Genomic DNA, 108,777 nt, shown 5'->3' with positions numbered 1-108,777 from the left:
TTTAAAATGGAATTAGATTCAGATTATTTATTCAACATATTTTTGTTAAAAAAAAAATATTGAGGCTATTCTAAGGTTTTTTTAAAAAAATTTTAGAGAGTTGGTCAGTTGATTCTATGATGATAAATAGTTTATATATGCAAAAAGAAAAGAGAAGAGAAGAAAGTGAGAGAAAGACATTAACTCAAGAGTTGTTAGGCATATTTCCTCTATCTATCTCCTCTACCATATTTGTTTCTATGTGCTTTAAATGTGAGGCAAATGATGGGTACCAGCTCATACTTTAGATGAAACTTCATGAGTAGCTACCCTATCAAAATCCATGTGAAAGTGAATGCCTGTATTTATTTAGGTTTCATTCAACAAAATCACATGAAAGAAGAAGATGAAAGGTGATCAACAACTTCACATGAAGCTCATTCAACCCATTTAATTTTCTTTTCTATATATATTTTTTAAAATTTTGGCTTTTATACAAATGCAAAAAAAAAAAAAAAAAACTATTGGGCTTTTTGTAAAGTAATTGTTGATTATCTTTGATGCCCTCTTTGTGGGTTCTACTTACCAACTTTTCTTTGCATTATATACCTTTATGGTTACTTAGAAAATAAATAATGAACTGTGTATGATGAAAATAAAGTAGAAAAAAAAAAAACCTTTTGCACATAGAAACTCATCAACGTTGTAATTTTTTAAAGGTGAAATATACAATTTACTTAAAAATCGATATTAATATAATAAAATAATTTTTTTATTTTGTATGATTTATTTTATAAATAAGAATTTAAAGGCACTCACAAACTTATTCTGGTAATAAGTATGTCTGAGTAAATCGGAGAGATTTTAAATTCTAGTCTCCAATTTTTTATCTCTATTTACAAAAAAAAAATTTAAAGAGAATTATTTAAAAAATTATTTTTATATTTTTTATTGTATAATTTAAAATTGTTGGTTAATGCACGTACTACTTTATATTATTCTCCATTAATTAAACGTGGAAAGATTAAAGTTAGACCTTGAAAATTCAAAAGACGGTAGCAATGCTAATTGGAAGAAAATTTGAAAAAAGGAATATTAATACAAAGAGGTTTGGGGCATAAAATCATGAAGTAGAAAATTCATATTTTCATAGCTGACAAAAGAGATGGGGAAATTTTGAATTTATCTCACAAACCCAGCACAAGAGTTCACCTATTTGCATCAAATCTATATTTCAAATCAATTTCAATCATTAAGAAATTATTGTTATGATTCATTTTTTTTAAATTAAAAAAAAATATTTAATTTCAAACAAGAGAATTATAAAAAAAAATTAATTAACTTAAATTTTTATAAATTTTTTTTTATTTTAAACCGATATTAATGTACTTAATATATGTTTTCTTTTATTTATAAAAAATATTGAATTATAAAAAAATATATGTAAAACGGAAATTAGATTTTTCTTAAAAAATAAAAGTAAAAAGTAAAATAAAAAAATGTTTTCTATAATAAACCACCATAAAAATTTTTAAAATTGAAAATCACAATTTCCTTGAAAAACTTTCCATCCAAATAATGTTTTTACCTTCAGTAATTCCTTCAAAACATAATCACAATAAAATAATGTAAATAAATTCTAGAAGATATATATAATTTATTTTTTTGAATAAAAAATTTATAAATTAAAAAAAATTATTTAATTTCAAAAAATAATAAATTAAATTAAATTTTTATAAAATTTTTCAAAAAATACAAACGGTTGAATAAAAAAAAGTATCTCAAGTACTTCACAAGAGTCAACTTAAGGAATAAAGTATTTATTATCTGAATTTATTATATAAATAATTAATTATATATATTTTGAATATTTTTATAATAATGTCCATAGTTTTTTTACATATATTATATATAAATTAAAATAAATAAAATTTAAATATTTTATTAATTTTTAAATTTTATTTTATAGAAATTTTGAATTAAATGAAGCAAGTATTTTTTGGATAGTAATTAAACTTGAAAGAATATTTTAAATTAAATTTTAATTGTTTCTCTAAGAAAGTTTAATATTTTTTTTCTTAGAAATAAATATAAATATACATGATTTAAAGACAAAACTGGATCCTTGTTAACAGACGGTACAAGATTGCACAGTTGTCAAAGAAAGTTACAAATTGAGCCACATACTTGTTTGAATATAAATATTGCTTTCGTGCATTTCTTACACGCTACCATTCCTATTACGATAATGATATGTCGGCGGGCGGTCAAATTTCAAAAGTTAAGGAGGTGTGTTTTAATAGGTCAAATTGGGCAATGGCTGTTTTAGTCAGCATTTGGGTCTAAAGTCAAAATTTCAAAAGAATAAAATATATATATAAGCAATGAAATATCTGTTGATAATAGAAAATTCTTCCTTACTAAATTTAATTAAAATTTTAAAAAATTATATTTTATAAAGACTCCTATTACATTATTTAAAAATTATTATTTAAATAATGTATCATATATTAATTGTACGAACGCATATAATTTCTGTCTACCACAGTTTGATTGATAAATAATATTGAATTTGTTCTGTATTACCAAGATTTAACAGCTTCCTTACTAATAAATATATTTAAAAGTGAGCAATCGGTCTTTTAATTTAAAATCGAATTAAATTAAATAAATTAAAAATTAAAATTTTGGTGTTTATAAAAGTTAAATTGATTTTGATTAGAAATCAAATCAAACTAAATCGATCTAATTCAGTTCGATTTGATCAATTTAAATTTTTAATAAATTTTTTATATTTTACATTTCATTTTTAATATTTTAAAATTTAATTAGAATATTTTAACCTTAATATAATCTAATCTCTATATTATTAAAAATAATATAATATTATCAACTAATCAGTTAGATTCGATTTTTTATATTTTTTTTTCATTAAAATTGAACTGAATTAAAATAATCAAAACTTTTAAAATTAAAAATTAAAATCAACCGAAATGAATAAAAATTTAACTGAATTTTAAAATTAATTCAGTTTAATCAATTTTTTCAGATAAAATTAAATACTGCTCATTTCTAAATATATTATATTATAAGTTGCAACGGTATAATGTAAGTTATCATAAAAAAAATATATATAAAATTTATTATAGATAAAAATCATTCAAATGTTAATACTTTATTTAGATTTTGATTTTAAATTACCTTTAGAACATCATTATTTTAGATTTAGTACAAATAATTTGAAAATTATATATTAATTTAATTTAAAAATTAGTTTTTAAAAGTTTTTAGTTAATATATATAAGGTTATATATATTTAGCAATAACTTAAATAACAATACAAAACTGACAACGGATAACTTTTTTTTTATAAAAAAATATAATTATTATAAACTCAATTTTATAATATAATGAATTTAGACATTCTTATATGTATTATTTATTCTGATATTTACATATTTTTGTTTAATTTTATAAAGAATTTTGATTTTAAAATTATTAAATTTATTTTATATAAAATTAACTTAAATTTGATAAACCAAAAACAAATACTTATAGATTATCAAATAAAGAAGGGTTATTTTTAAAAAATAGAATAAAATAAAATAAAATAGACAAAATCAAGTACTGAAATGCCCTTTTGCTTTTCAGACTTTTCTCCAGGTTTTTATTGAAATAAACCTGACAAGTACATACATGGTACATTTTTCATTTTTCATAACCTTTTTCTGTACTTAGCTCTATTTATTTCTTCACTCTTCCCCTATTCTCATCTTACTCCTACCTATTCTCATCTCGCGGCAGGAGCAAAAGTATTCGATTTAAATTAAAAAAATTTATTCATTCATTTAAATTTAAAAATTTAATTTAATTTTACTTTTTAATCAATTCAATTTAGCTAAATTTTATGTTTTAAAAATTTTAATTTGATCAATTCAATTGAATTTTAATAAAAATAATCGATTAAAATCGAATCGATCAAACTTAAATTTAAAATGGTGTCATCTTACTCTTATCCCTTTCTATTATACTTGGGTAGCTAGCCTTAGTCTCTCTCACACATTTACTCACGTATGCTCACGCTCAATCACTCACCTCCTATAATAGGACCAGGCGACCGAAAATTGATGATCTCCAGATTTGATTCCACCACTTACCTTCTTCTCCTCGATCTCTCTCTCCCTCTCTTCTTGATCTCTTAGACTCTCAAAACCACTCCACCGGCCAACCCTCCCTCCTTTTGCCTCGTATCTCTCTCTCCCTTCTCAATCTCTTAGACTCTCGTTGACCCATGCCAAGACTCTCCCTTTTTCAGTCTTGCCGTTAGTTGCTGAAACCCTAACTTATAAGAAATGTATCACTCCCACATAATGTATCGATTTCTTCAAACTCTATGAAAGAAAATCGATCAAAGGTAATCAACGGTTTATTTAAATTAATCTTTTTGATAAATGCATTACGCATACAAAATGAATTTTGACTTTATTTATAATTTCTTTGATAGAGCAACATAGTAAATCCAGATATATGATAAATTTCTCTTTTAGAAAGTAATGGTTTAAGTAGATCAATATCTTACTTATTTACAAATCCTTGCTTGGTATCTCATTTTTTATCAATCATAACAAAGTCAAAACTAAACAACTCGGCTGTATTGTAGGGGGTTAAAGAAGTCCCAAATCCTTGTAATTCTGATTCTGACATTCTTGTTGTTTTCACTAATATCTAATAATAGTGTATACGATATAATTCTACAAATAAAAGAATATGATATCAACTAATATAATATTTGAATATATACATAGAAACATAGATTACCCATGGGTAAAAACAGTGAAATATTTCATTAAAAATTTCATGGTATACAATATTTTTTGTATACATTACTTTTTTAGATTCAATTATTTTCAAGTTAGAAGGGAGGGCAATTTTTATTCCTTTTATGGAAATTATTCTAGATAAGGAAATGTATAGTTAAGCATGATAAAAAAAAAGTTCATTCAAAAAATTTCAATATAGTTTAGAGTTTGCCCCTGATTTTTATCAATAGTCATACAATAACATATTTTAACAGAAAATTATTTTTTTTTAATATGAATTACCATTTTTTATTGGTCATTAACAAAATAAACCTATGAGTATAAACTGTATTTCCTACAAAAAAATCTATAATTATTATGGCTGTAAGCACAAGCTCACTTAAATTTTTTACTATCAATCTAGTTTTATTATAAAAATCTAAGGTAGGATTTAAATTTCTAAGTAACATTATAGTAGCGTTTACTTTTAAATTTAATTTATATTGAGGAAAACAATTAAATTCTAAAGTATTTAAAACCACACCCTTATGCACCTTGAGCTACTGCCTGCCCTTCCTCGCGGGTAACAAATCTCCTCCCTCGTTCCTTGACTCGCGCCCACCGCTTCTCTTTCCTCCATCTCACATGCTCTCCTGGAGGGAAAATGCACTCCAAGTCCTTCATATGCTAATAAAGTGGACAAGGACATAACTCTCATGACAAACGACACAGGTGTCGTGCCTCATAACAGGCCAACACCACGATGGGTCAAAAGTGAAGGGGCTGCTCCATTGACGGCCACAGACCCACCAGAGTAAAACAACTTAGCTCGAAAATTGAAAGATAAGTGCCTAATCTTCGGTGTCTTAATTTTCACTTGTTCTGATCTTGAATATCGAAATATAAGCGTCTAATCTACAACCTGTTAATCATTACTTGTTTCGATCTTGAATATTTACAGTACCACAATATTGCATGATATGTTCAAAATAATTCTCACAAAAAATACTCATGCAAACCGCATTTACAGTGAAATTAAAATTTCTTTTTAAATGACCCATGAAGTTTGTGATTGTTATGGAGAAGAAGAAGGCAAAACAATGCACCAAAATGCCAACGGGCTAAGGAAGATTTCAAAAATAAGTAAAAATTGTATTAAATGCAATTTTTTTTATCTTCCTTTTTACTTGATTATTCAATTAAAATAATGCGTTGTTAATTGAAAAATACAAAAAACAAACAATTTCAAAGCTAAGTAAAACTTGCATGGCATGCAAATTATTTTTTTTAACCCTCCCTTCTACTTGATTATTTCTATTTTATATCTCATCCAGTGCAAATTAGACTCTGTGTTTAGTTGCTAATATAGCTTGCCTGATTTGCCTGTTTATCTTGTTACACATATGTCAAATGTTCAAAGCGCAAAAAAAAGAAGAAGAAGAAACAAACAATTAAATAGTTACAGCCTGAGCCTAACATATCCAAGAACTCAAAAGAAGGCAGAAATTGCCTCCTACACGCTATCATCAACCATATTAATAATAATTTTTTTTACCATCTTCAGGATTTTAGCCAATTTGTGAACTCTTTTTTAAACACTTTTAAACTTAGACACTAATGAAGAATAGAAATCTTGTAAAGCCTAAAATTGTTCCCGCATCTCATGGTACTTAGCATGTAGTTCAATAAAAGGTTGTACATAACTATCCTTAATAACTGTTAAGTCCCTATAATTGTAATCCTGAACTTTAAATTCATATATGGCCTTCAAAGAATCTAGAGAAGTCACAATTGCAACATATCTAGCATCTTCCATACTAATATTACTAATTCCAGTTTGATAAGAAATTGCCCTACTTCTGTTACTATCATGATGCAAATAGACAACCTTAACATAAAAGGTTCCCTTATCAGTGGTCTCAGCTTGGTAGCATGAAGGAGGCAAACCAAGCTCATTAAGAACTTCGACTAAAATATTCTCTACTGTAATCCTAAGTAACATTGTCTATGAAAAGGAAAAAAAAAAGTGTAAACACAATGAGAGTAGAAAAAAAATACAATTTTTTTTTGAAAAAAAGAACTAATCAACATGTGACAAAAATTACATTTTCCTAATTTTACAATTTTTTTTAAAAAAGAACTAATCAACATGTTGCAAAAATTACATTTTCCAAATTTTGTTGTATCAAAAGACCCGATGATTGGTAAAAAAAACTGAATTTTTCAAGTATGTTCAACCAACACTATAATGTTTTTCAAAGGCATTAGCTTTTATTTTGAAAAACTTAGCATGAACATTTTCACGAGCCGTAAAAAAAGTATTCATTCTTAGTAGCATCATCTCTTTTTAAACCCTTAAAAGCTCTCAAACAAACATTTTTCATGATCCACCATCATCTTTCTTTAAAAAAAATTTTGAGAACCGTCTATCTTTTATTAATAATCTCGCATTTTTTTATATGTATATATATTTTTTTAACTTGCACAATTGAATATTAACATTTCAAAGACTTTTTCAACTACATTATTTTTTGTAAAACTGACAGAACCTTTACTGTAACAACCCGAAAATCGGACCGCTACCGGCGCTAGGATCTAGGTCGACTTAAGGTCGCCGGGACTCGTAGCAAGCCTCCTATACTCTCTGTGTACCTGTAAAATCCCATACATGATCATACATTTTCTGTAAAAACATAAAACTTTTCTCTGTACTAAGACTCAACATGTGCATGCACTATCTCTGTACTAAAGAACTCCTTACTAGAACTTGCTCTAGACAGGTTAAACTCATACAATGTTAAGCCTGTTGATCATATTCATAAAACATTTCAAAAACATATACCAACCATGTATATAAAAAGGGATTTACAATACAACTAGGTCAAGCACAATACTAAACTTTATACAAAACTAATACATCTCTTTACAATAGTACATGTCCACACTATACTATTACAACTGTTCACTCTTCCTGAACCCTGCTGAACTTCCCCTGACCACTAATCCTGCAAGACTGGGGTTAAAGGAGAGGGATGAGCTACTATAGCCCAGTGAGTAGAACAAATCAAACATGTCAATAAAACATGCTCACATGGAATGCATCACATCACAATTAAATCACCCATCTCAGACGGACTGATTCAAAAATCCCTCAACTGTGCTCGGCCCGCGAAGGAGCTCCTCAAGACTTTATTACGCACCCTAGGGTGCCCTGTGCCCGGCCCTCTCAGGGCTCCTCAGGACTTTACTACGAGGGCTAATGAATCCACTATGTCCGATCCGTACAAACACTGAATAATGCAATGCGTCATATTCGTGTATTCTAATGCACTCAACCTCTTATATATATCATGATGCATGGAACATGCTAAAAGCATTTAATTTCTCAATTTAAAATATGAAGTTTAGTTCCACTCACCTTTGGCTGACTCCGAACTGCCTCTGAATACTCTGAAGCAGTGCTCACTGCTGCTCTCTTCTGTTCCTCTGGTTCATTCCTACACAGGTGGACTCAAATGAGGGACCAAACTAACTCAAAGACATCTATACTAAACTCCCCAAAATCCCCCTAACACATCCTAAAACAATCACATAAAACATGCAAAAGAAGGCTGGACAGGGCACTTTCGGCGGCAGGTTCGGCGGCCGAAAGTCCCTTCTAGAGACGAAACTCAAGCAAATTCGGCGGCACTTCGGCTGCCGAAAGTCCTCTCCAGAGACGAAAGTCCCTAACCTTCGACGGCACCTTCGGCGGCCGAAACCACCTCCTTAGCATGTTCGGCGGCCAAACCTTCCTTCGGCGGCCGAAACTGGGTTTGCCAGTAAGGCAGAACCCTGCTCTGCTTCATGCAAAACTCACCCAACTTCACTCAAACATGCAAACCACAATTCCACAACCTGCATATACTCAAGTATAGGCACAAAGGGATCCAAAACTAACTTAAAACCCCAACAAACATCACAACTCAACACATAAGCATGCTTTGACCACAAATCAACCAAAACCTCAACTTACCCTAAACATGCATCTCTACCCATAAACGCCATAAAACCTTCATAAAACATGAAAAGACGTTCAGGATCTACACTTACCTCTTACAAACAAGAAGATAAACGATCCCAACGTGGAGATATGGAGCAACTCACTCTCCAAACTTCAAAACTTTGATTTTTAGCTCAAAAGTTTCAAAACAACATAAAACCCATCAAAACTTTAAAAGTTTTGAAGAAAACATGAAGATCACCCAAGGAAGAGCATGGTCTCACCTCTATCTGTGTGAAAATGGAAGAAATCTTATCCATTCACCGACCTAGGGCCTTTTATAGGTGGCTGGCCAGGCCACCTTCGGCGGCCTAACGTGAATCCAAACTCATGCATGTTCGGCGGCCGAACTTCACCTTCGACGGCCGAACTTGGCATTTCTTCCTTGGTGCTTTTCTAAAAAAAACGCATTTTCTTTCCACTTAACACATTAAAACATACTAAAACTCTTTAGAAAAACATATCTAGTACCCTCTAGAGAGTTCCGACATCCGAGATTCCACTGGACTGTAGAATTCTGATGTCGGACTCTAGCCGGATATTACATTTACGACTATTTTTTCTACTTATTTGGCAAGCCAAAACAATTTAAAACACTCTCGTTATAATCAACAAAAAAAGAACATGTATTGGATCTTCAAATGATATATATCCCAATCTACATGCAAAGAAGAAATCTTAAAAATCAAAGGATAAGACAAAATGAAGATAGTAGATCAATAGAATAAATAAAACACCTCATAACAAAAAAGATATCTTAAAAAGTAGGAGGCCAGCAAATAAACTTTTGCAAAGAGGATAAAGAGAAGATATTCAATGTTAATAATAACGCCATGAAAGAAAAAACTGAAGGTAGTAAAAAAAGATAATAAATGGCATACCAGTCAAGGCAAATAAGATGAGTATCTCTAGCAAAGCAGCAGGAAAAGCTAAACAAATAAAAAGCACAAACCATTAAGACATGCTAAATAAATGAAGACTTAAAGAGGGAAAAAAACATTAGTTGATAAGTAGTAAAACCTGATAAATAAAAATAAAGGCACATAAAAAGAAAGAGAAAACCTACTCCTCTATAAATAAGAGGAACCCAACTCAAAAGGCGTGCTCACAAAAAGGTCTTGAATCACTGTCGAAGCCGAAGAGGTAAAATTTATAAATTTTTTATATCATAAAGATTGCATTTTGGTTGGATGTTCATGCATGAAAAAGGCAAAATATGAAAGGGTTAAAAAGTTATTAAACCTTTAAAAAGTGAGACAAGAGAAATCATTACACTGCAGAAATAATTATAGAAAAGATATCTTGAAAAGAGTCTGCAAAACCCCTCCCCCACGCCACAAACAACCACTGTTCATATTTCACTTCTTCACTCATTGATTGAAAACATTTTTGCTATGGAGAAACAATTACACATGTTAAAGCTCATAATTTTGCTCTTCACTATACTTTGAATCTTTTAAAATGACCTTCCTCACTTATAATATGTATTACTCTGTTGAAGTCACATAATATGTCATTCAATTATTTTTAACTATATTCAAATAGTTGTGAAATCTTTCACTGGCTTGAAAGAATGCAAACAAATTGATTCCAGTGGTCATCTCATTTCTTTTTCATCCTCCTGTGCATCTTTCACTTTTCTGATTTTCAAACACTGTCATATTAAAGTCATATTAAAGTCCATATCATCATCTCTTTTTTGTCAATGTGTAAAATACATTGGTGAAATGTTTGGTTATTATCACATACCTGTGAAATCCTTGATTGACTTGAAAAGGTTAATTGATCTTAGTGCCTATCTCGTTTCTTTCTCATTTTTCTGTGCATCTTATACTGTTTTTTATTTACAAATGTTGTCACATTAGTCCACATTATCATCTCTTCTCAGTAAATGTGTAAAAGGTATCACTGAAATGTTTAGTCATCATCAAAGCAGTATAACCATATTTTAGTAGCTTAAAATATAAAACAGAGTTTTTAGACTCTTTCTTCAAATACAATAGAGCTCCAACAACTAAAAAATTTCCCTTCAGTACATTCTTGAATCCTGTAAATTCTATGTTAGGTTTTCATATTTTCACATGGGTTTCATTTTGTTTTTTTTTTTAGCTAAGATAAGGGGAAAAAGGGTGAATGCAGAGGAGTAAAGAGAAAGGGGAGAAGAGCAAAGTAGATAAATAAAAAGGGGAAAAAGAACACCATAATAAAACAACGGAATGGAAGGTTGAAGAAAGTAAGATGCTGGGACTAAAAAGACGAAGAGGCCAAGCAACGACACCTTTTTTTATTTTTATTGACAATCAAGGGCTAGAGTAGGGTATAAATTAGAATATGAAGAAAAAATAAAAAGCCTGAAAAGCTCTACTAAAAAGACGTGGAGGGCAAAAAGAAGAATAAATCAGTAAATTACTTTCACAAAATCAATTACACGGTTAACTGTCTTTTATTCTATAGAATAGTAATTATTATAAAATTATATTGGAAAGGAAAATTAATTGAGAGAGGTGCAGGAGGGAACAGAAAATCGCAAATTGTAGCCCAGGGAAGAAGGGGGAAAAAAGCAGATGGCCAGCCTGGGTCCAATAACACTGCAAATTTTGGTGGGAAGGGGATCCACTTCATCTCATACAACAAAACACTATACAAACTGACTCTACCTTTTTCTTTCTTTCTTTCTTTCTGTCCGTCCATAATCAGAAAATCCAAGTGGGGTTTTTAGAATTAGATTGGGAAAGAAAGTCTTCTCTTCTGACAACAAAAGAACACACCCTCGCCTCTGCATCTCAACCTCTCTTTATTTCTTTCTGTACTTCACTCCTAAAATTTACCTCTCTCTCTCTAGGGAATCTCTTCTCCCTTTTGATTTTAATGGAGCTTATTATCCCAATACATTCTTTTTTGTCTTCAAATTACTTCTTTTCTTTTTTTTTTCAATAGGTATTAAAAAAAATCGAATCTTGTTATTAAATATTCGCAAATAGTCTTACCAATCCATCTAAATGGTTGTGCCTTTTCTATTTACTTCTCTCTGTTAAATGGGTATGGACAGTTTAATAGGTCCTCCCAACCCCACTTCTCTTATTTTCATACTTCTCACTTTTTTATTTTTTAGAAAAATATTCTCTTTATTGGGTACTGGGTAAGGTAATTTAAATACGTTTTCAAGCATTAAAAAATCATGTTTAAGTTCTATTAAAAAATATAAACTCATTTAATGAATTTCATTATTAAATATTTAAGAGGTATAAATTACCTCTTTTTTTACCAACAATGGAAAAGAATATAAATTCACTTTTATTTTTATTTTTTATTTTGAAGCATCAACTGCATTTTATCATCACGTGAAAAGGAAAGCCATAATTACCATGAGCTTAAGAAGAAGAAAGCTAAAAGGCTGGATATCTTAGCCCTCCATCAATCTTGCTTAATTTTATTTTCTTTTTCAATAATTCAATTAAACATACCAATTACAAGGAAATATTTTTACATTCTTCGTCTGTACCGGGGATTCTGGGCTGCAAATCAGATGAAATATCGTCTCATCGTACATCCAACTACCAGAGTTTTTCAAAAAAAAAAAAAAAACTACCAGAACAAACAACATATAAAAGAAGTGAATGGTCCACAAAGAGAAGAAAAAGCAGGTTTGCTTCAGACAAAAACTCACCTAAAATATAATATTCCCAACATCAGGTCAAATACACGAGTAAAAAAATAAACAATAAATTCATGACAGTTTATCCCAACCATCATTTCCATTTTCTTCTTTTTCATTTGAAAGCTTAATCATCACAGCAACTGCCTCTCATATCTCACATATTCCAGAGAACTTTGCTGGAAACCGGTCTCCTTTGAAGTCGGAAATTTAAATAGAAAACAAAACGAAAGAGAATCCTGGGTTCCTACTATACATGGCCCAAAAAAAAAAATCATAATTGAAAAATAATTTAGTCAGTACGAGTCTCATCAGATTCGGTGAGGGTCATGTGCGTTTCAAATTTCGTCTGAAGGCTATTACGTTTGCACCAGCATAGATACTGTGGTATTGGTCCATCTTCTCCAATAACCCAACTATGAATTGCTACAGAATCTAATGTCATCCTTTGCTTTGGGTCTGCAAAATAGATAATTGCCAATTCAGAAACAGAGAACGAAACGGAATGGCTGCAAATGAAGCAATAAGGAAATCCAGAAAATCTAGCGGCTCCAGCTTGGAATGTAAATTCGACTCTGGATAAAATATCACCCACCTTTGCAAAGAAGTCCTTCAAGTAAGTCCTTCAACTGTGGGTTCATTTCATTCGGGATCACTAAAGGGTTGTTAACAATCTGGAGAAATTAGAAATAGAGGGAGGGGGGGGGAAACGGAACTCGTCAAACAATTTGTTATAGCACAGATGAAAAGACCTAGCTTCTGCAAAGGAATAAGAACGTTTTGCTTGCCTTATCATATGTATCCTGCAGTGTTTCACCAAGAAATGGGTATTGTCCAAGAATCATACAGTATAAAGTCACCCCCACTGCCCATGTGTCAGCAGCTTTGCCATGGTAGGTCAGCCCTGTTGTTCAGAAGAGAAATCCAGGAATTGTGAGAAGATCACTCCAATGAGTTTAAGCATCGCCAAAAACATTTATCAACTCAGAAACCGAACCTAGACAGCACTCCGGTGCTGTGAAAACAGGGGTCCCAGGAGATCGCCGAAGCTCATCATTATCATCCTGCAGAGCCACATGATGTAAAAATGAGGAGAAAAAGAAATCTACTTGTATATTAATTGTGATAATATCCAATTATTCATTTCTCACTTCACAGGGAACGAGCATTAATCACTATTCCTATGAACTTGGACCAGGAAACATTGTTGTCAGCTAATAATATACACGCATCCATGATAAGCTTAAACACTCATATGAGATTATGCTGACAATGACCGGATACTCATAAGCTCCAGTTTAAGCCGGGCTAGAAATTGCAGCTCTGCACAAGGACTGAGCTCAGGCAATCTGCAGCCTAAAACATGAGTTCAAAGCAACCCACACTTGGTTCAAGGAATTTAATTTTAATTAGATTGCATATAATACGATGCTTAATTGTTTAATCATTAATATTTTGGTATGCAGTAGCAAGAAACAGGTCTTTAATTAGAGTACAATACATGTACATAACATGCAACATCAATCAAAAGAACCTAAAACACATATGCTAATAGTTGCAAGACAGGTCATCCTATTCACGTCCTAGTATCAAACTTTCATGTCCTGGTGGCATGTGGGCTCATGAAAAATGATAATGGTCTTGGATTCATGGCCATTGTTGCTAATTTTAAAAATTCCTTTTCATATGAAGATCAAAGACTCTAACCCACCATACTGGTTGGACATAACCAAGCAGACACATCTGTGTTTAGCTGGTTCATATGGACAAACACCTGGTTTGACCATTTTATGGGTTTGCACCAACACCAGAACAGTTCTTAATTTAACCCGCTTAACTGGCCAGTCTGGTTTTGGGTTTCTAACCTAGAACAACCAGAAGAATATTTTGTCGAAAAATAATGAGAGAAGCAGTTCGATTACCTCAAATACTTGGCTAACGCTAAAATCTCCAATCTTCACCGTACCCGATTGAGTGACCAACAGATTATCAGGTTTAATATCACCATGCACTATATTCTGATAATTGACAAGGACAAGATACATGTATCAACTTCTCTATCCATCACAGTTGAGAAGAAACTATATAAAAAGAAAAAGAAATACAAACACATATTTTGCTGAACATCTTGAGTAAAACACAGAAACAAGTAACAATGCTAGATCACATACATAATGTCTGTATATCTCTAACGGGGTTCATTAATCATAAAGATGCACAAAAGAAATTTTTACTTGTATTCTTCTCTCCAACCTTGCATAATTTTACTAGGATCAATTATTTAATCAAGTCAATGTTCTGAATGAGCCAATAACTCCTCATTGATCAGGCCCAAATCAGGTCACCAAGCCAATGCCATAGGTGCAACTTAGAAGATAAGGAATATATTGAAATTAGCAAAACCATAAGAACGCCCTTCAAATTTATATATGCATGCAGATTTGGATAGCTCAAATAGACATGTTAATACTAAAAGGAAGCTGTCCCCACCCCAATCTCCGCTTCAATTATACCGAACTTCAAATTTATATATACATATATTAACATTTTGAGTAATGAAGAATGGCGACTCAGTGCATGAAACATTCCATACTTGTGGGCTTTGGGAGGTGAGATATAAATATAGAACTAATAAAAGTTATATAAATATGAAAACTATTATTTTGCTTTCAAATCATCATTGTTCTTAGTCTTACGATTTGAATCAATTTCCCACCATATCTATTCAAATCTATGGGGTGAAATTGTAAATGCAACTGAAGCTTATGATTCTTGATTTCTATGTTACAATTCTATATCCAAATTATATGATTCTTAATTCGAACCCTTACGATTCTCAACATCTACATTCTACCAATTTGAATCTATGGGGTTAAATCACAAATGTGTCTGAATTACAACCAAGTCAAAAGAATTGCTAGTGAATTAGGTAAATCAATATCGTTCGACCAAGTCTTCTCCCGATTCAATTGATTATTTTCTCAAGGGTTGTCATATCTTATACTTCCAAAATTTAAGATCTTATTCATTTTTGCTATGAGAAGTACAAAAAAACTTTACCTTAGCTATGCTCCCTCTTCTTTCTTTTTGTTTTCTTTTTTTAGTTAATTTACTTCTCTAATTATAATTATCTTTATAGCATTTTATATTAATATACTTTAACCTTTTAATGTAATATGCTATTTTCTTATTATTTAATTATTTGATTAATTTTAAATGAGAGTTTCAGCACATACATAATGGCAATCATTGTCTACAATTCAGTAGTTCATAATTTATAGCATAAACCATATAATATAATATAACGAGAATATATGGTTCTATTATAAAGCATATTTTCAATAAGATATTTGATATATTATGTTTATCAAAATATGTCATTTATGATATTTTTATACTCATCTTTAGAACATATATTATTTTTAATTAATTTTTTAGATTTTTTTATCAAATCTTACAATTTAATTCGATGCTCGGCTTCTGATTCACAAAATGAAGATTTTGATTCTTGATCTAGATCTCGATTTAGCAACCATGCACATCATATTTTACTCAAAGTTATTAGTTTTTCTCACACACCAGCTAATAGTATTTAAAATTTACTATAAAATGTTTTTATTATTTTATGAAAATATAAAAAAAAAATTTATTATTTTTATAATAACTTCATAAATTTAAAATGGGGATCCTCGTATCTATCCACCTAGTTGCCATTCTAACCTAAACAAAGGTATTAAAATCAAAGTTGGAGCAGCTTTTCACTTGAACAATTAGGAGTTTTGACCTCATGTTCCAACTTTATAACTAATTATGACAAAAAAAGGGAAATTTGGATGGAGATGGCTTACAAAAAAATGTCAATAGTTGGGGCATCATTAAAGAAGTTATTGACAAAAGCTACCCCTATCTGAAAGAATACATGCTCCTCCTTTTTGAGGTGCAATCAATATTCAAGATGCACTAACAATATTTAGGACGAGTATAAAGTTCAAATAAGCTAATTTTCACATAATGATCAAGACTTCACATTTAATTTCTTTTCTTTTAGTGATAAGAAACCTTATCGCTCATTCAATTTCAGAGAATTGAAGAGCAGATGACCTTCACATCCTAGAGACATAAATCCATGTCAACAACTCACATGGGCTTCTAAAAACGTTCCCTATCCTTTCAAGACTCTCATGCCAACATCATTCTTATGATTACTGCATGATAAACAATCAAACATACGACTTGCATGCAAATTCACAACTATGTTGCTTCTGGAAAGTAAGTACGCAGACAAGTAAATATTCAGTCAAACAAAATATTGCAGTGTATCAAGATCATACATGGGCATGGAGATACATTAACCCAGATACAATATCCCGCAAGTACTTTCTAGCAGTATTTTCTCCAATCCCACCAGGAGGACCAGAACCTTCCCAGACCCATTTTCCATCTACATACTCGAGAACTGGAAAAAGAATACGCATTTGCAGTAAATCACAAGATCAATAAGATAGTTCTTCATAATAAAAATAAATGAAAAAAATGCACTGTCAAAAATTGAGCACCAAATGACGAGCATCCTCAAATAAAGACGTAAGGAAAAAGAATGTAGTCTTAAATACCCATGTAGAAGTGATCTGCATCTGGGTCATCAATCACCTCAATGAGATTGACAATATTAGGGTGGTCCAACATTTTCATGATTAAAACCTGCAACAACAGAGGGCAAAAGAACACTTTAATTTATAACTTTATCTAACAATAGTTAAACTGTATATGATCAAATCTATCATGAACAAGGAAGAAACAACTTTAGAAGGGGGAGGTACTAAACTCTTAATAATGGAATGTCAAAATATGAGGCAGTAGAATATATCTACACTGTTGTAATTATTTTCATTGCAAACCTTATGCACTAGCCACTAAATGATTGAGAAAACGTGCATAAACAGGAAAAAAAAAGAGTACATTTATAATGGGTAAATTAAAAATAAGGATGCATTGTGGGAGGAGAGCGAGAGAGACATCAAGGGGGCATCTTTTCTCAACATTTACATCAATGAACTAGTGTTGCATCTATCAGAGCAAAGAAAAAAGAGTATTGCTAAAACATAACATTCACAATGCAACTTACCACTGCATTGATATCAGACAACAAGACAGTAAGCAGATACCTCACGGAGAACATCACTCATGGCAGTCTCTGACGGTGCAACTCGCAGTTTCAATAAATGAGACTTATGAAAAGCCTGCAATTAAAAATTTAGAATTACATGGTAATCAAGTAAAACATCTTAGTAACGTAAAAGGTGAAACATGATTCCAAAAATCAAGCTAACACTGACTCTATCTCAGCAATTCAATACTTCTACTTGTTCATTCTCCATATCATTCAATTAGACCATTAATTTTTTGCTCTTTTTTTCCAGTTTCCTTTGTTTCTTTCCTTTTGTTCACTTACTCATTTTTCCTTATTCCCTTACTTTTTTCCAACTGAATTTTGAGAAATGTATAATTTCGTTGCCCCTCACTCATAAGGAGACTGACACCAATTTTTGTTTCCTAAATATTCATTCTGATATTCCTGGATATAGAGAATGGATTCTATGTCGTTAGCCTTATGCCTGGATATAGAAATATGAATCCTAGTAATTCTAGCATTAATTATTTTATTCCATAAGAGATAGTAAATAAAATACATGCTTACTAAATCCAAAAGGAAGTTTTGGTCACCTTATATATGTACAATGTTAATTTTGAAGTTCATTATTTTTGTGACTACCTCCCAAAGTGTTGTGCTTCACGCCTTAAAAACTATACATGGTTCAGATGTGTACTGTCAAATGCTTAAAATTGACCCAATCCCAGATAACCTCACATACATGGTGGAGAAGTGAGACTAGCCAAACTTAATCCCTTTCCCTATACTTTAGGTTCAAAAGTTGGGGCAGGGTGACATAGAATTCACTATAAATCTAAGAAATTTCAAAGAATTACTATGGCTCTAAACAATTTCTGCTCTAAGCAATTCCTGCATTGAGGCAAAAACGCTACCTTGATTGCATAATTCTTTCCATCTACAGTGCTCCGATACAAAACCTGTGGAAAATAACAGGTTAATTTCTTCAACCAATTCATGCAATGAAGTGTCTTCCAGTGCTCCACTTACCACTTTTCCATAGCTACCTGCACCAATCTTACACACCCGAACATATTCATTGACCATCTTATTACCATCCTCATCCTGCAAAAGCACTCACATAAAGAATTTTTCATTGTTATGATGAATAAATAGCCAATGAAACAACAAGCATACTAGTAAGTCAATAGTGCATGACCCCACGCATGCAGATGCAACAAACATTAATAAGCCTCACACACAATGATCACAAACAAATAGACATGAATATAACCTTGAGATGTTAAACATGATATTATTTTACTAGATAAAAATTACATAATGGTTGGATGTCAGGACCAGTCCATGGCAATGAAAGGAGATGTGAGAATGTCTTAAACTCAAATAAACAAGGAAGAATTCATGCCACAGCTCAAGCCAGGACATACAGTACATGACACAGCAGTGAGATAAGCAAAGAAGCTGCTTAAAAGAGAGATGAATAGCACTTACTGTCTTACAGAATTATTCATTAAATCATATGCAAATATCTTAATTATATGTTACTGGGTATTAGATAAAAATACAAAATATATGTATCTGGGGAGTGGCCTAGCACTATTTTTGAAAAACTGACCGAATCTCTTAATGAATTGGACCATCAAGCCAATTCAGTAAAGTGAAGAGTAGAAGCAATTTTGTAGAAAAAATAGATAACATGATCCTATTACCTCTGAACGAACAAGTTTCTGGGTTTCCTTCACTGGAAATTGCCTGCAAACCATTCCATTCTGTTCTCTAAATCTTAAAATCTCTTCCGAATGTTTGACAGGGGTTGGCAACTCACCATCCTCACCGTAAGCAGTGTCAGTGATGTCACCATTATATGAGCCATCATAATCATCATCAATTTCTTCATCCAGCAAAAACTCCTGGGAGAGATTATGATTCCTCACAGAAATGGGTGTTGTTTTCTGTCTGGGCTTCCAAGTGAACCCAAAACAGCTACAACAGCCCATTACTCTAGCAAGTGAATAGTTCTTATGATACATCAAAAGCTCAAACTTCAAAGCAGTTACAGATTTCTCAGCCTCCGAAAAAATCAACTCCTAATTCTGCAAAGAACACATTCCCCTTAAGTTAGCAGAAACAAATTGCATAAAGCACATCTAAAAGCTATCAAAAACAAGGGGAAAAATCCTGAAGACAAATCTTACAAAATTTTCAATACACGATCAGTGACATACCTTGCAAGTTACACGGGAAAAACACATCAAATACTGTATTGTAAAGATTTATTGCATGTAAAACATTTTGCTTTGCATTATCTTTCTCATTAAGGTACAGAAATTGAACGGATATAAAGGTTATTGTTTACAACTGAACTTTATCGACTTAAAATAATAATAATAATAATAATAATAATAATAATGATAATAATAATAATAATAAACAAAAGGGGGGAAAAACCAAACCTGAAATACAAGAGTGGGATACAGAGGGCTCAAGCCCAATGCAGCTTCGCTATTCCAGAGGATGCCATTCAGCTAAATGGAAGAAACAGCTTATGATAGTGGCTCTGCTAATGTTGGAGCCAAACATGCTGATAACTCCAGTTCTATATCAAAGTGACAGGCTATACCTGCAACATCAAGAATTCGTTGACCTTTCTACATCAATATATTATATAAAAATCCCAGAAAAATAAGATATTTCATAATCGCTTATAATACAACAAGTATTAGGTTAATTAAGGAAACAAAAAGACAAACACACATAGATTTCTAAGACGCTATCAAGCACGAGCGAGAGCTGCAATAAATTTTAAAACAAAATAAAATAAAACGAAGCCAAGAAAAATTTTAAAAAGAAAAAGAAGGAAGATCATACCTTCAAATGAGAAAAATCGATGAATCACTCAACAATCAGGCATTGAAAACCCTAAAATAATGAATTGGGATCCAAATGAAAGAGAATGGAAACTAAAGCCCTAGTCTGAAGGAAGAAAAAGGAGGAGTTGAAGATTAACAAAAAAAAAAAAACCCTAACAGAGAATTGAAGAGAAAAATGTCAGCTTTTAGAAGGGGGATTATGGAATTTGAAAGAAGTACGGGTGGGCGTAATAGGTAAACATTTGGGGGTGGGCCTTTAAATATAATATTAGCTCAGGCAAATTTAGAAATTTCTCTTTCAAGCATTAAAACGTTTTTTTTTTTTTTTTTTTTTGTTCTTTGCTGCTTTTTGAGAAAATAAAATTGTTTTATACAAAATTTTTATTTTTTCGTTTTATGGTGCTTAATAATTATAAATATTTTTCAGTTAGTTTTTTTCTTATTAAAATTATTTTTTATATAAATTTTAGAGGGATCATCCATGTAACTATATTTTAATTAATAAAAAATTTTATTTTTATTAATTTATATATTTTCAGACATAGTAAAAAATTACAAAGAAAATCAGTAATTCCTCTAAACGCCGGAATTTATTTTAATTTTTTACTGTTGTTTCAGAACTATTATAAAAAGTTTATGATTGATTTGTTTGAATCGATTTTTTTTTTTAAATTAGAGATTATAAATTAAAAAGTAAAATTTGAGATCTTTTAAATTGTGAAAATTAATTAAAATTAATGATTTTTTTTATTAAAACAGTGATTTCAATATATTAATTTTGAATTGAGGAGATAGAGCAGAAGTTATATAAGAAAAAAATGAATAAATAAAAATTATTAATTTAACGATATTAATTATATTTTTTAAAATTATGTAATAGTAAAAATAATTTTATATTTAAAAATAGATTAAATATTTTAAAAATATAATTAATGAATTAATTTACATTAAATTAAATTGAAATTCAAATTTGGGTCCATTCAATTTAACCCCTTGAATTAGTTAATCCCATCACAGCCAATATTGCATTTGAATTGAAAATTTAATTAATAAATAAATTATGTAAATTAGAAAAAGAAAAAAGAAAATTGATGTATCATTCTCATTGCTGTATTTGGATGGATTAATGTCGGAAAGTACACTCAACATATTTTATTATGGTGAGCCCCAGCTTCAATCAAATCTCTTTTATTCCCTCTTTAATATTTTTAAAAAGTCACTATCACATCCTATATTTTTAAAAAATTAATTATTTTTTATTTTAAAATTATTTATAACGTTGTTAATTTTTATTAAAAAACTATTAATTAATTTATTTTAATTTTAATAAAAAATAAATAATAAAAGTATTTAAAATTATAATAATTGAATGATATTTATAGATACAATTATAATAATTAAAGAAAAATAAATATTTAATAAGTATTAATGTTATCAAAAATAAAACTATTGTGCGATTGATTAAATGTATCATGACGAATATGATAAAAATAGAATTTGAGAATAATTATGTAAGAGAATTTTATATTTTTATTTTTATGATAATCTCTTTTATATTATGTAGAGATAAAAATAAATATAATATTTTTTTTAATAATACGGATAGCCAATTAGCTGATAAGAAATTCCGTCGAGTTAGCTGGTTAGAAATTTTATGATTACAGATATAACTGATTAGATTATACATGTTAATGATAACTTTACATTAATATTAGATTTATGTAGAGTAGAGCGAGTCTTGATAATAAAATAGAGATTGAAGTATAAATATTTTTTTTAAGTAAAATTGTATTATAAAATTTTAGTCCATAACTCTATTTTGTAACGATAGTTTATAATTTATTTTGAATAGTGATCGAGTAACATCACATATAAATTAATAATTTTTTAAAAAATTTTGATACTTAACATGTAATTCTCTTTTAATATTTTAATATATATATATATATGCATATTTTTAATTAATTAATTTCTCGATATATAATTTGTATCAAAATAATTTTAAAAGTCATTATAGGAAATAATTGATTTTATATATTTTGCAGTAATATTAAAAATAAAAGGGTATAATAATTTTTTTTTTTTGCTTTAGACAACAAATTTTTTTTTTGACACAAAGATTCTAAATCTAGTTTCAATTTTAGTTAAATAAAGTTTTATTCTAATTAGCATAAATTGGTTTTTATATATATATCTTTATTAATTTATTTTTTAGTGAAATTGAAAAAGTCTTTATTTGTACTTTTAAAATTACTTACAAATATTGACTACAAAATTAAAGATAAAAAATAAAAGTTTGATTTTTATACTATTTTAAATTATTGAATAAATTTAATTGAGTATTTAAATATTAAATATTTATATAAAAGTTAAATCGTGAATTTTGTTAAAATTCATGCATTATATTATAAATTATCTTAAAATATATAATAGTAAGAATAAAAAAGGCAAATATAATTTATTTTTAAAGAATATTAAGAATAAATTGAGAGTATCAATCAATGAATATGCAAAATTTTCTATACTCCACCACCTCAAAAGTAGCTTAGAATCTTATCCATAAAATAAAATATCAAGGGATGGATACATATTAATCAGACAAAACGAATCTAATGGGTCCTTTATAATTTATTTTGGAAAACAAAATTTTTTTGTTTGAAATGGGGTGAGAGATTGAACCTGACATCTCTCAAATTTACTCGAATACATTTACCACTACGCTAAGTTTGTGAGTGTAGACAATTAAATTTTATAATGAGTCTAATTTTAAATTAAGAAAACTCTTCAAATATTTGCATTTTATATATATTATCATACTTGATCATGAAAACTGTTTGTGATTAAATTAATTGATTTTGTATTATTAAGTTTAATTTCACTATTTATAAAATAATAAATATTTTTTCTGAAAAGAAAAATTGTAAAAGTTTGCATTTTTTATTTTATTTTAAAAAATAAAAGTAAACAATTAAACCATTTGAATTTATTACAAGAAAAACATTTATGCTATAATTCATAGAAAATGCAGATGGAGTTTAATGATGGTGTATTAGCATATCAACGTGAAAGGAGATTTTGAATTATTTTTTTAAGAAAATAATATAAAAAAATAATTTATAATTTTACATATTTTCACTTTATTAAAATAATATTAATATAATCGAGCAGTTAATAAATAATAATAATTTTTTATATAATAAAAAATATTAACATAATAAATAAAATATAATTATTAATTATAAAAAACATAAAAAAATATCAATGATTCACTTATTTTTTTTTTCAGAATCTATAATTTAATTTACGTAAAATTCATATCACGTAAAATTCATATCTCGTCATATAAATTTTATATCAACAGTTTTAAGACATCAAAAAATTATAACTATTTATTAATGATACAATAATTTATATATATATATTATTTTAAAACAAATTAAATCATAAATTCTAAAATAAAAAATTGATAAAACTATATAATTTTTTTATAACTCCTAAAAATATTTAAAATATATTTATAGAAAGATTTATAATTTAATCATCGAATATTATTAATATTTATAAATCAATTCTTATATTTTAAAAAATATATTAAAATATTCTTAATTTTTATTTTCATCGACAAACAAGTCTTTTAATTTAATTTTACCATTAAAAAACTAAGAAAAATTCAAATTATTCTTTGTCATATATTTCTCTTACAGAATTAAATTCCTTATAATTTTCAACAAATAAATCATTATAATCAACAATAATCAAATTCTTCTCAATTTTCAACCAATCATGCCAAACAATAAAAAAAAAAAACCCAAATTAATCAGATTTCAGTCTCCCAAATCTAAAAAAATTACAAATCTTAACTTTTTCTAAATCTAACAAAAACCAAAAATAGATCCTCATTTAATCTCTATAACACAAAAATATCAAAATTAAGAATTTAATTAATCATAATCTTCAACTTACCATAAAACTATGAGATTAACCAAAATAAATTTGTATTTGAATAATCATATTTCATAAATCTGCATTAACCAACTAATTACATTTCACAATTCAATAAAAAAAAAATTTATAAATATGCACGTATATAGTTTAAATTTTATATTTACATGTATAAATTTTTTAAATTGAAAATTAGAAAATAAGTTTTCCGATTTTTAACATTTAACTAATTAAAATTTAAAAAAACGGTTTTAAAATATTTTATACTATTTTTCTTAACAATAAAAATTATCTTTTCTAACTGAAAATTAATAATGGAAAAATATATTATAATATTTTTACAATTAAAATTAAATAAATTATTATAAAATAAATTAATAATACATGATAAAAATAACTAAAAATAATTAAGTTTCAAACAAGTCCTCCAATAGTTTATTTTTAATTATGAAAGTTTAAGTATCTTTTTATTATTTTAAATTTTCAAATAATTATATTGTTAGAGGTAGCCGAATGGAGCTCCGCCATTCTCTCCCTCCCAAAGCCTATGGTGAAAGATCCATGGACCACAGTTCCAGTGGTTCGGCTGGTTCCATGACTGGGTTGGGTTTCTTGATTTATGGGTCGTTTCTTAAATTCCTTTACAGCCTTGGGCCGTGTAGTTTTCTGATCATCAATGAACTTCAGTTTCTGATTAAAAAAATGCCAATTTCGATTTACAACTCAGATGACAGATGCACATTCATGGATCCAACCCACCTGTATATTTATTATGTTCAAAGGAAGAAAGCTATTCCACTCATAGAACTATGAGGTTCAATTTATAAATGTTGCCGCATGCATTTCTATATTATATTATTGGTCTGTTGAGTAATAATTTTAAAAATGTTAAAAGTACTAATATTTGGAGTGATGCATAGCAATTAATTTTAAATTTTATAAAATATTTAGACTATACTTAATTTTTATTGTCAACGTTCGTTGGAAGTTTACAATAAATTTTTGAAAAAGAAATTTCGAAACGGACGACTTTAAAAAAATATGATAAGACTCAAAGACCTATCATAAAATTCGAAATTCAAATTCTATCATTTAGGAAACTAATTTTACGTTTTAATTATTTTTAAATTTTTTTATAAATTTTTTGCTTTAAAATTTTTGTTATTATAAATAAATTTTTTTACTATGTGAGACACTTTTCAATTTTTAATATTTTATTTTCTAAACTTTATTTTAATCAAACGTTCTTAATTAAAACTGTTAGCGGTGTCTAAATAGTTTTATTTCATGGAGAACGAAAAAGTGTATTATGAAAAGTTTCTTTTTTATAATATTTAATTAACTACTATTAATATAGATAACTAGAAGTGAGTAATTGATGGGCGTCAAAACTATCAAAAATAAATTTCTGCTTTAAAAATAAAATTTGCGATAATGGTAATTAGGGTCGATCCTACAGAGACTGATAAATAAATTAATTCTATTGAATGAGGTAAAGTAGAATAAACAAAATAAAATAAAATGGGGTTCAAAGAGGAATAAATAAAATCAATTTAAAATAAGAACCAATTTAAATTTAAAAGAGAATCAACATGAGATACATCCAGTTAAAGAAATAATTTTAGTTCCATTTTTTATGGGTTGATCACATATACAAAATAATCTCAATTTAATTAATAAACCAGTTATAGATATCGAAAACGCTTCAGCTATCCAATCCTTTCTTAATTTTAAACTAGTTAAGAGACGCTCGTTAATTAGCTCTAACTCTCGGACAACCGTAGGAGACGCTCCTATAATTTAATCCAATTATTGTATTAAAATTTAAAAGGACATGATTCTAACTAACAAACGCGAGACGCTCGGTTCATTTAAGTTAGATTATACTATTTCTTAAAAAGGCCTTACGCAACCTAATTCACTACCTATTTCAGTTTAGTTAAACAATTACGGATTTAACTAACCTGAATAGCAGTCTACAATTCTATCAATTGAGCAATGACACCTTAATGCAACAACCCACAAAATGATATTAAGTAATAAACACAGGAATAATATAAATATCAATAATTGAAAAAACTATAAAATTACATCAATTTCACAACTCGTTTAACTGGAACTTTAATTATTCTGTAACTGAAAAGAAGGTTTTAGCCACACATGTTCATGGCTAAAAATAGGAGATAAAAGATAAGATAAGATATCAGATACATCACAATGCATCTTTATAGTGCTAAGAGTCCTAACCCAAATACAAGTATCTAAAATCAAAATTGAGTACAGTTTGGCAGATAAGAGTTATCTGTTTGGTTCTCGGATTTGAGGCTGGCTTTATCAAGTATGTTTGTACCTATAACGCAGTCCATAACCCAGTTCGTCTAGAATATCCTTTTATGAATTTGATTGTGACCACCTTTTATCTCAGAATGTAGATTCCAAATTAGATTTTTCTTGTTATTCTTCAATCCTACCAAAATAATGAAATTTAAACAAATCAATCTGTTTTAAATGAAATCAAACTCAATATCTAGATATTTTGTAATATTAAAGTTGCATAATTATGTATATTATCAGTAATATTTAGTTCAAATTAAAATAATGGATCGAATCAAATTAATTTGAAAATTTTATTATTTTATATTATTTTCGGTTCATTTCATTTTAATTTTTTAAAAATTCAATTATTTTATTTTGATTATAGTTTTGATGATAAAAATTGGATAAAATCGAACTGAATCGATTAGTTACCAACACTATATAATTTTGATAATATAAAAATATTAGACTCTAATTAAAATTAAAATATTCTTATTGAATTTTAAAAACTTAACCGATCAAACCAAATAAAAAAGAATCGAGTCAGATTGGTACTCTCTACTAATCCGATTCGATTTAATTTTTATAATTTCAATTTTCAATTTATTTAATTCAATTTTAAAATCATATTATACTCACTATTAAAATAGCTAATATTACTGAATTGTCCTATAATTCAAGAACAACTCATGTTATGATGAGCGAGGAATCTGGCCGGCTTTGATGGACATAGCTTTAAGCATCTCTCAGTATAAATTCATATATTATTGTATTGTTGTATTCTACTTTTTCTTTTCCAAGAAGTTCTCCATCACATGGATCACAGAGTCAAAATTGCCTCAAGGTTAGGGCCTAGGGTGGTGGAGTTAACATTTTATAATAAGACCTGCCCCAGTTATGTGGACAACAAGCCATTTTTATATAAATTTCTTGGTTTGCAAACCCTATAATTACTAATTAATTAGTTAATAAGTTAATCACAATTTAAATTTTTTATAAAGAAATTCATATTTCTATTATATATAATAACAAAATTTCATAACTTTCTATTTAATAATATTATAAATTAACAATAATTTTTATATGTTTACAAAAATACATGTAATAATTTTTAAATTATTGTTATAGTTAAACATATACAATAATAATTTGCACCCATTTTATTTCTAATTTTCAGAATAAGAAGTTTATTTTTTAATTTTTTTTTAGATTAAGAAAAAATGTGTGATTTATAAGAATTGGATTCATTTCTTTCGTATACATTATTTATTCCAAATGCCTTGCATACCAATCTTGTCTAGGAATCTCTGATTTCTTTATTGAGAAATTTAGAGCAACAGAGGCAGATTTACTGGAAGATCCTTTGAAGTTTCCAAGTTATTTTTCATTTTTTTTTTATCAGAAACACATATTTGTACATTTATATTTTTATATTTTTCTTATTAAATACCTCATAATTTTTATTTAAACTTTTAAAAAAAATATTTTAAATACTTATGTTTTTTAAAAAATTACTTTTAAAATACAATTTTAAAATTATGAATTTGAAAAATTGAGAAGTTTGATAGATAAAAATGCTAATATGCCTTTAACTTTTTTTTTTTGTTTTTTCTAATTTCTTTGTATGCATGCATGCAGAGCGGACTGGTGCATGCATGCATGTATGGTTTCCACAGAAAATTCTTATTCAGGTAGATGATAGTTGAGTTTTTAGAAAGTTAGATGGTTGAAAAGCAAAGCCTTTATATTTTTGTTTCACATTTTTACTCGTACAAGTTTTAAGCATCTTTATGATGAATTGAAGCAAACAGAACTTAATGATATCTGAAGATTGATCATGAAGAAATGAAACCCTACTTTCCAACGTAAGCTATTTAACAGGAGGAAGCAAAAGATTCTCTTATGAATTGAGCCAAACTATAAATATGCTTTGGTTGTAGGGCAAAGAGCTCAACTAGTATCTTCATCTTCATCTTCTTCTCTGTGGCTGAAACACAAAACAAATAATAGTAAGGCCAAAATGGTTCAACTAAGATCATACATTTTAGTGGCTCTCTTTATCGTGCTGATTGCAGCTGAAGCCACGATCGTTAAAGGTGATGCAAATGGAAATGGGAATGGCAACAAAGGCAATAACAATGGCAATGGCAACGAAGGTGATGACAATGGAAATAGAAACAAAGGCAATAACAATGGAAATGACAACAAAGGAAATGGCAATGGCAATGATAATGAAGGTAACAATAATGGGAACGATAACAAAGGCAACAACAATGGCAACGACAATAAGGGTGATGGCAATGGAAATAAAAATGGTGGCAAAGAAAAAAATGATGATTTTGATGAAATGGAACCTCTGCCATCTGGACAAGAAAGAGCTTCTTGCAAGGCAAAGGGAGGTTGTAACATGAAGACACTTGTGTGTCCAGCTCAGTGCCCTGAGAAGAAACCGAAGAATAACAAGAGGAAGAAGGGATGCCATGTTGACTGCAGCAGCAAGTGTGAGGTCACTTGCAAATGTAAGTTCACTTTCTTTCTTAATTTCTTTGCTACCATCATTTAAATTAGGGCAAAATTGATTGAAATATCTTGTGTTGCGGATGGGTTTCATACAAGGATGACTCTATATACACTACTATAAAATAAGATAGGGTTTATTTACTTTTTGGTAATAAATAAAAAAACGCAATTAAAACTATAATTTTATTAAAAATAAAATATATTTTTATTAAAGTATATTATTATTCATTGCCTTATTTTTAATAGATTATGGATATGTATCGGTATAAATATTTAATTTAATGGAAAAATATAGTTTTCTTTCTGCTCAATTTAACGATACTAATACAAAAGTATAACAAGAAACTTGAATTTTTAATGTCCACTGGCAGGGAGAAAACCTAACTGCAATGGATATGGCTCTCTCTGCTATGATCCTCGATTCGTCGGTGGTGATGGAGTGATGTTCTACTTCCATGGAGCAAAGGGAGGAAACTTTGCAATAGTCTCAGACGACAACCTTCAAATCAATGCTCATTTCATTGGAACTAGACCTCAAGGAAGGACTAGAGACTTCACTTGGGTGCAGGCACTCTCTGTCATGTTTGATACCCACAATCTCGTAATTGCTGCAAAGAAAGTTTCACAATGGAACACTAATATTGATGCCCTGATTGTGAAGTGGGATGGCGAAGCAATCAACATCCCTAACGATGGAGAAGCTGAGTGGAGAACCAACGAAGAAGAAAGAGAGGTTATAGTGGAAAGAACTGATAGTTTCAACAGTTTAAGAGTAAGAGTTGCTGGTCTTGTAGAAATGGACATCAAAGTCAGGCCAATTGGGAAGAAAGAAAATCAAGTTCACAAATATCAGCTGCCTGATGATGATGCCTTTGCTCATTTGGAGACACAGTTCAAGTTCAAGAAATTATCAGATCTTGTTGAAGGAGTTCTGGGTAAGACTTACAGGCCAGATTATGTGAGTCAAGTGAAGATTGGGGTGCCAATGCCAATGATGGGGGGTGAAGACAAGTATGAAACTCCATCTCTCTCGTCACCTATTTGCACGGCTTGCAGGTTTAAGGGTCAATCAGCTTCAGGGATTGCCACAATCTAATTAATAATGAATTTTTAACTAATATATTTCCATGCTTGAACTTAAAATCAAGAAAAATAAATAATTAAATAAAACAATATCATATCATTCTTTGTATTTTAAAAACCAATCAAGCATGTAAATTATGCTTGTATGGAAATATACTTTGTTCTCTTTTTTTTTTTTTTGTTGCTCAGATATAATAATAAAAAAAAAGATAATTGAAGTGACATCCAGTATATATATTTCGGACGAGATTAAAAAAATACTCATTAATATGAGTATTAATACTTTACTTATTACTAATTATGCATGGAAATAGATTTATTTCACCATCATAGTCAATAGTTAAAAGGTTAATATTTATATAATTATGTGTTTTCATTAGCTTTCTCTAAAGTTTTTTTTTATATATATTATCAGATATTTGAAATTTATTAATTTGATTAATTTAAATATGCGCTAGTTAAATCTATTATTTTAAATTTTAAAAACACATCACTCAAACTTAAAATGTCTAATTAAAAGAGAAATGACTTGCATTATCTTTGAAATTTCATTGGAGATAGATCATTGGAATTGTTGATCTTCAACGAGGAATTCCTAGTAAGTGCCTCTCTCCACCTCTACCTCTCTTGATTCGACATCAGAAAAAATTCTGGCATAGTAGACTCAATGGGCCTATTCTGAGCTCGTTCCGGGCCTATCGGTAACAATTCAAAGAAATAATTCGCGCTTAGTTGAATTTTTTTACTTTGACATTCATAGCACTAGATAGAAATCATATTGCGTGAGCATGTGCAAGAATCATCGCAATGTTTCATTTTAATTAAATAGTCGGATTTTTCTAGTTTATACTAGTTCTGAGTCGACTGTTCGACCTACACTACTAAAAATACAAATTAAGTCCAGTTGCATTGCACAATCCACCTGTGTTTAGAGTGCTGTATCCATACCTTGAATCGATTTTCATTTGACACCTCTAGATAAAGCCTTCAACTCCAATAGTTTCAACGTGTTACTTGACCTAAACGCCTCAAAAGTCTTGAAAAGTGGGATAACCGCTAATAAATTATCATCATTAATGAAGTTATTAATGTTGCTGTCTAGTCATCAATAGTTAATATATATTTCGTATCATGAAGAATGCTGATAATAATAATAATAGTTATCATTCCTAGATTTGATGGACAAAATGGAATGTGATTGATCTAAACTTTGATCTTGGGTCTACGTGATCAGTCTCATTGAATTCAAACTTAATTTCTCAAGTCTCAAGAAGATTCATGTAGCGCCATTACACATGATATTAATTACCTGATAAGTACAAAAATAAAAGAAGTATTAGTAATTTAAAATACCAACAGAGTTCAGATCTTCATAGCCTATGCATGCATCATTGTGAGATCCTATGCATTATGGGTTGTCCTTCATCACATGAACATGGCGTAGTTACAACGTTAATGGGTAGAGGAGTTCATCCATTGTTATGCCTTTGGAGGTTCATCTGATCTTCCACAGCCTTTGAATTGCAGAGATGGCTGTTTTTTTTAAGAAAAGAAACATGCATAACCGTGTTAAGGAATGCCACGTGTAATAATGAACCAAACCCTCTAGATTTCCGGGAATGCCACATGCATAATTGTCTTAACTTAACTGTCGTCTCCTACTTGGCATTCAGAAGTCAATGTACTATATATGCCCTCGTCGTTTTGAATAAATTAGTTAATGCAATTATTGTATATATAATAATTAAATTTTGATGGCTAATTATAATGAGATTTATATAAATTTATTATAATTATCATAATTAATGAGATTTACATAATTTGAAATGAAAAAAAATGATTTTTTTAACTTGTAAAATTTTTATTTTTTAAAAAATTAATTTGTTCAAAAATTAGGATTCATTTGAGTTTTTATAAAATCTTTTTTAATAATTAATTTCTATAAAAATTCAACTCCATACCTTATGGTTTTAGAAAAGACTTTATAATACTGAATTAAGTTATTGATACTATCAATTTTTAATTAAATTAAAATCAATTATATTAAAAATATTAATTTTAAGAGATCAATATAAGGGAGTGAATCTTTAATTTCACTCAGAGAAAACTTAATTTTTACGCATGTAATTATTGACTCTAAAATATCCTTAGTCATAAAAAAAATAAAAAAGAAAAGTTATTTTAAAAAAAAGTTCTGTTAATGAAAACCCTAAAGCATTTTTTAAAAATTAACTCATATAAAAAATATATATTTTTGTTGTTATTACATTTTTTAAAGAATACATTGTTATTAAAATTTGTTAATTTTTAAATTACCGATATAATTGAAAGTAAAATTTTATAAAAAAAAATTAAATTAAAAATATATAATGATGTAGTTGAAAATAGAGTTAAATGGCAATTGATCAATCTGTAAAAAAAATATATAAGGTGGTTGGCACTTGACAATCATTTCAATGTTCATTTCAGTAAACTAATAGAAAGGTGTGAATATAATGAAATGCTTAAAGTTTAGAATTAGTGTATAAAAAGTGTACATTTATTTCTGTGATCATTAACTTTTATACTATAAAATTCCTTATCACATCTACTGAAAATCTTATTGATATTAATTAGTGAATAGAGAATTACACAATTATAGTTGTAACGTGAATTTACTGAATTATATCCATTAATGTTAATTTTCTATAAAAACTTGATGAGTTTAGAAAAGAGCGAGTATTGTGATATATCAAATGTCACAATATTATGATCTTCTTTTATGTGGACGAGATTTCTACGATCGTGTGTTAATTTATCAAACTTTTATTATGTTAAGGTGACAACTTATAACTTATTTTGAAACATCGTTATGTAGCATCAATGTATAATTAAAAAATGTAAAGTGTTAAAAAAATATTTTGAAAGTATATGTATTTTGATTTGATTTGTAAAAAAGAAAATTACATGACCTAAACATCCAAAAATTTTATTAATTTTCTTTATTATCATCGCAGTTATGAGTTTAAATTAAAATAAAAATTAATTTTTTATGAGAAAAAGAAAAAGAAAAAGTGTAAATAAAGTCCCTGCCTTGTATTGTAGTTAAAAAAAAGGTGGTGTATTTGATTCATGAAAAGGCAATGCCAAGTGGGATGTAGTTTAATTTGTTAAAAAAATTAAACTTCAATTTGGTGATTTTTATAGCCGTCCTTTGCTTTTTATTTTTTTAATTATTAATATTATTATCAAGGCAATTCAAGTATTCAACTACACAGAGGATGGAAATCGATGGGTTTCTCACCATTTTTGCCCATGAATGCAGCCGTAAGGAACAACTTTTTTATTTTTATCTTTTTCTTGGATTTCTCTTAAGATGAGGAAAAAAAAAAACATTATAAAAAAATGTATAATAATGAAGAATTTCTATTATTATTATTATTATTATTATTATTATTATAAATTACCCTTTTAATAATTATATCTAATTAGCATATTCAAGTAAACTCTGAGCTCAATTAGAATAACAATTTAAAACAAAGTCAGCTCTCAGTTGGTCAAAGAATTCTCAGCAGAAGAGCTGTTTCTCAACTGTTGGCTAAGATAAATTATAATTACTTGTTAGCTAATGGGTAATGGGAACAGAAGCCAAATTCACCATTATTAAGCCTTAATCCAAGGCCTAGTTGGCCAGCTGAAGCTTAAATCTCCCTATATAAATCCACCACCACACCTTAACCTCTCCATCTCTTCTCCATTCTTCCATTGCTATAGCTAGCAAACAGCAACAGATACTCAGCTCAGCCATGGAGAAAACAAAATCATGTGTTCTTCTGGCTTTCTTTCTCGTATTCGTCTCCTGGGAAGCCTCCATTGTTGAAGGTGCAAATGGCAAGAAGGACCCTCTTGATCCTGCTATAACTCATTATGTGATGAGGCCTCCATTATCTTCAGGCCATGAACAAGCTTTGTGCCAGGCCAGAGGGAAATGCTTTAACAAGATCTTGGTGTGTCCAGATCAATGCAAAGTAAGGAAGCCTGTGAAAAACAAGAAGCAGAAGGGATGCTTCATGGACTGCAGCAGCAGATGTGAAGCCACCTGCAAATGTAAGGCTCCTTAATTTACTTCTGGTATTAAGTGAATTCTTTTAAGTTTTAAGTCCTGAAACTTGTGTTCTTTGGCAGGGAGAAGGCCTAGATGTAATGGGTATGGCTCTCTGTGTTATGATCCTCGGTTCGTCGGTGGTGATGGTGTGATGTTCTACTTCCATGGAGAAAAGGGAGGAAACTTTGCCATTGTCTCTGATGAAAGCCTACAAATCAATGCACACTTCATTGGAACTCGGCCGCAAGGGAGGACTCGAGACTTCACATGGGTGCAAGCCCTCTCTATCATGTTTGATACTCACACACTAGTCATTGCAGCAAAGAGAGTCTCACTCTGGGATGACAATGTTGATGCTCTTCTGGTAAAATGGGATGGTAACACAGTTGATATCCCGGCCGATGGGGACTCGGAATGGAGGACTAATGGAGAAGAAAGAGAGGTTTTAGTTGAAAGAACTGATGATATTAACACTATAAGAGTTGCAGTCTCAGATTTGGTAGAGCTGAATATAAAGGTGAGACCAATCGGGAAAGAAGAGAACAGGATTCACAATTACCAGTTGCCAGCAGAGGATGCATTTGCTCACCTGGAGACACAGTTCAAGTTTTTCAACCTGACAGATGTTGTTGAAGGAATCTTGGGGAAGACATACAGGCCAGATTATGTTAGTCCTGTTAAGGTTGGAGTTGCTATGCCAATGATGGGTGGAGAGGACAAGTACAAAACTCCATCACTGTTTTCAAATCTTTGCAGCGTTTGCAGATTTCAAAGGGAGTATAGCTCTGAAACAACTCAGGGGATTTCTGAATACTGATAACAGATAATAGAAGTAAAGATTAGCAAATACGATATTAATGTGTATGTGGTTTTGTGTCGCTGTAATCTTTGTATTTGGATTGAAATTATAAATAAAGAAAGTTTGAATATTTGTTTATTCCTCCTCTGAACAGCTCCTGATAGCAGACTCCTAATCTAAAAGGCTTCTAAAAGCAGAAAGAAGCTTAGAAATTATGATGCAGGTAAAGTCATTATGCAGTTAAAGTCTACATCTGATCAAAAGCCGAGTCAATCTAGACTTTTTGTCCCATCCTAGCTCATTATGATGGAATATCCATATTTTGTTAATTGATACTAAGCCTAAGATAAATATAAAGAAAAATTACTATTTAATCCTTATATTATAAAAAAATTCATTAGTTAAATTAGTTACTCACTTTGTGAATTCAGATTAGTTAAATTAGAAGACTCCTGCTTAATACCGTTTTTGACCAAAAAAAAAAAGTTACCTTTCCATAAGCAACATCAAGCAAGTCTCAAGTACTGCAGATATTTATAGAGATTCAAAAGAGCCTTATCACAATTTAGAATAATGATACATTTGCTATTACTGTAAGTAATTTAGATAGATTCACAACCCTCTATTGGAAGTAGCCAATTCAAGTTGCTTGAATAAAGTCAGGGAAAACTCTTAAATCTTGTTTCCTTCCAGTATTTCCTTTACAGAAAAGAGAAGGTAAACAAAAAAATTTCTCCCAAAACAGAATAACTGCTGTTGAAAAATTTATTAGAGCACTTTTAAAGGTGAAACCTCATTCTTCTTTCCTTTCATATTTAACTTTGATAATCAGAAAGTATGCTTATTTAATATGATAAACACTTGGGAACAAGGCTTTGGTTGTGTCCCAAGAAAAGTGAATGCTTTGAGCAGAATCTCATGTACAGGAAACTTCTACTGCTAAACTCTTTTTAACTCCCATGCAAGGATCCCCAAACGTGTTGACTGATACACCAAGGCTGCAACTCTTTGATCCAACACAAGCCTGTAAAACAATTAGACTCTGTTGGTTTAAACTGGTTCAAGTTCTAAACAGATACATGAAACTTTATTGAAAGAGTGAGGGATCATCATACCTTCTGCACAATGGAAAGAGCACTGCTGCTGCTGCATTGGCCATGGCTGAAGCTCCCACAAGTTCCATGTGGGGTTCCAAAGCTTGCAAACTTGATTGAAGAAATGACCTGATTAGGATGTGGGCATTCCAGGGACAGTACAGGTCCAGATTTTTTTCTTGCTTCTGAATCTGTGTTCCACATGTCTACAGGTAATGGGTGGGACTCCGATATGTGAGAGCACAAACTTTCAACCTGTTTTGTAGCAAAACCTATCTGTGTTGGATCCCCACCTACTTCCTCAAACAATACAAGGGTGTTGCCGGTTGATTTCACCCACGAACGGGGTACATGGTACCTGCAAAATTTGTTGATATGAGAACCAATATTTCTGAGAAAGTTTCTCAAGCCTTTCTTCATTAAACTCTTCAGAACTTACAAAGTCTGAGAAGGCTTTGCACAGTTTTTCAAGCATTTGTTCGCATTGTAGGCTCCTCTGTAATTGCAAGAGTCGGTGCAACCGCTATTTGGAGACGCAATGATCGGCCAATAACGTCCAATGCTTTGTCCATTCACCCATGCCTCACCCTTCCCCATTCCCGTGAAATCAATTGCAATGGGATCATTGCCAGCAGGGGCATTGAAACTGGTCTGGATCACAAGTACAATGACTTGTTAGTTTCTAAAAAATTGATACCCTATCAATTAAAACAAGAATACCCCCATGAAATATAGAAAAAAAATTCAAGCTCCTATAACATAGAAAGATGTGGGGTGAAAGAACCTGAAGAATAAAGTTTCAATTACAAAAAGACATTGGAAAGCATTTTTTAGTTCAAAAATCTCGTAGGAATTCACTCACATTCTGTTGTATAAAATAAAACAAATTCTGAAAAATTTTATGGTTTAGTTTTACAAATGAAATTCTCAAGCTGTTTTATGATTATCTCAAGTATATGGGATATATTGGTCCTTTCTTCCTACACAAAATTCAGAATTTTTTATAGAAATATCTATATCAGACAGTTTATGCCAATGACTGTTTCACAATGATATTAATAGGTAGCACAAAACCACACAACATTTTGTCTTGGTTAAGTTGACTTAGTGGTATCATTGAAAAGGAACAGAACATTAATGTTCACTTTTTTTCTAATACCATTCTAGGCTGCATTGCTGACCTAGAATAATCTTGCAAATGGCTCCTCTAGAACTCCAAAGAAAAGTGTAGTTAAATGTTGAGTCTGATATCAAAACCTTTGATCTTTTTTAAAATCTCATTTTGCAATGCAATTATCAGAAATTTGACCAAAATGTCAATAGCATTGAACAAATGAATTTTGAATAAGTGCTGCTTTTTTAAAATTGAATTTGTATAAATGCTAAAGATTTAAATGTTACCTTGTACCATATCAAGGGCTGTTTAGTAGGCAAGTTAGGCCGTGAAATCCATTGTGAAGAACTTCCGGTGGAAAGACCTAATTCTTCACCTTTAAGCCCGATCTGCGTTTGCAATATACCTCATATTTAACATTTCATCTAAATAAAGAAAGAAAAGGTTGCTGCATTTCACCCTTTTGAGGGTGGTGTTCTCCACTTATTTAAATTGGAAGTTTCTTCCCTTCAACCGGTCATATATTTGGGATTGCAAAGATTGCAGTAGTTACCATTTTCTTGTACTAGGTCTGGTGTACAAAGAAAACATGGGAAAAAAAGACTTACCTGATATGTCCATTGCTGTGAAGAGAGATCAACAGTAGTGCCATTTTTCCCTTTCAGCTGTACTGGACCAGTTATTCCAGCACCCACTAGATCAAAAAAAGCTCCATAATTCTGATACAAAAATGTTAAAATTTCCATCAAATAATGTCCATACCTAATGATGTTGTAATATTGGAATTTTGTTCATCCAACAGATATCTTTCAGTCAAAAGGAAGCTACTGCAGCAGATAGAAAAGCGCAGAATAACTATCTTTCTCTTAAATTGCTTACATAAAGTCCAACAGTCAAACTTAGGAGATCAATAGAGTTCTTCCCAGGTACAACTGTAATGGGAATATCAACTGCAACCTTAGGACTGCCGCTACTCTTGCCTGTTCCACTCCCTGTACATGTCCCAACTTTTTAGTATGTGAAGTTCAGTATCATTTCAACTCCTCAAACCTAAATTATAATTAGATTTCAGGAACTCCTAGCAAATTTGAAATGTACAGATGATAAAATTGGATAGAACTTTCCTTTGGGTCAGAACTAATTCTTTGTGTTCCTGATAATTCGTTTAGGTATGTAAACTGTAAATAACTAAAGACTGTGCTGAAAGCCTAGAGCTACTACATTGAGTTAACACCATGCACCTAGTGCTGCAGCTTTTGAGAGCTTCTGATGCAATTTATCTCACAAACATGATTAACCTTGATTAGTCTATTAGAATTGATGAGATTAAATGCTACAATTAAGGGGGAGTGTTATTCCTATTTGGTATAGGACTTGTATTTGATGTGGCAATATAATGCACAATTATTCATACATTTTTTGGAACTAAATCCGTTTATTTTCATTGATTTTCCTTAGTTTTATTAGGTTTTTATGTTTAATTTTAGAATTCTTAATTTTATTCTATTATTTAATGTTTTTACTTAAATTTTATTGTTTTTAGAGGCTAAAATAAATGAAAGAGGCACACTAAAAAGAACCTGGAAAAGTTTGGAGCAATTCTAATAGAATCAAATAAAAATACAGACTAAAACGTGCGTAAGATAACATAACATGAAATAGCTTATGAAAACATGATCCTTTAATTCATAGTTTTATACCATATATGTTTTGGATTCTCTACTATAAGTAGGAAAGCTTTTGTATTATGAGGATATAATCCATCTTAATAAAGATGCAACCCCTTTGAGGTTTTGTATTTGTGGATGTATGCTCTTGTAGTCGAACCACTTAAATCTCCTTATGTTATTTTTTTTCTCTTTTATTATTCTAAATTTAACAGTATCAAAACTTTTAATTTTTTTAGGGTTTGTGTTTAGGTACTGCTCATCGGTATCGTTCACGCACACTGTACATGGACACTATTCATTGGTACTGTTTATGGGCATTGTTCACGGCTACATATGTGTTCAACTGGTGTGGTTTGTTCAATCCTAAGAATTATTTTGTATTGATGTTTCCTTGGCAATATTGCTGATATTGCCTTTGGAGTGGAACTTTATGTTGATGTTTTCTTACTAGTATTGCCTTTGGAGAGAAGTGCAATTTTAAGGATTGTTTTATATTTTGGTACTTTATGTGAGTGTCTTTGTGCGAGTATTTTTGAAAATGCTCATGAGTTGCTGGCTGTAAGCTTAAGGGAGAGTGTTATGGAAAGTTATTCCAATTTAGTATAGGATTTGTATTCCCAAAAGATTTATATTTCTAAATAGATAAAATAATATATATTCTTAAAATATAAATTATTTGATATATTCCTATTATAATTGGAGAATCCCTTATTTATAGTATCATATCGTATATGTCTTGGATCCTCCATTATAAATAGGAAAGCTTTTATATTACGAGGATACAATCCAATTCAATAAAGATGCAGCCCCTTCGAGGTTTTGTGTCCGTGGACGTAGAATTTTGTAATTTGTTAGAATGTGAACATAATATGTATATAATTAAAGGAGATTACATAATCATAGGCTAATTGATACTAATTGATTGATAGAGAATTCTTAGGAGTTGCCTTAACAATACTTTATAATCTGTATATAAACACACTTACCTCAATAGAGAAAATACAAATAATTGCTCAATTATTCCTTATTTTGTTACATGGTATCAAAGCCTTTGAACTAATCTTGGATGTCTATTCTTTGGGTTTCTCAGGTTGAGAAATTGGTTATTGAGTCACCAAGTTTGAGTGTCCATTTGGTCTCACTGCCGGTGCCAGCACAGGGAGAGGCACAACATCGTTTCCGGTTGTTCCTTAGAAAACGGTGACCGGAGCTGCCGTGAGTGGTGCTCACATGCCGATCCAAATTTCGGCCTTAGTTTCAGGCAACAGCACATGGGAGCGCGTGTAGCATCCGTTTATCCTCCGGTTTCTTCCACGACGATCGCCCGACCATTTCTGGCACATCTCCGGTGGAACTCCAGCAATCCGACATTAATTGAGAAGTATTCTTCAGTGGCAGCCTACTGTTCACTAGGTTAGATTCTATTGTCTTTCTTTAATTTGTTTGAAGATATAGAAGTATAGAGTTTTGGTTGAAATGGCTTCTGAGTAAGACCCATGTTACTGAAATTTTTTCAACGCCTATTAAAATTACAAAACATAGATTGAAAACTTGTCTTATTCCGTCTTCGTATAAATGGGTCATTGATTCTGGTGCTATGGATCACATGATAGGTAATCCCCATATTTTTGCTAGCTTTCGATCTCATAAAGCACCTTCTCCTGTTACAATAGCTAATGGGTCAACCTATAATATTTGAGGGTTTTGGGACTGTCAAACCTACTTCTTCTATTCCCCTATCATCTGTGCTAAGTTTACCTAATCTCGCCTTTAATTTAACCTCTGTGCGTAAACTTACCAAAAACCTAAATTATTGTGTTTCTTTTTTCCCTGATCATTGTCTCATTCAGGATCTTATGACGAAGCAGATTATTAGTAAAAGACATGTATCTGGGGTCTACATTTTGAATGTATGGGTGCCTCGGTCTGTTGCCTGCTCGAGTATCGTGTCTCCGTTCGAAGCACATTGCCAGTTGGAACATCCTTCTTTACTTGTTTTGAAAAAGCTATGCCTTCAATTTCATGATGTATCTTCACTAGAATGTGAGTTATATCATTTTGTAAAACATCATTGAAGCTCTTTAAGTCCTAGAGTCAATAAACGAGCTGATTCTACTTTTGAATTAGTTCATTCACATGTTTGGAGACCATGTCCGGTTGGATCTAAGACTGGATTCATATATTTTATCACTTTTGTGGATGATTCCTCTAAAATGACTTGGATTTATTTTATGAAGTATCATTCGAAAGTGTTTTCTCATTTCCGTACCTTTTGTGCTGAAATCAAGACTCAATTTAATATTTCTGTGTAAATTTTGCAAAGTGATAATACTAAACAATATAAGTCAGAATCTTCCAGGCTTATATGACTCAACATGATATTCTTCACCAATCGTCATGTGTTGATACACCCGCTCAAAATGGAATAACTAAAAGGAAGAATCATCTCCTTGAGACTACTCGAGCTCTGTTGTTTTAAATACAAGTTCTTTAAGCAATTTTAAACCGATGCTGTCTCTACTACATGCTTCCTCATTAATCGCATGCCCTCCATAGTACTAAACAGTAATAATCCCTATGATGTCCTCTTTCCTAAAAAGCTATTATTTCCTTTGAAACCACAAAATTTTGACGGTATTTTCTATGCTGGGAATGTCAGATCTCATGTGACTAAACTTGATCCTAAAGTTTTGAAGTGTGTTTTTTTTGGGATATTCTCGCCTTTAGAAAGGGTATCGATGTTGCTATTCAGACCTCAACAAATATCTGATCTCAACAGATGTAGCATTTTCCAAGCAAATTTCTTTTTATCCTATCGCACAAACCTCTACTGGTCAGGAGGAGGACGATGAGAGGCTCATCTATAGAATCATATCCGACAGTGGGAACTCCTCGAGTGTGCCTTCTGTTGCATAATTTAATGGTAACATTCCTCCTAATACTCAACCTCCTGTTAAACCGCCAGTTGTTCAAGTTTACTCTCGAAGACCAGTACCTGATGATACATGTCCTACACCAAAATTTTCTTCGCCACGAATCCATCATCAAGTGACCTTGACCTCCCCATTAGTCTTTGTAAAGGCAAACGACAGTGTAAGTCTACCTATTCTGTTACTAACTTTCTTTCTTATGATAACTTCACTCCTTTTTCTACCTCCTTAATTGTCTTTTTAGATTTCATTTCTTTATCTAAGACAGTTAAAGAGGCCCTGGCCTATTCTGGATGGCATGATGCAATGTTTGAGGAGATCAAGGCTCTACATGAAAATCATACTTGGAAACTAGTTGATTTACTCTCTGGCAAGAAAGTTGTGGGCTGTAAATGAGTTTTTGCCATCTAAATCAATCCAGATGGTTCCAAAATGAGGCTTAAGGTCCATTTTGTTCATCTCCCTAACTGCTTCTCAGCATTGACCTTTACGCCGGTTAGATATTAAGAATGCATTTTTACATTGTGACCTCCAAGAAGAGGTTTATATGGAGCAACCACTAGTATTTGTTGCTCAAGAGGAGTATAGGAAAATCTGCCGTTTGAAGAAATTTTTGTATAGTTTGAAATAGAGTCCCCGTGCATGGTTTGGCAAGTTCAGTGAAATTGTTCAAGAATTTGGGCTAAAAAAAAATTAAGTGTGACCACTCAGTCTTTTATAGAAATTCAGATACTGGTATTATTCTCCTTGTTGTGTATGTTAATGACATTGCCATTACAAAAAATGATAATGCATGGATCTTTTCTCTCAAAAACTACTTGTATGCGAGTTTTCATACTAAAGACTTGAATCGACTTAAATATTTCTTCGGAATCGAAGACTTGAGGAGTAAAAAGAGAATTTTCCTATCTCAAATAAAGTATATCTTGCCTTACTAGTAGAAACTGCGAAGATGAGAGCTAAACTCTGTAGCAAACCAATGATTCCTAATACATGTCTCACAAAGAATGAGAGAGACCCTTATGATGATCCAGAGAGATACAGGAGGTTGGTTGAAAAGCTGAACCACCTTACAGTGATGACTCGGCAAGAGATTGCTTTTGCAGTAAGTGTTGTAAGCCAATTCATATCTGCACCTACGGTGAAACATTGGGCTGCTCTAGAACAAATTCCATGTTATCTAAAAGGAACTCCTGGACTCGATATACTCTACAATGATCATGGACATACTTATACTCTACGGTGATCATGGGCATACTGCACTTGAGTGTTTTTCTGATACTAATTAAGCAGGATCCAAAAGTAATAGAAGGTCGACTACAGACTACTGTGTGTTTGTTAGAGAAAACCCGGAGCCTTGGAAAAGTAAGAAGCAAAATGTGGTGTCTAGATCCAGTGTCGAGTCAAAATACAAGGCCATAGCAAGTGGATTTTGTGGATAAATCATCTATTAAAAAAAGTCGGTATGGATGTTGCGTCACCCGCAAAACTTAGTGTGATAATCAGGCTGCTATTAACTTTGCTTACAATCCAGTATACCACAAACGGACTAAGCATATTGAAGTTGATTGCTATTCCATCCGAGAGAAAATTCAAGAAAATTTAATTTCCACCAATTATATGAAGACAGGAAAGCAACTGAGTGATCTATAGGCCTCAAATAGAATATCTTTCTAACAAGTTGGATATGATAAGCATCTATGCTCCAATTTAAGGGAGAGTGTTAGAGTGTGAACATAACCTGTACATAATTAAAGGACATTACATGATTATGGACTAATTGATTGATAGAAGATTCTTAGGAGTTGTCTTAACAAGGCCTTTTAATCTATATATAAACAAACTTACTTTAATAGAGAAAATACACATAAATTGTTCAATTATTTTTTGTCTTGTTACATAGTCGAACCACGTACAAATCTTCTAGTGTTATTTTCTTCTCTTTTATAATTCTAAATTTAACAGTCTGATAATAGAATATCACAAAGGATAAAAAACAATTTAGGAATACAGTAGTAAGTATAGGAGATGTCCTTCGTGTCTTTTTCATCAGCCAGATCGATTCTAGGAACGTGAGGAAGCGCGAGGCGTTTATTCCAAGGAAGAAATTAGGGAAGAAATACGGTAAGACCAAGTCTTTAGTTTGGGATTAAGGCTTAGTTGTTATTGTTTTTCTATGACCAGGTCTAGCAAACGATAAAAAGTATGGCTAAACAGGAGAAAAAGTTTTATAATTGAAGCACCCAAAGAAGCGTAAGCATCATTTTTCTGCTGAAGTCCTAGGTGTACTTAATGTGTTTTCTGAGTTTGCTTACCTAAAATAGCCATGTAAAGGGAAAATCTACGAAACTTATCATTAGTCACTCTCACACACACATGGAAAAAAAAAAAGGTATGTGCATGTATAGCCAGGAACACATAATTACGACATTCATACACTGTCAGCTTGCTTATCTATGAGTAATTAGATAAATCAAAACAGGGAAAAAAGAATTCATTTGTTTGACCTGCGAGTTTCCCATTAATAAAAACATGAAGGGCATGGCCAAGAGACTCCACATGAAGAACAGTCTGAGATCCATCTTCAAGGAAGGGTTCATTGCCTTTTATGTTAATGCTGCCACAAATAAATAGAAGGATAGATGTTGAAATCATCTGGAGCTCATCAATACAATTACAGAAGCAAAACATGGTCAAGGAAAGAGCATTAAAACAATAGACTTGCACACCTTAATGAGTACCATAAGTAGTCACTTTTATCAGCTGTAGTGTTTATCTGCTCCAATAGTCCAGATTTCACAAATGCATCTTTCGTTGAGATACCCACTGGTTCATTTATCCAACTCCAGACAGAGTTGAGTGCGTTGGACGAAGCAACATCACTCGCCTGAAATTGATGGGTGAAGCTTGGAATAATAGTCATAGAGTTAACCTGTCATATGAAAGTTAACGACCACTAATTATGCTCCTAGTATATGAACTAAAGAGTCTATCCTGTGAATAAATAAAAATTCAGGGCATAACTTTTCTCTTTGAATATAATATCGCACTATAAGGATTTTCCTGATATCTAAAATAACAAAAGAATTATCTTAAATTATGCTCATTAACATTCGTTTGAAACACAGAAAAATGTACACAATTAACCTATAATGGTGAAATATTTTCTGAAAGAGAACTAGCGTTGAGATATAGGACACATGGTTTAGCTACCGATGTGAATCTAAGGAATGGAAATCGTGGACCCACTCTTTAGACTAAAATATTCAACAGTATATCCATGTGCACATACACCTCAAGGACTAGCACATGCAAGCAAAGCATATTTGGCACAAGCTAATGAGATAAACCTTTGCAGTATTGAGAACCACATTCTTGCAGTCTGGTAAGATGCTCACGGACCAGCCAGGCAAATTATATGAGTTTCCATTGAAAGTTACTGTTTTGTCGGTCATAGCAACATTGGCAAGAAAAGCAGCACAGGATCCTGATCCTGTTTTATAGACAGTTGCCTGGAAAGAGAATTATAAATTAGCAATTCTGATCATTTAATGAGTTCTCAACAATCTCATTTGTTCCCTTTTCCTTCTATATACCTTCTTAAAAGCTTTCTAATAAGTGTCCCGTATAAACAAGAACACATAATTACTATATTCACAAGGTAGTAAATAAAAGTTGAGCTCTGTCCAATCATTAGCATGATCTTGAAAAGAAAGGGCCTAACGTTCCAGGGATGAAAAAGTACATTGTGTCCTGAGTTAAATTTCAGAGCGAGAAAAACAAGAACATGGTTTCTTCTTCAACAATCATTTAAGGTGTTTCAATGGCTTTCTTTTTGAATATGATTGCAAATCCTTCTTCAACACTTATACAAGGCTGGAATAACTACCATGAGACTCCCCAAACATGGGGCAATTTACAGAATAAAAACTAAGTATTCTTTTTTAATGTCATTGCAAAATTTTGAGGCTGTGAGAATTTTGTTAAAGAGCCTATTTGTCCACACAAAAAGTGATGTTCTCAACAAGAAGTGAAGTGAACAATACTTCAAAAAATGGGGAGTACCTCCAAGTTTGAACCTAGGGAAGTAGTTGTTGGTTCAGTGGCTATCAAAGCTTCTTCACAAAGTTTTATGGCCTTGTGCACCTCCTTCAGGTGGCCCCACTTAGGTTGTCTAATGAGTCCTGCAATACATGTGAAATGAGTCCAGTCTTCTGAAAGGTGGAACTTGTAATACAAGCTTAAATTGTAAAACTAAGCAAGTACAGGTTAGAATATCACTTTCACAATTTTTTTTCCATAACAAAGTAAAAGCATCCATATCTAGGCCATTAGAACTATCAAATTGGCTGCAAATATTAATTTGGTTGCATAGAGCAATTGAAAAGACATACCATATTCATCAAGAGGAGCATCATAATCGTAACTTGTAGAAATAAGGGGCCCACTAGTCCTGTCAAAGTTAGTCCCACCATGGTACTGCACACCAGCAACCAAATTTAAATTAATATGTTGGTTCAAATTCTTCAGATTTAGGACAAGAATCTACATACCATATAATAGTTTTGGAAAGTTCCACCTAGCTGGAAAAAGCGTGCCACAGCAAATGCAAGGTCTTCAACAGGTCTGTAGGGAACAGCACCACCAAAGGATAGAAACCTAGCATTTGCAATTATAGGAAGAACATGAGTGAAAAGACATTCATATAACAGTGGAGGAATGTAACAAGAATCAACAAATGTGAGTGCCATCTTATACAATACGAATTATCAAGATTGTTACGTCTTTTAAGGTTGAGTACTGACCACCCACTCCAATTCTCAGTCCACATTTTGGGTTTGTTCTTAGAATTCGGGGTAAACTGGTCACAGTAGAATCCATTGCAGGTGTTTATCTGCAAATTTTATCCAAGAAATCAAACAGAAAAATATCATATTAAGTGGGGGCAGGGGGATGCAATAATTAGTATGAAGTAGATGGAATTCTGAGTTGATTGTGTAATAAAGATTTGCTAGGGAAAAAAGGTATTAAAAGTAACTCACAACAGGATCAGGAGCATCTGCTTGTTGGCACATGACCCAGGGCACACCAGTATCAAGAGATACAGCCATGTTTGCTGCCCATTTGATGTAAGTCTTAGCAGCAGGACCATATGCTGAATCAATGTTACCATACTCGTTTTCAATCTGAAATTTCAAGGATTAAAATAACAAAGCAATGAAAAAAAAAGAGTAGATAAAAAAAGAGAAACAAAAAAAAGCTTTTGCTTCTAGCACACATAACAACTCCACAATGACCAAAAAGCCAAAACAATGATCATTAAGTATTGATTGTCTAATGATGAAAGAGAACCCACAAATGGAATATGAATAATTTAGATACTATCAGAACACTACAACTCATGAAATACTTGTAAAAAATCAACCTGTGATAAAATGATGGGTCCTCCCTGAGATGCATAAAGCTTCTCCTGCTTCATCATATCCACAATCTTGGCCGTGAATCGCTGCATTTCAGCCTGAAAGAGAGTGACACCCCATATAATAAGTAAACAATTAATACTGTGAAACAATTATAAAAATCAATCAAATAACAGTAATAACCTTGAATGGCTCGTTATCTGTTCGAAACTTGATTCCAGGTATAAAATGGAGCCAAAGAGGAAAGCCGCTGTTTAACCCCAAAGGAAAAACAAATCAATGATATCAAATTTATGAATCAATTTCAATAAGTTATCAAGATTGAAAAGAGAAGCAAGTGATGATTTTTCAGTTAATTATTCGAGTAAATAGCATAAAAATTTGTACCCATAATTCCATTCTGCACAAACATATGGACCAATTCGAAGATGAACATATAGCCCAGCTTCAGCGACTAACTTCACAAATTTCACCAGGTCGAATCTTCCTCCAAAATTAAACTGCAAATATTATTATCACCAGAAAAAAAAAAGAAAAAAAAGTTTAAGAATTGATTAATTAATTACAAAACTAATCAATTACAGAGGTTCCTCTGTTTCGTTGCCAGGGAAAGGGTTGCTTCCTGGTTTTTCCATTTTATTTTTAATTAACTGCTGAAAAATTAAAAAGAGTAAAAAATCTAACTCAACCCAACTGAACCAAGAAGTTGAGCTGATCAAAACTATTTGCATTACATGCAACAATCAAAACCCAGAAAGTAATAACTTTCTCATGCTTTCTCTGGAACCAAACATGGCATTTTAAAATTAACGGAGGGCAAAGAAAAAACAGCACTAGAGCACCTGGTTTCGAACTGGTTCGTGTTCATTCCAGAATACGTAAGTCTCTATAACATCCAGACCTCCATCTTTGGATTTTTGTATAAGGTCTGGCCACATCTACACCAACAGACACGTATGTAAGCAAAAAAAAAAGAAAAAAAAAAACTTCAGTGAGAGGGAGAGAAAAAAAAATGAATTACCTCAGGGGTGCTGCGAGGATAATGAATGGAGCCGGAGATCAAAACACGTCGTTTGCCATTAATCAGCAAGGCCCTGTGATCATACGTGACATTGCTAGAAAACGATGTCGTTGCAAAAACACCAAAGAACAATACTAACACTGCAAGGATCTCTCTCCTTCTCATGATTTCTTGCATTCTTCTACTATTCCTTATTCTCTCCTTCCTCAAAACTGTATTGGGTATTCGTTTTTAATCTTTTTCCTTTCTTAATTTTCTTGAAACTATGGATTAATTCCTTTAAGAAAAGTTTTTGTTTGCTTCCTCAAAACAAGTTTCTTTTCTTATTTTCCCTTTTGCTTTGCTTTGTTAGATGCTTCTGTAAAACTGTAAAGGGAATCGAAGAGGAGAAGTGCAACGCTAATGCGCCATTAAAGCTCTGGTTCTGCTTCTTCCTTTTCAGGACTTGTTTTCAGTACACTTCTTCACTTCAATGGCTGATGGTCACGCTTTATAGTAAATCACAGTAATGAAGTGTAGGTGTGTGGAGATAATGAAGCCGAGACAAGGAAAAGAACCGGTGCAGCTGGAGACACGATGATGTTGGTGCTCCTACAAATTATTTTATGCCACGTCTAAGGATCAAGACAAAAATTATTAAATGGCGATTGTGATTATTAAATTATTAATTTTTAAAACTAATTAAAATTGAAATATTCAGTAAATCACATGTCTTCACCTTCGAAAAAATAATATGGTAGGTAACCTGATGCCAAAAAGTTTTATATTAATAAAATATATATTCTTTTAATTTAAATTTAAATTAAAAATAAATTTATTTTATATTTATTATATATAAATTTTTATTAATTAAAATATTATATATAAATATTATATATTAAAATATTTTACTGAATATATATTTTTTTAATTAAGAGACTAGAGATCGAGAAGGTAGAATCTGAGATCTCTTAAATATATTTAAATGTGCTTCATTACTGGACTAAATCTGTGATTATATTTTACTGAATATTTATATATAACATTATAAATTATATCTATATTTTTTATATATAAAAAATTGTAATTTATATTAATAATATTAAATAAAATAAAATATTATATATTTTAGCATATAATTTTTTTATTTTAAATTTTTATTAATATAAAAATAAAAAAGTGTTTAAATAAAAATATTTATTTTAAAAATTTATTTTATTAATTAAATAAAATTTTAAAGACTATTAAAATTTATTATTAATATTTTTAAATTTAATTTATAACTAAAATTATTAATATTTTTAATTTTAATTTAATTATTTTAATTATAATTATAATAAATTTAAATTTAAATTTATTATGCATAATTTAAAATTTTAAATATAAATATAAATTGCACTCACAAAATTTAACTTAGTGGCAAGTGCACCAAAATAAACATGAAAGTCTCACATTTTACTCTCTCAATTTTTAAATCTCTATTTTAAAAAAAATATAAATATGAATTAATATGAATATTTAATTTTTTTTACCTAATAAATTTTTTAAGAAATAATCTATTGGTATATAAATTAAAATTTTTTTATCAAAATTAATTTAAACTAATAATTAAAATAGAGGAAAATATTAAAAATTTGATTTTATTGTTCACTATTTTAAATTTAAAATATAAATATAAAATTTGTTAATTTAACAATACGAATAATATTTTCTTAATATATGTAAAAATAATTATGGCCTTATCTTTTTTAAATGGATGGAATATGTCTTTATTTTTCTTTCTTATTTATTAAAAATTATAAGCTATTTTCTCTTATATTTTATTTACTACGTTTTAAATATATATCCATTTAATATAATTTATGAACTTCAAAATAAATTATTAATATGAGTTATTTAATTTTATTTTAATATAACAATGTGAATAAGAAAATGTTAAGAAAAATATTAAATAAAATTTATTGTTTAATTATATCAATTAATTAATTATATTTTAGATTATGTAAAAATAAAAATTATTTTTTTATGAGAAGTCAAGGATACTCATTTGAATTATTATTATTTTTAAAAAAAAGTGTAAATAATATTATTTAACAATTCGCTCATATTTTTTATATTTAAAATGCTCAAAAATTTTAGTTAATGAAGATATTTTTTAATTAAAAGAAATTTTAATTTATTTTTAGTGAAAATAAAATTAATTTTCTTTTAAAAAATTATTTTCTGAGAATTTTATTAATGATTTTATATATAAATTTATTAATATATTTTATTTAAAATTAAATAATAAAAAATAAATTATTTTTATTAATAAATAATTTCATGAAATTTTTTTTTACATAAAATATTTTACATGCTAAAGTTTAACTTATAAGGATGTGGTGTTTAAACTTAATATCTGAATATAAATAATTTTAAAATTTAAGTAAAAATATTTTATTTTTTAAATTTCAATGTAAATTTAAATGAATTAATAGTAAAAAAATCTGTATTTTTAATTTTATTAATTACATTTTATATTTTTTATTAATTAAAATCTAATTTTTTAATTTATTTTAATTATATTTACCGTTACTTATATTATTAAAAAAATAACAGAATTACCATATTAACACTATGATAGAATTAATTGATAAAAAATTATATACTTTATTTTTATTACACTTCTACTCTATATTTTTACTTTTTTATTAATTAAACTCTATTTTTTTAATATTTAACTAAATGCATTCTACCTTTAAAAACTTACAAAATTATCAAGTTACTCCTTTTCACTATTAAATATATTTAAAAATTACTATTATTATTATTTATTTTTTAAAATTTTTATCAATAATTTTATAATAATAATAATTTATCTTGATTTTATTTTAATTAAAATTATTATGAATCGATTTTTTTAAAATTTATTTTTTATTTAATATTACTTTTAATATTATCATTAAAAAATAATATTATTATATACATTAATTATTAAAAATAATTTTAAAATAATAATTAATATGATTCAATTTGTAAATATTAAAAATAATAAAATAATTTTTTAAAATACTTTTTAAAAATTATTCTTTTAACCTTAAAATATAATACTAATACTTCAATTTTTTTAAAAATTATATTAATATTTAAAATAAATTTTAAAAAATTAATAAAATAAATAATTATCAAAGAATTCAATATTTTTAATTTTATTGTAATTTTATCCTAAATTTTTTTTATTATTAATTTTATTTTAAAATTTATTGATATAATATTAATGAGTGATATGATAATTTTATTAATTTTTAATAACATAAATAACAATGGATATAATTGAAATAATTTTAAAATTTAATTAAAAAAATAATTATAAAATTAAAGTACAAGCGTTTTTTTATTATTAACTCAATTTAAATTAATAAATTAATAAATTTTGGATATCGAGTGCTTTAAATAAATAATAATTAAAAAAATAAAATAATTTATATAGTAATACTATATTAAAGTTTTGGAAAATCCAAATAATCTAAAATTCGTATTTGGTTAATTATAATCTAATATAAATTGGGATAAAAAAGCATGGTGTCGGTGGAAATATAAAAAAGGGTTGCAATTGATAATAGGTGGTAGTGGATGTGGAGGATAATTCCACCTTCACCCACTCGGCTGTCTTGTGCAGGAGAAGAGGATGATGATTGCGATAGCCCTCGCAAATTATTAGTCATTAGTCATCAACACACGCGCCTCCAAACCCTTGCCCGTTGCCACATGCAAAACACAGCCGTCTAAGCATTATCACAATTCTTATTTTTATTAATTTATTTATGAAAATTACATGTATTCTTTTTTCCTCGAAATGATACTAAAACTATATATTTCAAAATAAAATTGATTTGATAGGTTAAAAATTATTATTTTTATATAAAAAAGAAATTGAAGAACTTAACTTAAAATTAAGTAATTGAGTTTTTCATTTTTTTATTTAAATTAATAAATCTTAACATTTTTAAATTTTTGAATTACATTATTTTTAAATTAAAATTAAACGTTTAATATCGTGTCTGTCACTTTAAAAAAAATATCGTGTCTGCCATTAATTAAGACTTCGATTGATTGAAAATAATTTAAGAAAGAAAATTTAACTTTTTGAAAAGTATAAAATATCAAGCGTACTTAAATCATTGTACATAATTAAATACCGACCTTTTGCATCTTCCCAATAATACATATGGAAGTAAAAACAGAAGCTTCTTTTTTAACTTTTCGAACATACTTTTTATGAAAATTAAACAAGTAATTAACAAAATTGGGAAGAAGATAGATGTTATTCACGGGCGATTAGAGGATGAATTCGGAGACAAAACGTCACAGTAGAGAAGTCGTAGAGGAATGGATATGGAAATGCAGGCAGTGGAGGTGTCCTATTCACTTGTTTTACTAAAAAAATGTGGAGATTCCATTCCCATAATTCCAGCTGCTGCCTCATGAAAATGGCATGTTTACATCGTCCTTTAACCATGAAAATGGACGTTTTGGCTCTCTGCTTAGTAGATTCATCATCCAATTCAACCTTCCTATACCCGGACCAAAATTATTAATAAAATTTCTCAGTAATATATAAATTAATATATATATAAATTTTACTTAATTATTTTTTTTCTGATAATATTCTCAAATATTTGATGACTCCAAATAAAAGGACTCCAAACAAAAATATGAGTATATACTTTTCTTAATTTCATTTGAAAAAAATATCTTGCTTTGTCTTTTGCTCTCTCAATTGAAACCCAAATTTCAAGGGCCTGCTAGGTTTCTCACCCAATTGAGCAATTGCTTAATTAAGTATAGTGAAGTAATGATGGTGAATGAAGAGTCAAAAGAGGTTCTTTTCTTGGAGTCTCTATGCCATATGAGGTGAAATGGTCCCTTTAGACGAGAATGGAAGAAACAAACCACACTAATGGAGTTGGGTTAGGTAAGAAATCATAGTAAATGTGGATCCTGCACTAGCAATTTTGGTATATAATGAGGTGGCAGAGGTGGGGTTGCCCTCTTTGTTACTCTTAGTGGGAGCATGGCAATAAGGGATAGACTTTCGACAGTCCATATGTGAACAGTGTGAAAGAATGAAGCCCAGCTTTGCTAGAAATTCCTCAAAGAAAAGCGAAAGCCCACGCTATCTTTCTCTCCCTTTAAAATTAAAACCGATTCCAATTATCAGAATTTATTATTATTTACTAGTGTTATACGTCGCTTATTTTAAAAATAATTTATATTTTTATTAATTTTATTCATAGTTTTCTTAATAGTATAATTCATACGTTTGTTCGAATCGGTCATAATATTGCGGAAGTGGTTAAAATTTTTTTCTCACCGTCTGGTTATATTTTTAAATTAATTATTTTTAAATTTTAATAAAATTTATGATTTTATTCAAAAAAAATAAAGATAAAAATTCTATTTTTCATTATCTATAAATTTAATAAAAATATATAATAAGACAAAATTATATAGTGAAATCAAATTTAGATATTAGTTAATGTATTGTAATAATTAAAATAAATTAATTTTAAAAATTAAATAAATTAATTTATTTAAAAATTAAATGATTGTATTAAAATGTAAATTGATTTTTTTTTTTTGTTAATTAGCCTATATAATAAAATATGAGGATTTATTAATTTTATTGTAATATGGAAATTTATTAATAATAATAATAAATTTTGTTATTATTATTATAGTAATTATTATTGTTAGCGCGGCCTTGGAAGCAACTGTCTGAATAATGTCTACCAGTTCGCCGATAAATCTAAAATGGAAGAAGAGGAGGAGAAAAACAAAGAAACAACATCAACCGCCGAATCTCCCGTCGAGAAAACACCTCCAAAATCTCCGAAGGAAGATGAAGAGAAACAGGAGAAGAATAACAAGCCCAGCAGGGTTGTTCATGTCACAATAAGCGAACCGCCCGAGGTTTTTATCATCCCATCCCCATGCTACGAGTCGCAAGAACCCCAATGTGAATCTGGGGAAGAACATGGAAAGAAGAAGGAACCTAATAATAAGCGTAGCAAATGGATTAAACCCATAAAAATCAAGAAGAGAAAAGAAAAACGTGAAATTGATAATGAGGATGGAGAAGAGGGGGCGTTTTGTAGGTTCTCATTGATCAGGATAAAGAGGGTAATTAGACGATGGTTTTCAACCCACTCAGGATGTTGTGTTTCTTGTCAATAAAGCCACGGTACATTTCCATTTTGCTTTTCAATTTCCTCTGTTTTTGGGTTCCTGATATGTTTCAGAGTGATTTAGGGCCAATCTTTGTGGATGGTTAAGGAATTTGTTTAGAATTGAAATTAGTTGTTTTCTTGAATTATGGTATGCATATGATGATTTCTTTAAATGGTTCTGTAAAAAAAGATTTGTCTTTGTAAAGTTGTTGGTTGGTTGCAGTAGAAGTTTATTGCGAGAAAGCATATAGAATGTGCATGGGAATTCTTATCTACTTTGTTAAGCTCCTCTGCGTAGCTGAAAACTAAAATTTAGGAAGGTAACCTCTCTGTGGTCTGAATGTTTCTGATCTTTGCATTTGTTCTTGCCACTCAACTCTGTTAGACACCAAATGTGCATTAATGGGAGAACCATTATGCAGCTTGAAAAGTCATAGATTTTTTTGCTTGTCATGTAACGGGGAGAACTACTCGAACTTACAAATCAATCAAATTTTTGGTTTACTAATATGCAACTGTGTGCCACTTCCATGGCTTACGCAATACGTGGTTAAACTCAAAGACCATAGAATGATTAAACTACACTTTGCAAGATAAGAGTTTTTATATTAATTGAGATGGCATTGATATGCCCCCTTATTGTTTTTCTTTTGGTTTCTGGTTTCAGCATTAGTTGTTAGTAAGCAGAGGAGATTTGATTTTCTTTCAGTTACTTTTACAAATCTTCATCTTACAAATCTTCATCTTTGTTTGATAAGAATCAATATAATCTTAATAAGGTTCCTCTTTTGAATGAAATTCAATGGAATCAAGATATACCGTGTTTTCATCCATAGGATCACAAGCGCCTAGGTTAACTATGCTTTGTTGTGTCTTGTTTGCTGAAGGTTGTCCCTGTTCTTCACTCACTCCCCTCCCCTTCCAAGCATGCGCACAAGTCTTGTGACAAAGGGTTGGTTCTGAATCTTCTGCGCAGACACTACTGAAAGATCCCCAGCAGTGGAGCTCAAGCTATGGTTTATCCTAGTACAATTAATAGCTGCTCTGTGGGAATTTCATTCTTGTCCATTGGCTGGAATTTAATATAAGGGCTCCGTGCGAAGTACAATAGTGCATGCCCGTTCACAGTTTGTGCTGTTTTTGTTGTTAAGGAATTAAACAAGTGGTTAGCTGCCTGCCAAGTAAGACATACGGTTGTGTTCCTTTTTGAAATGGAATGTATAAGCATCAAAGCTATTGACATGAAGTTGTAATTCTTGGAATATTGTTTGAGTCTAATTTTTCCATCTTAGGATTTATTTGAGTTGTTGAGTCATTGCCTTCACTCTGACATTCTTTTTCTCTTCCCCTAATGCTTTTTAACCATCCCTGTAACTGGCCAACTAATAGTTGGGTCCATGGTCTGTATGCTGACAAGCCATTTCAGCATTAGATGAAGTTGGCTGATCACCTCTGCAGGGTCAATTTGGTGGGTAAGTTTTTCCTGGTCTCTTCAGAATTTTACCCTTTTTTTTTCATATATTGACAAAATAAGCTTTATCAAGAATTATAAAAACCAGAAAGAGAACATGATAAAAGAGAAGAAAGAAGACCAAACTGCAAAAACTACCAAAAGGACAAACAAGAACACTGATAGGACCGACAAGAGGAAGCATAGAAATCAATGAGGGAAGAGATCCTCAATTCAGAAAATACACTGCAGAATTTTACTTGCAATTACCCCTAATACGCAAACCAAAGCCTCTGATTCTCTTTTATGATCATTGTTATTATTAATTTACTCATGGGGAATTAAGATTCTTTCTTTCAACACATCAAATTCCGAAAAACAATAAATCGGAAAAAAATTGCTATAATTCAATCCACTATGGTGCAGAAACAGAGCCCACAAGAGCAATGAGACGAAACATGGGTCCGAGGATAAACTGACAAGCCACCAATTTGGGTCTTCATCATGATCACCAAAACATTAAAAAATTGCAAAAACCCATGAAAGCTTATTTCGTAAGATCATGGCAAGCCATGTCAGATTTTTACCCAAAACACATCAGCAAAGTAAAAGCAAAGCAATCATGCAAAGTCTTTATTTGCCACTCGTATCTTCCCTGTTTTTTCTGCCTTTCCAAGCAAACTGGTAGCTCCAACAGTGTCTCTCTCTCTCTCCACTGATTTTCCACCACCTCTCCAAGAAACCTAAGTCTACTTACAGCTAAGTTTTTCTAACTAAAAATGGTACATTACACCTAACTCATTTCTCTCCTTCCATAATAAAAAGCCTTTCTTCTCCTTTCTTCACATATCAAACACTTGTTGGAAGCTAGGCCAGTAATATTATAGAGCACTATGGTGGCAAAACTTCTCCTATTCTTTGTCCTCCATTGCACTGTAACACTTGCTCAGGGTCCAGCAGCAGCTCCAGCACCACCTGGCCCTACCAATGTTACGAAAATCCTCGAAAAGGCCGGCCAGTTCACCGTTTTTATTCGGCTTCTGAAAGCCACCCAAGAGGATGTCACATTAAATGGTCAGCTCAATAACACTAACAATGGCATTACCATGTTTGCACCAAGTGATAGTGCCTTTCAGAGCCTCAAATCAGGCACCCTCAACTCCATAAACGATCAAGAGAAAGCTGAGCTTGTTCAGTTTCATATCATCCCAACTTATCTATCGAGTTCTCAGTTTCAGACCGTGAGCAATCCGGTGACCACACAGGCAGGATCAGGCGACAGATTTCAGCTTAACGTGACGACTACAGGGAATGCTGTGAATATCTCTACAGGACTTACAAATACAAGTGTATCTGGTACTGTGTACACTGATGGGCAACTCGCCATTTATCAAGTTGACAAGGTGCTACTTCCTATAGATGTTTTTACTCCTAAACCACCAACTCCGGCACCGGCGCCGGAGACACCGAAGAAGAAGAAGGCGAAGAGTGCAGAGAGCCCAGATGCTCCTAAGGACATTTCTGGAGCAGTAAGCTTTATAATGAGTAACAATATGGTGTTCTTTGGAGTTGGTATATTTAGTGCATTACTTTCTTTGTGACACAAGAGATTTCTGATGACGAATGTTGGGGTAAGGTCAGTTTCACAGTTGTGTATGATTTTGCTGAGTTGGATTGAATCTGATGATGATCAAGTTATGGATTTTGAATAATTGTTGTTTTTGCTTGGTCCCAATTGTAGCATTAAGTTTGTGATTAAAATTGATCTTTCATGTTTTCTTTCTCTGCTTTTCTTGGGATTTTATTTGTTCCCGATTTCTTTTTCAGATTTGTTGTATTTTGAGGATTTTGTATTTGGAAAAGAAAATGCTTCAAATGTTTTTTTTTTTTTCATAATTTGGAGAATTGTGTGAAAACTAAGTCATACATATTATTTCTCTTTGAGTAATCCATCAATTATAATAGGTCATTATATATTCTTTGTCTATTTATTTTTGAAATGGAGTCAAATTTATTTAGATACACTTATTGCCAGACTAAATGAGTGCATATATTTTTTCTATATATATATAAATTAAAGAAAAATATTTAGACCATTTTCAATGTTACGCTAAATTTTATTTTAGTGTTTGAGATGGCCTTCAACGCAGCACCAAAATCTAATGAGATTTTGGTACTGTGCTACATTATCACGTTATATTTAGTGTGACATTGTAGCCGCGCTATTTATTTTATTTTTTATTAATTTACAATATAGTCCAAACTTTTATAATTCTTTCCATAAAAGTTCTTCCTTACTATTTACGTATTTACAAAGGTTCAATTAGATTCTTAATTTTTTTACTTTCATAATGTATTATATTTTAAATTTATTTTATATTTTTATAATTATAAAAATTTAATTTAAATTAATATATTCTCAATTATAAATAGTATTTATAATAAATTTATTTATTTATAATATATTATATATAATAAGCGGGGTGAAACATATAATTATTTGGGTGGATATATAAAATTATGTGAAATTTTTGAGTAAAATAAATAAATAAAGTTAAAATAAAATAAATAATATAATATTAAGGAGAGAAAAGAATACAAACAAAATATTCTTCTTAGTGTTTTTTAACATAATAAGTTTGAAATGATATTCGCCATTTTGATGTTTTACATTAAAATAATGTAAAAAATGATGCGTAACATAAAGATGGTCTTACCTAAACAAAATTCACATGAATTCATAATATAAATATATATTAATTTATATTAACTAAAAACAAATGAAATTTCCTTTGTCTATTTGAAGAAGCATAAAAATAATTACCATATATTATTTTTCCCAGACACATGAATTTGCATCCTACTTTTTGTTAGTTAAAAAAGTCTAATAAGCTATAATTAGCTTATTATCTATTGGATATGTTGGCAAGACATTTGAAAATTTTGAGTGAGTATTTGATTCTCCTCTCTTTCCATGGATATGTACCGACAAAGAAAGAAAATTATGATGAATCAAAAGTAAAAGAACATGCATGAAGCTGGCTCCAATGAGAAACAGTGACAAAGCTTTGATATTGATTTCCTATCTTATAAACAGAAACAAAACTTACCTGGCCTGAACCCATAAGAGGAAATCATTGAGCATCTCTTTATTGCTAGTATTCTGAAGTTGTTTCACCTCAGAGACCAAACAGCAAACTACCCATATAAGCCAATAGGGAATATTTATTGATAAGTCGATCAATCTCTTATCTTGTCTTCGTTGCAGGTTTAGAAACTTAGTGCATTTTTTCCAACCCAAATCCTCTGCTGCAAGACTTTTGCCAATGTTTTGAGTTTGTGCTTTAGTATTGTTAATTACTTGTGTTTTTTACTCATCACAAATATGAGAGATTGGATTGAGGCTTGATGAAGTGAAGTGAATCGTGCACTTTCTTTAGCTGAAACGTCAATGAGGAGTCACTCTCAGTGATAAAGGTATCCTTCCTGCTTGAAACATGACAAGCCCCGTATCATCTAGCAATCATGCACAATCTTCATTTGCCAATATACCCACTTGAAAATCTCCTCTCTCTCTCTCTCTCTTTTTCCCTGAATTACCAAGCAAACCAGTTGCTGCAACAGTAGCATATCTCTGTCTCTCCAGGGATACTTTTCACCTTTTGAAGTTGAGATGATGTAAATCTCAACTAATCATTAGTGTCTTAACTAAAATTGCACAATACACTGAATCTGATTCCATCTCCACCACAATATATAAACCCCTCGCTCTCCTCTCTTTACTCATCAAGCACTTGCACTTGCACAAACACTAAGTAGCTTGAGTTGGTTTAATTCCTTGTATATTTTTGCATTTGTTTACAGCTCCACTGCAAAGATGAAACAACAATCTTGCGTCTTATTTTCACTTCTTATTGTCTTCGTTTATTGCACTATAACTTTAGCTCAGTCTCCGGCTGCTGCACCTGCACAAGGACCGGTGGCTGCATCCCCTCCTTCTCCAGTCATATCACAGACACCAGCTGCATCCCCAGCACAGGCAGCTTCAGCACCTGCTCCCACCAACGTCACTAAAATTCTCGAAAAATCTGGCCATTTCACAGTCTTCATCCGCCTTTTAAAATCCACCCAAGAAGAAAACCACTTACTCACTGTCCTCAACAACTCAAACAATGGTCTGACCATCTTTGCACCAACCGACGGTGCTTTTTCGACACTTAAATCAGGCACTCTCAACTCACTAACGGATGAACAGAAGTCTGAGTTGGTGAAGTTTCATGTGATTCCTACATTTCTATCAACTTCCCAGTTCCAGACCGTGACTAATCCAGTAGGAACAGAGGCTGGAAGTGGTGGCCGTGTAGCTCTCAACTTTACAACTTATCCCAATTCAGTGAACATCACTACAGGACTTACCAATACAAGCATTTCTGGCACCGTGTACGCAGACAACCAGCTAGCCCTTTACAGGGTCGACAAGGTGCTGCTTCCTATGGACATTTTCACTTCTAAGCCTCCATCTCCTGCACCAGGACCAGCACCGGAGAAATTAAAGCCCAAGAAGGAGGCTCCTGTGGCTGAGACTCCTGTTGTTTCTGCTACTGTGACTACGTCTGGAGCTGTAAGCTCTGTGCATTATCATGCGATGCTTCTCGGAATTTGTGTCGTTGCTGCAATGTTGTCTTTATAAGATGGCCATGCAAAAATAGGGTTTTGTTTTTCTTTTTTTTTTTTTTTAATTTTTTTTTTCTGATTTGGATTGAATGATGGTGATCTGCGTTGTGAGTTCTGTTGAATAATTACCAATTTTTCTAAAGAGTCCTGTATGTATTGTTCAAGTCTGATTATTTAGTTAAGATACCTGTAATAAATATTTGAGTTATATGTATTCACGTGATTATTCTTTTTAATTACAGAAAAGTCATTGATTTATCATAAGTTAAAAAAAATATCAATCAAATACATATAATTTTCATACTTATGAAAATTTTAAATTTTCTAATTAAATTACTCCAATCAAATAAAATTTAAAAGAAATCGCATATTAAAATTAAAAATTACAACATCATTTAAAAAAAAAACACACATTTTTAGTATATAGAAATATAAAAAAACACTTACAGGTTTAATATGGTGGTAAGTGCATTTGAATAAATTGGTATAAGATTCTACTCTATCAATCTCGATCTCCATTTCAAAAAGAAAAACATAAAAAGTTATATTTTATATTTTTTTAAAACTTTTATCTCTAATTTTAACCTCAATAAATGAAATATATAAGGGTTTTATTTGAATGGTATACGTACAAGCTTATATATAGGAAAACTGTTAACCGAAAATAACTTGCATATTTTCCGTAAGAAAATAATTTACTTCAATATCTTATTGTAATTTGGGAAACATATTAATAAATTTATATACAATAATATTAACAAGATTTTTCAAATTCTGAAAATGATTTTCTTTAAAAAAATATTTTTTTAAAAAAAATAATTTAATTTTTTATTAATTAATATTTTAGGAGTTTCAAAAATAAAAAATATAAAAATATTTTCTAATAAAAAATATTTTATGTAAAATAAAAGAGTCTTATAACCAGTAATTACTTAAATATAACTTAGTAAAATTGAATTGACTAATAACCAAATATATATTAACTTGCATATTTGATAGGCAACAACTAATTTTAAAATTTACGATAAATTTAAATCAGATTTAATTTTTATTGTTAAATATTTGATGGAAATTCACGATAATTTTTTTTTAAAAACAAATTGAGATACCAGAGTTTAAAAAATGTGACAGAGAGCCGCAGATCTATTATAAAATTTAATATGAAATCGTTTAAGAATCAATTTTATATTTTAATTATTTTTTTAAATATTTTCATAATTTTATATATTAGATTATAAATAATCTCATTATTAGAAACACGTTTTTTTTAATATTTAAAAATTTTTCATAAGACGTTTGTTTTTTAGTTTATATTTTTTTAAAATATTAATTAAATCTATTGACAGAATTTAATTAATTTTTATCAAATGAGATTTAACCGAAACGATTCACATATTCCTTTTTTCCTTTTTTTTTTTCTAGCTAAAACGTCACGAAGCTTCTTTCAGCCGTACAAACTTTAAATCCTTCTCTTTGATGCAGACAAAATCAATTAATTCATGCATAGATTAATACTTGGAAACCTCTTGTTAAGCTTAACTATAGCTTCATTTGCTTGCTGCAAGTACTACATCTCTCTCCATTGATACCCTTTACCTAAGAAACTATGAAACTAAATCAATCTCTTAACTAAAACTCACATTTCACATCCAAATTTCATGCCCCTCCATACTATAAAATCTCCTCTTCTTTGTCCATCTTCACTCATCAAACACTTGCATACAAGCTTTACTCCACCATTTCCATACACTACAAATCAATCAAGATGAAGCTTCAACAATCTGCCCTCTCATTCTCCCTTCTCGTCCTCTTCCTATGCTGCACCAAGACCTTTTCCCTGTCCCCAGCGGCAGCTCCAGTACAAGCACCAACTGTGGCGCCAGTGCAGCCACCCCCTCCACCAGCAGTACAGGTACCAGTTCTGCCTGGCCCCATCAACGTGGTTAATATCTTGGAAAGGGCAGGCCACTACTCACTCTTTGTCCGACTACTGAAAGCCACCCAGTCGGACACAGAGTTGACGGTGGAGCTTAACCACACCCATAATGGCATAACCATCTTTGCACCTACTGACGGTGCATTTTCAGGGCTCAAAGTAGGTACTCTCAACTCGTTAAGCGATGGAGATAAAGTCAAGTTGGTGAAGTTTCATATATCTCCTATATACATATCACCTTCACAGTTCCAGACGGTGAGTAATCCTTTAAAGACTCAGGCAGGAAAGGGCGGCCGGATGTCGCTAAATGTGACCACCACCGGTAGTATTGTGAATATAACTACTGGGGTTATCAATACAACCATTTCAAGCACTGTATACAACGACAACCAGCTTGCTATTTATCAGATTGATCAGGTGTTGCTTCCTATGGAGGTTTTCTCTCCTAACTTACCTCCTCCTGCTCCCGCTCCAGCTCCATTGTTGGCGGTGGCACCGCCGCCGGAGAAGCCTAAGAAGGCTCCGATTGTAGAGAGTCCTGCAGTTCCTATTGATGATGTTTCTGGGGTAGTGAGTTGTGATGTGCACAAAATTGAGGTGATCCTTGCTATGGGGATAGCTGCTGCAATGCTTTGCTTATAAGATGGGTTAATTAATTTATGTGGGTTGGGGTCCCTTTATGATTTTTCTTGAGATATTTTATTCTATGTGTTGATGAGTGCTCATGATGAATAATAGAACTGCCATTTTTCGCAATATACAGTCTAATTCCTCTAGCTAGCATTTCCTGATTGGTCATGAAAATAAATTATTCTCTTGATTTTTTTTTTAATTTATAGAAATTATTTAATATATTGTTGATTTGGTTTTTTCATCTTAAAATAAAAACAAAAATATAAAAAATTATGGCTAAACAATCTTTCTTTTCATTTTCACTTCTCCTTCTCTTCATGCACTGCACCAAAACCTTCGCCCAGTGCTCCACTACAAGCACCGCCAGTAGCCCCTGCACAGTCACCATCCGGTGTACAAGTAGCTCCTTCACCTGGCCCCCTAGATCTTGTTAAGATCCTTGGAAAGGCTAGCCACTTCACGGTGTTCGTCCGCCTACTGAAAGCAACCCAAGTGGACACAGAGCTATTCTTGCAGCTCAACAACACCAACAATGGAGCAACCATCTTCGCACCAAGTTACGGTGCATTTTCAGGCCTCAAAGTAGGTACTCTCAATTCCTGAGCGATGGAGACAAGATAGAGTTGGTGAAGTTTCATATAGTGCCGACATTTATTACGACTTCCCAGTTCCAAACTGTGAGTAACCCAGTAAGGACTCTCGCCGGAGCCGGCAACCGGTTTGCGCTTAACGTGACCACCGAAGGGAATTTCGTGAATATAACTACAGGATTAACCAACACAACCATTTCTGGCACTGTGTACACTGATTCCCGGCTTGCAATTTATCAGGTTGACAAGGTGCTACTTCCTCTGGACATGTTCACTCCTAAACCTCCTGCTCCAGCTCCGTCGCCGGCACTGGCTCCAGAAAAACCTAAGAAGGCTCCCATTGTAGAGAGTCCTACTACTGTTCCTAAAGACTTTTCTGGAGCAGTGAATTCATTTGTGCAGAATAATTTGGCGGTTCTTGCGGTCCTATTACCTGAAGTCAGTCTTCTATGAGTATAAAAACTCACATTCATGCCAAAAGTTAATTAAAAAAAGCAAACATTTAATTTTCATACCATAAAGTTTTTTCATTCAAAATGCTCTAAAAACCTCATTCTAACTGCTGATATAAATTTTGAGTTCATTAAAGTATGTAAAGTGTTATTCCATTTTTTAAATATTATTTTAAAAGTAAGATTAAACCTGCAATAGAAAGCATAGAGAGAGTATAATATAGAAATTAAGAGTGATTCACGAAGGGTATGCTACATGCTTGCAGCTTGAACTGGCTATATGACTTCACAAAATACTAAATTCACAAATTAACTACACAATCTCGGTGAATCTGGCGATGGATTTAGGTAGAAGAATGATAAGTTTCATTCGCCAAACACAATATTTCAGGGTAGGCCAGCTGAGAGAGCTTCATGTCAAATAATAGTTTGCAAAAGCAATCAATTGGTTCATATTTAGTTGAGAATTGACAAGCAGCACAGCCGTAATTTCCAGCTTCGATATCTCATTTGCCCACATCTGCTTAACTGTCACCCAGACCTCTATCACTGATGGAGACATCTTTCCAATTTGATACATACAAATCCCTTTTATTTTTAATTTTATTTTTCCCCTTCATTTGGTTCTATCCAAATCTGGGACATCACAATTCTCGTTTACAAATTTATTTGATTTTTTTTTTAATAATTTTGTTGGATTATTCATTTAAAACCCACCTTAAAACTTGCTCTGTTTTGCCCTGTTTTTGAAGCTAATAATTAGGCAGTAAGTATTATCGATACCCTCTACCTTCCTATGGAAGATTAAGGCAACAGACAGTAATTAAGCTTGTCTCTTCATCACTATAAATAAAACATTCTTAAACCCTTTTTTGCTATCAAACACATCATCAAGCATTATTACTCCTGCATTTACCTAGCAAAAACCACTAAGAAAATGAAGCAACAATCTCTCTTCTCATTTTCTATTCTCCTTCTCTTCCTCCACTCCACTAAAACATTTGCCCAGTCACCGGCTGCTGCTCCTGTACAAGCACCGCCTGTAGCCCCAGTTCAGCCACCGCCTGCACCTCCTGCACAGTCACCATCCGGTGTACAAGTAGCTCCTTCACCTGGCCCCCTTGACGTTGTTAAGATCCTTGGAAAGGCTAGCCACTTCACGGTGTTCGTGCGCCTATTGAAAGCTACCCAAGTGGATACAGAGCTATTCTTGCAGCTCAACAACACTAACAATGGAGCAACCATCTTCGCACCAAGCGATGGTGCATTTTCAGGGCTCAAAGTAGGTACTCTTAATTCCTTGAGCGACGGAGACAAGATAGAGTTGGTGAAGTTTCATATAATGCCTACGTTTATTTCGACTTCCCAGTTCCAAACTGTGAGTAACCCAGTAAGGACGCTCGCCGGAGCCGGCAACCGGTTTGCGCTTAATGTGACCACCGCCGGGAATCTGGTGAATATAACTACAGGATTAACCAACACAACCATTTCTGGCACTGTGTACACAGATTCCAGGCTTGCAATTTATCAAGTTGACAAGGTGTTACTTCCTTTAGACATGTTCACTCCTAAGTCTCCTCCTCCAGCTCCATCACCGGCACCGGCTCCAGAAAACCCTAAGAAGGCCCCCATAATAGAGAGTCCTGTTGCTCCTAAGGATATTTCTGGTGCAGTAAGTTTGATAGTGCAGAATCATTTAGTGTTGGGATTCGTTGCAGTTGGTGTGATTAGTGCAATGCTTTCGTTCTGATCGACGGCGGAAGGCGCATGGATTCCGTTTGTTATGTGTTCTATGAATATGAGTTCAAATTTTCACTAATGTATCACAAAAAAAAAAAGAAAATCTATTTTCTTATTTTTATTTGCATGATTAATTTATTTCATTTTATATGAAATTTTTTTTCCCTCTAGCCAATCATTCTCTGTCATAGTATTTTTGAAAGATTATCTTAATAGATCAATAACATTCTAAATTTAATAGAAGGTTATAAAATCTCGAATTCCACCACTAGTTGATACTAATTTTATAAAAGAAATAAAATTTTAGGCACTTATCTAAAATCAATTTAAAAATAATGCTGTACAAAATTAAAATGGATTTAATTAAAAAAAATTTCTAAATTTTGATATATTTTATCTTATTTAAAGGCTCTGTTGAAATTTGAATTAAAGTGATTCATAATAGAATTTGATATTAAATAATTTTGTATTAGTTATTTTAAACGCGTGAAAAGTAAATTTAAAAATTATTTAAATCAGTTTGGATCGAAGTGAAATTAGCCGAAATACTAGCGACTCATAATATCTAAAGTAACTAAGTAATTATATTCGATTCAATTACGACGAGAATATCACAAATTTAGCAGAAAAGAGCGAGAGATTTAGCTACTTTCCGTCTCACTCCATCCGTTAATCTCGAATTGTATATAATAGTTAGCACGAAACTATAAAATAATTTGTATTAATATTTTGAAACATGTAAAAAATAAATTCAAAAATTATTTACAATACTTTATTGTTAAAACCATATTTTACTTTAGGATTAATTTTTATAGTAATAATAATCCAAATATTATTATATTTTAGTATATCTAAATAATTAAGCAAATAAAAGTTATTTATCATCCATCCACCTATTTATATATCTATCACGAAATATATCTTTACACACTCTATCATTTTAAATAAGTCTATTAAAATTATGATTTATAAAAAATATAAAAGATAATTTAAATTATTGCTAATTATATTCAAAATTTTATTAATTAAATTTTAAATCTTCATAAAATGATAAAATGTTTATATTCTAACCGGCGCAATTAGCAAATTTTATAATGTAGTCAGCAATATATGTAATCAAGTTTTATAATTTTTCAATAAATTATAAGAACATGATTAATTTATATAATTTTTATAAATTTATATATTAATTAGCTTATAATTTTAATTTAAATATTCGATAAGCAGTAATAATAATAATAAAAAAAAAACCTAGTTGCTTTAGATTCTTACTTGTCCCACTAATCCTATGAATCCAATCATTAGTAAATGATTAATGTATTAATAAGCAGTCGACATTGAAGTGAATCTTCCACTTTCTTTAGTTAAGCCATCACAGATTAAACCTAAATGATTGACAAACCCCATCTCCACAATCTTTCACATCTTCAATTTCCCTGCATTCGCCCACGCCCACTTCAGAAATCTCTCCAGCCTACTAATATTTCCTGCATTTTCAAGCAAACAAGCTCCTGCATCAGCTTTATGTATCTCTCCCTCCATCGATGCCCCACCTTACTAACTTCATCTGTTTTTCATACCATTATAAAACCCTCCTCAATCTTCATTCTCCACATCGACCACAGCAATTGCATTTTCAGCAAGCTAGCAATTCACTGCCCAATAAAAAATGAAGCTACAATCTCTCTTATCATTTTCACTGATGCTTCTGTTCCTCCACTGCTCCAGGATTCTAGCCCAATCACCTGCTGCAGCTCCAGCTCATGCAAGATCAAAAGCACCAGCTCCTGCTCCTCCTCCACCGCCACCACCTGCAGCTGCTGCACCAGCACCTGCTCTAGTCCCTGTGATTCCTTCAAAAGGCCCTCTCAACGTTGTCAAAGTTCTCCAGAAGGCAGGCCACTTCACATTCTTCGTCCGTCTCATAAAAACCACCCAGGAAGATATCCAGTTGTTTTACCAGCTCAATGTTTCCACCGATGGGGTCAGCATCTTCGCCCCAACTGATGGAGCATTTTCAAGTATCATCAGATCAGGCACTCTGAATGCTCTGTCTGATCAACAAAAGATTGAGTTGGTTCAGTTTCATATAATTCCGAGATTCCTCTCGACTTCCCAGTTCCAGACTGTGAGCAACCCTTTAAAAACGCTAGCAGGAGCTGGCCAACGATTCTCACTCAATGTGACAACAACTGAGAATTTAGTGAATGTAACTACAGGACTCACTAATACAAGTGTATCAGCAATTGTCTACACAGATGGGAAAGTTGCCATTTATCAGGTTGACAAGGTGCTGCTTCCTCTAGACCTTTTCGCCCCCAAGCCTCCTGCTCCGGCGCCAGCGCCACCAAAGGCTCAGAAGGATGAAGGTGCAGAAGCTCCTGTAGCTCCGAAGGATATTTCTGGCTGTATTATGCATGATAATTTGGCGATCTTAGGAGTGATTGGCGTGGTTGGTGCAATATTTTCTTTGTAACAGAAAAGCTTTGAGTTCTTCAATGGTGGAAGATTTTGGTGGCTGGGATAAAGAGGAAGGTCGTTGTGCTTTGCATAATTGCCATTTACTATTTTGTCTCAATCACTTTTCTATGCTTCTAAGTTTGTGAATAATTTTGAGGGGTTTTCCTTCTTTTATTTTTGTTTTTGTTTTTATTTTCTTTTCAATTTTAATTTCCTCTTCTTGTTTCTTCAGCTTTTTGTGAATTTTGTAATACAGATTGAAAAATGGGCATGTGTTATTATATTTTTACATTTTCTTTACTAGAAGATGATCAAGTTTCATTAATAATAAGCATAAGCCTAGAAACAATAAAGATTCAATAATACAGTTTAAAGACAAGAAAAATAGCCTAAGCCCCTAAAACATAAAACCCAAGAGAAAAGCCCACTAGAAAACTCTACCAGATCCCACAATCCAAGTAATTAAACTTATAAAAAGGTAAAACAATGGCAAGATAACGATCATGAAGGAATCAGAGAAGAACTACCAACTGAGTAGTCACTTCCAATAAACCAACTCAGACAATAAAAAACATTATGATGTCTTGCAAAGAAAAGAGAGACTTGAACAACAAATCCCATATAACAAAGCTTCATCACCACATTGTAACACTGGATGCATGTATTGCCATGGTTATACAAGATGGAGGGGAGATAGAGCTCTGGCTATCTTACTCTCTTGTATGCGTTAACGTATTAAAAATTTTAGATCTTTTCAGTGAACTTCTGCAAGATACCCTTTTACCTCCAAAGTTTCAACATAATCGAGAAGAACTTCCAAGAGAGGGAAGCCATTCCTGCATGTAAACTCCAAATCCATGTATAAATTAGCCAAATAAAAAGATTTCAAAGTTTAAATTTCAACCCAGAATTTAAAATCTATTTTAAAATCCAAATCCATATATCCAAATACAATCGTATTTATAAGAAATTGATTGGTATTATTTTAGGGTTTAATTTTTTATTAAATATTTAATAATATATTTAATAATATTTCCTCGGGACAACTTCCAATTTTATTCACACAGCCTTAATTCAATAATCAAGCACATATTTGCTCATCACAAACTTCAAATATTAATCCCTTATTTTCCCTTCTTTTTGAAGCAAACAAGTTGCTGCAATAGTATCATATCCCTCTCTACATGAACACCCTCCACCTTCTGAAAGAAATATAAGGTACTAAGTTTCTGTAACTAGCCTGCATATTACACCTAACTTAATTCTCTCACCACAATGAAAATAAAGCCTCCTCCTTTCCCCTCTTTACACATCAAGCTAGCAATAAAAAACCATCAAAGATGATGAAGCAATTTCTCTTTTCATTCTCTCTTTTTCTCTTCTTTCTTCATTTGACCAAAACTCTAGCTTTGTCACCAGCAGCACCTCCTTCACCTATTGGCCCTGCCAACATCATGAAAATCCTTGAAAAGGCAGGCGATTTCACCACTTTTATCCGCCTTATAAAAGCTACCCATGTTGATATTCAGTTATCCTCTCAACTTAAAAGCTCAAGTGATGGCATAACCATCCTTGTTCCGAGTGATACCGCGTTTTCGAGCCTTAAAGCTGACAGTTTAAACTCTCTAGCAGATAAAGAGAAGGTGGAGCTGGTTCAGTTTCATGTTCTTACACAGTTTCTGCTATTTTCCCAGTTTGATACTGTGAGTAATCCTGTAATGACACTGGCTGGATCAGGTGGAAAGTTACTACTTAACATAACAGTCACAGGGAATGTGGTGAATATAACTACAGGAATTGATTATGCAACCATTTCTGATACTATTTATTCAGACAACCAGGTTGCCATTTATCAGATCGACAAGGTGCTGCTTCCTTTCGACCTTTTTGCTCCGGGGCCGGCATCAGCAAAGCCGGCAGAGAGTCCTGATAATGATGTTCCTAAGGATGTTTCTAAATCATCAAGTTTAGTTTTGCATTATAGTATTGTCCTCTTTGAAGTTGGCATAGTTGCTGTAATAGTCTCCTTGTGACACTGAAGCTGAATTGAGTTTCTGAGTTTTATCAAAGGTGATGATCATCAACAGTTTCTTGAATAACTTCTAAGTTTTATTAGTTCTTTTGTGACTAATAAAGAATGCTGAACTTGTTGGAATATCGAATCTTGATGTAATTATAGACTAATCATCATGATAAATAAAGGTTTATCTAGACAATAATTCAAACCAAAATGTGTTTCGTACGCAACCAGCAACTGAACTACCACTTGAGTTGTAATAATTGCAATATAATTAGATTGGTAATTGAAAGAGAGCAATTATGTCCAAACAAAGATAAGAAACATCACTTATCCAATCATTATCTGTACCACAAAACCAACCAAAAGCTGATAGTAAAAGGCAGCATCACTTAGTGTTGGATGGCAATGGAGAGGGTGAACAGTAACTGTGAAAGGTCTATCAAGTATCTTTTGGCTAATACATATACACCATACATGAAAATTACACTACAACAAATATGGTTTTTTGGGATGATTAAAATGTCACAAAGTATATATAAAAAAAAATAGAATACGAAGAATGTCGCTATTTTGATGTTGCAAATAATTTTTTTGTGAGGTATTTTAGGTATCTGCCTGCCGACTTCCTTTTATTTTGTGTGTCTTTGAACCCCTGAAGTTCATGGAGGGGAGGAAAAAGTTTCTGCTCATATTTTAAACAACACTTAGCTCTGGGATTTGATTATTCATCTGCCACTGCCTACTTCCTTTCAGTTTCTCTCCTTCTTGTCTCTTGATCTATGTTAGCCTTCCTTTTTCTTTTTCTTTGGCTAATTTGAGTTTCTTTGCATGTTTGTGGATTAATTTCAGTTTGGTTTGATCTTGTTTCTATTGGAGGCTGCTTAGTGTCTCTACTCCCTGGAACCAAACATTGCTATTGCTGATTAGAAGAAAGCATGCAAAACTAATACTTTGATCAAATGATTTCAGAGATTGGATTGGATTATGGCAGCTGAAACAAAGAAAACTTGTGCATTTTTTCAGCTGAAAGGTCACAGAAGGCTCTGAAACACTCCTGAGTGATAGAGCAACACTTATAATTTGATATAGACAAACCCCATTTCAACAATCACTCCCATCTTTATTATTTTGCCTCCACAACCACTTGAAAGTTGAAATCCTTTCATCTTTTTACTGCTTTTCCAAGCAAACTAGTTGCTGCAACAGCATTATATCTCTCACCATTTATATCCTCCACCTTTTGAAGTAGGACAAGGTACTAGCATTTATATTTTCATTTTTCCTTTACCTTTAAAAATTGCAAAATAACACCTAATTTCTCTTTCCACCATCATAAAAAGCCTCCTTAACCCCTCTTTACACATCAAACACTTGCGCAAGCACCATTCTTGCTCCAAATTTTCACACTTTCTCCAAGCAATTTCGGCCGCCGATCGAAGATGCAACATTATCTTTTCTCATTTTCTCTTCTCCTTCTCTTCCTGCATTGCACCAACACACTTTCCCAATCACCAGCTTCTGCACCAGTAGCTGCTCCAGCACAGGCACCAAGACACCAACCATCTCGCCGCCCTCACAGCTCCCCGCCACCACCTGGGCCAGTAGACGTGATTCAAATCCTCCTAAAGGCTGGCCACTTCACAGCCTTCGTCCGCCTTATTAAGGCCACCCATGTGGATACTCAGTTAACTTCCCAACTCAATAGCTCAACCGATGGTATAACCATCTTTGCCCCAACTGATACTGCATTTTCAAACCTTAGAGCAGGCGCTGTTGGGTCTCTAAACGACAGAGAAAAGGTGGCATTTGTGCAGTTTCATATATTACCAAGATTTCTATCAACTTCCGACTTCCAGACACTGAGTAATCCAGTAATGACACTGGCAGGAGCCGATAGTCGATACCCGATGACCATATCCACCACTGACAGTTCAGTGAATATAAGTACAGGACTCACAAAAACAAGTCTAGCTAACACTGTATACACTGATAAACAAGTTGCTATTTATGAGATTGACAAGGTTCTTCTTCCTAAATATCTCTTTCCTCCAGCAGCTGCACCGGCGCCGGCGAACCCAGCAGAGAGTCCTGAAATTCCTAAAGATGTTTCTGGGGCAATCAGCTCTGTTTTGCATTATAAAGGAGTGGTGATAATTGGAGTTGGCTTTGTTGCTGCAACAATATTATCTTTGTGAGAGAGTACGTGCTTTTTCAATCATTTCTGTGTATAAATATTTCCAGTTTCTGATTAAGATTGAACTGGAAATTGGAAGTTTTCATCAAATATTAGAGAGGGATTGAATAAATATTAATTTTTCATGTTATTTAATTTTTACTAACAAAATTTATATATACCAATGAAAACAATTTCTATTTTGATTTTAGATTGATTTTGATTATGATTTGAAGGAAAAATTAGTAAAATACTGTGAAATAAAACCAGTTAAATTGTTAAAAATAAATTCCATTCAGTTTTGATCTGATTTAAGAGAGTGTTGGTCAAATTTAATTCTGATTCAGTTTTGCTTTTATCTCATCTGCTTCTCATCCATACTTGATATTAGGCATACGGGCTTAGAAGATGCATGAAAGGCCCAGTATGTTTCGCTTGACGGCTTTGCAAATTCTGTTAAGATGAGCCGTGAAAGGGCCAGTGGGCTGGGATTGTGTTTCAGGCTTTCAGCAGGGACACATTGGTAAATGTTATGGTGATATGATGGAAAATACTATTAAATACCTGAATTTTTATATAATTAATTAGTTTATTTCTATTTTAAAATTATTAAATTAAAAATATTTATATTTTATAAAATTCAATTTTTTAATATTTCTGTTAAATAAGCGTCGGTGGCTTTGAATTATTTATATATTTTAATTTTTATAAATTTTTTAAAAATTTAAAGACCTTTAATCTATATATAGTTTTGGTTGAGATGTGTTTTGATTTGTGTTGTTTGAGGTATGTGATGATAATAATATTAATTATTGTCATAATAATCAGATGTAAAGTTTGGATAATATTCAGATGTTCCATCTATCAATTTTTCTAATTTTTAAAAATAATTCTCTATTGCACCACATCTCAACAACTAGTTGCTTTTCAAATTTTGAAGTGGGAAACAAAATAAGACGTGCATTGTCCTAAAAAAACTGAGCTAATTAGTTGTCAACATATTCAATATTTATTTTTATTTTAATACTGACAAAAATGCATATAAATATTTAACTAATAATAAATTATTAATATATTTTTTTATAAAATATAATTTATTATAATTTTAATTAGGATCACTAATATTCAATTTAAATTAAAAAAATTGATTGAATTAAATTAGTTTAAAATTTCAATTTAATTTTTTATTATTTTAATTTAGTTTTTAATTTTAAAAAATTCAATTATTTTGATTTAATTTTAATAAAAAAAATAAATCAATGAGTAATAATAGTATATAAAAAAATCAGATCATAATTAAAATTAAAATATTTCAATTAAATTATAAAATATGAAAAATAAATTGTAAAATAAACTTATTAAAAATTTACATTGATTAAATTAAATTAAACCTGTTGGATTCAGTTTAATTTCTATCTAAAATTAATTTTGTTTTTATAAATACTAAAATTTTAATTTTTAATTTATTTAATTTGATTTAATTTTGAATCGAATCGATTGAATGCAAAATTAACCCAATTGGATGTTGACCCTTAATTTAATATACATGACATATTTTGATGAATTTAGTGTATGCACCCGTTTATAGATTAGAATTTTCCTTAAATAAAGGTGATCATACCAAACCAACTACTCATGTGGGAGTTTGCCTTTAGAACTAAGCTTTGCTACACAATCTGTTGCCTCATTAGCAGCTCTTCTAATACAAGAGAAAGCAACTGAAATTCCTTTACTAGACAAAAGCTTAATAGTCTGAATTGGAGTTTTGATACCCTAAAGGCAATCCAACACAGAGATAGGAGTATAAACGAATCGAGTCGAGCCGAGTTTTGAAAAGCTCAAACTTGATTTGTTAAAATTTTTTCGAGCTCGAATCAAATTCGAGCTTTACTCGTTTCAAACTTGAGCTGAGTATTAAAAAGTTCAAGTTTAGTTCGTTTAGCAAACGAGTTTAGATGAGTCGAGTTTTTATCGAGTTTAGTCTCGAATAGTTCACGAATAATTCAATTTATTTACATGTATAATGAATTTTAATTTAAAATTAAAATAATTTTAATTAAATAAGTATATTTATAAATTAGTTTGTAAACTTATAAAGATAACCTTTTAAATCTTAATGATCTAAATATATGCAAGTTTAAGAGTGTAACTAAATTATATAAAACTAAATTTTAGAAAATTTAGATTTGGATCATGAAAGTATATGTATGGTTTGAATTTATTTCTCTTATGATAATAATCTCAGTTTACTTAACAAGACTGTTCACGATCCTATTCGTGAGCCTACTCATCAACTCAGAAATGAGCCGAGCTCACGAGACTTAACGAGTCGAATACTATGAAACTCAAAATTGGCTCGTTTATCAAATAAGACTAAAAATTAAGTTCGAACTTGACTCGTTTAAAAATCGAGTCGAGTTCGATCGAATTTTTATCGAACCAAATCTCGAGTAACTCATGAACGATTTGATTTATTTACACCCATATACAGAGCCTTTGAGACGAGATAATAAAACTTTTGAATCTGCTTCCATGATAACTGAAGAGAAAAAAACCTCCATCTAATGGCTAGTTATTTTTGACAACTTCATTGCTAGACTCTCACCAGCAAATGGGGATGTGCAATAAAAATTGACAATCTAACTATTAAATCACTACTATATAGTAAGGTTTATGCAGCAGTAACGTAGCCGCAATTATAAAATTATCATTTCAATAGTATAAAATAACAATTTATAACAATCTCTAAAATTATTATAAATTTAATAAATAATTTATTTTATATTTAATAAAATAAAAAATTTATTGTCTTATATTATAAAAATAAAAATAAATACAATATTTTTATGGTTACAATTTAAATATATAAAAGTTAATATTTTATACCCATTTTTAAATTGAAAACAAAAATACAATATTATAAGAATGGAATTACTCCTCGCATCCTCGGTAACAGAAGATTGTACCATCACGTGTGAGTAACAGTAGATTGTGCAGCATCACGTGTGAATTAAATGATTGAAATATTTTAAATGATACTAAAAAAAATGAATTTTTATTATATACACAATAAAAATGGATTAATAATTGTATTATTGGTCGAGAGTGACATGAAAATGAAAGAGAGCAAAAACAGTTAAAAAGAAAAAGTCTTCTCTGTCCCAATATTAATAATTTTAATTTAATTCAATAATTAAAAATACATCTCTCTCATTTGATAAACATATATTCAAATTTCTATACTTTAATATCTTATTAAAAATAAAAAAAATATTTAATTTATATATATATGTGGTATTAAATTTAATTAAATATTTTTTATGGGTCCACTTTATCTGTACTTATGGGATCAATTTAAATTTTAAAAAGTGAAATAAATGTATGTTTGGAAATTAAATTAAAGGTTGGTCGGTTACTTTAGGAAAAATATGTAAGAGGAGCTGATTTATGAAGAAAGTAGGAAGTTGCTTTCATATGGTACCATGTAATTTCATTCAAATTCATGAATGGACATTTTAATTTTAAACTAAGTAATAATTAAAATTTGAGTGATAATTAATTAAAACATTAATTACTTTTACAATTTTTTAATTTTTATAATAATAATAATAAATTGTTGAATCAGTATAGCGATTCCTCCAACTGCTAAATGGTTATGTCTGAAAGGAGGTCTCCAACCGTCACAAATAAATTTATCTATAATTTTTTTAATTTTATTATATTCTAATAGAGTATTACCATAATATAAAAATTAATTTTAAAAAAATTTTTTTTTTTAAATGGAGAATGGCAAATTCGAATATGAGATCTCTCAGATTTACTCAGATACCCCATTTTCTAACCCATAATAACCGATTTGAATTTTGTTTCATCGATTTGAATTTTGTTTCATCACATATGTATGTACTCTTCTAATCTTCTTTTCTTCCATTCCTTTAAAACATTTATTTAAAACGTTTTGAATAAATTGAAATTCTCTCATAACTGAGTTACAACTAGGGATGACAACCAATAAAATATTTTTATTTTATGTATTTTATTCAATCAAATTCTATTGAAATAAATTTAAATAATATATAATTAAATTTGAAATGAATATAATATAAATTTAGAAAATTAAAATTTGTATTAATTTTAGATGAATCAAACAATCATTATTCATATTTATATAAATAATTTACTAATATAAAATATAATTAAAATATACACATATATTATATTTTAAATAAATGGGTTGCTTTCTATTTTAATAAGATCATAATTTTTCCAATAATTTTTATTTTTGGCAAAAATAATAATCAAATATACAGAATCATAATTTACGATCTTAAAAGAAAAAAATTAAATCAGTCCAGCTCCCGAAAGGACGTCATGCAAGAGGCAAGCTGCTTCTTTATATATCTTCATGTAATTTCTATAATCAATCAAAAAAAAAAAAAAAAAATTTCATTGTTGCATGGCAATCGCCATAAGATTATACTAATATTTCAAAAGCTTAGCATTCTATTTTTGGTGGTATTCTTTCATCAGAATAATTGATTGATTGATGCACTTATTTATTATAGTTATAATTATAATCATAATTATAATTATAATAATAATTGTTCAGACACAATCATTCATTTTGAATTATTGACAACATTGGTATGCATGTAGTACAAGATAACGGCAATAATCATGCAACAAACTAAACATAAATCATTGTTAGCTAACGTGAAAATCCTGAAATGCAATGTATATATATATACATGCACGAAATTTTAAAATTATCACAGCCATCACAGTAGAGGAGGGTGGCTGTGAATCCCGTGATAATTGATCAACTAATTAACTTGCATTAAGGTTGTTTTTTATTCCAAGATTTTAAAAAAAAAAGAGAGAGAGAGAGAGAGAGGAAGAAGAGAAGGGAGAGAAACTACAAACTACATGCAGGGAGGGTCCCAAACCTCCTCTGATTGATTTCCATGTCTGTCTGTTTCTGTTAAGTCTCTTCCAATGAAGTGGTCCCCACGTCCCTGACCAATTACAAGTCTCTCACTCTTGACTCGTGCGAGTTCACTCACTTTCTTCCTCTAAGTGCAACTCGGTACTCAGGCTTTCTTCTTCAGTTTTGTCTGTTTTCATCTAATATTCTACTTTCTCAATGTACTGTGTAAAAAGAAAGAAACTATATAGTACAACAATCTTACCTTCTTGAGTTGGATTAACTCAGCGATGCCCAGAATTATATTGGCTCAAATCCATTCCTGAACTAATGGATGCAAACTTCGCTAGCTCTTGTTGCAGGAATGGTCTCCGTGTTTCACCTCCTACACCAAGAAAATCTCTGGTTAAACTTGCTTCTACTTCGCTGGAGCTTCCATGGTGTTGCTTCCTATTTGCTTGCATCATGAAATGATTCAAGTCCTTGCTGGTGGTACTCAAAATTGTGTTCGAGTTCGATTCACCCAACAACGTGGCTGGAGTTGAAGGAGAAAGCGAGTTAGCTAGTTCGTTGAAGTTCTCCGCAGCTTGATTTGGTTGCCTGCTCAGAAACTTGAGTGTTTCTTTACTTTTGCTTTGGTCATAAGAGTTGAAGCTTGTCACATTTGAGAGAGATGGTGAGCTCATCAATGGAATTCCATTGCTGGTACTGAATGCTGGGTTGCTCCTCGTAGATCCCATTTGGGCTGCTTTTTGCAAAAGTGCAGTAGCTGACATGCGAGCCGAGTTTCTTTGCTGCTGATGCTGATTACTTGAATACAAAGAAGTAATAGATTCAGATAGATCTCCTGTGTTCCCTTCTTCCTCTTTTAGTCCTCGTGGCAATGCAGATACGGAGAGATTGCTGCCGCCGGCAAATGATTCTACTTGGTACTTATTGAGCCACTGAGCTTGCGATGATGCTGAACCAAACATGTTCACCTGTGGTGCGTGAACAAATTCGGGCAAGAAAGTAGAATTGTTTGCAACACCAATTGCGCTCATTTGAGTGTTGGCATGGTCTAGCCACATCGGAAGCCTTGGCTTTTGCCCATCAACCATGCTAAGATCACCTACCAGCTCGGATCCTGTGGCAAACTCTGGTCTAAGAACAGATGAAAATTGGGATATCCCAGTGGATTGATGCGGATTACTGTTGGGAGCTCCATTGATCAAATCATTTCTAAAGTTCGCATTAATGGTTGCTGAAACAGAAGTGAATCGTGCACTTTCTTCTGCTAAAGCATCACAGAAGGCTCTGTGGGTGATAAAGCTATCCTTCCTGTTTGATAAGCAAAAAATTAACCTCGTTTCAACCAATAAAAAGCCCCCTTTTGGGGTCTGACCTCATTAAATTCAAATGTATCATAAATATAATAAAATCCCATTAAAGTCTGCTCGTGAGCATTGATTTCTTCAACAAACCAATCATATAAAGCGGAGAATATTTAACCCACCAAACACAGAATCGAGATAGATAGAGAGGGAGAGAGAGAGAGAGAGAAAGGGAGAGATTTGAAGTCTATGATCGATCTATATATGCATATACCTGGAGAAGAGGGTGCCACAGTCACATCTGTACTCTCTGGTGCCACAGATCTTGCTATGAGCTTTCCAATCTGATTGAACTGCGTATTTCTTTGAACATTTCTCGCACTTCCACTTCTTTTCTCCATGTTTTCTGCTATAGTGCTTCTTTATCCCTGTGAGATCGCCTAGGGCTCTCGATGGATCGTGATGTACACAGCTATTTTCAGGGCAGATATATACCTTCTTTCGAACCTCTCTGGTTGATCTTTGCTTCAGCTTCCATGGAAGATTGTGACCTCTTCTATGAAGTTGAAGGTTTTGGTCTCTCTGGAAACCCTTATTGCAGATTTCACAAATGAATCGGTTTGTTGCCATGAGAGATTTTGGTGATAAAGCAATAACTTCTGCATCTGGATCTGCTTGAAACAAAAAGAAAAAAGAACCCCAGAAAGAAAATAACTTGAAACAGTCATGCAGGAAAAAAACAAGAGAAAAAAAATGGTACATATGAGTTATAAAGAAGCTTGCCTGGTGTTCCTGGTAAATTTCTCTTCTTCTTCACTGGATTTGTTGTAGGGTTAGGGTTAGGGTTTAGGTTTGGTTCTTGATGAACAAAGCCTCTGAAGGTAGAGGGAGCAGAAAATCCATCTTCAGACATCATTATACTGAAGCTAAGAAGAAGTGGGTTGTGTCCTACAACAAGCTTAAAGAGAAAGAGGTAAGAGAAGTAGCTACCAAATTAAACCAAGAAAAACAAAAACAAAAGCTTCACTGCTCAACATAATCCCAACAAATCTCTCAAGAATTCTTCCCCTTTAAAAGAAAGAATTCTAATTTAGACTTGTCTCCAATTTCATAAATTGCACCCTTACCTTAATTCAAAACTCATGTTTTGCATCTATCAGCTTTGCTTGAAGCCAAGACAAAATACACCTAACAAAAAGACAGTGTTAACTATAGATAGAATATTTCCCTCTCTCTCCTTATCCTGCACGGCTCCTCTCTAAGTCCAAGTCTAGTGATTTTAGAGTACAATCGTTATAAAAAAAAATAAAATAAAAATTAACTTATTTTATTTTTTTATCTTTTTCACTATCATATATATATATATATATAACGCACGGATTATAAATATTGAAATAGAGATTTAAATTCTCATTATTAATTTATTGAAATTGTGAAAGTTATTCCAAAGTTGACAGCATATATATTGATTTTAAAAGATATTAATAATTATAAATGAGGTGAAGCATGAATTAAATATGTTGAAGAAAAGGCGAAAAGAACAAATATTTTTTATGTGAAAAAAGAAAAGATCAAACAAAAGTATCAAAGAGGATTTGAAAAAGGAGCATATCATGTGTAGGATATAGAGAAAAAAGTGAGTTGCCTTTACAGCCAGCAAGAGATCAATGAGGTTAAAATCATTATGCTATAATTGGTTTTCAGACCAAGGAGATGAAAGGGAGCTACACAGAAGAACAAGAAAAAAAAAATTATATTAACTATTTATTTATTATATTTAATCACTTTATTTTCAAAAATATACTATTAAATAGTAATTTTTTAATTTAAAAATATAATTTTCTTGTAATATAAAAAAATAACTATTTAATTTATATAATTAATAAAAATAAATTAAAATAGTTGAATAATTTGAAAAGATATGTACTATTTAATGTGTTTTTTAAAATATAAGGATTAAATAGTTAGTTTATTAAAATATAGGGATTAAATAGTAATTTTACCTTATAAAGACAAAAAAGGAAAGGGAGTGCCGTCCGTGAGAGGTGAGTGGCTGGGAGAGTGGACCCACAAAAGACTGGCAGAGAAAGAGAGATGATAATAGAAAGACAAGAGAAGACTGGTACCGCTTGATTTGTCGAGGACGAAAGCCCCACCACACACTCACATTTCACATTTCACTAGAAATTCGTTCCTCTCAGCCACCTCCCTCCCCCTGCACAGACAGACATGGCTGCTTCATTACAGAATCTCTTTTCTCTCCTTTCTTTTTCATCTTTTCTTTTTTCTTTTCACATACATGAAAATTTAAAAAAAGAAGGAGAATTCTATGAGTTGACTCGGTCTTAGTTTGATCTTTCATGAAAAATTAAAAAAATATGCTCAAGTCTTTAATTAATTAAAAAAATATATAATTAGCTCTAATATATAAAAATAAATTCATTAACTCACTAATTATAATTATAAATTTTTTTATATAACTATAGATATTTTTAAATTTATTAAATTAAAAATAAATTCTGTTGATACCAAATCAACTTATTAAAAATAAAATAATCTCAATGAATATTTATTCGGTTTATAAGAATTGAATAATTATGAAATTTTGATATATAATGTTTATAAACAGAAATATATGAATTTTGGTTTAAAATTTTAAGAGATGGTAACTAAACACAATCAATCCTAGACAAGTAGCTTTCAGAAGTTCAAATTAAAGTTCATTTGGTTTTTCTTTTCTTTTTTTTTTTTTAAAAAAATTATTATTTATTCAAAATAAATTATTATATGCACTGCACCCACCAACCTATATATGCTTTTTTTTTTCTTGGTATCACGTGTGAAAAAGAAAATTTCATATTTGTCAAACTAAACGTTTTTTTCCTAAGACAAAGTACTTAAATATAATATTGATTTTGATTCTAATTCAATTAAGCTGCAATTTCAACAAATAATTATGAAAGTAGTATGTAAATTATTGTGTGAATTTTTATTTTCAATTAAAAAAATAAACTAAATCTATGTGATGTTCTAAAATTCAAAAAGATAATAGGGTTTCTGTATATATGAAAAATTTAGTCTAGAGAGATTACGTTCTCCTCTTTTATTTATTTTTTTTCTTATTTTCGAGTAACACATAACTGTTATTCGTGTTTTTTTCCTTATTCTCTAGTGACGCATAATTGCCACCTTATTACAGTGCCACCTGTTTCTGTCACACAGAACCATACGTACATGTGTATACTTGTATGTCCATCCTCGTCAGATAATCATTTAATTCCCCTTCAATGCTCGTGTTGATAGGGTCGCGGTGTAGCTAGACCTACTCTTCTATTCCCATCACATCAAATGAGCTAGACTCCTCTCTGTCAGGTCCGGAGCCTCGATCAGCCCTGTCTGGAATGATGGGTTGGCCTGCTTAATGGACTCTAATGGATTTTGAATCTGTTTTTTTTCTTCAGCACTCGATCTCAGTCCGGATGCTAGAGACTCAATGATAATTAATATGATTTCATCACTCATCTTTTAAGTAAAATAGTGATTGTTGTAATTAATTTTTTCCTTATTAATATGCAACATCTAATTAAATTCATTAAAGTATAACTTTTAATCTCTAAACTTTTTTTTGAAATGGAATCTCTAAACTTTATAAATAATATGTATTAAAATTTTAATTTATTTTCAAATAAAAATTAAATGGGTAAATTTTAAAGAAAAATTTTTATTCGCACTAAAGGATATAAACAGTCCACCAACAATAAATAACTATCGTTATAAGTGTGATTTAATATACATTTAATGTTTTAATTTATTAAACATATATACCCATATGTAGATATAATTTCCCGAACATTAATTAGCTTTCAAAAATGGCAATGCTTACCTGGAACACGGGCACTCGAAATGTAGTTGAGTTCTTATATGAGAATCAGATTCAAAACATATTAGAGTCTACTGTACAAGTTGGTCCATTAATGCACAACCTCATTTACGATAGATAGACCAAACTGACCGGAATCCAGACTCATCAAAGAGGGACTCAGCTTATTTGACATGACGAGGAGTAGAGGAACAAGCCCAGCTATATACCGATTCTATTAGTACGAGTGCCGGTGGGAAATTAAATAGCCTTCTGACGATGGTGAAAAGACAAGTATGTCCGTACCTAGAGTCGATAGCGACAGAATTACTATAATAGAGTGACGGTTATACGTTAATAGAGAATAATAAAAAAAGAAGGGAAAATTACTTTGTAGTCCCTGAGGTTTAACGTAATTAACACTTCTGTCCCTCTATTTTGGCGACCCAACACTTAAGTCCCTCACTTTCTTTTCTGTCCAACTTCGTAGTCCTTCCGTCCAAAATAGCCGTTTGGGACACGTGAATTGACAAAATTAACCTTCTTCTTCTTCTTCTTCCTCCTTTTTCTGCAACTTCTTCTTCTTCTTCTTTCTTCTACCTTCTTCTTCTTCTTCTTTCTTCTTCCTTCTTCTTCTTCTTCTTTCTTCTTCTTCTTCTTCTTCTTCTTCTTCCTACTCTTTCTACAGCTTCTTCTTCTTCTTCTTCTTCTTCTTCCTACTCTTTCTGCAGCAGCTTCTTCTTCTTCTTCTTCTTCTTCTTCTTCTTCTTCCTACTCTTTCTGCAGCAGCTTCTTCTTCTTCTTCTTCTTCTTCTTCTTCTTCTTCTTCTTCTTCTTCTTCTTCTGGAGAGATAAAGCATGAAAGAGAAAAAAAAAAAAGGAATTTCACATTAAGAGAAGGGTATTTCTGGAAAAAATTATCACCTCTCACTTTTGACTCTTTGACCAAACGATTTAAATGGACGGAAGGACTACGAATTTGGACGGAAGAGAAAGTGAGGGACTTAAGTGTTGGGTCGCCAAAATAGAGGGATAGAAGTGTTAATTACGTTAAACCTCAGGGACTAAAAAGTAAATTTTCCAAAAAAGAAATAAAAAAGAAATGTGTGAACCATTCAATCTAAATTTATTTACTCATATCAAAATTCTATTTTTTTTTAGGTCTCATAATATCAATCGATATTCCTAACTAATTATACAAAGGGTAAGTATATATAAAATATTGTAGAAAAATTTTATAAAATTACGTGAAGGAATAGGTTTTTTTATCTATATGATTACAACCAAAATCTCACTATACTCTATGAAAAAATCTCATCCATATCAACAAAAAATTAAACCCATTAAATAAATTAAAAAGATGGTGATGAACTTTGTACAATCCATAAAAGTTAACCCGTTGAGTTTTTTTTTGTTTGAAGAGAGAGATTTTCTCAATTGAGGGTTTTACGGGTCGTGTCTCATTTCCTAAATTTCATTATACCCATTTGGTATCTGACCGCAGGTGAGTTGCCTCCTCATGGCCAAGTGGAGGTGTACATGGAGACTTTTCATTGTCTGTCAATACTTTTTTCTTCTTATATTGGGTGTTTATATTTTTTTTTAAAATATTTTATCTTTAAACTCCAAAGTTCTTTTTGGAAAAGGAGAATGGCTCATGGTGACAATTCCAGTGGACGACACGGTCGCTATGTTGTATTTTGCCTCTAACAAGTCTCTCTTCACTCGCCGATTTAGTTTCATTGTAAAAGTTTTCTCTTTCTCCTTCTACGTCTAAATCCACTACCGGTGGCCTATTTTGGCTATGCATTTGCGTTAGTGGTGCTCTTCCTTTGCTTTTATGGGTTTTAGAGTTTTTAGTTTGCCGTAATGGAGCGGCGATTCAAGAAGGTTCCGTCGGGTCTACATTTGGGTTCGGGTCTAGGGTTTACTGATGGGTTCCAATTTATTTGTTTATATTTTCTGTCAATGGGCCTTAGTTGCTGGTTTTGAATTTATTGTATGGGTTCTTCTTTATTCAGGCCTTGGGCCTTTTATTTCAATACATATTATCTTTTATAAAAAAATTTAAAAATAAAATTATGATTGTTATTTAAAAAAGTTATTATCATGTAATAAATCTTTTATAATTAAATTTAATATAATTAAGTATACACTTTGATATTATAAATGTAAATATTATATTAATAAATAATTTAATTCCCAGCTAGACAAACCACATAGGATTCACCCCTTATCGATTCAAACAAGGTTAATTTTCTAATATTATTGGGTGTTAGCTGTTTTACAGCAAATAATAATGTACAAAATTAAGTAAAATAGATCCAAATAAAAAATTGCATGCAATTAAACAGCAAAAGTTAATTAGAAGATGAAGACCAAGAAAACCCTAATTTATATTATAAGAAAAAATAAATAAATAAATAAGAAGACGGCTGATTTTTGCATGAATTATAATTAATAATGACTGGTGTAGGGTATCATCATGCATCTCCATAGAGTTTGGACGTCGGATAAACCTAAACCATGCATTGAAATAATGCCAACAGTAGGAATATTTTTACGTGCTCTTCCTTACGTCCAATCTTCCACCAAATTTCTTTATTATGGGACTACTTCACATTATTATTATTATTATTAATCTTCCTTGTCATTATCAATTTAAATCAAGTCTCTTAGACAAATAAATAATAAAATTTTAATTTATTTATTATTATTTTTTAAACTAAAAATAAATATTATTCTTATAAATAACAATATTTTTGTTACGTTCATAATTTTACATAATTTTTTACTATTAAAATAATATAATAAAAATTTAATATTAATTATAAATATATTAAATATTAATTGTTACTATCAAATTAAAATAATTTTTGTAAAAAGTAATTATTAATTAAAAATAAGAAATAAATTTAAAATTAAAACAAATAAAAAACAAAGGATGAAAGAAAAAAAATAAAAAAAATTTTAAAAGTTAATTAAATAATTTTAATTTAAATAATCTTAATTAAAATCATTTTTTATAAATTTTTAATAATTTTAGTATGATTTACTTCTAATTTAAAATTAATTTCCACAAAAATTCAAGAAAATTAAATTTTTTTATAATTGGTTTTGCAAAACACAAAATTTTAAGAAAAAAAAAGTTTTTTTTTTTTTTTAAATTTAGCATTGTGAACCGCTGTACAATTATTTCTAGTTATGCAAATAAATGATAATATTTTGAAACTCTCATCATAATAAAAATATAAGAATTTAGTGAAATGTAATAAATAAGAAAATAAAATCTTACACGGCCTTTTTGTCAAAACTTATTTTTCCAGGGCTTTAAGTAAATATGTAAATATTTTTTTAATATAAATATAGAATTAGTAACAATGAAATTATTTATTTAACTATTTGTTTGCTCTATAAAATTTTTCATTTTTTTTAATAGGAATTATAATAAATAAGAAACTAATTTAATTTTTCCTTTCATTAATAAAATATTGTTCATGAATTAATTTTCCTGAGCATTTTAAATATAAAAAAGGATTAGTTGAAAATGATTCAATATTTGCATTTAATACAATTTTAATTAATTTTCAAAATAAAAAATTTAAAATAAATAATTGGGTTGTTAAATATGCGGTCCAATCTTCAATGGTGGGAGGGAGGATAGTTAAATTGCCAAAACCCCCCTTATGACTTAGAATAATTATAATAAAAAGGTAAATTTTAATTGGTTAAAATCAATCTACTTTAAATTTTATATTAAAATTATAAGTGTAAACATATTTTAACTGAACTTAGAATAAAAGTTTTTATTATAACTAATATTTTATAAATTAAGTAATATATTATATAAATTTTAATTAATAGATGTTTTAAGCGATGAAAATCTAATAAAACTTTAGAATTCATGATAATGAAAGACTATGTAAAGATTATATCTGTTATTTTTTTTTATATAATAACAATATAAATATTATATATAAGAATTTAAATAACGAGTACAGATACATTAGATAAAAATTAATTAATCTAAAATAACAGTATATATAAACTAAATAAAAATAATATATATTATAAAACATTCATAATTATTACTATAAAATAAATATAAACGGTATATATTATTTTTAAAATTAATATATTGCTTAATTAAAATCAAATATAAATTAATGTTATTTTTATATGTGGGATTAATTTATATTTAAAATGTTAATAAAATATTATATGTTACAAACCACTTTAACTTTTTTTAGTAAATTAGCTTTTAGGAAAATGTAAAAAAATACTTTCTAAAAAATATCAGGAAAAAATCTAGAAAAGTAATTTGTTTAGGGTATGTATCCCATCCCCATTTCAAAAGCATTCATATATCATATTTGTGTGATCGGTAACAAAATACAAAATTTTTTTTTCTCCAAGAAGAAGTAATCTCCAGGGATTGGGGCCTCGAATGGGTCCTGGTTCCCACTAGTCTTATTGCAACAAGAATGCTATTAACCATCTTTATATCAGCTGGGCAGCTCGCGAAGACAGCATACAGGCCAAAACCCGTTGCTTTCTAGTCAGTTTCTTTAAACATATACGTAAATTTGGTTGTCACTTTCGTTCTATTATCTTAAATGCTGTCCATATATGCATGAAATGCCGCATAAAATCCCTGGACACTTCACTGAGAGAGTTTACAGCTGCATTTTCGATTGATAGTATCGCAATTTGTTGATTCCTCGGTCTCCTAATCATCGCCTGAAGAAGAGAGACAGAGAACTATCAATGGAAAGTGAAGCCTGTCAAAATTTCAATCTTCCTCCAGGATTCAGGTTTCATCCATCCGATGAAGAGCTCATCGTACATTACTTGAAAAACAAAGTAGCTTCACGTCCACTGCCTGCATCCATTATTGCAGAAATCAATCTGTATCAACACAATCCATGGGAGCTACCAAGTCTGCCTTCTGTGTCTTCTTAATTCCTTTTTCTTTTTTTCCATTGATTATATCCTGACTGCAGTTTATGTATAATCCTTTTTTTGGTTGAATTGCAGAGAAGGCCCTGTTTGGAGAAGACGAATGGTATTTCTTCAGTCCAAGAGACAGAAAGTATCCTAAGGGAGCAAGGCCAAACAGGGCTGCTGGGTCAGGTTACTGGAAGGCCACTGGTACTGATAGACCGATTCTCAATTCTTCTGGATCAAAGAACATTGGAGTGAAGAAAGCTCTAGTTTTTTACTTGGGTCGTCCTCCTAAAGGAACCAAGACAGACTGGATCATGAATGAGTATAGACTGCTAGATGCCATGGTTAAACCCTGCAGGTCAAAAGGGTCAATGAGGGTAAGCGAAACAACAATAATTTTGGATAAAATCTAACTAATGATTTCTATACAAACAGGAATTTAAGGTTTTACGGTGATAAACAACTTGATTTAGAATTTCAAAAATACTAAAATCACTAGACTAAAAGCATGTTTGTATCTTGACACTAAGTTTTCCAAGGTAAAGTAAGTATTTGTAAAGTAATGTATTTGTTTGGAGAGAATAGGTTTTTTCTAAGCAGTGTAAGGTTTTTGGAGTTTTGAAACGTCCAAAAACTACACTTTTTCAATCTACCAATGGAAAGGTATTAATGTTTTTCCTTCCATTACCTTATCTTATTTTCTTCATTTCTTCCTAATACACTGTAAGAGGGAAAGAAATCCAGCAGGAACATGATGATAGGACAATAAAATGAAGAAAGCATATCCTGCTAATATGACATGATATAATATGATATCCACAGCAGAAATCCCTTCAAGCAAACAACTTTCTGCTTAAAGGGTGACCTAAGTGCATAAAACATCCCGTACTTGTGGGCTTTGGGGATGGTTGGTGTACACAAACCTAGTAGAGAGTTTGTTTCCATCATTCGGATCCATGACTTCCAGCTTGGTTTGGTTAAATCACTGAGATACTAACAATCCAACAGTCGGAGAAATAACTATGTCAAGTTGGCATGATAAATCCGCAGTTCAATTTGATGGAATAAGAACGAGAATAGATTCCTTACTCTTCTCTTTTCTCAATCCTGCATCTCTGTTTTCTATCTCTTCAATATTACTTGCATCCATTTCATTTTCACTGAAATATCTCGTTAAATCAAATAAAAAAAGGTCTTGTTTTTACAGTTAGATGACTGGGTATTATGTCGAGTTCGACAAAAAGGCAATGTATCAAAGAACATAAATGAAGTTCAAGATGACCAGAACAAAGATGACATTTGGTACTTACCAAAGATGGAGGAAGCACGTGGTACATACACCAACTATAGCAATGAACTGATCACTGATTGTTTTAACAAAGATCGTAGATTCTTAGCTTCAATCCTTGCTGGGCAAACTTTACCTCCAATTGACACCATTTCATGTCTTAGCAACCAACGAAGTGATAAGGACAACAGTGTGGTTTATGAAGATGGTAGCGATATGTTGAATTCTCCAATAACAGTTTCTTCTTTTGACAATTATAGCTCACTGAAGATGAAACCTAATGAGGAAGCTAGGTGTGAAAATCTCCATCCATCCAACAATAAGCTAAACAATGGCAATAGAGATGAGGATCTTCTACCTAGATACATGGTACCCAGGAGTGATTTGAGCTACTACCACCAAAACCAGTCACAAGAAAGGGTCTATGCTCCTAACACATATGATCCAATCAATGGCTTTCTTGAGCTTGATGAATTGGCCTTCTATTGTAAATATTTACAGTAATGAACACTTTACAGAAGGCTATTAGCACAAGTCCGACTGTACAGCAAAGAATGTATATAAGGCAGCCAAGATGAACAGATTTCGATGAAGATGGGCAATCGATCAACCAAGGCAGCATTCTGTTTATCAAGAATAATCTGTTGCTAATTCTGTTACAACACAAGCATGGACTCATAGTTTAGTATTGATAAATGCGAGTTTCCTAACTTGCAACCATGATAATGCCTACAATAAACTTGGATGCAGAAACATAAAAAGCCCCCAGATTAAGATGCTCCTTAGATGTAAAATAGTCTTTGTATGATATGCAATAATATGCTAGAAGTCATTGACAGGCAAAAGAGCATAACATATCACAGTATGATAAAATTTTATGTTTTACCATATGTTTAAAGCTCCAATAACTATTATCAAGGGGTTGATACAAAAATCCAAAAGTGAAAAAATTCTTTGCTGGCAGTATAATAAATGAACAAGTGCTTAAGATAATGAAAGAAAACAGAAAAGACACTCAGATGATGAAAATCATTCTTAATAAGATGGATATTTTGATGAGATGTATATAGAAATGGTCCATCCTTCCTGATAGAATTGCATTATATAACTGAACTTGGAAATCAAAGTCATTATATTTCAACATGAATAAAAAAAAGAGCAAAAACTGCACACTGACAGTTTTCACTGGCTATGGTTTTTATTTAGTACTTGAATACTTAAGCCCCTTTTACAAACCAGTCTTTTGCCATCAAATTCTTAACCAAGTACGTTAAGAAAATCAATTCAAAATTATTCCATAATCAAGTCAGGAAACTAAAAAAATAAAGTGAAAGGTATATGCTTCCAAATATGTCAAATTTAAAAATAGACAAGGAAGTACTTGTAGGTATAGGATGCAATCCCCAGGCTTACACAAAGCAGAATAATGTCAATGCAGAAGTTCCTACTGGAACTCATCTGGGAGGAGAAGCTATTTATTGGAACAATGTCTAATTCAATTAGAAAAAGGGTATGCTGAATTAAAGACTATGGTGGAACATATAAAAGTAAAATATTTGTATTTATATTACTTCCCTGGACAATTGTTTTCTTGATCCAAACATTTGTATTTATAAGATTTGAAGTTGCCTTGACCACCTACGAAAGCAGCAAAACTGAAGCATTTAGGAAACTCTAATAGATTTTGTCTCCATGATCTGATTTACAAGATATCATGAAGGCTAATACTCACCTTTATCAATTTCGTCAATTGGAGGAACTTGCCTATCCAATTCCTGAGCATAATAAAGCAAAGGATTAATCACTATCTTTCTCTCCTCTCTCTACTTATGTAACAAACATAAATATATATATAGAATTCATATCATGAATCAAATATCACAGCATGTGCGTAACCAACCTCATTCATATCATGAGCCAAATTCTTCAGTGTCTCCAATTCTTCCAATATAAAATCAAGACCTTGATCCTCTACAAATACGAAGGCAAAGGCAAATGTTAGGAAGCATGGGATCCTAATAAAATCACTTCTTTCAACTATGGAATACATACTGCAGCAGCAAATTAATCATGAAGTACATGCCTGTTTTAACTTCCACATTTCATACTCGTCTAAATTGACTTGATTCTTCACTTTGTTGGTAAAATCATCTTGAAGTTGTTCATCTGTTGTAGCCAGTCCAGTAGTGAAACTAGTAAATGTTACAAGCTTACATCCAAAAGAAAGGGCATTAGCAATTTCAAAATACTAATTACCAGACGAGTCAAACTTGACATTTTTGTTAGGTGCTGATCCTGCCCATCCTCCAGTTTGTTTGTCTTTTACGATGGTCCCATCTGGTTTGGCTTGAATCCTCTCTGGCAGTGCAAGAACAAGATCATGACAGATTTCTAGTTCTTCTTTTGAAAGCCCTTTGACCTATAGTTACAAGTATTCCAGTGTTATGTTATGAAATCACACCATATGCCTAAAAGATATAGAAGCAACCTATCAAGTAGGAGAAAATAGGCATGCCCAGTCATTGGAGTGCAGAAGCCTATTACAAATTGGTTTTATTGTATAATTACAAAAGAGATTTCCAATTTGCCATGATGACAGAATGTGTAAGTACCACCTTTTGTTCACAATTCTCTCTTATAAAATAATTTCACTTCTTCAAATTGAACTTCTTTCTTGTAAACTTCAGTTCACAATGTAAACTGCTTAGGACATTCTGCCATTTCACGGAAAAGAAACACATGCTAGGTAGATAAGGATAACCAATTACTCTAATTTGCATTGATTTATAAGACCAAGATTCTTATTCGTCCCCTTTCTCTGCCTTCATTTATAATCATCTGTACACTTCCATTTGTACTTTTCATTAGCTGTTGGTAGAAACTCTTGTATTTTTTCTAGACTCCTTAATCCTTAAATAATATAGCATCTTTCTTCATTTCTGACGACTTGTCCCACTACGTGTACTCTTATTTCCTCAATCTAAATCCATAACATTATCGATTACAATGCTAACAATATGTCCCACTATGATAACTCTAATTTCCTCAATCTACGTCGATTGTCAACAACATCAATTGCCAATTACGAAGACATTCATAGACCAAATCAGATATACAATTTTCAAAGCATTAATAGAATAGAAGAATAGACAATTCACCTTATTGTATTCTCCGTGAGTACAATCGGAGAGTGATGCTTGTACTCCGCAATTCGGCAGGGCTAGGAGCTTGTCTTCTAGAATCGTTGTTTTCTCGTTTTTTCTTCCTCCACTGTGTTGTTGTTGAGTGTAAAACAAAAGAGAGGAGAGCTCTGTTTTGTAATTGATACTTCGTTGTATTGAGTTCTGCCACAGTCAATATACATACAAGTGATTCCTCCGAACACATTGTTTGTTTTTTTTTTTTTTTTTTTCCCTTTCTATTCTGTGTTCCTAACTGTATCAAACAAACACACACAAAAAAAAACTAACAGAAACAGAAGAAGAGAATGAGGAAACAGAATCAACGTTGAGCGCGGCTTCGATGTCAGACTCCACAGAGGCATAGAGGTGAGCGAAGGCATCATCTCCATAGGCATTGAACTCGCGCTGTTTGTTGACGTCGTGCTTGTCGAATTTTTTGCAGATTTCATCGACTCTGAATAAAATGTCAATAACGCTCATTTTTTGTCTGCTTCTTGATGATGACGAGGATGGAAAGAAAGGAAAGCGAGGGAAAACGAGAGAAAGAGAGGATGAAGATTCTCTCTCCTTTTAGATTGTTTTCTGCCCTTTAATCTCTAACGTAAGGTCTCTGAACTGTTGATAGCCAATCTCCATGGCCATAATCGAATAAGAGGATGCGCTTTTCAGATGAAGAAGAGACGAGACGGTTTCACGTCTCCAAGAAACTGCACGAAGTTTTTTTTTTTTTTTTAAATTATTATTTTTAATATATTACTTTTAATAAAACTTTTTTTATTTAGTCCCGCATGGTTCTTTCATTCTTTTTTAAATATTTTTTAACATTTTTTCATCAATTAAAATAATAAATAAAAGATAAATTCAAATAAATTATTATTTCACCCATAAATTTTTTTTATTATTAATATTTTCTTTTTATTATAAAAATAAATTAAAATATATCGTAATCTCAAGGAAAAAAAATTATTTTCTTAGATATTATGATTATATAAATTGAAAATAGATATGACAGAACCAAGGTTTTGTGATCTTTTAATTTTTTATAATAAAAATAAAAGTGGTAATATATATATATATAGAAAATTTTAATTTGTTAAATTTAATTAAATATCCATATATTTTATCAAATCTAATAATCAACCTAAAATCCTTTAATTTTACAAAAGGTATGTTCCATCAAAGCATTAAAAAAAATAATTAATGAAAAAAATTTTTTTTTTCTTAATTGAAGATAATTTTATTAACACTATTAAATTTAATTTTTTTTTTCCATAATCTTATTAACACTATTAAATTTCTTATTAATTTTATTTAATTTTTATTAATTTTTATTTCATTATTATAATTTTAATTATTTATATAATTTAATAATTATGACCAAAATTGAACAAAACTAAAAGTTAAATTTTATAAAATACAAAATATTATAGTTGAATGAAAATATTTATCTAAACGATGTACCGTGAACATATAAGTGAATTACTCTATACAAAAAATAAATTAGACTCACTGTCTTGAAAATACTTTAATTCATGATACATCGGATTTATTTAAAAAAATTTCTTTAATTGAAATCTTTACAAAATTAATTAATTAATTAATTTTGAGAAAATAAAATATCGCAAGTCCCCAACCTAACATGTGTGCTTGCATTTGTGGGCAAGAGGGATTAGATCAAAACATGCTTTGGACATCCTTTGTTCCTTGCAAAAGATAGACTATGAAGTATTCTTGAACTCCTTGGCACAATACTGAAAAATCAAATTCACTATTATCCATAGAAAACTGTGTTGTTTCTTAAGTAGAATTGCACATTCGAAGAATGTTAATGTGAAAAAAACCAAATCCATTGGAGCCATTCAGCCCCACAAAACAACCATGCTCAACTTGGAATACTGGCCTATAGCTAGAGATCTCAAAGCTCATGAAGGACAACGAAAAGCAGGTTATCTTTTTATTCCTCAGGCTTTCTTTCCTTTTCAGAGTTTGTTGTAGCCAAGGCCAACAAAGATAATAATAATAATAATAATAATAATAATAATAATAAAAAGAGATAAAACTTTGTGGCCAAATGCCTCTGCCAATACAATTCAGAAAAGGGAAGGAAGGAGGAGGGCTTGTAAACAAACTTCAGTTTTAGTTGCTCTTTTGCCACTCTATCCAACGAGTAGCAGCAAGCGGCCAAGCCAATCACCACATCCACTTCTCAATTCATACGTCTTGAATGAATATGGTTAAATTATTATAAAATCCTTATTTTTAATAAATTCACTAATTCATTCCTATTTTAAAATCAATCAATTAAAATATTTCTGTTTTTTTTAATTCAACTTTTAGTATTCCTGATAAAAAAAAAAATTAATCCCCTTAAATATTTATATTGTTTAAATTATAGGTAGTATTCTAAAACAAATTTACTAAAGATTTCTTTGAAATGATGGTAAATATAGGAAATTCAACTTTTAGTTTTCCTGATAAAAAAAAAAAAAAAATCCCCTTAAATATTTATATTGTTTAAATTATAGGTAGCATTCTAAAACAAATTTACTAATCATTTCTTTGAAATGATGGTAAATATAGTAACATTTTTAATTGAATGATTTTAAAATAGAATGATTTTAAAATAGAGAAGCTAATGAATTTAGAAATTCAGGGATAGTAATTCTCCCGAAGAATATTTAGACAATCACCTCAGTTCACCATCTCAATTCTCATGGTCATGGACATTCATTTTCTGTGCAGCTATACTGCATACAAGCTATCATCTCACAAAGTGAAGCTTGGAATATTTGATATTATAAACAGAGCTAGAAAAATCTGAAGCCAAACAGATTTAGCAAGTTGCTTAGAAACAACACCAATGCCATAACCTAGCAATCGATAAAACTTAACCCTAAATCACAAAACTAAACTCTAATCAGTTCGATCCATCTCATATTACCAATGTCATAAACTAGAGGGGAAAAAAAAAAGAAAAAGAAAGAAAGAAACAAGTGAAGAAAATAAATAAACCAGAAAAATCGATCAAAATCAACAATAGAACACCCAAAACCCACTTGTTAACTTCCATAAAGCAATAGCGTCCAACAATTGCAAACTTGATTCAACAACAAAACTCCTACTCGATACAACCCTCCCATCATTTACAGAGCAACACAAGGGAGTGGATAAAGTGGGAAAAAGCATTTAGTTACCAGACAAAGATCAGCAACAACAGGCACCTCTTCCAATTCGGACTCGGGTTAGGGATTGATTCGGATCATTCAGTTTAGGCATCGGGAGCTACCTTGCTGCGATAAAGCTTGCCAAACACATGAAGAGCGGTGACAAAACCGATGAAGCAGAGGCTCATCACGAGGACGACGGTGGGGGAGATCTTGAGGCCTGGAGCATCATCCGTGTAGAATCGGAGCATATTGCTGCTGCCTCCTCCGAGTCCGGCAGCAGCACCGGATGCAGAACCGGAAGCAGAGGATCCAAGACGGCGGCGACGCAAGCCAGCCGTGGCGGCAGCAGAACCTCGGGGAGCCATGACCCCGGGACGGGAGGTAGAGGAGGAGGCGGTTTGAGACTGGGAAGTTCCTCGCGCCATGGTTCAACTGCAGAAGAGACCGATGCGATTCAACAATTGAAATTAGAACCAAAAAAAGGGAGTAAAAGCGTAAGGGAGTGGTTAGGGTGTAAATACGGTGAAATTGAAGGGTACAGTTGTAGTGATGTGGATAAGCATGCGAGGATCGGTAAAGTTCTGGCCCGCCTAGGATGGCAACGGGTAGGGTATCCGCGAAATTGGGAGTACCCAAATTCGAATCCGATTATATATAAAATTCTCAAATCTGTCCTAAATTCGTTTAGTGTTTTAATTTTACTACCCGTACCCGTTCCAAATCCGTTTAGCAATACCCGCACATTATCCGAACCCGACCGACTTGTAAAACCATTCTTCTCAGCAGTAGGGTCAACCAGATTCAATGGTTTATGAGAATGACGCCATCTGATATTAGTGGAGTCACCACCTGATGGAACGATCAAGGATGCCCCATCCCCAACAAGCCCATCAAAACTGATTGTTTTTATAGTATTTGATTGTAATTTCAGCCAATTTTCCTTTTCCAAAACCATTTTAAGTGCCTGAAAAAAGAAAAGAGTATTTTTTCTTTCATGTTTCTAGCATAATTCCAGTATGTGTTACTTTACTACTAAACTAGCAGTTTCGAAAATAGATAGCTACTGACTACAACAAGTATGTCAGCCAGAACCCCCAGTTTGCAGTATAATATTCAAAACAATATTGACAAATGCCAAGCATCCAAAAAAACTACAAGAGAAGATGACAACAGCAAAAAGAAAGGTTAGGAAAACCCCTGACAAAAGATGCTCAAAAAATCAATTCATGAGACTAAATATATCAATGTGCCAAAAGATGTAAAGTTTATCTACATAACATTTAAACTGGAAAATACATTAACCTGGTAAGTGAAGAGTTGTCTCCGACTGGGAAGTGGGAGATGTCGCCACACTGGAGAGAGAGAAGGAGATATCGCTGACCGGAGAGAGAGAAGATTTATCGTCAACTGGGGAGAGAAAGGATCGCTGACTAGAGAGAGGAAGCAGATGTCGCCGGTGCCGACTGGGCTGCCGGCAGTCGTCAGTGAAGTGGGAGAGAGGCGTCAATTGGAAATTATGGGAAGGGAAGGGGGGAGAGAGGCGCAGACAGAGAGAGAAGCTCGAGTAAAATGAGAAAATGAATTAGGGATAAGGAATTAGGGTTAGTATAGCTAAACGGGTTCGGGTAACGGGTATCCGATCACCTAATCCCGAACTCTACCCGAATCCGAGACGGGTAAAATTTTTCCAATCCGAATCCGCCCAAATCCGTTTTGTAAATACCCAAATCCGTCCTAATAGGGTTTGGACGGATCGGGTACCCGTGAAAACCCGCCCGCCTGCCATCCCTAGGCCCGCCTAAGTTAGTTGTACCACTTTTATTTTTACTGTATTATGTATACCAGCACTCGTATTAATAATTGAGATTATCCTATTAAAACTTAAATAAAAACGGTAATTAATTTGATAATTTACAAAAAAAATATAATAAGTAAACAGAAATTAATTATATTATTAATAATTTATTAAAAAATTATCACACATATTGTAATTATATGTTAAATTTTATTAATCTTTAAAAGTAATAAAGAATAGATTATGATTTAATTAAGTGTTTAATAAATTAATATAAAATAGTATAGGAGTGTAAATAATATTTATTTTTAAAAAAAAATTCACTATTTAATTATTAAACGCTGTATTTTCAAAAATATATTAAAATCACCTAATTCTTCATCTATTTGAGCTGTTAGAGATGCACGAAATGTCTAAAGTATCCTCACCATTTAATGTTAAAGTTAATTTTGAAAGGGTAACATTGGAAAAAAGTATCTCTCACCTTTAAGTGTTGAAAATAATAGTAACACTGTTTTAATTTAATGACAATAGATTTTAATAGATATTTTCAAATTTATAAAAAATATTTTACTGTATTTTTAAATTATTAGGAGGTTAACTAGTTAATTTTTTTTAAATGAATTTAAGGCTTAATTTGAAAATAGTGATGCATTTTTGGTAAAATTATGTAGACTTTATGTTCTTTATTTTTATAAAAAAAATAAAATGTTTTATGAGTGAATAAACATTATATGTGAGACTCACGAGCAGCTGAGAATCCCACATCGATGCACCAGCGAAAGGAGTATTTAAAAAAATTATTAAATAATTTAAATTAATTATTTTATATTAATAAAAAATAAATTTAAAAATTATTTAAATAAATTTAAACGATATAAAAAAAATTATACAAAATTAATAGAATCGTAAAAATTCAATTCTGATTTAGAAATTATAAATCGTGACAAATACCACAAATTTAATGAAAGAAATTATAAAATTTGAAAACAGTTTAAAATTTCAAATCGCATCGGTACTAAATAACTTAGATTAAGGTTAAATAAAATATAAATTTAAAAGTTATTTAAATCAAAATAATTATACTAAAAGAATTTTAAAATTTTTTAAATTAAACTTTTATTTTTAATTTTAAATGATTTAATTTTTTTTTCACAGTGCTATCCTTCTGTTAAAAAATGGTAAACTATAACGTGGAGATTTAAGGTTGTGATTTGTTGATTCAATTTGTGATTACAATTCTATCTATTTCATGGATTTGGATATGTCTGAAATCTTGTTAAGGTTTGAGTTTGGAAAAAAATATGACTCTTAACTTCCGTTTGTTGCGGAAAATAATTTATAATTAGAAATTTTTTTATATATTTTTTATCATCTTAAAAAAATTAGTTAGATTAAAATATTTTATTAGTAAAAAAAAATTAAGCCATTTTATGGAAGGGAATTATTTTTTACACTTTAAAGTTTTTATTAAGATATATATATATATATTAAATTTATTAATATATTTTATTTCTTAAATTAAAATTAAATAATAAAAATACATTATATTATTAAAATATTTTAAAAATATAAGTTATTTTCTGAAAATAAATAAAATTTTAAATTCTATGTTTAAAAAAATAATTTATATTTAAAAAATATTTTTCGGAAAAAATATTTTCGATAGAAAATACTTAATTCTCTGAAAAATATTTTCTGACCATATAATTTATTTTTTATTATTTAATTTTAATTTGAAAAATAAAATATATTAAAATTTTTATTTATAAAAAATTTAACAATATTTTTAAAATAATGAAAAATAATTTTCTATTTTGAAATTATTTTTTATTAAAATGACTTAATTGTTTTTTAATAAAAAAATAATTTTCATTAACTAAATTTCTAAATATTTCAAACATTTAAAAAAATTAAAAAAAAATTACAAAACAAACATAGCGATTAATTGAAAGTGGTGAGAGAGGTTGTTGCCATTTTGGTTGAAAATTTGAGTAGCTTGCTTGGTTTTGAATGAAATTCTGTAAGTTTAAACAGCAATTTTGTGATTTTAAATGAAGTATTTATGACGGAGAGAATAGAGAGTTTTTTTTTTATCCTTAAAAAAATCAAATTTTGTAGTAGAGTAAACCAAACTAAATTAAGAGAAATTTTAAATTGAATTATACAAATTAAAAATTTCAACTAATTAAATTAAACTAAATCTAATCAAATTGATTAAATCTTGTTGGGATTATTTCTTTGAAAAGCAAGGGAACGGGGGAGAAGAGAATGAGAAAACAGAGCAACGTCATTAAGGGCTTTCAAAGCTCGGTGTTGGCATCGATTTGAGGTGTTCGTGGTGTTCGTTTCTTTTTTTTTTTTTCTTCTTAATTTTGCTCCCTTTACCCTTTGAACAAGGGAAGGATTTGGTTTAGTTTAATTTTTCTTAGACTCTATCACCATCGTGGTTTTATCTTTTATTTTGGGTTTGTTTTGTTTACTTTTGCTTTCTTTATTTTTCTTCTAGATTAGAACTTGCATGTGTTGAGAGCTATTATCCATCTGTTCCTGGTATAGTTCTAATAAAAACGATGGTTGGTGGAGATGCAGTTATCATCTAGTGGTGATTTGCTTCGGGGACATCAACGCTACGCTTCTAGACGATTTGGCTGCTGATCTTTTTCTTCATTTGAGTCTGCCTACATGCATGAAGGTTTTTTTTGCCTCCACTTGAATTTTTGATTTGTCAACTTTATTTAAGGCTTTAGAAATTTTAGTTTTAGTTTTCTCATATGGAATAGCAGTGGTGTATTTTCGGTTATGTGATGATGTTAGGGCTACCAATTATGGAAGGTTGTGGAAGTATTTGGTCTTTTTTGGATTTGAGTTGATTTCTAAATTTTGATTGGTTTGATTCTATTTAATTTGGTTTGGTTACGTAATTCTAAATTAAAACTTTCTTATATATATTTGGATCACACGGTAAATTAGCTATTAGACCATAAAAAATGCAATATTTTGGCATTCATAAAACTAAAAAAATTATATTTAGATTACCATTCACATGCGGTTTATTTTAGACTCATTACCAAAATTTAAATTATATTTTTAATTATAATTTTATACTTAGCAATAAATATAAAAAAATAAATTATTTAGTTTGATTCAAAAAATCATAGTAAGTAAATTTCTTTTTTTGAAATTAAAGAAAACACAATAAAATTATAGAGAAAGACGAACCAAATTTTAAAATTAAAACACTTTTATAATTTTTCAGTCTAAATTGAACTTTAGAAAAAATAAATAAATTTTAATAGATAAAAAAATAATAAATTTAATTAATTAAAATTATTTTAAATATTTTTTATTATTAACGATATTTTTTATTTAATTATATTGAAATTAAGGAAATCAACAATTTCAAAATTGAGAAAAAAAATAATTTAATTATGTTTTCTACATTTCAATTATGGAAGTAATTGCACTTAAGACTTAGTCTAATAATAAAATAAATCTGAGTAAATCTGAAAAGTATAGATTTTACTCTTTTAATATCTAATTCTCATTTTAAAAAAAAATTAAGCAAGTAATTTATAAAGGAAATCATTAATTATAAAGGACAGCATTACATGAAATGGGCTTTCAGAACATGCCAGATTGATCCAACCACTCGGATCTACTCTCAATCCAATTCAAATACAGATCTTTAATTATTTATTTAATTAAGTCTAAAATTCACTTTTAAAATCATTAGTTTAGATATTATTAAGAAAATAGTTTAAAAAATTAATTTTATTATTTTGATATATTTATGACTTTTAAATTTAAATTAAAATTTTTTTACTACCCTCTAACTATTTCTTTTTTAAAAGTATTTCTAAGGGGCAATTTAGGAATGATACTAAATAAACTATATGTAATTAGGAATTAACTTTTAAGAATCAAAACTAAACCTTGTGTATTTATTAATAATTTAAAATATAATATCAGCTAGGAGGTTGAACCTAGATTACACATTGACCTACCACCGCTGGAATATGTCCACAAAGAACTACTAATTTCACTTCCAAATTGGCTGGTGAGAACGCTGGCTCTACTTAGTTTGAGTGTAAAGTTCAACCCTTGAATGGATGAGTTTTATCCTTCTTCCCCGAAAACCTCTCTTCCACCAACCAATCCCAAACCAAAAGTACACGAAAGAGGAGAAGCAGATTAGTGCCTTCTATTTTCTTTATATACGTCAAATAGGAAATTGAAAGAGTTGCTTTGACGGAGTAGAAGTATAGTCCGAAATGACAAACTTTTTTTACGAGTGTTGTAGATGAATCACAAAGGTCATTTGTGTCTGGACAATTAATAACAGTAATGAGCTTGTGGTCTTCGAAATCGTAGACAAGAGGGCCTTTTAATTTTGAATGTGTTAACAAGGGTTTGCTTGCTAAGAAGGGATAGCATTTACTTCAATATCCGAATTCTTTATTAGCCCAAGGGTTAGAAGCTAAGTATTAGGCTTGATGTTCTTTTTAGAGGCGCCTACTAGGTCGAGCGCACCAAGTGTTAGAAGCTAAGTATTATTTTTAATGTTCCTTTTTTAGAGGTGCCTGCTAGGTCGAGCGGTGCGGTGGTTCAAGATAGTTCACGGCGTGCTCCTGGGTTGGGGTGGATCAAGATGAACGTTGACACAAGCATAGTTCCTCTATTACTCGTGTCCCAGATCCTGGACATGTAATCCTTTGAATTTTTTCAGCTAACGAAAGTTTAATTTGTTATAAAAAAAATTTTAAAATATACAATAAATATTATTCAGAATAATTTTTGAAAACTATATAAGGCTAGTTAAAAAGCTGATTTAATTTATTTATTTTGTACTACTATTATTTACAGTTAATCCACTATAATTATATCACATCATTTTAATCATTTAGTTAATTATTATAATTAGTAATTAAAAATAATCTATAAAAATACTATATAATAGAATTTTATTATAATTGATCTAGATCATTTTTCCATAATTATAATATTAAAATTAAAACTTGTAACTTATATTACGGCCCAAAACCTAGCTAATAGCCATAAGAAGAAGAAACTGAAGAACCAGTAAAAAGGAAGAAGAATAAAGAAAGCGGAGAGTCAACTACGATTTCCTCAAAAAGCAAACATTTTTACACAAATCCTCTGAAATGAAAGAGAGCGACTAAACGTGCATACCCACAGGGAATTCAAAATCCATAGCCCACAGACCCTGAGCGGCTGAACCAGTTGCCATTTTCTCAGTTAGAAGCTTTTTGCAGCTGGGACGAATTGGAAGCTCATGCTCGTGAAGAGCCTCAAAGACTCCCACTGGTACTTCGATCATTAGAATCACTTATTAGCTCACCATCACCATAAACAAAGCGAGCAATACTCGCAAACACAAGAATCACACCCAAACACAACACTGCATAGCACTGACGACCAAACCTCCCTAACAATTCCACCACCATCTCCATGATCTCGGAGGCTCTCTTGCTCTGAAGAAAGGATACAGGATTATAAGTTGTGGATTAGTTTGGGAAGAGAGAAACAAGGGGCAGCAGCATAATTAAAGCAGGGGATGGCCGCTGGGAAAGTTGCTAAAACGGGACAAGAAGGGAGAGGTTTTTAAGGCAAAGGGTTGTCGTTTTGTAGATGTTTTGCAGAAACTGGTTTATCAGTTATCAGCTTTCTGAAGCTTTGGTGCACTTGTTTGAGTTTGCTGACTGAGGCGCAGGCAGCACAACACATGGGTTCCATGTTCACTGCGTATGCTGAGCTTTTATGGCTTTGTGCAGTTATGCACCGGCCTTGCCCTTTTGGTTTCAGAATGGTTTCGTGGTTCTGGCCCAATAAGTCAATCCACAAGTATAGGACCCATGCCCATGGCTCAACACCTAGTTAGCTCGAGTTTATGTTTTTCATTTGAAAAAATTGCTTTTAGTTCTTGAAATTCAATGTAATTAACCAACGTGTTTCTCCGATTTTAAAAAGCAAACACTTCGATCCAAATTATAGTATTTTTATCAAAATTACTCTTAATTAAAAGATAAAATAACTAAATTATCTTTTATTCTGCATCTTAAATATTTCTACAATAATCACTCAATATTTATAGAGATGACAATAAATAAAATATTTTTAAATATTTAATCTGATCGAACCGACGGATTTAGTAATTATAATCGGGTTTATAACGAGTTCAAATTTAAAAATTAATATTTAGAATGAGATTCATATTTTATATATAAATATCTACTGCTTCGATCCGTTTATATAAATAATTAATTTAATATAAAAAATATATTTTATAATAATATTTTTAATTTTTTTATATTTTTATTTAAAAATTAAAAATTAAAAATTTTTTAATATATAATTTTTAATAAAAAAATTACTATTTAATTTTTATATTCTCTTTATTTTAAAATATATATTAAAATATACTTGACATTTTAAAAAATTTATTAATTAGTCTATTCGTTAATTTTAATTATTAAGTATTATAAAAAAATTTAAAATACTCTTATACAAAAAGATTAATTAATAGATTTTTTATAAATTTAAAAAATTTATTTTTTATAAATTTAAAAAATCTAGCTAACAAATTTTTTTAAATTATATAGATTAAATAATATAATATTTAATGATTAAAACTAATAAAAAACTCGTCAGTACACTTTTAAAAATGTTTTAATATATTTTTCAATATCAAAAATTAAATAATGAGTTTTTCTATAATATAAGACTAAATTATAATTTTTTATTTATTTAGTTTGTCAATAAAATTTTATTGCTAAAGACGGCATACAAAACTCTATACAATCATTTACTTATTTTATGATAACATAACTAATTTTTTTGAATTATAAATAATTATTCAATTTTAATTAGATAAAATTTATAGTATATAATAATTTTTTTAATTTTTAAAAACAAGTGAAAAATAATTGTAAGGGAAAACAGTAGAGATAACTCCTTTTCAATTTCTTTTTGGTTAAATTTTAAAAATTGACATATATGTACATAAAATTCTACTTCTATTTTGTTATATCTTTTTAAAGAAAATATCTCAAATTTCTAGATGGGTTTTGATATTTCATTTCATGTTATAATTAGTAATAAATTATTAAAATATTATCCTTGCAATCAAAGAATTCACAAAAATTAATTCAATTCATTTTTTATTTAAAATAGAAGATTTTATTTATTTTTAATTTTAAAAATATAATTTATGTCTTTACAGGAAAAAAAAAAACAAAGCACATAGAACAAAATAAACAGAAATGTTATTAATGCTTACATATACAATTATACAAAGCCAGCAAAGCAAAATTTACTCAATCTGCTGCAAAATTCTTCTTGCAATTCCATCGCCAATACCCACATGAAAAACTCAATTGGCAGGTTGATGATTTACGTGTAGAACTATTTACATAGTCGAGAGATTTGGTCCCAAAATGCATCACATCCACAGGAATATAAATATATATTCCATGTGTGGAAGCAGCTTTTACCCATTGAAATTGAATTGCTCTTACCCCTCAATTTGCTTAAACACTTGTTCTTCTATCAAATGAAAACTCCTTTGGCACTACACTAATTTCATGTTCTGAGATCGATGCCACTTGACTCGAACTTGGTTCATTTACATTTCTATCGGATTCTATATTATTTAACTCTATTTGTTGTTGCTGAAAGGAATAGTGATGGGATATTGAATCGTCACCGCGATTCAGATAATGTGAGGACGATGAACCTTCACCATAATTAGGATGAGAAGGAGATGGAGAGTCTGTTTCCCAACCGAAATTTGATCTTCTAGGAGAATCTTGAAGATTGTGAATGTCGTTTTGGTAATATCGGAGAAGGTGCACTGGCGATATATGGTGGGATGGTGTGGTTGGTTTACTAGACATAGGGGTGATGGACCCCTTATTTCTTTTGATTTGTTTTTTAGCCGTTTGATGCCAGTTTCTTAGCGCTGCAGCTACTCTTTCGTTGAAAATTGTTGGCTTCATTGATGAACCCATCTGTTAATTAAGATAAATTAAAAGTATGGAATTGGAATTTATTTAGAATTATAGAAGTAGTTATAAAAATGGAAATTTTAATTTCTTGTTTGTTAATTTACCTGTGTGACAAGGGCATAGAGAGGGAGAGTGACATAGCTGCAAAGTATTTGTATAAGTACCCTGAGAAATGATGACACACCAAGTTATGAAGCCTATAACAAAGAAAATTATTATAATTGATTAATTATTTAAAAAAAGAAAATAACCAATCTTACCCCATTGAAATTCTGATGATTATATCCTCCAAATGTTCATGGAAACAAGATTTTATGCCAAATTCTTTCTGGAAAGAAGAGAAAAATTATTAACAATGCTTCAAAAAAAATCCCTCAAATTAAATGGCTTAGAGTTTTACCCAACTCCATGCAAAAAAAGCAAGCTGGAAGGCATTCTGCAATTAAAAAAAGAAAAAATAAATAAAAGGATCAAAATTTGATCTGATTTAATAATAATGATAAGTATTTTTCAAGTAAAAGAATAAAGTACCTGAAAGAGAACAAAATTGATAAGATAAAGAAGAAGGCTTGGACGGTTGAACCAGAAGAGGTGATCTCCAGGCTGAACCACAGGCACACCCTTCACTACCTCACCTCTCTCTTGAATTCTGATCGCCATTTTGGTTATTATCACCTGTAGCTTTGTCCCCACCAACAGGATGATCTGAGTGCATCATCCACCGTTAGATAACCCCATCATGTAATAATTAAGTCAAAACATGCATGATGATTTAATAAAATTATACTTACTATAAGTGGAATAAATGGAAGCCATAGATAAGAATACCACCCTGTTCGCATAAATGTCAATAAAATTAATTAATTTAATAATAAATACATTTTTTCTGGGATTGAATTTATATAATATAAACTTACCATGAGTGTTAAAGAGTAAGAATAGAACTGCGAAGAACCAAATTGGTGGGCTGTAAATTATAAAAAAAAAAAAAAAATTATTAAAATATAAATAAAAGAAAATATAGTAATTAAATTATAAGGTTAAAAAAGAGAGATGTATTTTGAAACGGAAGACTAACCTTATTCCAACAACAACCTTGAAATCCTCTTCTAATGACCTATTAATATATTTTTGGAAATTAAATTTCATGTGGCTTTGAGGTGCCAAATGTGCCTAAACACAAAAATTTGAATTCATGGTCAGTAATTCAAAAAATTTTATAATATGATATAGAATTCAATGTATTTTTTCATGTTTAAAATTGTGCGTGATATATTTATAAAATATTTCGATACTAAATTAAATTTAAATTAGAACTCATTCTAAAAAGTTAATTCAAGGGAAAAAATTTTTATAAGTCGTATACTCGTTTTTACTGTAGAGGTCAATACAAAGATTAATTTATATATATATAAATTTAATATTTAATTGAGATATTAAAAGGAAAAGAAAAATTACCATGATAAAACCATGTCTCAATGTTAAATAGTCAACTTTAGGAACCGACCTCACAAATTGCCTAAAGAAGCAAACCTGCAATCAATTTAACAAATGTAAAAAATTAAACTGAAAATAATCGGAGACCGCCGCATGAAATAGGGAGCAAATATGAAATTAGTTAATCGGAGCTTACTTAGAAGGGCAAAGAGGTAATTGTAAAATGAAAAAGTCAAACCAGCGGAACTTAAAAAGTCAAAACAAAGATAGCAGACCGCCGCAGGAAGCTCGAAACGTAAAGGTAGAAGCAAAAGTTTAATTCTACGACGGCAAACGTTGGACGGCGACGGTCGTTATCTTCGTTAACTTTTTAAGACCGTTATTTAATATTTAAATTACCGTTTACAAGTAAAAAAGAAACGTTAAAAATATTATTGACATATTTGTCCATGCTTACATAAAAAATGTACGAAAAGTGATCTGCAGTTTGACTGCAGTATTAAAAAAAATTATTATTAAAATTTTAAATTTTAAAAAAATTTATTAAATCATCCATATTTTAAAATTATTTAATTATCTTGTTTAAAATAAATTTTAACTTAAAATATTTTGATTTTAAAATAAATTGAATTTGTATATAATTTTATAAAAAATTATTTATTTTATTACAAAATAAATCATACTAATTTGATATGTGTTCCAAATTTTAATTGTACCAATCCATCTAGCTTATATGTAAAAGTATAAATATGATATAATTAGGTATGTCATCAAATTAATATAATAATTTATATCTGAATTCATTTCTCCTAGAAAATTCAAAGAAGTTCAACTAAAACAGATTTTATTCTGTGTTAGGTAAAAGTACAATTACCAATCAAATCAACACACGTATACAAAAAATAAAACCATTTTTTTTAAAGGCACATCATTTATTCAATTACTGAAATTGAGGACGTAGGAATAATCCTCCACGAAGAGGACTAAAGTTACAAAGATGGGGTATTTTTAATTTTATGTTTTCTATTTTAAAATTTTAAAAAAATAAATTTACAAAGTATATAAAAAATTTATTACTGTTTAATTTAATTTAATTCAATATGTTAAAGGTATATAATTCACCTCGTAAATAAGTTTTATATTTTAAAATATATTAAATTTTATTTTTTCACCGTTTTTTCTCTTTTTTTGGAGTTTCATTTTCTTTTATTATTTATCGGCTTTTTTGCCTCATGGGGTAAAAAAAAAGGCTTTTTAGCCTTGTTTAATTATCTCTCATTCTTGTTTAATTATATCACATTGTATAATAGATATAAATAAAATAAAGAGGAAAATGAGAACTTACAACCCAAATAAGGACAGGTGTCTTTGTCCAAAAGCTCAAGTGTCTCCTTCCAAATGATGTTTCTCTTGCAAACCTGAACCTTTCCGGATCTGTCATGCAATAACCGTCACCTTTATGTCATTATCATATCTTAATTTCTACACTTATTATTTTAATTAAATTAAATTAATTTTAATATAGAATATTAAGCAAAAGCAAAAGCTTATAGCCCTTGAAAATAATTATTATAGATTTAGTGTGATGACGTACCGTGTGAAAACTGGTATTCAATAGTTCTTGTTTCCTTCTCCCAAGATTTCCAACGCCTCATCTACAACTCAACACAAAATTGTCAATACAAATCAAAATTTTCTTATATGTGAGCAAAATAGTAAAAATAATTACTAATTATCATCAGTCAGCAAAATATAGAGTTGGATGGAAAGAAATAAATAATACCTTGGCTCTGCCCAAAGCCATTGTGAGGAAACTGTAAAGCACATGAAAAACTGCGAGCACGAATATGAAAATATGGAGTTGATGAATCCCATCTGACGACACAAATGGAACTTTACCCTGCACAGATTTAATCATCACCATTCACATTATTAATTATATTTCCTCAAATTTCTAGTTACGTTCCATGATGTTCTTGGTCCATATTTCAATAAATTTTCTCGCCTTTTCCCCCAAGAAAATTCCCATTTCTAGCTCCTTCCCCTACGTATG

The 108,777-nt window shown here is 30.7% G+C and overlaps 16 protein-coding genes, 1 long non-coding RNA gene and 1 pseudogene across 20 annotated transcripts in view; 11 read left to right on the top strand and 7 right to left on the bottom strand.

Annotated features, from left to right (window-relative positions):
* Positions 1 to 12,451: 12,451 nt before the first annotated feature.
* On the bottom strand, positions 12,452 to 20,713 carry LOC110626472 (serine/threonine-protein kinase GRIK2). Of its 2 annotated transcripts, XM_043961927.1 has the most exons (14): positions 20,475 to 20,713; positions 20,060 to 20,226; positions 19,802 to 19,831; positions 19,316 to 19,699; positions 18,636 to 18,710; positions 18,521 to 18,565; positions 17,641 to 17,715; positions 17,089 to 17,176; positions 16,807 to 16,931; positions 14,398 to 14,493; positions 13,473 to 13,539; positions 13,264 to 13,379; positions 13,071 to 13,149; positions 12,452 to 12,934 (listed from the first exon to the last, which is right to left on the bottom strand). In XM_043961927.1, exons 4-14 carry the CDS (start codon positions 19,634 to 19,636, stop codon positions 12,768 to 12,770), a joined length of 1,254 nt encoding a protein of 417 aa, XP_043817862.1. In that variant the 5' UTR covers positions 19,637 to 19,699; positions 19,802 to 19,831; positions 20,060 to 20,226; positions 20,475 to 20,713; the 3' UTR covers positions 12,452 to 12,767. The 2 variants fall into 2 exon arrangements, with proteins under 2 accessions (XP_043817862.1, XP_043817861.1); XM_043961926.1 differs by lacking the exon at positions 19,802 to 19,831 and having other exon boundaries at positions 20,475 to 20,712.
* Positions 20,714 to 28,702: 7,989 nt separating this feature from the next.
* LOC110626473 lies at positions 28,703 to 30,510 on the top strand. The gene is made up of 2 exons (XM_021772392.2): positions 28,703 to 29,253; positions 29,626 to 30,510. The coding sequence occupies exons 1-2, from the start codon at positions 28,755 to 28,757 to the stop codon at positions 30,348 to 30,350; spliced, it is 1,224 nt and encodes a 407-aa protein (XP_021628084.1). The 5' UTR covers positions 28,703 to 28,754; the 3' UTR covers positions 30,351 to 30,510.
* A 3,492-nt stretch (positions 30,511 to 34,002) lies between these two features.
* On the top strand, positions 34,003 to 35,358 carry LOC110626476. Its single transcript, XM_021772395.2, has 2 exons — positions 34,003 to 34,423; positions 34,502 to 35,358. Exons 1-2 carry the CDS (start codon positions 34,123 to 34,125, stop codon positions 35,236 to 35,238), a joined length of 1,038 nt encoding a protein of 345 aa, XP_021628087.1. The 5' UTR covers positions 34,003 to 34,122; the 3' UTR covers positions 35,239 to 35,358.
* Positions 35,359 to 35,733: 375 nt separating this feature from the next.
* LOC110626470 (beta-galactosidase 8) lies at positions 35,734 to 48,963 on the bottom strand. Its single transcript, XM_021772388.2, has 19 exons — positions 48,470 to 48,963; positions 48,291 to 48,386; positions 47,836 to 47,948; positions 47,632 to 47,698; positions 47,454 to 47,546; positions 47,071 to 47,214; positions 46,834 to 46,922; positions 46,582 to 46,687; positions 46,423 to 46,507; positions 46,094 to 46,212; positions 45,379 to 45,540; positions 44,758 to 44,960; positions 44,536 to 44,645; positions 38,308 to 38,420; positions 38,037 to 38,147; positions 37,716 to 37,817; positions 36,754 to 36,965; positions 36,336 to 36,672; positions 35,734 to 36,244 (listed from the first exon to the last, which is right to left on the bottom strand). The coding sequence occupies exons 1-19, from the start codon at positions 48,644 to 48,646 to the stop codon at positions 36,137 to 36,139; spliced, it is 2,547 nt and encodes an 848-aa protein (XP_021628080.1). The 5' UTR covers positions 48,647 to 48,963; the 3' UTR covers positions 35,734 to 36,136.
* Positions 48,964 to 56,530: 7,567 nt separating this feature from the next.
* Positions 56,531 to 57,890, top strand: LOC110626246 (fasciclin-like arabinogalactan protein 12). Its single transcript, XM_021772042.2, has one exon. It carries the CDS (start codon positions 57,001 to 57,003, stop codon positions 57,706 to 57,708), a length of 708 nt encoding a protein of 235 aa, XP_021627734.1. The 5' UTR covers positions 56,531 to 57,000; the 3' UTR covers positions 57,709 to 57,890.
* A 2,018-nt stretch (positions 57,891 to 59,908) lies between these two features.
* Positions 59,909 to 60,995, top strand: LOC110627066 (fasciclin-like arabinogalactan protein 12). The gene has a single exon (XM_021773297.2). The coding sequence runs from the start codon at positions 59,985 to 59,987 to the stop codon at positions 60,795 to 60,797; it is 813 nt and encodes a 270-aa protein (XP_021628989.1). The 5' UTR covers positions 59,909 to 59,984; the 3' UTR covers positions 60,798 to 60,995.
* Positions 60,996 to 62,477: 1,482 nt separating this feature from the next.
* Positions 62,478 to 63,471, top strand: LOC110627064 (fasciclin-like arabinogalactan protein 12). Its single transcript, XM_021773295.2, has one exon. The coding sequence runs from the start codon at positions 62,547 to 62,549 to the stop codon at positions 63,357 to 63,359; it is 813 nt and encodes a 270-aa protein (XP_021628987.1). The 5' UTR covers positions 62,478 to 62,546; the 3' UTR covers positions 63,360 to 63,471.
* A 151-nt stretch (positions 63,472 to 63,622) lies between these two features.
* Positions 63,623 to 64,393, top strand: LOC110625708 (annotated as a pseudogene).
* Positions 64,394 to 65,289: 896 nt separating this feature from the next.
* On the top strand, positions 65,290 to 66,258 carry LOC110627084 (fasciclin-like arabinogalactan protein 12). The gene has a single exon (XM_021773319.2). It carries the CDS (start codon positions 65,330 to 65,332, stop codon positions 66,140 to 66,142), a length of 813 nt encoding a protein of 270 aa, XP_021629011.1. The 5' UTR covers positions 65,290 to 65,329; the 3' UTR covers positions 66,143 to 66,258.
* Positions 66,259 to 67,664: 1,406 nt separating this feature from the next.
* On the top strand, positions 67,665 to 68,766 carry LOC110627031 (fasciclin-like arabinogalactan protein 12). The gene has a single exon (XM_021773252.2). The coding sequence runs from the start codon at positions 67,802 to 67,804 to the stop codon at positions 68,606 to 68,608; it is 807 nt and encodes a 268-aa protein (XP_021628944.1). The 5' UTR covers positions 67,665 to 67,801; the 3' UTR covers positions 68,609 to 68,766.
* Positions 68,767 to 69,917: 1,151 nt separating this feature from the next.
* LOC110625446 (fasciclin-like arabinogalactan protein 11) lies at positions 69,918 to 70,812 on the top strand. The gene has a single exon (XM_021771036.2). The coding sequence runs from the start codon at positions 69,933 to 69,935 to the stop codon at positions 70,623 to 70,625; it is 693 nt and encodes a 230-aa protein (XP_021626728.1). The 5' UTR covers positions 69,918 to 69,932; the 3' UTR covers positions 70,626 to 70,812.
* A 751-nt stretch (positions 70,813 to 71,563) lies between these two features.
* LOC110627177 (fasciclin-like arabinogalactan protein 12) lies at positions 71,564 to 72,936 on the top strand. Its single transcript, XM_021773442.2, has one exon. It carries the CDS (start codon positions 72,052 to 72,054, stop codon positions 72,805 to 72,807), a length of 756 nt encoding a protein of 251 aa, XP_021629134.1. The 5' UTR covers positions 71,564 to 72,051; the 3' UTR covers positions 72,808 to 72,936.
* Positions 72,937 to 77,600: 4,664 nt separating this feature from the next.
* On the bottom strand, positions 77,601 to 80,301 carry LOC110626703 (zinc finger protein BALDIBIS). 3 transcript variants are annotated; one of them, XM_021772748.2, is made up of 4 exons: positions 80,150 to 80,301; positions 79,806 to 79,980; positions 79,297 to 79,693; positions 77,601 to 79,029 (listed from the first exon to the last, which is right to left on the bottom strand). In XM_021772748.2, the coding sequence occupies exons 2-4, from the start codon at positions 79,936 to 79,938 to the stop codon at positions 77,994 to 77,996; spliced, it is 1,566 nt and encodes a 521-aa protein (XP_021628440.1). In that variant the 5' UTR covers positions 79,939 to 79,980; positions 80,150 to 80,301; the 3' UTR covers positions 77,601 to 77,993. The 3 variants fall into 3 exon arrangements, with proteins under 3 accessions (XP_021628440.1, XP_021628441.1, XP_021628439.1); XM_021772749.2 differs by having other exon boundaries at positions 79,806 to 79,970; positions 80,150 to 80,300; XM_021772747.2 differs by lacking the exon at positions 80,150 to 80,301 and having other exon boundaries at positions 79,806 to 80,143.
* Positions 80,302 to 87,209: 6,908 nt separating this feature from the next.
* Positions 87,210 to 89,620, top strand: LOC110626226 (NAC domain-containing protein 1). Its single transcript, XM_021772010.2, has 3 exons — positions 87,210 to 87,820; positions 87,919 to 88,205; positions 89,036 to 89,620. The coding sequence occupies exons 1-3, from the start codon at positions 87,649 to 87,651 to the stop codon at positions 89,618 to 89,620; spliced, it is 1,044 nt and encodes a 347-aa protein (XP_021627702.1). The 5' UTR covers positions 87,210 to 87,648.
* LOC110626228 lies at positions 88,048 to 89,053 on the bottom strand. Its single transcript, XR_002489684.2, has 3 exons — positions 88,918 to 89,053; positions 88,752 to 88,821; positions 88,048 to 88,180 (listed from the first exon to the last, which is right to left on the bottom strand). It is a non-coding gene; the product is annotated as an uncharacterized LOC110626228 (long non-coding RNA).
* Positions 89,621 to 90,076: 456 nt separating the features above from the next.
* On the bottom strand, positions 90,077 to 93,016 carry LOC110626227 (syntaxin-72). The gene is made up of 7 exons (XM_043961594.1): positions 92,623 to 93,016; positions 92,275 to 92,460; positions 91,373 to 91,535; positions 91,200 to 91,282; positions 91,017 to 91,087; positions 90,849 to 90,891; positions 90,077 to 90,754 (listed from the first exon to the last, which is right to left on the bottom strand). Exons 1-5 carry the CDS (start codon positions 92,776 to 92,778, stop codon positions 91,043 to 91,045), a joined length of 633 nt encoding a protein of 210 aa, XP_043817529.1. The 5' UTR covers positions 92,779 to 93,016; the 3' UTR covers positions 90,077 to 90,754; positions 90,849 to 90,891; positions 91,017 to 91,042.
* A 2,321-nt stretch (positions 93,017 to 95,337) lies between these two features.
* Positions 95,338 to 95,944, bottom strand: LOC110625992 (protein transport protein Sec61 subunit beta). Its single transcript, XM_021771714.2, has one exon. It carries the CDS (start codon positions 95,888 to 95,890, stop codon positions 95,567 to 95,569), a length of 324 nt encoding a protein of 107 aa, XP_021627406.1. The 5' UTR covers positions 95,891 to 95,944; the 3' UTR covers positions 95,338 to 95,566.
* An 8,582-nt stretch (positions 95,945 to 104,526) lies between these two features.
* The window catches only part of LOC110626247 (MLO-like protein 6), a 5,138-nt gene continuing 887 nt past the window's right edge, over positions 104,527 to 108,777 (bottom strand). Inside the window, exons 4-15 of the mRNA XM_021772043.2 lie at positions 108,508 to 108,624; positions 108,319 to 108,379; positions 108,070 to 108,158; positions 106,746 to 106,820; positions 106,366 to 106,460; positions 106,205 to 106,254; positions 106,079 to 106,119; positions 105,819 to 105,992; positions 105,688 to 105,723; positions 105,548 to 105,615; positions 105,392 to 105,452; positions 104,527 to 105,290 (exon numbers count right to left, since the gene is read on the bottom strand). Coding sequence (XP_021627735.1) covers positions 104,811 to 105,290; positions 105,392 to 105,452; positions 105,548 to 105,615; positions 105,688 to 105,723; positions 105,819 to 105,992; positions 106,079 to 106,119; positions 106,205 to 106,254; positions 106,366 to 106,460; positions 106,746 to 106,820; positions 108,070 to 108,158; positions 108,319 to 108,379; positions 108,508 to 108,624 — 1,347 coding nt within the window. The 3' untranslated portion in view covers positions 104,527 to 104,810. The remainder of the gene's footprint in view (positions 105,291 to 105,391; positions 105,453 to 105,547; positions 105,616 to 105,687; positions 105,724 to 105,818; positions 105,993 to 106,078; positions 106,120 to 106,204; positions 106,255 to 106,365; positions 106,461 to 106,745; positions 106,821 to 108,069; positions 108,159 to 108,318; positions 108,380 to 108,507; positions 108,625 to 108,777) is intronic.

This window comes from Manihot esculenta, chromosome 11, assembly GCF_001659605.2.
Source record: "Manihot esculenta cultivar AM560-2 chromosome 11, M.esculenta_v8, whole genome shotgun sequence".
NCBI lineage: Eukaryota > Viridiplantae > Streptophyta > Magnoliopsida > Malpighiales > Euphorbiaceae > Manihot > Manihot esculenta.
The sequence above is the reverse complement of the archived record's forward strand: the minus strand, read 5'-3'. Positions and strand labels throughout refer to the sequence as shown.

Excerpts from the sequence above, each read along its gene's own strand:
- LOC110626472 (XM_043961927.1), bottom strand. The coding sequence starts at position 19,636 with ATGTATCATAAGAACTATTCACTTGCTAGAGTAATGGGCTGTTGTAGC. Across the intron at positions 18,566-18,635 it reads CAGGTAGCTATGGAAAAGTG|GTTTTGTATCGGAGCACTGT; the intron begins GTAAGTGGAGCA and ends TATTTTCCACAG. Across the intron at positions 17,177-17,640 it reads TGAGTGATGTTCTCCGTGAG|GTTTTAATCATGAAAATGTT; the intron begins GTATCTGCTTAC and ends CTGTTGTTGCAG.
- LOC110626473 (XM_021772392.2), top strand. The coding sequence starts at position 28,755 with ATGGTTCAACTAAGATCATACATTTTAGTGGCTCTCTTTATCGTGCTG. Across the intron at positions 29,254-29,625 it reads GTGTGAGGTCACTTGCAAAT|GGAGAAAACCTAACTGCAAT; the intron begins GTAAGTTCACTT and ends GTCCACTGGCAG.
- LOC110626476 (XM_021772395.2), top strand. The coding sequence starts at position 34,123 with ATGGAGAAAACAAAATCATGTGTTCTTCTGGCTTTCTTTCTCGTATTC. Across the intron at positions 34,424-34,501 it reads ATGTGAAGCCACCTGCAAAT|GGAGAAGGCCTAGATGTAAT; the intron begins GTAAGGCTCCTT and ends GTTCTTTGGCAG.
- LOC110626470 (XM_021772388.2), bottom strand. The coding sequence starts at position 48,646 with ATGCAAGAAATCATGAGAAGGAGAGAGATCCTTGCAGTGTTAGTATTG. Across the intron at positions 38,148-38,307 it reads GTTTGACTGTTGGACTTTAT|AATTATGGAGCTTTTTTTGA; the intron begins GTAAGCAATTTA and ends TTTTTGTATCAG. Across the intron at positions 36,245-36,335 it reads CTCTTTCCATTGTGCAGAAG|GCTTGTGTTGGATCAAAGAG; the intron begins GTATGATGATCC and ends ATTGTTTTACAG.
- LOC110626246 (XM_021772042.2), top strand. The coding sequence starts at position 57,001 with ATGGTGGCAAAACTTCTCCTATTCTTTGTCCTCCATTGCACTGTAACA.
- LOC110627066 (XM_021773297.2), top strand. The coding sequence starts at position 59,985 with ATGAAACAACAATCTTGCGTCTTATTTTCACTTCTTATTGTCTTCGTT.
- LOC110627064 (XM_021773295.2), top strand. The coding sequence starts at position 62,547 with ATGAAGCTTCAACAATCTGCCCTCTCATTCTCCCTTCTCGTCCTCTTC.
- LOC110627084 (XM_021773319.2), top strand. The coding sequence starts at position 65,330 with ATGAAGCAACAATCTCTCTTCTCATTTTCTATTCTCCTTCTCTTCCTC.
- LOC110627031 (XM_021773252.2), top strand. The coding sequence starts at position 67,802 with ATGAAGCTACAATCTCTCTTATCATTTTCACTGATGCTTCTGTTCCTC.
- LOC110625446 (XM_021771036.2), top strand. The coding sequence starts at position 69,933 with ATGATGAAGCAATTTCTCTTTTCATTCTCTCTTTTTCTCTTCTTTCTT.
- LOC110627177 (XM_021773442.2), top strand. The coding sequence starts at position 72,052 with ATGCAACATTATCTTTTCTCATTTTCTCTTCTCCTTCTCTTCCTGCAT.
- LOC110626703 (XM_021772748.2), bottom strand. The coding sequence starts at position 79,938 with ATGATGTCTGAAGATGGATTTTCTGCTCCCTCTACCTTCAGAGGCTTT. Across the intron at positions 79,694-79,805 it reads AAATTTACCAGGAACACCAG|ATCCAGATGCAGAAGTTATT; the intron begins GCAAGCTTCTTT and ends TGTTTCAAGCAG. Across the intron at positions 79,030-79,296 it reads TGTGGCACCCTCTTCTCCAG|GAAGGATAGCTTTATCACCC; the intron begins GTATATGCATAT and ends CTTATCAAACAG.
- LOC110626226 (XM_021772010.2), top strand. The coding sequence starts at position 87,649 with ATGGAAAGTGAAGCCTGTCAAAATTTCAATCTTCCTCCAGGATTCAGG. Across the intron at positions 87,821-87,918 it reads CAATCCATGGGAGCTACCAA|AGAAGGCCCTGTTTGGAGAA; the intron begins GTCTGCCTTCTG and ends GTTGAATTGCAG. Across the intron at positions 88,206-89,035 it reads GGTCAAAAGGGTCAATGAGG|TTAGATGACTGGGTATTATG; the intron begins GTAAGCGAAACA and ends TTGTTTTTACAG.
- LOC110626227 (XM_043961594.1), bottom strand. The coding sequence starts at position 92,778 with ATGAGCGTTATTGACATTTTATTCAGAGTCGATGAAATCTGCAAAAAA. Across the intron at positions 91,283-91,372 it reads TGTCAAGTTTGACTCGTCTG|ATGAACAACTTCAAGATGAT; the intron begins GTAATTAGTATT and ends TGGCTACAACAG. Across the intron at positions 91,088-91,199 it reads AAATGTGGAAGTTAAAACAG|AGGATCAAGGTCTTGATTTT; the intron begins GCATGTACTTCA and ends TCGTATTTGTAG.
- LOC110625992 (XM_021771714.2), bottom strand. The coding sequence starts at position 95,890 with ATGGCGCGAGGAACTTCCCAGTCTCAAACCGCCTCCTCCTCTACCTCC.